General features: G+C 36.2%; 5 protein-coding genes, 3 long non-coding RNA genes and 1 pseudogene across 8 annotated transcripts; 7 read left to right on the top strand and 2 right to left on the bottom strand.

Moving 5' to 3' along the window:
• The first annotated feature begins 8,301 nt into the window (after positions 1-8,301).
• On the top strand, positions 8,302-19,748 carry LOC140150074 (medium-chain acyl-CoA ligase ACSF2, mitochondrial-like). Its single transcript, XM_072172076.1, has 7 exons — positions 8,302-8,481; positions 10,122-10,250; positions 10,725-10,778; positions 11,135-11,247; positions 13,681-13,725; positions 14,074-14,191; positions 19,599-19,748. Exons 1-7 carry the CDS (start codon positions 8,302-8,304, stop codon positions 19,746-19,748), a joined length of 789 nt encoding a protein of 262 aa, XP_072028177.1.
• Positions 19,749-21,729: 1,981 nt separating this feature from the next.
• Positions 21,730-24,377, top strand: LOC140149749 (uncharacterized). The gene is made up of 3 exons (XR_011858722.1): positions 21,730-21,749; positions 23,667-23,815; positions 24,333-24,377. It is a non-coding gene; the product is annotated as an uncharacterized lncRNA (long non-coding RNA).
• Positions 24,378-41,980: 17,603 nt separating this feature from the next.
• On the top strand, positions 41,981-44,884 carry LOC140149748 (uncharacterized). The gene is made up of 4 exons (XR_011858721.1): positions 41,981-42,085; positions 42,556-42,609; positions 44,001-44,113; positions 44,837-44,884. It is a non-coding gene; the product is annotated as an uncharacterized lncRNA (long non-coding RNA).
• Positions 44,885-51,646: 6,762 nt separating this feature from the next.
• Positions 51,647-53,604, top strand: LOC140150072 (medium-chain acyl-CoA ligase ACSF2, mitochondrial-like). The gene is made up of 3 exons (XM_072172075.1): positions 51,647-51,715; positions 52,148-52,249; positions 53,452-53,604. The coding sequence occupies exons 1-3, from the start codon at positions 51,647-51,649 to the stop codon at positions 53,602-53,604; spliced, it is 324 nt and encodes a 107-aa protein (XP_072028176.1).
• A 10,702-nt stretch (positions 53,605-64,306) lies between these two features.
• On the bottom strand, positions 64,307-65,056 carry LOC140149747 (late histone H2B.2.1-like; annotated as a pseudogene).
• A 16,842-nt stretch (positions 65,057-81,898) lies between these two features.
• On the top strand, positions 81,899-95,474 carry LOC140149746 (uncharacterized). Its single transcript, XR_011858720.1, has 3 exons — positions 81,899-82,255; positions 94,083-94,269; positions 95,344-95,474. It is a non-coding gene; the product is annotated as an uncharacterized lncRNA (long non-coding RNA).
• A 9,662-nt stretch (positions 95,475-105,136) lies between these two features.
• Positions 105,137-119,003, top strand: LOC140150071 (medium-chain acyl-CoA ligase ACSF2, mitochondrial-like). Its single transcript, XM_072172074.1, has 13 exons — positions 105,137-105,229; positions 106,561-106,671; positions 107,618-107,763; positions 109,035-109,126; positions 109,763-109,833; positions 110,221-110,322; positions 112,685-112,833; positions 112,997-113,051; positions 115,084-115,170; positions 115,397-115,449; positions 115,799-115,856; positions 117,306-117,377; positions 118,103-119,003. Exons 1-13 carry the CDS (start codon positions 105,137-105,139, stop codon positions 118,151-118,153), a joined length of 1,140 nt encoding a protein of 379 aa, XP_072028175.1. The 3' UTR covers positions 118,154-119,003.
• A 918-nt stretch (positions 119,004-119,921) lies between these two features.
• Positions 119,922-120,697, bottom strand: LOC140149745 (late histone H2B.2.1-like). The gene has a single exon (XM_072171802.1). The coding sequence runs from the start codon at positions 120,508-120,510 to the stop codon at positions 120,145-120,147; it is 366 nt and encodes a 121-aa protein (XP_072027903.1). The 5' UTR covers positions 120,511-120,697; the 3' UTR covers positions 119,922-120,144.
• Positions 120,698-129,887: 9,190 nt separating this feature from the next.
• On the top strand, positions 129,888-143,784 carry LOC140150070 (medium-chain acyl-CoA ligase ACSF2, mitochondrial-like). Its single transcript, XM_072172073.1, has 6 exons — positions 129,888-130,244; positions 139,659-139,845; positions 141,230-141,358; positions 142,230-142,283; positions 142,675-142,787; positions 143,706-143,784. The coding sequence occupies exons 2-6, from the start codon at positions 139,666-139,668 to the stop codon at positions 143,782-143,784; spliced, it is 555 nt and encodes a 184-aa protein (XP_072028174.1). The 5' UTR covers positions 129,888-130,244; positions 139,659-139,665.
• Positions 143,785-144,179: the final 395 nt, after the last annotated feature.

Below are 144,179 nucleotides of genomic sequence, written 5' to 3'. Positions count from 1 at the left end.
TGTTTACAAAGTAAAGGCAAAATTGTGTTGAGAAAAGTGTTTAATTTCTAAACACTGTTTTTGCAGTGTATAATAATTATTATGACATTTATTTATCATTCCTTTCTTTTCCTTTTTCTTTATATCCTTATTCTCTAGACCTACACTTTATCACTCCCTCACTCTTCTTTCTTTCTCTCTTCCCTTCTTCCTCCCTTCTCTCTCCCCTCCTGTTTTACTTTTTGTCCACCTTCACTCTCCCTGTCATTCCCATCATTTTCCTTATCATTCTATTTATTTACTTCTCTTTATTGCTTTCTCTTCATTTCTTCCTCTTTCTCTCTTCCTCCAGGCTCCTCTCATTCCCCATATCCTCTCCTCCCGCCTTACATACATACATTATAAATATTTATATAGCGCTGCTACATTTAGAACGTAGCGCTCAAAACAAAAAACACAAAACAAAGCAAAAGAAGAACATGAAGAAAATAAATAAATGAGAACTGCCTATGAAGGCTACAAAATCTATGGAAACAAGTGTGACTTTAGAACCCTCTTGAAAATACCCACTGATTGTGATTCCCTGATACCAATTGGCAGTCTATTCCAGGTTCGAGGCGCAACATAGGAGAAGGATACCGCAATGGATACCGGGTCTTTGGGATCAAAGCAGGTGTACAACTGTACATCATCTGCATACAAGTGGTAGGATAAGTTGAAAGATTTGATGATACGACCAACTGGTAAAATATACAAAGAAAACCCTGAAGGTCCGATGATTGAACCTTGAGGCAGGCCAAATTCGAGCTCAACAGGGTCAGAAAAAGTACCATCAATGCAAACTCTGCTGGTTCTCTCAGACAGGTAGGATCTGAACCATTGCAAAGCTTTACCTTGTATTCCAATTTCACTCTGTAATCTGTTGATCAGCATGTTGTGATTTACAGTATCAAAAGCACTGCTCAAATCGAGGAGTACTAGAAAAACACCTTTGTAGTTGGAAATACACTTCATGATATCATTCTTAACACGCATTAATGCTGTTTCTGTGCTGTGTGCCTTTTTATAAGCAGATTGTAATTTTTCACCCAGGTTGTTTCTTTCCATATGATCATTCAAAGACTTAACAGCCTGTTTCTCAATAAGTTTTGATATGAATTGAATATTGGACACAGGTCTAAAATTGCTCAGGTCATTTGAGTTGAGAGATGGTTTTTTGATAATGGGTGTGACAATAGAATGCTTCAGGTTATCAGGAAAAACACCAGTATGAAGGGATTCATTGATGATACGTGTGATAATGGGAACAAAAACATGAATATTTTGTTTCAGAAACCATGTCGGCACAGGGTCGAGCAAGCAAGACTTTGTGGAAGCTTTGTTAAGGGCTTTAAGAACGTCCTCCTCGCCCAAAAGATCAAACTCACTGAATGAAACACAAACTGGTCTCTCAGGCAAAGGGTCATATCTGTCTAGATCAGGTTGGTCTTTACCAAGATCTTGATATATGGTAGTGACCTTGTTGTTGAAAAAGCTAGCAAAGTCATTAGCCAGTTCCTGTGCCGATTCATGGGCTGGGAGCACTTTGGTGTCTCTGTTTAGCAAACCATTCACCTTCTTAAATACAGTTTTGTTGTCCGCATTCTCAAGTTCATTCCTGTAGAAATTTTGTTTTGACATTTCAATCATTTCATTAGTAACAGTTCGCTGTGTTATATATTGCTGGCGATCCGATTCTAGTCTAGATTTCCGCCATTTCCTTTCCAGCTTACGACGGAAACGTCTAGACTGATGAATTTCTTCATTATACCAAGGATTTGATGGTCGAGAACGGATGGTATTCTTTACCGGCGCATGTTTGTCAAGCACCTGCCTAACAATGGTATCATAGCACATTGCCATATCGTTGACATTTTCATACTTTTTATCAAAAGATGCAAATTCAGTAGAAAGATCAGCCTGAAAGGCATCCTGATTCACTTGATTTAATCTACGAGAGGCAACCATGATCTTTTTTGGTTTAGGCTTATGCTGCTGTACACTGAATGAAATTACATTATGATCAGATAACCTTAAATCTACTGCACAATTCATAACCAGGTCTTCATCAAGCCGTGATATAACAAGATCAATTGTGTTCCCATTGATGTGCGTTGGCCCAACAACATGCTGATGAAAACCTGCGTTATCAATTGTGGTAAGAAAGTGTGATACATCGGACTTGAATGGTTCGTTCACATGTATATTAAAGTCACCTACTAATACTACCTTCCTCTCATCAAACCCCAAGACTTCTCACAGGGGAAGCTGCCCCCCCGTTGGGTGCGCAACTGTTTCTATGCCAATCTTCTTCCTAAAATAGAATTAGATGGAAATTTGTTAAACAAAAACATTTATAGACCTCTGCTTAAACATGTTGCATATGCGTTACCATTATACAGTACTTTATACGTCTAGTCCCCTTCTTTTGTTCCATTATCTATTGTATTTCTTTTGTTCAAAGTCTGGTCAACTGTCGATTATATCAAGTAATGTGGACAGGTCAAGATAATCTGGACAGGTCAAGATAATCTTCGCCAGGTCAATAAATTTTGAACAAGAGAAGTACATGTTCATATATAGAAACACTGGCCACATTATTTGATTTTTTGGACATTTCAACAAACTTAAAACGCATCCAAGTACATTATGAAGTGATCAAACTAGAGAGGGCTCTAATTTTGACTTTTACATATTTTACACGATCAGCAAACAGAGCCATGAGGTCTTACAAATTAAGTTCAACCAAGGATATTTTGCACCTAAAATGCAGTACATTACAGGCCACAAGACTAGATGTAGAAAAACTAGTAACTACAACAATCCGCGGCCTAACCCCAACCAAAATAGGTCGAGGAGGGTACCCAGGAATATGCGTTGATTTGGTTCAGGACATTTGTTGTATAAGTATATTAAAGATAAATATATATTCTATGGTGTTAAATGAGTTACCGTCATATCTAGGTAAAACACATCCACTTTGGGGTAATTTGACCTTTGAGCTATTTACATATTCATTATTAATATAACGAATATGTATAAAGAATTAATAAGGCTATCGAGTGAATTGAATAGATTGAAATCAATGCTGTATTGATTTGATTAAATCACTTGCAATTCTAAGACTCATAGACTCGAACGCAGGACACATGAGAAGAATATTACACTGTCTCGGTGTGTTTTTATTTTGGAAAAACCCTAAACTTACACAAGATAATCATATCAGCTTTTCCAGTTTGTCTTTTGGAAAATGAATAAACCATAACAACAAATTCGTTTATTTTGGCTCACCGTATATGTAAGATAAACGGTTCAAAACAGACCATTACCATATATATTCGGTGTCTTGTCGTTCGGGGTCTCGCCTTCCGAGCGACTAACATGCTCACCATACCTCAACAAGACACCGATTATCTATGGTAATGGTCTGTTTCTCACCCTTTATCTACTACATAGACACGTGAACCTGGCAGCCGTAATACATTCTGATGTGTAATCGATCAGCAAGAGTATTCAATTTATTTAAATAAAGCGCCTAAAGTCAGGTGGGTGAACTGTACATCGACGTCTAAAGTGTGCCTTTTGTGCGTTCGGCTACTCAATCACACCCGTGGGTTGTATGACAACAAAAGGTACCTTTCGCTCGTGTAAGCGCTCTCACGCGACTTTCGTTTGATCACTTTTTGACAGTAGCCTGCCTATTAAAGCGTAGAATATACCATAATCGATTTTGGATAAATAAAAACATGTTATTAATCATGATGAACGCATTTAGTTGAACTCGAAATTATACTGATATTTATTACATCAAAATACTAGTTATAAAATGGTTATGAAAAGTTTAAATAATTATATTAGTGACAGTAAAAGTAAAGTATACGTAGGCTTATATTATTGAATGCAACATCGACTGTATACTTTGCATTTTAAACGGGACTTTGATCGGGCAAAGTCCCTAACACACACACTGTCAATCATACTTGTTTATCAATCCAATTTAACCGCAAGCAAGTACAAGACGCGCTCATGCACCTACTGAGAGTTTAATATTCCCGCCAACACAAAGGACCGCATAGCTGTGTACCATGTAGTTATTAATGGTAATGGCAGGTGCCCGGAGGATTTAAACCATAACGAGATCTGGGCAACCAATCACAAGCCAGATCCATTTAAAGATGCATTACATCATGGCCAATTTCAGTAGGCCAGAAATCCGACAATCTCACCCATTGACAACCGTGTTGAGCATGTTAACCGCAATCTAAAGTAAGTAGTCCACTTGGGAAGCTAACAAACAGAGGGAGTACGGTGACTGAAAAGATCAGATGTGAAAATCTATCAATTATGCACTAAATTAATTAAATCGGAGTTTTAAGCTTAAATGCAATAATGCACAATGGGCAAGTGGACTACGGAGAAGTCTAATTGAAGCGTTAATACAGTACCGATTTAATGGCGGAACCCTTTTGTCCCAAACAAAAGGTAGCTTTCGATGAATAGCTTGTCGGAAAATCAAAGAAACAATGCGTTACGTAATCTATTGCTTTCCAACGTTAATAGCTCCATGAGCAGGACATTAAAAGAACATAAAAGGAACATTGACGAACATCAACGGATTTACTAAATCAAGTACCATCCGTTTCTTGTAGCTAGGACCGATTTGTAATGTAGACCTAATAATCATGTATAAATATTGTTTCTTTCTTTCTACCATGTCTATTAAAGATGCTACTCGGGATATTAATAACCTCGGTCGAGCTTTTTCTAAAGTTTAAAAAATATAACGGTTAGTTAATGAAAAAGAAGAAGTGAAAATTATCAACGCGACGAGGTTTATTTGCCCGAAATAGAGTTCTATTGAATCCGCTATTGTATTCCATTCATAAAAATTAATGCATTGCGGGAATCCCTGAAATACACATTTATTAATTGTCTTTACCGCCGGCATTTCGCAGTTATTAACATTCAAAATGATCCGATACTCTTACAATAGACTTATACGTGATTTTTATATAATATTAACAAATTGCAATTATAAGAACTACAAACTTTTAAATTGAAAATATATTTACCATCAAAAATATATCATACTTAATTGTATATAATCTATACCGAACCCAGAAGTGCCCAATTATTTTCTAAATTATTGTGATCGCGCCAAAATATGCCCTGCAAATATCTCATACACGATCTTATTGATTCATTTTGGGCTTATTACCAAAAGTCAGAAATCGTAAAAAATGGCAACATCAATCAACTAGAGCAAACTGTGTGTGAAGGGACTTATTACTGGTTTACAAATTATGCTCACTTGAGCTATGCTTAAAGGAAGTGTCCGGCAATCACATCATTATGTCTTATATGTTATAAAAATAATTATCAACCACGAATCACATGGTTTTATTTAAAACAAAGTCATATTACCATAGAAACGAATAAAAACAACATCTCTCAACACGCGATATTTAAAATTCCCGCGCCGAAATTGTCTAGAGCAACTAGTTTGCCCCATGGCTTCAAAAACCACTCACCGCGAAATATGGATATCCAACTAGTTTGCCCCGCAGGGCTACAAAGAACCACTAACGGCAAAATATAGATATCCAACTAGTTTGCCCCGCATGGCTACAAAGAACCACTAACCGCGCAATATGGATATCCAACTAAAAAAGAGCAGCAAGAATGCAAATGCATTAATCTTGTTAAAGATCATAAAGAGTTATAGAGTGTTATATATACTTAGCAAATCACTGTCTGTCAACCTGCTGCATATAGGCCCTACATCTGTACATAAGGCGCAGAATCCCACATGACGATGAAGAATTTAACAAAGTGAGTGTTTGCTTCTTTTTCTTAAATCAAAATATATTAAAACGTCTATACGGAAAAACTTCAATCACGTACGAACATTAATTTATTTACTCTACGAAATGAACACTGACAACTAAGAAAACCAACAGGTATAGATGACTTTGTATGGGTCTTTAGAAACTTTCATAAATGGGACCAAGTTTAAATAAAAATTCCCTTTAAAAGGGAAAGCCAGCTTCAATGCAGAAGAGGCCTTGTAATTAGTTTGGGTGGTGGCATTTTTAGGATAACTCTTTTTATGATCCATCATGTTTCATGACAGTCCACCAAACCATCAATGATGAGAACATGCACACAGAAACAGCAAACCAAACATTAACTCCTATAACTTCCTGTCAATTAATTACTCCAAATTGTTCTGTCTTTTTGTCTTTTCTGCCCTTTTTTAGGCTACCCTTAGCTCATTATTAATATAAAGAAATGCAGTTTTTAGTTAATTGGCTAAAACTGCCATCCTACTTGCCTTATACATGCACATTAATTTCATATTAATTCGCAATTTATACTTAATATAGCACATTATAAAATGTAAAGACTGATATTGTTCAATTATATTTTGGTAGATGTTATTGACCTGTTAGGGTCCTTTATTTATACAATCAACTGTTCAATCAGCTTTATCATGGGGTTAAAGGTACGTAGTGTGACCAGTGTTGCCAAATCTTGTTAGTGGCAAGACGCGGCGATTTGGCTCGCCAGATGGCCTTGAATGACTCTCAAGTAGCCCAACTTTTAATTAAAAAAAACACCCAATACCGGATATTTGGACCGTTGTGCCCGAAATTTGGCACGCAAGTAGCCAAATTGTGCGCAAAAGACGCGGCGTTGGCATCATGGACGTATCTGGACCATACCGTGTACATAATATGTGACCTATTCTCACAAACACACGAATATGCCAAAATGTGTAAAGCAAAATACGAATTGAAAATAACACTAAATTTGTATTGGTCGCAAAGATATGGCATATATTTATATTCCTGATTAATATTCATGACTATTGAACCAATATTCACAAATTCGGAATGAGGCAATGAATGACCGTTGATAGGTGCGTTAAATGAATTGATTTTTGTCAATGGTTTTTGCCAGTCTTCTTGAAAACAAGCTTTGGCGGTATGAAAATCTCCATTGCATCACTGATAATAGTACTGATGTTGCTGCAAGCTTCTTCTGGGTAATCAGATTGGAGTGCAAGAGACCAGTCTGCAGATGCAAGAAAACCTTTTAAGAGGTTGTGCAATCTGGGGTAGGCAAATTTAAAAATGACCTGCCAAAATCGGCTTGCTAAAAACCTTTGCCCCCCCCGGCTGGACAAAAATTGCTCGCCCCCCCTTTCAGCTTGTCAAAAATCATCGCCCCTTGTGTACATGCCAAAATCTTGGGAACCCAATTTGCAAACCTTCATTTAATGCCAACGTAACGAGCATACATACGCCTGCAGGAAACTTTGCCTATAAGAATGTTTTCTATTGTTTTCCGAAGCATTTCATTTAAAAGGAACCCCGTGTGCAAAAATTGTTTACCCCTTTTGACTAGCCAAATATCTTTTGCCCTCCCTTTCTGCCTACCAAAATTGCTTGCCCCCCCCCCCCATTTGCCCTCCCAATTTTTTTTTGCCTAGCCTAGATGGACAGATAATTATAACACAGACTTTAAATCTCAATAGGAGATCTGCCAACATGATCAGGGCTTTGTGGGAACGGGTCACGTTTATATGTCTTGATTTCATTACCATGAGTAGAACGTTAATTATTATACGAACAACGACCATCGTAGGTTACAAAAAGCTAACAGGTAGGTTTTGAATCCAAACTCGTTGTTTTTCTTGCAATTGAATGGATAAGACACAAAATATACAATAAACAAAACAAAAAGCACGTCGCTTCATTCAACGAATTTGGCAAAGTGCGCTTAAACATGTAAAAATGGTTGTACATCAGTTTCTATACGACTCCAAAAAGGTAAGATTGATTTTTCAATTGATATTGATACTGATATGAAATTTGGTCCAGTAGTTTGATTCAATTGCAAATTTCATGTTACTACAGCTGGATGACTGAGAACATTCATCAAATAATTGATGCTGATAGTTTGAGTATTAATTTTTGTTAATTGATTGTTTGATTGTTTAATTGTTTAATTGTTTAATTGTTTAATTGTTTAATTGTTTAATTGTTACCTTTATTTTAATTAAAATTAGTCGATTGATTGCTTGATTGGTCATTTGATCAATCATTCAACTTTCGGTGGCTCGATTGATTGATTGATTGATTTACTGATTGATGGATCGATCGATTGATTGGTAAATTGATTGATAGATCGATTTATCGAACGACTGTTTGATTGATTATTGGTTGGTTGATTAATCAGTTGATTGATTGATTTAATTATCTTATATCCAGAAGCAATATGACTCAAATTTCGCCTAAGCTAACGTCGAGTTACATCCATGTTCCTAATGAGCAGCCGTGTTTGGACAAAACCGCTGGCCAGTTATTTAATGAAAGAGCCAACAATAACCCAGATAAAGAGATGTATGTATTCTACGCTGATAAGGAAAGGAAAACATACAAGCAAATGCAAAACGAGGTCAGTAACCACGTATTTACAAACTAGTGTACAAAGTGTCACCAATTTAAGTTTAGCGCTCATTTTGGGAACATTTTGTCAATTTCTCAGGGGTACACCCCCAAACACCCCTGATTTGACACAAATTTTCAATATACTAAGGGGCCCATTCTCGTCAGGCACCCACCTGTGATGGGCGGCTATATTGAAAACTGTCATATATTTTCGGGGTTTTTTTGGGGGGGGGGATTCTTACAGTTTCATTTTTAACCTATTCAAAGCACCACATTAGTGAAAACCCCTTGTCAATATGACCTTTTGTTACAAAGTTACAACAATGTCAGGGCCGTCGCTAGAGGGGGGGGGGGGATATGGGGTGTGTGACACCCACCCAATACACAATTTTGTCGGCAAAATTTGACTGCTGTCGGCAAAACCATGTGACTGTCGGCAAATGTAGTCAAAGGTATGTCTGATTGTTGGCAAATTGTGAGAGCAATATAAAAGATTAATGTGTTACAAAATTGTGTTGTTGTAACGTAATAGACTTACTGTTAATGGTATAGTAGTTACTAGTTAAAAATTTAGTTGAAAAAATTTTGACTCCTACCCCCCCTCCCCCCTCCCGCCCTCCCCTCCCCCAACTTTTTAGATTTCTGAGCGCCGTCCTGGCTAAAAAAAATTTGGGTCAACAAAATGTGTTCCAACATTGATTGATGGGGAGAGGGGAAGGGTAAATCATTGTTGTAGATGTCATGCTTATTTCCAGGCAAAATATACGTCATTTCCATGATCATATGAAATTCTGCAAGGGATTTCGACAGAGTGTACCAAGCGTTCCAAGGAATTTTTTCGTAGATTGTAGAAACCCTCTGTAATAAGTAATAAGTGAGGTTAAGTATTTGTACTAAAAAGTGGTATTTTTTTATTCAAATTAAACATTTTGTCTTCATTTATGTGTCTTTTGTTTCCTGTAAAATTGCTCTCCTGAGAGGGCCTCAATAGGGTTTTTACAGTGTAGAAGCCCTCTGGCTTCGGGGGCTCCGCCCCTCGACACCGCCGGGGCTTCGCCACTGGACCCCACTAGGGGCCCTTAAGCGGGCCCCTGGACCCCCGGCCGTGAGGGGCGAGAGCTTCACTCGCTACGCTCGTTCCGCTTCGCAAGTTTCCTCCATTCTGGGAATTCCCTAATCACATGCCTGTTTTGGAACAATTTCACGATTTGTGACAATTATCGAAGTTGGATGGGGTCAAAAGTCAGTTTTTTAAACATTTCCCCGTGAGTTTGGAATTTCATGAAAGAAGAATGTTTGCAAAAAAGTCAATTTTGATTTTCCACCCCTGCACTCATTATTTGCCCCATATCTCAAAACTAGGAATGCCGAATTCCGACTCTGATTTTGCTTTGTCATATACATCAAACAGCCGTGCGTGAGTTTGGAATTTCATGAAAGAAGAATGTTTGCAAAAAAGTCAATTTTGATTTTCCACCCCTGCACTCATTATTTGCCCCATATCTCAAAACTAGGAATGCCGAATTCCGACTCTGATTTTGCTTGATCGCAACACATAATAAACGCACCTTAAAAACGGCGCAGTACTGCCTTTCCTCTATATCAGTATATGATGTCAAACAAATGATTTTATTTCATGACATGCAGAGCCACCAGTTTGCCCGAGGTTTGCTGAAGTTGGGTTTGAAGAAAGGAGATACGCTGGGAATTTGGGGAGGCAACCATTATGAGTGGCTACTGGCATATCTGGCATCATTTCAAATCGGTGTCATTACGGTAGGTAGAGAGTGGGAGTGGGGGGAGTTTGTGGAGGTGGTGAGTGTGTATCTCTGTGGGTGTGTGGCGGGTGTATGTAAAGTGGATGTGTGGGTGTGTACCCCGCATGCGGGGGTGCTTGAGAGTGGGTGGACCTGGGAGCGCATGTTCTTTTTTCTGGGGTGCAAGCTGTAAAGTTATTTTTTTATTACTTCAGTGGTCCGAGCTGTGCGCTAAGCGTAGACGAGCGTACACACAGAAACAATCACGCTGTATGGCTGATCGGCGCGGCGCGTAGTAGACGACCTTGTCACCTTTACGCGATCGGAATTCACCAGCGAGTACTCGGACCACGGAAGTAATAAAAAAATCACATTAGGTGTACGTGTGGTGAGTGCGTGGCGTGGGTATTTACATTTTATTCCTTTGATTGAAAACGTGAAATTTTAATCACGACTATTAATATTCCGTTTAAATATTTGTTTATTTTTATAGGTTCACATGAGGATGGACTTCCCGTTGAGCATTCAGGAAAACACAATAAAAGAGGTAATGCAGTCATTGTTATTGCATAATTGTCTTTTACCCTATCGTCATCATCATCATCATCATCATCATCATCATCATCATCATCATCATCATCATCATCATCATCATCATCATCATCATCATCATCATCATCATCATCATCACCACTACCACCACCACGACCACCACCACCACCACCACCAACAACAACAACATCAACAACAACAACAACAACAGCAGCAACAACAATAACAACAACACGTTGCTGATGTCAAAATTAATATTGTTGTCGTGTTTCGTGTTTTTCGTCGTCTTCGTTGTGGTCGCCATATAATCGTTTTCTGCATCGATCTAATCTTTATACATCAACATTTCAGCTCGGAATCAAAGTTATCGTACTGATGCGATCACCTGCTGATCTGTGTGACAAAGCCTGTCAAGTCATTCCGGAGTTAGCTGTAAATTCTGCTGAGAACCTGAATTGTCAAGGGTAGGATCCGTATAGTTTAGGATTCGTAGCCTTATTCGCCAGCGAAGTGTTACATAACTCCGTGGTAACTGGATCACGCACCTTTTGGAATTGGCAGTACATGCCATGTGTTGCGATCATTTCGATCGTGGTGCATAACTCAAAAGCGTGATCCAGTTGACATAGTGATAATCGGATTACAATTATAATTGAATTGGGGATTATACGCTGGCGAAATTACGTAATAATCGGATTAACTACCATAGCAATAGGTCAAAACAATTTTTGAATATACCGCGCTGCACTGATACTAGACTATGCCATAGTCGCTTTTTGATAAATAAAAGCATGTTAATCATGATGAAAGCATTTAGTTGAACTCGAAATTATACTGATATTTATTACATCAAAATACTAGTATAAAATTGTTATTAAAAAGTTTATAATTATATTAGTGACAATAAAAGTAAAGTGTACGTAGGCTTATATTATTGAATGCAACATAACATAATGTCATAATTGTATTGGCACTTCAATACTGAACAATTCTGAATCTGCCAGTTTATTAATCGCGAAATTCCAGGATAAAAAGCGACTATGGACTTTCAATTTTAAACGGGATTTTGAACGGGCAAAGTCCCTAACACTCACACTGTCAATCATACTTGTTTATCAATCAAATTTAACCGCAAGCAAATACAAGACGCGCTCATGCACTTACTGACGCGTTCATGCAATTACACAACACAAAGGCGATACTTGTGTACCATGTAGTTATTAATGGTAATGACAGGTACCCGGAGGATTTAAACCATAACGAGATCTGGGCGACCAATCACAAGCCAGATCCATTTAAAGATGCATTACATCATGGCCAATTTTAGTAGGCCAGATTTCCGACAATCTCATCCATAGAAGCTCATAGACAGCCGTGTTAAGCATGAAAACCGCAATCCAATGTCAGTAGTCCACTTGAGAAGCTAACAAACAGAGGGAGTAGGGTGACTGAAAAGATCACAATCTATCAATTGTGCACACATTAATTAAATCAGAGTTTTAAGCTTAAATACAATATCCAGAGTATGCACAATGGGCAAGTGGACTACGGGGTAGTCTACACTGATACCTTCTTGCGGTACCTCTGCATTGAATCATATCATACTGATCACTTGCACCTGTAAGATTAGTATCTTTGAAAAGACCAGTATTGTATTCAATCTATGATTGCAGTCTTTGCAGACATAAACAGGTGATTAGTTGAACCTGCTTGTAGTGCAGCGCGATATGTTCAAAATTGTTTTGACCTATTGCTATGGTTGTTAATTAATTACGTAACTTCGCCAGCGTATAAGAACTGCCAAAGAGGTACGAACTGGATGTCAACGACCGCACATACATATTCAGTAAATGTATAGACGAATCCAACGAGCCAAGTGATGGTCAGAATTCAGTCGGCCATTACTGGGTCCCGTCTGCACAAAACTGTTGTTGTTGTTGCCCAATTGGGTGGATTAAATCCGCTTAAAAATTGATGTTGAATTGTATTGTGTTGTAATCTGCCATCATTCTTTTGTCTACGTGTAGCACGGGTGATGGAATGCAGTTTAATATCCCCGCGAAGGCCACATCATTTCACATTTTAGGTGGAATAGACCTAAGAGTGGGGGACCCAGCTATGGCCATCATTGAGGGGTAGGAATGCGTGAAATTGGATTCGCCTATAGTGACCTCTCCCTCTCCCCCCCTCCGTAGTAAATTCCCGCAGGGGGTTCACCCTGGTTGAAGGTTATTCGCTGGTGCAGTGACGTAATAAATCGGATTAACTACCATAGCAATAGATGAATACAATTTTGACTATATCCCCCTGCACTGCAAGCAGGTTGCACTCATCATTTATGTATGTCTGCATTCATAGATTGAATACAATACCGACCGTTTCAAAGCAAAGATACTAATCTTATAGGTGCGAGTGATCAGCATGATATGGTTCAATGCATAGTACCGCGTGAACGTAGTAGTACAGGGCGATATAGTCAAATTTTTATTCGTCTAATGCTATGGTAGTTAATTCGATTATTACGTCACTTGTATAGCGTATAACATTCAACCAGGTAGAACCCCCTCCGCGAATTTACTACGGAGGGAGAAGGAGAGCTAGGTGTATGTGCGGTCGTTGACATCCAGTTCGTGCCTCTTTGGCAGTTTTTATAATCCCCAATTCAATTGATATCTGTTTAATTAGTACGGATCTAAAACGCTATGTAAATGCATTTATTTATTTATTTATTTATTTATTTATTTATTTATTTATTTATTTATTTATTTATTTATCTATTTATTGATTGATTGATTGATTGATTGATTGATTTATTGATTTATTGTATCTGCCGCACATCCTTAGTCTATCTATTTCTATTTGATTTTATTCTATTTCGTTTGTTATACTTGTTCCAGCACACCAAGTTTGAGATACGTCATAAATGCAGGAAAGAAATGCAGGTGAGAAGTGTCCTCTCGCGCCTAATAATAGTGTTTCAATAGATGGTACATGTCAGACAAAGTAGTGTGTACAATAAAGCCTCAAACGTTTTAAGTTTTAAAACTATTAATGCAACATAAGAATCAATAAAATAAAAATGAATTAAAATTTGTTGGTAATGTTTCGTTTTGCATAGTCGTGCAAAAAGTCGACCGATACATGTTGAAATCAACATATGTCAGAAAAAGCAGCGTGTACAATTAGCATATTGATACCTTACAACTATTAATGCAACGCAAGTGCGCTAGAATCAAAAGTTTAAAAATTTTTTTGGTAATGTTGGCATTTTTATTGTATTTTTCTTAAAGCGGTGCGTATTCCTTAGTAGAGTTTATGGAATTAGGGAAAGCAGTAGACGAGAGTGATTTCCTCAAAGCTTGCGAGTTGGTTGATTTTGACGATCCTTTGGCAGTATTTTTTACATCGGTAAGAAAATATTAAATAAATATTAATATTAACATTACTCTGAAAGTATAAACACTCAGAACGCCACTGTCCATCCTCTTTCGTTATGCATAATATAGTCGCGCAAAATCGATACATGTTAAAATCAGCACAATTCAGAAATACACCTTGTTGCTTTGAAATTAATTTTCTCGGGCAAGTAAGAACAATATTTTTTAATTTTTTTTTCAGTAATGTTGGATAAAAACCTAGTGCTTGGATATACATTTAAAAAAATCCTAGTGTTAAAATTACAGGCATGAAATTGTGTCTTTTAGTGTTAACTTCAACTCGCCCCTGAGCTTTTTTTGAATTAACATTTAAGCGTTTCAATCTAATATAGTTCGTTGAAGAAAAATTTTCCACTTCCATAAGGTACATCGTGTGGATCTATATATTGTAGTTTTGTCAGAATATCCGTTTTCATTTCACCTTTTGTCACCTACGACTGCCAAAATGTGCAACCCAGTACTTCATTTCTGATATAACCAGCAGAAATTGTCGTTATTTCTAATGTGGCTTGCAAAATAATCCATCCATGGGTACATTCGCGAGTTGATATTGACAAAATTGGTAGTAACAATTGACAAATGGTGCAATCAAAACCGAAATTCTGACAAAACTATGACATATGTGACCCGGCAGCACAAATGAGCCGTAAATTCCCTAAATTGTATTCTGAGTTACGGTGTAAAATATGTACGAAGGTCATATTCATCGGTAACTTAAGCTGGCCCGACATCCGTCTCATTTCGATAGTCAAAATCTAATCAATAATCCAATTGTTGAAGTGGATAATAAGCGTCTACCTTAGATGGCTATAGAACTTTTAATAGCTCTGGTCTTTGTTTGCTTATATTGCTAAATCCTGTTCAAGTGGTGAGTTACCAGGCATTGTATTTTGTACAGGTATGCATAACCAACAATTAACAATGAGAGAACTTTCTTAAACCTCGTTGACTTGGGGATGATTTGAAATGACCGCCAATTATGACTGTTTGATATTTATTGCCAACAATGTGGAAAAAGAGACACGTGTAAAAACGTAAAAAGCTATAATTTTGTTGAAGGAGCAAAGTTTAACAAACCATAACCCCGCTTCTGGATATCGTTTGAAGTCAAATGATATACCATTTTTAAGTTTATGATGTTTATTTTTAAACACGAAATAAAACAAAATTGACCGGGGAGGAATTTACGGCTCATTCGCCGTGGACGGTCACATATATCCTTATTATGAAAGTTGGGAAATATCTTTCATTAGCGAATTATGTTGCTTTAAAAACAAAAACGTTGACCCCAAAAAGCTCATGGGGCAAGTTGAAGCCTGTGAAAATTAAATTTCATACCTAAGTTTAACACCAGTAATGAAGGTGTAACTAGAACTGTTGCTAATTTCAGCACCGAATTTGATCGTTTCCAGTGCCTAATGAAGTGACTGAGTGGGGGTGTGTATGTAGGGTGGGGGTGTGTGTGTGTGGGGGGGGGGGTACCCCAAATCAGCACCCAATCTACTGTGTATTCCTCGTCTTAATATGCATTTGGATGGAATAGACCCGGGGGACTAGACATGAGAGTAATGCCGGCGGACCCTTTCTTAATGGTGCATCGATAGGATAACAGGGAAATGGTCTTTTGAACACTCGTCAAACCGAACACGGAAGGCACAGGTAATGAAGCCATGATGCAGTCATGTCTACAGTAGAATTCATCTCGACCTTTGCAGGACTTAAACCCCATTAAAAGCTATTAAACCAAGATAACACTCATTGAAGCAGCTCAACTGATTAAATCAGATCTTCTCTGGTTGTGCACAAGTGTCTGTTTTACATGTGCGACATCGCAATAAAGCTGGTATTATAGCTTCAGTTGGGTAACCGATTATAAAGGAAACGAAAGGAAACAATGGTATGTGTACCTTTGTTCACGAAATGAGACAATGACCTGCTTTTTGTTAACCAGCATTCTTCAAAATGAGCAACATAATGATTGTTGACTTAACACGGTTTGGAAATAATTTCTTCATATTTTTGGTGTTATCTGTCGTTTACATATCCTTCCTAAAACACAAAAATGCGACCCTCTCCAAACATCTAAATTAGCTAAAAATTTAGGACATCTTACAAAACTATATTTTCTAGAACCTATTTAGAATAGTTTAAATGTAGCTTGTACCGTTTTTTTGTGGCATCCTTCAGAGCGGAGCGGTCCGTTACCAATATAGCTCAATATTTTCGGTCAAATCTCCATTCAATTAACACGGGGAGTTGGCTAGCTATGAGCTAGCTATGCTTTGCCCTCACTCATATTTTACAAAAGTGCGACCATTTCTGAACATCTAACCTAGCTGTAATTTTAGGTCATGTTAGAGAAACATATTTGCTAGAAGTTTGGAGAATAAATTAAATATTGGCTGGTTATTTTTCACACAGTGATGTTAACGAGGCAAGTGTCCATTCTTCCAACATACATCATTTGTAGAGGTCACGCGTCAATGGTGAGAGCACTGTGTATTGTGTATAGGAAAACGGACAGTAACTGCAGTATGCTTCCTATGTATGGTACTGGCAGTCAGTTTTAACAAAATGAATAATATGATCTTTGCAGGGTTCGACCGGATTTCCCAAAGGAGTAACTCACGGACACCGATTACTCAATTTCTTTCCCGATTTGTACGATTTGTATTGTATAGATGCTGAAGAAAACAAAACTCCATGGGTACGTAAAAAGAATACATGTCTTGTTTACAAGATTTGTTTTTAGGTATGAATAAATAAATAAATAAATAAATAAATAAATAAATACACGACTAATGCGCCTTTGTTGGAGGATTCGAAGCGCAGAGTACACAAAACATACACACAAAATACAGTACAATACAAGCCAATTCGAATAAACAACAAAAGAAAATTAGGAAAGTAAGTGAGTCTTTTAAAAGTGACTTAAAACACTCGCCACTTGAAGCGCGCCGAATGTGTATTCCACAGCCCTGTCCCCAGAACATTTTTGTGTCTGTGGAATCAAGACATCCAGACTGTGACATGAACGGGTGGTAACGGAATCATCAGCAGGACACAGTGTCAACACCCTGTATTATAAATATTTTTTTATACAGCTCAATACTACGTTGAAATCAATATTCTATTATTAGGCATGTCCACTAAAAATTGAAGTACTTTTAAATTGATTCAGACCTAACTTATTGGCTGGGAATTGATGAAAGAAACATTTTGGCGTTTAAATAATCTTAATCGGACGTTTCATTCCAGAGATATGGCCTTTTGAGTGTTACGGTTTTATATAGGGCTGCTAGAACATGTTAAAAAGTTAAAGTCCAAAAAGGATTACTAACAGAAAGTGCAATTTTAAGGTACTTTTTCTTAATGTATTTATTAACTAGCGTTATCTGGAACATTATATTTGCTTATAACAACATGAAAATAAGATCATCCTGAAAATTTAATCGATTTTGTTGACATACAACAAAAAATATAAGACCTCAAAACCCATGGTTTGTTTGGTGAAACCGCAAGCATGATCATAGATGGCCGCCATGGAAAATATCTCCATAGAGGAGATGAACAATACGTGCATTATTTCAAATGAATGGCGGTAGTCTTAAACATTGTTCAATCTTTTACGGTCAGCACATTTTATCTTCAAAAATTATTATATTTCATCATGGCATAAGTTTGGTAATATTAATCACTACCAATTTTGAGAAATTTGCTCCAACTCAAAGGTTATCTTTAATACATTGAGCAATACACTGTGTGTGCATGGAAGCCATGATGGATAGCATATGAAATGGACATGGTAGTGAGAAGTGCATGATTTGAGATGGGCCGCGGTAGGCTTAAACATTCTTAAATTTCTTAACATCCTGTACATTTTGTCTTCTTTTCAAAAATAGTTACATTTTATGACTATGTAAGTTTGCTTGTCTGATTCACTCCAAATTCGGAAATAATTGCGTTTGAACACCTGATGCACGGAATGGTGTCACTTCAACCTGTTGTAGTTCTCATCTCATTAAATTTTTCATTAAAAAGTTGATCTCTGCATGGAGGAAGGTCCTCTCTATTTACTGACCAATCAGGAAAAAGTTTGGTTAATGTTTTCCGGTGGAATCAGGAATATCTTGAAACACCCTGATATAGGCCTACATTTGGATCAAAAACAAGTATGTACGCCATTTAACAGGCCTGGGATTTCTTGTATCGATCAGTTTCTCCATAGACAATACGTGTGTGAGTGCACGCACACAGTAAATGAAAAATCGTTCTAGTGGAAACTGTATGGACAGTGGGCATCCCTACTATTATTGACACAGATAAAGAAAGTTTTCATATGCATTGTGTTATAGGACGTGCACCTGGAACTTAACTGAATGGGCGAGACGCGCCCAGGGAGACGTTCCTTAAAGTATAATTGTCATTCTCAAAATTAAATATATCTCAATTTTTACTTTGGATTTCAAATTTGTTACGTTAAAAATGCAGTAAAAGATATCCACAGCAAGCTGCAAGGCCCCGCTAATTAGTGTACTGCTTTTCGAGTGAGTGTACTGGAAACAAAACCCTGGTTTTACCTGAATACAAATTTTTTTCTTGTAATAGAAACATTATACGGGGGTACTAGAGCATGCACAAATCGTAATAATGTGTAGAATATAGAAACGCTGTGGTATCTCATACGATAGTCATGGTATGCTTAGCCTGAGTCGCTCGGCCTATCTCGAAAAAAATCGCGATGCGTAGCTGTTAAAAAACGAGAGGATTCGCTGTACTATCACGGCAATTTTTAACACGAAGATATAGGGATGATGACGATGTGCAGGACCAGGTTTCTTCACCTCAAGACAATCAGAATCCATATAGCGACATGCAAGCGTGTTTAGAACTTGACACATTCAATGATTCCCAACCTATGGATATCATTGATAAGTGGAATGACATGAGTGGCTTTTGGGTTCAAGTAAACAAGACCAGCACACTATTTCGTTTATTTTTGGAGACGTGTCATTACAGTGGTCAATGATCGGCCTAGATTGGCACAAGTCGACCGTGGCGGATTCTGGTCAGGTTGCGGATGTGCCAGTTGACTGATTGGCACAGGTTGCTATGGTGTTGATACATAGGATCAAACACAATTCCCTGTCTAATCAAAGAGATCAAGAGAGTCGATTAATCTATTAATGAATTTGAAAAGGATCTTTTCAGATTTGGTCGATATTGGTCATTATTCCTTTTGTCAAATGCCAAAGAAGTGATCTGCCGAAAAAGACTACAAGTAGATGAATAAAAAACTAAATATGCACTGCGACTTAGGTGTTGCAAACGTGTAGCACCGAGGTACTTTTATTCATAACGTAATTTAATCATTTCAGATATCAAGATTTGCTTTGACAATGTCCTTTGGAGGCGTGACCGCGCAAGATGGAGTATTTATACCAATAATATACACAGCAACTACTATTATTCCAGGACCTACATTTGATGCCCAAATACTGGCAAGTGCTATTCAGGATGAAAAGTAATTTATACTTAAAAATATTAATTTATCAATAAATTTCAGAAGTCAAGATAAGCTTCGATTATGTCGTTTGGTGGCGGAGGTGCACAGACTGGAGTGATACTGCCAGTAATGTTTGCAGCGACTACAATCAGTCCGGGCAAATTTTCTGATTAGGAAATGGCCCAAATCTAGTAAAACATTACCTGATCGGGAAATGTCAATCCCACGTATTATGCATTGTGCATAAAGAAAATATCCAGGGATGTGAAACAATAATTTCGTAGTGAAGACTATGAATGATGACCTTTATTCCTTTATTAATTCCTTTGGACCATGAATCCTGTTTTGGATATTCATGTTATTTACATGTGAAATGAATATCCGAAACAAGATTCATGATTAAAGATAAAATCATAAATTAAAGAGATATAGACTACCCGCAAACAGCAAAAGTCCCCGTGCTTTGTATGCTGACGGTGTCCCATATTCATGAGGGCCGATCGTTCAATCTTGCGTGTCTAATAATGTGTGTCTTCGCATTTACGTGAAATACAGGATATGCGCGTAACAGTTTCGTCTGTCGCACTTCATGGAACCTTCGGTCTTCATTAATGGGTAATGCTGGGACTTAACCTGTTTGCGGATAGTCTGTATCACTTTAGTTTATGGATAAAATAAAGACACCTAAGGTTGCCGAATTCAACGGACATGGAAAAATACCCATTTCTCAACCCCAAAGTAAAACAAAGGGATGATATAACCATCTGTTCAATTGTTTCAGAGTTACCAGTACAGTCATGCTGATTCATCACCTGAATGATATCTTGAGCCTTCCCAACTTCGAGGAGTACGATTTTTCATCTCTTCAGTTATGTGAGTAGGGCCTATTAACACCTATATTAGTACCACACGTCGCCTATATTAGTACCCACACACACGTGTTTCCTTACTTACCCACCCACCCACCTACCTACCTACCTACCCACCTACCCACCTACCTACCTACCTACCTACCTACCTACCTACCTACCTACCTACCTATCTATCTACCTACCTACCTACCTACCTACCTGACAAACCCACCCACTAACTACATATACACCAAACAACAACCCCTACAACCATCCCACACAAATGCACACCCTCACCCGCATTTGATGACATAAGCATAATTTTTACATTTATGTAGATATGCCACGAGTTCTTTTGTGCGCATTTCCGTCACAATAGCATTCATGCGTACAACTGCAATGCAACAACAGATTGCAACAAACAAAACCGAACTTTTGCACATACATGCTATTTATCAGTACCTCCGACAAAGGGAGGGGCGTGTAAGGAAAGAAATGACACCTTAATTAATGGACTCTTAAAAGTCTGGGCAAAGAAAAGATACCATAGCGGCCGTAAAAACAATGAAACGTGCCAGGATATTTTTTTTCATTTGCTTTTTACGGGCAATTAATGTTATGTAAATGCATATGTTTCTGATGCCACATTTAAGATAGCCATTATAGCCAATGAAACAAAATGTAAATGTTATTAAAACGTTTTGACCATTAAAAACACGGTTTAGAACGTTTTAAAACATTTTTACGTATGTTTGCTGGGATGATACGCGCTACTGTCGCAAGTGAGACTTTATCTAAATCTTTAGCCAATCTCCTTTTAAACTAACGCAACTACCATCTCATCTACGTAACTGTTAACTATTTCAGGTTTTACTGGTGGAAGTATTATTCCCCGCTCATTACGTGATAGAGCGGCCAAGATCAGCAAGCACATACTGGTAAATAATATTAAAGCGTCATTAAACTGTTTTATAATACTTTTAAAATGTCATTATTGTTTCACTCAAGACGCGATATACTTTATTTCTATGTGATTAATTTTAGAAGGTTGTTACGTTTTTGCTTTTCAGTTAGCATATGGCGGAACCGAGGGTTTTATATTAAATCAAACTCCAAAAGACCCAATAGAACTTCTCAAAGGAGCAGCATATCCCGCCATGGCTGGACAAGAGGTATAGCATGTTAAAAATATCACCATGAGTAATATCGCCATACGTACATGGTTGCGGAAGACATTCATTCTTCGTTCAAAGATGATATCATATTGCACTGTTCTCAACATACTTTGCGAAATATAAATTAGGGGTTCATTCATAGGATTGAGGGCATGATCGCTGTTTATGCCCGAGGCGTGAGCCGAGGGCATAAACAGCGATCATGCCCGAAATCCTATGAATGAACCCCGTTCATACATACCCAACATTCTTAGCAATTCAATACAGATGAAAATAATAAGGGTTTACAAGTTTAAATAACATTTCCATACCGTTTTCCTTCATAAATTGAAAGAAAATGAGTAGGCCTACTTACAGGAAGCAGCTCGGCTCATGAGGTCAACGGCCGGGAGTCAACGCGTGATACGCGTCATCTTTTGCGCTCCGCGTGAGATGGGCGCGGTGACATGCGCGTGTACGCAACACTAGCAAATCGTGGATCGTGTTAATTGGGTTCCAACGCTGCGTGACGCAGCTTGTTTATGCCCTGCGTACTGGTCATAAACGGTATTTATGACCAGCAAAAAGGGCGCAAATCCAATCAGAAACGTCGTTATATCGTGAGTATGTATGAACACAAAATTAATGATGACAAAACACTTCAACAGAGTGGCATGAAGTTTGAAATCTATGATTTCATCCGCAAAATTAATAATAAATCTAACATGATAATGATGTCTTGATAAATTAGGCGAATTGGTAATGCTAAAAACTTTTACGGGAAAAGGTTTTTGAATAGGGTCGTCCACAACCCAATAAAACGTCGAGCTTTTTTTTACGTTAAGTGGGTTAAATTAAGTTAATTTGTTTCAAAATCACTGAAAGCACCATGCGGACTAATTCACCAGTTTTTACCTCCAATATTGTTGCCATAATTATTCACTCGCAGATCCTGTTTCGGTCTGATGTCCGGTCACTGAATCAACTATTCACCCACAGATTTATTGAGTTATTTACTGTGAAGTATTACAAGGGATGGGTGGTAAAAATAGTCCCAATCATGAAACCCAAACTCTATGCATTTACGAAACGCAAAAGACGGGTGATCTACTGGCTACATGACGTGTGTATTTTTACATAAAAAGATTACGCCAAGGTAACACGAGAGAGTAAAAAGACTGCATGTTCAAAATGAAACTAAACACTGAAATTCATTAACTAGTTGTTACTGTGTCTTTTGCAAAATATTTAGGCCCATGTTGAACGCAAGTGTCCTTATTTTGATTGTTCTGAGACTGCACTACAAATTACGCCACAATTTTCAAAATGGGGTCGAAAAGTGCACCAAAGGTAAAAAAATAACTCGAACACTGCAATTCCACATGACCTTCTCTATTGTAATTCTAAATGACAATATCCAACACCACTAATCACATTAAATAGAACATTTACATTATATAAAATATCAGTACTATACCGTTTAGCAACCGCGAAAGACTGTGACTGCGAAAGACGGGTGACCGCTACTAGTAATGATATATTTGTTTCCAATCCCAATATTCTCAAATGAATAAAAAAAAGCGGTATTCTCAAATGAAAAAAAGCGAGCCAGGGGACCCAGAGGACAAATTATGGTAAAATGTGACTATCAGTCATTATCAATATTTTATATCGTTTCAATTACTATTTAACGTGTTCATAATTATGTAAGTAACTCTCTTAATGCAATTTGTAATGTAAATGTTATCCAATTCAGCTGCTACGTGATTTGGAATAAATATACAATACAATACAATACAATACAATACAATACAATACAATACAATACAATACAATAATATCCTCTTAACACCAATGGTTAAAACACACACATTATTTTACCATTATTGAATCATTATTATATTACTATTATATCGTTATTTCATACTGAACCAGATGAAGATAATAGGACCGGATGAGCAAATTCTACCTATTAATACACCAGGAGAAATCTGCTTTAAAAGTCGGTCTTTATTTACGTGTTATTGGGGAGAAGACGAAAAAACAAAGGCAGCCAAGAGGTCGACTGGTTGGTATCACACAGGGTAAGGAATGCGGCAGTAAAATATAGGCCTGATTATCGTCATCAGAAGAACAAATGAGAAATTCTAGATTATGTAGCTAAACAGAAGTACTCATTCTGTCTTGCCACTGTAGCTTTTTGTTTTTGTTTATCGACAACGGACGCTACTCCTTATTGTGCCATTGTTGTTATTTCCAAAAAGGTGGCACCCTTTTGTTCAAAACGTAAGGTATCACTTTATGAATAGCTTGTCGGTAAATCGAGTCTGCACATGGTTGCGCCTTTTATGTACGTGAAATTACGCGTAGAGAACCTGCTTAGTGTTTGTTTCCGTCTTTCTTTCTTTAATTTTATTGTTGATATCAAAAAATTTAAAAGCTTACCGTTGAAGTTAAAGTAAGCCTTTTTGATTTAGACACCGTACTCGAAAGGCCGTGTAGGGGGAAACTTTTTGCAGAAATGTTTTGTAAAACCATGTCATATAAACCAAAAATATCCCAAATCCGTTGATGATGTTGCCAAAATGTTTTCCTCAACAGAGATCTCGGAATTCTGGACGAAAACGGATATACTCGAATTGTCGGAAGAAAAGCGGTAAAGTTTAGAATTATTGATTGTAAAAATGAGCTGAATGATTTGATCTTGGAAGCGGTCATTTTAATTATTTTCAAAGCTGAACTTTTAGAATAGCATTTTATACATTTTGGTGATGGTTCGTCTTAATTCGAATGTCATTTTCTGTGGTTTCCGTAACTTATTGCAGATGCACTTGTAATCAGATTACATGATAAGCTAATATATAAAAAGGTAAATTACTTTATAAACAAAAATATAATTTCGGACCCACAGGAGCGAATCATAAAGGAAGGGATCAACATAGCTCCCGGAGATTTGGAGAAAGTTTTAGATCAACATCCTGGAGTCAACAATGTTATGGTAATATGCTCTGTTTAAACAAATATCGTATGAATTGGTATTATCATATCTATTTTTTAATATTGAGGGTTTCGGCTTATGTTTCGGCGGTGACATCGTAGTTTGCACTTAGCAAGGCCCTTTACCCATATTTTCTCTCTCCACCCAATAATGTTTAAACGAATAAACCCTGGCGAAACTGTGACTGTTTTAATATTAAAAATATTTGATAAAATAGTCTCAGTTATTAGCCTGGCTTGTGCATCTTGTATTTATGATCGCAGTGTTTTTTCATAGATGAGATTGAAAGAAACAAAGAAACTAACACACAAACAGACAAACAAACAAACAAGAGGAGTTACTGGCCCAAACACCAAAACAAATGAAATGACCACTTCGGTATGAGCATAGCTGCGGGCTTCCGGCAGGACCTTTAGCCATTCATTTGTGTCTTGGCTGATTGCTTTGAAGGTGCTTCTTTTTACACAAAATTAATATAGCTTCAAATCTTTACCTAAATTTCTATCGTGCATATGATGTTCAATAGTAAGCCTCTTAGGGTCGGTTTCTCGAAGCATGGCTAGTGGTCAGGCTTCACTGATCACTAGGCTTCGAGAAATCGGACATTACGGATTACTTACAAAGACAATGCGCACAATACACCATTTAATTATAACTAAATAATTTGCGGATTGTTGATCCAGGTTGTTGGTGTTCCCGATGATCGCACATCTGAAGAGGTTTGCGCATGTATAAGGTAATTATCGAATAAATCATTTATTAGTTTTTGTTCATGACATAAATGTGGAAATAGTTGCATAAATAATATCTAGATCGAGAACCGTAATATTGAATATCCATTCAATTTGATTTTTTTTTGCTCCTGATACCTTAAAAGCCCCAAGTATTACCGGCCATGTTTTTTTGACGTCAAACCTAAATAACGTACATTACGTGAAACTTACATAATTGTGTGATTTTGCAAAGCTTGTCTTCAAAGGTCGCTATAATTTCAACTGGAATAAGAAAATAAGTAATTCCCGACCCACTGACCATATTTTTGTCATATAAGACCAACACCACCGTTCGAACTAACACAAAGATTGTAAACAAGATAATGAAACGATAATTAATGATCATGATTTTTTTCCATTCATGTCATGTCATCGTGGTGTCATTTTAGAAATATCATTGCAATTCTAACAGTTCTCTTAGATTCCCATTTCCTATTGTTTCTTCAGACTTCATCCTTCTGCCAAGGTCACTGTAGATGAATTGAAGGAGTTTTGCAGAGGAAAGGTTTGTTAAAGATTAAATGTTCCAGACATATATTTATTTTAGAAAATATTTAAGTATAACTTTCGAAGATAAATAATCAGAGAAATATTTGCGATACAATGTAACATGCTCATCTATTAGGACATAGTTCTTTGACCTCAATATTTTTTCACATTCAGCTATGTCCATTGGATGATATTTGACTGTTTTAGGTAAAGAATCTCATACACCACAGCTTGAGTTACATTTTGAAGTACGATTGTTAAATGGGGTTAATAAACAGTGCTACTGGAGACTTTGTTTGGCGCACAGTAGAAGTTAACATGGAATTTGATAATGTCTTGTGGTAACGCAGTTATTGATCTGGATTATTCTCAAAAACAATACTTTCAGGTATCTGATTTTCTTGTTCCAAAGTACATTCTCTTCATGGAAGCCGCATTTCCAACAACTGAGACGGGCAAAGTAAGTTGACCATTCAATCCTGGCCTATAGGCATAATGCCCGTATCATACGAGGGGCAGTCAGTATGTTTTAAGAGTTGACTCGTGACGTCATATGTGGATTGTTTTCATGGCATTTCTCAATGATTACATAAACACTGTACCTTTGTCTTTCAAACAACACATGTAAAAATTATATCACACACAAGATTACGTAACAGCATTAGCATAAAATCAATGGTCTAGAGTCACCTGATGAAATTGAGTCGTTTTTGTTAAGGGCAATAAGAGGCTGAAATGAGGTATTGTTGTATTTTTTATATTTTCTCGGGAATTAAAGAACGGAGAATGCTGCCTTTTGGAACAGTAATAGAACACAAACTACCAGTTCATTAAACCATGTTTGTTGGGCTGTAAAGGTTTTAGTTTATTTAAAATGCGTTGTCAAATATGTCTTATTTTTGACAAAAACAGGGCTTTTCTTTCTATAAAAATCTTGATATTGCCAAAAATAGCAAACGTGGAAATTTAAATTTTTTTGCCAGTTCTTTTGACTAATCTCCAAACAATAAAACGGGAGTCTCCCTAGAAAATATTTGAATCCGTGATTAAAATATAACTGTTATTCTACCATTATACAAAAAGTAGTGGTACAGAGAGAGAGAGGCCATCGTTTGAATGAGAAATTTATTTTGCAAACTTTTCTGTTCATTTCAGGTTGAGATCATCCATAAAAATTCATATGAATATTTAAATTAACATTTTCATAGCATTTTGTAATATTTTAGGCCCTATTTACATGAATTTGGCAATTTTCGTGCATGCGCAGATTGTTGTTTGATTTGCACCAGTTATCATCGCACTGAGTACCAGCTCTCACACGTGACCAGTCATTATATTTTAGTCTGTTTCATTTTGGAGATAATTAATGTCATTTGTAATAACTGCTTTTTCATTTTCGCCATTTTTGCAGAATAATTTTGCTTCCATTCAAGCCCTAAAGTTGTTGAAGTTTCCAGACGTCCCATTTCCACAAAAGTTTTATGGCAAGTCTCATATTTTACCAAATGCAAACTGAGGACCTAGTGTTTATTCCTGTGTTTATAGCCATATGCACCTTGTACTTTTGCTGTTCTCGGACATTTTAAACACGTGTCTTTGCTGTAATTTAAAAGGCCCACCTTTTTGCGTGATTTGGCAGTGTCCCTAGCCTAGCCTAGCCATTGATTTTTATACTAATGCTGTTACATAATCATGTGTATGATGTAATTTTTACATGTGTTGTTTGAAAGACAAAGGTACAGTGTTTATGTAATCATTGAGAAATGCCATGAAAACAATTCACATATGACGTCACGAGTCAACTCTTAAAACATACTGACTGACCCTCGTAGTAACTAGTAAGCAACCGCAAGGAGTATAGCGGGATATAATTTTATGACGTTACTTCCGTTATCGGAAAAGTGATTGTCGATATCTCAATCAGATTTCGCTAGCATTACTAAATCACAACCAGTTGACGTCATAACAACTTCGACGTTTCATCACAGCCACGACAGAACTCTAAAGGCGTTTAATCACTAGCGACTTTTTAATTGCACCGCATTTCGCAAACTCTCGCTACTTTAAAAAAATTCAGAATCTCTCTACGTTTCAATTGATTAATACCATAAAATGTAGAAGTAAGCATTGGCATATATAGAAAAGTGGAACCTCTCAACAACTTCGGAACGTCCATACTACACGTTCAGCAATCATCTCAACTTTAACGCTTCTACATGTATGCAAGAGCTTTAAACTATGAGCAATGGTAACAAGAATGTGCTGAGCAGTGCGTGCATGCAATATTTTGTTAGATGTAGCCCCGGGGGGGTTCTTCCTGGTTGAAGGTATACGGGGATGTGCCACCGTTTTGGGGTACCTTTTCAGGGATTTTGGTATATCGATGGGTGGGTTTTCAGTGGATACCAATGCAATGCGCCCAATGGGCGCATTTGGGCAAAAATGCCATTAAAGCGCCCAATTATGGCAAATTTGGGTGCTTTTTCTTGAAAATTGGTATACTGATGGGTAGCAAAAACAGCAAAAAGTAGGTATAGAGAAAGTCAGCATCCGAAAGTCTGCGTGGCACACCCCCGTACAAAATTTTTCGAAGAACCCCCCGGGGATGTAGCCATACCGATGATTACTTTCTGTCCTTTTTCTTTCAGTTTTCTAGAAACCAAATTGCTGCACAGGCGAAGTCACTACTCGGACTGTAGGAAAAAATGGCTGACGAAATATGAAATTGAGCGTTGCGGTATAAACTCCCGAAATCCTTTGCAAAAGAAACTCAAAGTACGTCATCATATCGTCAATGCGCTCTCTCAATCTGAGTCGCGCCTGCGAATTGTGATGTTTTCGTTGAAGATGACGTATATAGTTCCGGTTTCTCTGCAAATGATTTTGGTAATTACCAAAATGGTCAATATATACTATACATTATGCAGTTACGTCTACAGCAGAATTCACCACGACCTTTGGAGGACTTAAACCCCATTAAACCAAGATAAAACCCATTGAAAACAGCTCAACTATGTTACCTGTGCGATATTGCAATTGGTTGTGATTATAATTTCAGTTGGATGCACCATTACAAAGCAAACAGTGGATGGACGCACAGTAACAATACTGTATGAGGCCTTTGTTTCCCAAATGAGAACAATAGTCTGCATATTGTTACCCAGCATTGTTGTGGTGTGTTGATTGTACAACTCATTGTTGCTAATGTCAAACTTGTCAAAGTAATTGTGATTATATCACACAAGTAAATGAGAAACATATTCATTTTTTAACTCCATATCGGGCAGTCAGAGCTACATTTTTGGGAGGGCTCGACAACAAACTTCCCAGTATCGCATGTAAATCAAATAAAGATGACCATTTACAGCATGAAGTCAAGTTTATTGACAGCTTCTATGGCGGGAATTGACCAAGCCGATCCATCGGTGGTGTCCTTAAAAGTTGGAGGTATTGCGAGTCACCTGTTGAGCAAAATTGTCATTGAAATAACACGGGCGTCTTTCATGAAATTTAGGGAAACGTTGTTCGGAAAAATAGCTCGACAACAGCTTTCTCGTCACATTTTTTAAAATTTCAAGTAGGTTTTAGTATAGTAAAGATGAATAATACAATTCACATGCAAGCCTCTGTGGCTAATATTGGGTGAAGGGTTTTCTCACTAGCTCACTAACTAGCCCATCGCCTATACCTACAGTACAGTGCGTGAGAGTGAGGTCAATCGTGAATTAGAGCACTGTGTGTGTGTTATAGGGAAAACGGACAACGAGTGCATAATGAATACGTGAAACAGATTCGTCGAAATCTTCATGCACAAGTTATAAGCACCTGTTGCCGTTTTAATAATTGATATAAATGATGGTAATATTTATTATCAGCCACATATGTGACCTGCTCCCACAAAATAAGCGTAAAGTTGGAAGTTGGAAGTTGTGAGACGTTGTAACTGTTGAGTTGATGTTCTTTGCTTTAAGACACCTGCATTGGCAGTGGTATGTCCTTTGTGAATGAGGACAGAATTGAATGGAGTGTACAGCATATTATGTCCTCATTTACAAAGGACATACCACTGACCATGCTGACTTTACAAGTTAATTTGGGAATGACTTTTTGCAATAGTAATGTCGAAATTAGGACTTGCTGTCAATAATACGAAGGAAATGCATGACAGGTGTAAGGTATGAAATACAAGTAGTATTTGAAGTATAGAAAATATTTGACACCACATCTGACCTTATTTGTCTGTGTGTTTTTATATTCGTTTCTTCGCGTTATAATAATTATCAATCTGCAATTATAAGACATATTGGTACTTGGCTACAGGGGTAAATTAGTGTTTTTAAAAGTATGTAAAGAATTTCACATCATAGTGCCATTATGCATACACAACACCAAAATGAACCAACTACCTGATTGGTCACAGTCTGCGTGTTCCGGAATTCACGTAAACCAATGTCCTTGAACATTTTAAGATTATTGTTGCTTTGACATAACTGGATGACACTGTGCATACTCAATTATAATATCTTTGTGAATTAACATGTCTTTTAGATGCAGACGAACCGTGTTTGCTTCTAATGTATTTGATAAAATTCAATATTAATGGAATAAGAATATGATTCTATGATGCAACCGGATGCGGCCACCGTTGTATCACCAACTAGCTTCAGCTTTAGCTTGATACATTTAATATTTGGCCTTTTTTTTTATATAACGAAACGTATACGAAATATACCAGCTTATAATACAAAAAGGTGATTATACGACGTATTCACTGATCAATTTGGCATGGATGCAGGCCCCGTCTGCATAACATGACTACCGCCACAAAAATAAGTCATGGCGCAAATTTAAATAACAATACGCTATTTACATAACAATGGTTCACATGCTAATAGCTGTTGCCGAATCCAGGAAATTGATCTATGGCAATATCTGGTTTCTGCTGTTCTGTTTGTGCTTCAAATATACTTATGTACGTACACCTTATTTTGTATTTGGTGGTTCAACATTCTCAGCAAAGGATGCTACAGTCCCACATGTGTGTATTCTTGGACCGTTACTATTCTTTATGTTCATAAACAATTTGGTTGCACACGTAGAAAACGATTTTCATCTATTCGCTGATGATCTCACATAACACGGTGTCTGACATCCAGCGCTGACATCTATCAATATTTAATCATTTATCATAAAATGTGTATTATATCGCGAATTTCAAAACAATCAAAATTATTTGATATCATCAGGAGCTCTAAAGTTTTTGTTAGATTATTATATAGATTTCCAAATAGTCGTTATAGTCGTCGAAGTTGCCACTATTTATACTCAGCAAAGTCAGCAAACTTTCCTGTGATAACCTGTGTTAAAAAAAATTCTGTTCACAGTCACATCCACAGATCGATCGTATCCCAGCAAACATAAAATGTTCTGTTCTTAAAACGTTTATTCAAAGCGTTTTAATAACATTTAAAAGTAGGGCTATTTAAATATCATGAATACCTGTTTGAAACGTTAATGTAATATATTTTGGGCAAACATGTTTGCAAAATGTTTTGTCAATAGTTGAATAACATTCTGTTTGTGTGTATGAGATACCTTGCGCCAATTGTGCCACTGCTTATGTGGGTGAGACAGGTCGTCGTTTTGAAACTAGATTGGGTGAACATAAGAAGGAATCGGACAAAGTAGCAAAAAGTAAAGGTATCTTTACTAGACAAACCAGGAAACAATCTCAAAGCGAACAATCCAAATCGGCAATCGCGAGACCACGCAGTTCGGCATAATTATGTATTCAATTGGGACGGCGCTAAAATCCTCGACAAAGAATATGATTCGAGGGCACGCCGCATCGAAGAATCCACGTGGATAAGAAAGAGAGCTCCTAACACCATGAACAGAGATGGGGGGGACATTTTCTCAGTCACGTATACGATCCACTTCTGGGCGCTAGTGCGGCCGCTGTTGGTGACCAATCAACCAGAAGGAGGATCAAGTACCATCACTCCGATAATGGCCTTCGACCAAGATGACCGAACCTGTCAGGTCAGTAAAATTTGAATTGGTTTTGGCAAGAAGAACATTATGTTAATTCTGTTAGAATGTTTTGCATCACGTTTTCAAAAATGTTTTATTAATGTTATTAAAACGTTTTTATACCATTTTATATAACTCAAAATTTAAACCTTTTCTGTAAAACGTTGTGTGTTTGCTAGGATAATATATTACAAAGTCACAGTTACCCACACAATTTGACATAATACGGGCCAAGACAACATCATGAACATGAAGAAGAACATTGACCTCTCAGGTCCTATTGGTGGAATCAATTAGGTCCTATTGGTACAAGCATTTAGGTCAACCAAAATACGTTGGTCTCATGTCCACGAGCTTGGAAGATCTATAATTACATTAGTGTGTGAGCCAGATCAGTTGGGAGGTACCACGGGAGTTGACAAAGCTGCAAGATGCAGTGATACCAGCAGAGGTTAAATGACATCATTAGGAACATGGGAAATGCATGATAACAATTGAAGTTCAGAAACTAAGTGAAATCGGTTTTGCCCCATGATGTCAACTATCTCTAAAGAAGTGTAGATTGGCACCACCTCTAAGTTATACCAACCCTCCATTTGAGGGGGTTTAGCTCACCCACTGCACACACAGAAAAAGTAAAATTTTACACATCCACTTTGTACGTATAGAACCGCAAAATAATTGTGTATAATTTTACCCATATTTTGTAAAAAGCACCGTCCTCAGGAGCAAGGTATGCGATGGTTTGCGGTATATTGTAAGTAGTCGCCCAACTGTAGACCTATCTCGCATCAAAGCTGTTAAATTTGTCAGGATGTTACCCCCCCTGAAAAAGTCTTGGCTACGCTACTGCTTCATTGCTCCATAGAACCGCAAAATAATTGTGTATAATTTTACCCATATTTTGTAAAAAGCACCGTCCTCAGGAGCAAGGTATGCGATGGTTTGCGGTATATTGTAAGTAGTCGCCCAACTTAAATAAACTAGAAACACCGAAGTGTAAAGACGTACTTTTGTTTTCCTCTCGATTTCGCTAACAAAGTTACAAGGATTTTACCATAATCTACGCTGAAATTGTTGTTTTGAACTCATGAACATAGTCATTTAAGGTTCCGGTTCTCATGTATGGGTTTTTAAATTGGATTTGAACTCAATGTCTGGTTAAATCCGGTAAGAACATTTTTCATCATCTAGCATACTTGTATATAAAGTACGCCGAATTCAGCGCCTTCATCATCACCTAATTTCCATCAGTTGCCTTATTGATTTTTCGTCCAGTCGCTGGTCTCCGCTCCGGTAATCACCAATTCGTGAGGTGTGATAAACAATCTCATTAACCACCATCTCAAGAACCCTTAGCGACGGTGATCATCATGCCAGCTTGTGAAGATTGTAAAGCCACTGGTTCGAAAGTCAAATTGTGCCAGGGTGATTTATCACTGTGCCCTAAATGTAATGAAAAACGCTTCCCCTCTGTAAAACCAAAGACAAAGAGCCAATCAAAGATTTCATCAATATTATCAACACCAAACATGTTAGTAAATGGTGCTGCAAGCTCTTTACTAATGGCTGACATTCCTGATTCCAGTACAACATTGAAACCTGAAGTTAATAGTAGTAGGCCTACTTTGCTTACAAATATATACTATTCTCGCTCCAGTTGACTACTAAGTGGATATGTGTTGTCTGCAAAGACTTTCACTCTCTCATGAAAACACTAAAACAATCTGTTTGTGGTCTTCAACATCAAGTAAAAACCATGCATTCTGAACAACAATAATCTATGCTAAAGAAGCAAGAATCACTTTGCAAAGAAAATGAAAACTTGAAAAGCGAACTTGAGAATCTGAAACATGAGCTATCTGAGATCAAAAATGTCCAGGTTGAACCTGAAAGTGTCCATCAAGATGACACACCTGAAGCTGAACCCTCAGGCACGTTGATCATTGGTGACTCTATGCTAAGAGATTTTGATAATGAAACATTTGAAAATGCAGAAATCAAATCTATCAGTGGCGCTAAAATACTTGATGTTTCTCAAGCATTAAATCGTCGCACTGATCTGAGCAATTTCAAAGATGTTGTCATCCATTGTGGCACCAATGATATATCAAGCAAAATTCCCACAAAAGACATTGTATCATCTATGGAAGCAGCAATCACCTACATCCAGATTGAAGCTCCAGCAACTAGAGTTCATATATCAGCTGTGTGTCCACGTGACGATACAAAGCTCAACATAAGCATCCAAATCCACATCGATTAGTGATCACTATTTAATCTATGCCATAAGAAAATCCAAGCCAAGTAAGGGTCAACATAAAACCATTGATTATCGTTGTTTTAAAAATTTTGATGATCAAAGTTTCATTAATGATCTCTCCGAACTGACAATGTTGATGATGCTGTAAATATGTGGAATTCGATGTTATTTGATGTTGTAAACTGTCATTTACCTAAAAAGACCAAGCGTGTTAAATCAACTCCATCGCCTTGGTTAGGTAGAGAAATAAAGCAGTGTATGCATCATAGGGATAGCCTCCATCGTATTGCAACTCGTTCTAATAGTGTAAATGATTGGAAAGCCTATAAACTTGTTCGTAATCAAGTTACCCCGGGCAAGTTACTAGTATGATAAGATCAGCTAAATGTAATTATTATAAGGGTCTAATAGATGAGAGTTGTAATGATTCTGGTAAGCTCTGGCAAACACTTAAAAAAGTTATTCCATCCAAAGTTTCCCCAACTCCATCAGCTGTTGGGTTTGGAGATAATGTAGTTACATCTGACATTGATATATCAAATGTGTTCAACAGCCATTTTGCAAGTTTTGCAACAAATCTACTTAATGAAATTGATGAAAGAAATGTAAACAATGTTAATAATATTAATGATGTTAATGTGTTACATACATGTGAAGATCTTAATGACAAACCTGTTCTTAATATACCATGTATTCCATATGATTTTGTTGACAAAGAAATTCGCTCCATGAGCATTAAAAAGGCGGTAGGTCTGGATGATGTCAGTTGCAAGATCCTGAAACTGGCTCGTCCTGTCATTGTTAAAAGTTTAACTTATATAATGAATCTTTCTTTGTCAAAGGGGATATTTCCTACTTTGTGGAAAGAAGCCAAAGTGATCCCTTTGCATAAAGGAGGTGACCTTAATAACACCAATAATTACAGGCCAATTTCCATCCTACCTGTAATAAGTAAGATCATTGAAAGGGATATGCATAATCATGTTTACTCTTTTTAAATCGAAATGGTATCTTAAATGTTCATCAATCAGGTTTTCGTCCTGGTCATTCTACCGAGACTGCTCTTGTTGACATGGTTGACGATTGGCTGACGAGCATCAACAGCGGTGAATTGAATGGTGTTGCCTTTATCGACCTTAGAAAAGCGTTCGACACCGTAAATCATGATATTTTGCTTAGAAAGCTCCATTATATTGGAGCATCTGAAGATACAGTTAAATGGTTTGCATCGTATTTATCTTGTAGAAAGCAAAGAGTTACTTTTAAGGGTATTGTCTCTGATTCTCTTGAAATAAAAGTTGGTGTTCCGCAGGGCAGTATATTGGGCCCATTATTATTTTTGATTTTTATCACTGATATGCCAAATGTAATATCACATGGGAAAATATCTATGTACGCAGACGATACCACTCTGTCTGTCAGTGGTACTGATACTGATATTATTTCTAAAAAGCTCACTGACGATCTTTCTGCAATTAAGGCATGGTTAAATGTAAACAAATTGTTTCTTAATACTGATAAGACAAATGTTATGCTCATTGGTAGTGAGCCTAAGTTACGTAATGATAAATGCTCTGCTTTTTCAGTTTCCATTGATGATTGTCAACTTGTAAGAGTTCATAGTGCCAAATGTCTTGGTGTAAAGATAGATTCTAAATTACTTTGGCACGATCATGTTAATTCAGTCATACAGAAATTGTTTCGTAAAATAGGACTCTTGAGACGTCTAAAAACATTTCTTGACGTTCGCACTCTTAATGTTTTATATAAGGCTCTTATCCATTCGCAGTTCGACTATTGCAGTGTAGTTTGGTTTGGTCGCTTCAATGAAGATGTACGTAAATTATGTGTTTTACAAAAGCGATGTGCTAGAATAATATTGCGTGCCAACTACCTTACGTCTTCTGATATAATGTTTCCTATTTTAGGTTGGGAATCACTTCCAAATCGTGCAATGTATTTCAAATCACTGTTAATGTTTAAATGTCTTAACGATATTTCACCACAGTACCTTATCAACAGGTTTTCTTATGTACATGAAAAACATAATGTGAACACTAGACAAGCTGCGTCCAATTTATTGGCTCTACCGCCTTGCACAAATGGTTATGACACTGGGTACTTTAAATCATCTTGTTCATACAGTGGGGTTGAGGTTTGGAATAAACTGAGTAATGATGTAAGAAGTTCTATAAATGTGCAGATTTTCAAGCAAAGATTCAAGTCTTAAAAAAATTGAGCATGTACTTGTTAATGATGTATTTCTATTCTACTTTGAAAATTGTATATATTTCTGTATTTTAATTTTGTAACTAATAGTTGTATATTTTATATAAATTGCATGTTGAAAATTGTTGCCTTTTAATGTCATGTAAATGTATTGCAGGGCCCCATGTAAGACCAGCTATCGGCTGAATTGGGCTACCCTGGATAAATATGAATAAAATAAATAAATAAATAACTGTAGACCTATCTCGCATCAAAGCTGTTAAATTTGTCAGGATGTTACCCCCCCCCCTGAAAAAGTCTTGGCTACGCTACTGCTTCATTGCTCCATACAGAGAACAGTAATTTTAATTTGAGTAGAAGTAAACAAAAATGAATTTGACATCCTACAACTATAACAATATGAAATTGCTCAGCAAAAAGTTGTGGAAATTCGGGATCATAAAGGACTTTTGGGGAATTCCCTGTTTACATTTCAGCCTGTTTTAGCTGGTCTACAGACTACATTTTTGGAAAGTGTGCAGCTAAATATTATTTGTTATGTCCCACAGTACATTTTTGGCCCAAATTGTCAAGTTTTCATACAAAAAAAGAGCAAATCTTCGCATGAAGATGAAGCAAATGCATGCGGGAGACAAACTTTGTTTTGGCCCGATTCAATCAATTTTATCTTGGGATTAAAGGTAGTTTGCCGATAACCATGCGCGACAGTGAAGGGTTTGTTTTATACGTTAATCTGTGTTTTCTAAAGATAATAATACGTTTGTTTTCATTTCATTCACTTCGGGTAGAACGCAAATCATTTGAGTTAATACTGATATAGAACAACAACCTAAAGTACCGAGAAGACTACAGGTAAGTTTTGCATTCACACACAAGTATTTGCCTTGGAAGGACAATATTTTCGATAATCATGGCGACACAAATGTACACCAGAAACCAATAATTCTTAAAATTTAAACATGTGTACGTTTTATAGCGTAACACTCAGGGCGAAGTGCACAATACGGGCGTAAATGGAGTTAAGAGAGAGTTTGCGATTTCAAAACCCCGTGATCGTATGCCCGTGGATCTATTAAAAATCCCTTTCCTGTATCGAAGCGAGGTCGCGTATTAAGCCAGTTTTTAAGATTTTGCACGTTAATTAACTTGTAGACTGGGTTGAAAATGCACAAATTGTGCCCATTTAAAAATATATTAATGAGAGTCAATGATAATGAACATACGAAGGAAAGTATAACTGTTTATATGATCCTACTGGTTGGTAAGAAATCATTAAAATGAAGCAACATTGAGAAAATTTGACTTCATTCATAAGCGCATATTTCATACGTACAGATTTTCCACTGAAATGCGTGTGAGATAGGCCGCATAAAAATTAGATTGCGATTTGCCCTTTTGATAGAAACCCACGGTATTACGCATGGTTCATGAAATTTTCACCATGACAAAAAATCTCAGTTTGAAAGTAAAGTCATGATATTTGGATACAGTGGTCCTTAATCTACCAATATATATATATTTTTTGCAACCATAATATCGGGAAGCACTGAAATACAATACAAATATTCTAAGCAGCATTGGTTTTAGTCAAAATCAAAAGCATGCTGTATTGAAGTAGACTTAAGATCCGGTGATGTGCGGCATGCGTTATTTCTTTCTGCAACCATAATGGGCCGCAATGCGATAACACATAGTACATACATGTAATTAATAGGCCTATGAGGCTAGATATAACACGAGTTTATTACCATTATTATTTCCTCTTACTTAATAAAATAAAAAGAAATCGATAGAATTAAAATTCTATAACGGTTTACCTGGGGTTCGAACCCACAACCTTTGTATCCATAGTCTAATACCTACACGACTGTGCTATGATTCGTTGTGCCAGAAAGGTGTTTGTTTATGATACTTATTGATTACGGAATAAACTGCATACACACAATATACTATTACTAGTATAATAAATACGAATATAATCCTAACCCTAACCCTAATCCCTAACCCTAACCCTAACCCTTACCCTAACCCTAACCCTAACCCTAACCCTAAACCCTAAACCCTAACCCTAACCCTAACCCCTAACCCTAACCATAAGACCCTAACCCTAAGACCCTAACCCTGACAATAATGAACCTTGCCTCGGACTATGCGGTTAGTGATATATTGCGGCCCATTATGGTTGCAGAAAGAAATTACGCGTGCGGCATGATTTGCAGGAATAACTCGGATGGCACGTTATTTTGTCCAATAAAAGAGAAGAATATATTCTTGATCCAAAAAGCTGCTATGTCGATCAAGGAACCAAGATTTCCATCGACAAACATGGTTTCTTGTTTAAGAAACCAGGGATGGTCTCATATGAACATCGCTATCTCTCTAATAGTATCTAAGACTACTACAATTCTTAAGCAAATATGTGATGCGATCAAGCAAAATCAGTCGGAACTCGGAAATATTAAATTTTCAGTTTCTTATAGGATAGAAAGAGACATTAACAAAGCTGCAATTTGCAGAAAACCCTATTGAAATTGAACAACCATTTCCAAAGATATGAGCAATTAGAGAGTTTCCAAAACAACAGGAAACAAAAAGAAATATATCCGTTGTTTGGCTATATCTCAAAATCAATATTTCCGAGTTCCGACTGATTTTGCTTGATCGCTTCACATATAATAATCTTGGTAATCTAATTGGCTTATCTCAAGTTATCAGTAAAAGCAAAGTTATCACCATGAGTTATCAGCATTGGTATGTGCGAAGGTCAAATTCTAGAAATAGATACTTTGCCCTATGCAAAAGAAACGATTCCAACAGTGGCAAAAAATTTTTCAAAAAATGCCACGCAAAAAAACAAAACCTCCTCTCCCCGGCCAAACTTTCCCCACTATCACTAACAAAATCCCCACAAAAACGAAAAACATTCTTTCCCACCTAACTGTGTATACAATAATGCATGAAATTAATAATTATAATAACACTTGGGGAATACCTAGTGCAAATAAAAAAAAGAAAAGGAATAAAATGCCCCGACCTCAACTACCAGCCCCTCTGGAACTCAAGTGGTGCGTCCATTATCTTCTTTTACTGACCTTTTTAGGATGTCCTGATTGTCCCATGGGCTCTCGAAAAGATTGAGATCTCGACTCCTTGAAAGCCGATTTAGACTCTCTATGCCCGCTCGACCCAGGTAGTTGTTGGTGATTTGGTTGCTGTTTGTGGTACGGCGTTGTAGCAGCAGTAAACAATGGTAGCTACACAAATTAGGTTAATAAACAAACAAAAAATAAAACTGATATTGAGAAAAATAAATGAAGATTGAAATGATAACGCACTGCTTCAATTAATGTTGCTGTAATATTTTTGTTATGTTTTTATTTCGCTTGTTGGAATCTGGTCTCTTTTTTTCTGTTTATTGACCAGTTTATCATTTTTAAAATTCGACCTTCGCCCATTCTAATTCTTTGCTTGTAGGTCACAGTGAAACCAAAGAGGTGTCAAACTGTACAGAATAATTAATTGCATTACATATACCAATTTACCAAATCATTGTTTAGTGTCTCTTAAAATGATATAAGCTCTTTTTCAAGTGTATGCTGATATCTTACACCACATTTGGGTACATCGTACCATAAATCGAACTGAAAATGTGTAACCCGAACGAATGATCAATTTAATGACTAATTGATCGATCGATTGATTGATTGATTGATTGTTGATTGTTGATTGATTATTGATTGATTGAATGAATTACTTTTTATCCAGAAGCAACATGGCTCAAACTTCGCAGAAGCTAACATCGAGTTATCTCCATGTTCCGCATAAGCGCCCCTGTTCGGGCAAAACCACTGGCCAGTTATTTAATGAAAGAGCCAACAATAACCCAGACAAAGAGATGTATGTATTCTACGCTGACAAGGAAAGGAAAACCTACAAGCAAATGCAAGATGAGGTAAATATAACCCCAGTCTTGTAGTTATAAGCTGAGATTTGACACTGTAACTCGCGCACCGTAACCAAAATTACCCCGTTATATTCCAAATGAACTCCGAAAAAGATCCTTTAAAGAGCATTGAATCTCTACCATAGTCTGACATGCGCAGTAGCGTCGAGAATACGCACTGGCGTTGATGCAGTAGTTTCAAACTTCATTGGCAAAGGATTTCCGGATATACCGAAATGGCCAATTCTCCATTTCGATGGCTTAGAGCCAGAACCACATATGTCCATCTGTTTTCTCAATTACATGTTACTCATTTCGGCAACAAATGGGCGGTGAATTATGCCCTCCATAATAAATGCAAGTGACTTTGGGGTATATGCATGGTCACTTGAACAGTTAGTTAGATGCAAATGACCATGCATATACCCCCAAAGTCACTTACATTTTCTTATGGTGGGCAGAATTAACTGTCCATTACATTTGTTACCGAAATGAGTAACATGTAATTGAGAAATCAAATGGACATAGGAGGTTCTGACTCTAAGCCCTCGGTTTGTCCATTGCTCATATTTAGTGCATTTTGATTTTGACCTCTAAATACGTCACACATATATACAAATAGCGAACGAGAAATGTGTACCCATACGAGAATAGAGAATGTTTAGCCAATGTGAACGGAATCTGAAAATCTGAATCTGAATCTGAGAACTAACGTCTGAACTATATGGTACTTCACAATAGGCTTATACAGGGTGCCCCTGAAAGAACTGTATCGCTGGAAACTGAATTTTGCCAATTGACAGCTCCGTTTTTTAAATAAAAGAATTTTACGAAACTACCTCCCCGTTCCGCGGAGTCAAATATCTATCAATGATAATAGACGCCTCATGTGCTATATGATGCACAGTGATTAGCGCTCCGAATACAGATATTTGAATCCGTGGAAAGGTTTGAAAATGAGGGAGTTTCGTAAAATTCTTTTATTTCACGAACGGTGTGGTCAATTGTCAAAATTCAAAAAGTATATGATAGCTAATTTATTCCTCAACCACACCAATTATTTAGTCATGTGTAGTTGTGGCGTTTGAATACCAAAACGATTAAGTTTCCGACCCTGTATGACAGTTATGGAAAGAAACGCACGCTATTTTTTGTGGGACCTGAGAGCACATCGGACACACCAAATGGCTTTATGGATACGAGGAATGTCTTTCTGATAATAAATAATTTTGAATTTTTGAAATTTGCAATATAATACATGTACAAGATTTATGGCAAAATATAAAAACTTGATATTTTTGACATTTAACAGTCCTGTCTTTTTGTATTTTGTATTATATCGCAAATTAGAAGAAAAAAAAAATCAAAATTATTTGATATCAGAAAGACATTCCTCGTATTCAGAATGCAATTTGGTGTGTTTGATGTGCTCTCAGATCCAAAAAAAAATATTGTGCGTTTCTTTCCAAAATACAAAATGTATTTCATTACATGCAGAGCCAGCAGTTTGCCCGAGGTTTGCTGAAGTTGGGTTTGAAGAAGGGCGACACTCTAGGAATATGGGGTGGCAACCATTATGAGTGGCTATTGGCATACCTGGCCTCATTTCAAATCGGTGTCATCACGGTAGGCGTATTTAATCCGTTATTGGTTATCTGGTTGTGTGTTTGGTGTGGATGTATGGGGGTGGGGTGGGGTAGTGTGAGGGCACTTTATGGTGTGAGGGTGTACGCATATTAATCTGTGTGGGATCAGAGAGGTGAGGGTGTGGCGGTGGTTGTGCTTATTTTTGCTAAACCTAAAACGACTTTATGCATGGAAAAAAGCAACAGCTTAATTTATATTATCAGGCTTATATGGTGTGTAAATGCCTTTTATCCAACTAAAAAGTCCAAAGTGGACTTCCCTTTAAACTTGCAGACCAACTAAACCTGTCAACTAAAACTCCAAAGATGCTCATATTTTTCCCTGCCCGTTTTTGCTAATTTCAAGGTGTTTTGCAGTGACATGGCCAGGATTTTTAGGGGGGCCAAGATGTCTTTCAAGCGGGGTAAAATTTGACGAAAGTTGGCATCTTTTTTTATATATCATTATAGGTTCACATGAGGATGGACTTCCCGTTGAGCGTTCAGCCAAAAATAATACAAAAGGTTTGTATTACATACTGCAGGTACTGCCCGTTTTCCTATACACAATACACAGTGCTCTCACCATTGACGCGCAACCTCTACAAATAGTGTATGTTAGAAGTATAGGCAATTGCCTAGTTAACGTCGCTGTGTGAAAAATAACCGGCCAATATTTAAAGTACTCTTCTGAATTACTAGAAAATATAGTTTTGTAACATGTCCTAAATTTTTAGCTAATTTAGGTGTTTGGAAATATTCGCACTTTGGTGTTTTAGGAAGGATATGTAAACGACAGATAACACCAAAACAATATGAAGAAATTATTTCCAAACCGTGTTACGGTCCACACCCATTATGTTTCTCATTTTCAAGAATTCTGGTTAACAATATGCACACTATTGTATCATTTCGTGAACAAAGGCGCACACAGTATTGTTACCTTGCGTTCGCTTTATAATCGTTCACCCAACTGAAACTAAAATACCAGCTCATTGCTCATTGTACAGGTAAAACAGAAACATGTGTAGTGTGGATTTAACCAGAGAAGATCTGATGTAACATAGTTGAGCTGTTTTCAATGAGTGTTATCTTGGTTTAATATCTTTTTATGGGGTTTAAGTCCTGCAAAGGTCGTGGTGAATTCTACATTAGACATGACTGCATCATGATTATCTTTATCCGTGTAAAATATAATTATATCCCTAAATTACTAAGAAAATTACCCTTTTGCACTAACAAAAAATACGTATAAACCTGGACAGCCCTCGTAAAGTACATATGAAGCCACATACAGATGCACGCATTACGAGCATTAACAATTTATTATCGTCATCGTCATTATCCGTTAATATGATCCTCTTTGTTGGTAAGAAATCATTAAAATAAAACAACATTGAGGTGTGAAAATTTGACTTCATTCATATAAGCGCATAATTCATACGTACAGATTGTCCACTGAAATGCATCATCGTCATTATCTTCAGTCTTATTGTATCATCATCATTGACATCATCATCGACTTGGTGTCGTCGTTCTTGTCATCGTTATACTAATCGTCATCATTGTCGTTGTCTTTGTCGTCGCTACCTCGCAGTATATAGACCACTTGACATGTGACGTCTTTTCCCGGCAGTATGCTCATGAATTATGGCACTTTCCATTGTTCTTTGCCCTGCAGTGTGCGTACGCATCGTAGTTTGCTCAGGGCACACGTGCATTTTAAATCTCCCACCACATTTTAAATAGTAGAAGAAAGCCATTGAACAGTGAAGTGGTTCGTTCGAGCATATCGATAGACCAATCCCACGTCTTTGTTGATAAACAATGATGTCAAGTGGTCTATATACTGCGCGGTATGCATCACAGACAATTACTAGAGTCTAGCTACCCCAATCTTTTCATCGACACTGCAGCTCGGAATCAAAGTAATCGTATTGATGCGATCACCTTCTGACCTGTGTGACAAAGCCTGTCAAGTTATTCCGGAGTTAGCTGTAAATCCTGCTGAAAACCTGAATTGTCAAGGGTAGGATCCGTTATATTGTATCACCATTTTAGTATGCTTTAAATACTTGCCTTTTCTCACAATTTATTATAATGAATAGCTATTTGATAGCAAATTACATTTTTGGGAGCGATTGCCGAATAGGGTGCAACTCTACTAGTCTTATTACAAGTCTGCCCTACCCCAACCCTAAACCCTAACCCTAAACTCCGTAAACGAGGACTGGGCTCAAATCTAGCAAGTTGCACCCTATTCGGTAATTTTGCTTTCATTTTGGCTGATTATCTGGTTATAAAATGTACACGCGTTCTAATTTGCATGTCTAATGAATTTAAGATGTCTGCACACAGACCAAACAAAAGAGTATAAAAATAAATAAATTGACACCAATCAGCCAAAATGATCGAATGAATAATAAAACAGCATAATTATCTGTCTTTTTCATACACGAATGGTTATTCATTCATGTTGCAAAGATGATGGTATTAGCCTTTTCGAAGTATGGCGTACAATAGGAGGGCAGTATTCAATCTGGGTAAAACCCGGCAAATTCAAATGCCTTTACCCACTTCGTGCAGCGCCATCCTTTTGTATCCACCTAATCTCGAAAAGGCTAATTGGGCAAGGAATGTGTTATCATGGTTATGTTGAAGACAAAATTATTCAGCCAAACCTCGTACAATTTGCCTAATGACGGTAAGTGACAATAAATTGTCTTTGTTATTTTGTCTTATAACTTTCAAGGACCCCAACTTTGAGATATGTCATCAATGCAGGAACCACGAAATGCAGGTGTGAAGTAATCTCTTTTTCTCTTTATCCATTAATGAAACTTGCTACGGTGTAAGATTTGGGTATTTTCATATTTAGTATTTCACCCGACTGATAATAGATTTGAAATCATCGTAGCGGTTTGGTAATTCGGTTTATTATATTCTTATTATTTATCTTTAACTGCGCAATTCGCTGTCGAAGTGACGTATTAATCGGATTAACTACCATAGCATAGATGAATACAATATTTGACTATATCGCCATGCACTACAATGTTCACGCGGTATATAGTATTATAGGCCTACAAGTATGATTTGCTTTGCTTTATTGATTGATTCAGAAATATTATGGCTATATGCTTCTCGAGTTATTAGCAAATATGTCACATTTGAGGTCCTATTTACGCGGTACCTATGTAAATTATTATATGGTAGGCTAATGTCCTTAAAAATACTACAGTAGGAGCCAAATGAACAAAATATACATGCGTTAATATGGAGTATATCATAATTACTTCAAATCCTTATATGTAGGCCTATTGGCAAACAATATAGACAACTTACTTGTGTAGATTATTGTACCCGCCACACACAGCGCACAATTTGCCCATGCTGCTGATCTGTCCGTAGCGAAATGGTAGAGCAAAGCGTGTTCACTGAGTATAATCAAATGATCGCCCAAACCAATTTGGGCGCTCCAATAGGTTTGTATTGTAGGTGAACCTCTGTTTTGTGTGCATGCGACAACTCACGCACACCCTCGGGATGGACTAGTACAAAAGGTACCTCTCGTTCGTATAGGCGCTTTCACGTGACTTTCGTTTCATCACTTATTGACAGTAGCCTGCCTATTACGCTGTCAGGTCAGTTACCGATTTAATGGCGGAAGCCCTTTGTCTCGAACAAAAGGTACCTCTCGATGAATAGCGTGTCGGGAACTCCAATTGGCACAAAGGAACAATAGGCGTTACGTAATCTATTTCCTCTCCTTTCTATATAAGCTCCTTGCATTGAACCATATCATTCTGGTCACTCGCACCTGTAAGATTAGTATCTTTGAAAAGAACGGTATTGTATTCAATATATGATTGCAGACTTACGCAGGTGATGAGTGCAACCTGCTTGTAGTGCAGGGCGATATAATCCAAATTGTATTCATCTATTGTTATGGTAGTTAATCCGACCTATTACATCACTTCGACAGCGAATAGAACTGCTGCATAGAGCGGAGTCATGTAATGTATGTAATATACCAAAGGATGCTTGTTTATTTCTGATGGAGCATCAAAGCATTTAGACAACATAGTACATTATTTAGTACAGAAAAATCACTGATTATCACTTAAATAGCATATAATATTCCCTTCTTTCCGCTAGCGGGGCGTATTCCTTGACCGATTTTATGGAAATAGGAAACGCAGTAGAGAAGAGTGACTTCCTCAAAGCTTGCGAATTGGTGGATTTTGATGATCCTTTGGGAGTATTTTTCACATCGGTAAGAGATTACTGAATAGACTAATCAAGAATTCTACAGGAAGCTAGACATAATTATGGTCATAGACCACGTACACAGTCGTGTCATTTGTGTGATCTTTGGCCTTTGACGCCAATTCAGTGAGCATAATAGAGTATATACATAAGTGGCGTCACTCTGCTATGTTATTTATGGCAGGAGAAGAATTTTAAAGGTATGTCGTTTCTAACCTGAAATGACCCCTAAATGAACTTTGACCCTAAATCCGTGAACACCCCAATACACTAATGTAAATGCATGTGCGTACAAATTACGTTTGAACAATATAATGATCACTTTTGCAGGGGTCAACCGGCTTCCCTAAAGGAGTAACCCATGCACAGCAGTTATCCGATATGTTTTCCACTTTCCTCGATTCACTTTCTACAGATGCTGAAGGAAACGAAATTCCATGGGTAGGTGAAATGAATTTGCTTAAAACTAGAAGACAAGTCAGTCAATAAAAGTGGACTGACTGGAAAGATCAATCAGTTGGTGGACTTTAGAGATGGTTGAACCCGGGACCTCCGGTTTTAGTTGGAAATGTTTGCATTGACCCTTTCGTATAAAAGGTATTATAAAGGGTAGTACTTCATGAAATGACATGATATCTGTATTTTAATTAGCATTGGGTTAGATCTTATACTTCCCTTACTGTTTTTGACAATAAATATTATATTGTACCGGTATATCAGTTTGGACAACACAGCAACAACATACAACAGCAACAAAAGTACTTCTTCTTATTGTATCAATTTTCAAGGAGAGAGCTAGATGTTTACATGTTGGCTTGAAAAAAGTGTCATCCTGTACTGTTGTTTACAAAATATTTAGAAATAACAACTTTTTCTTACAAATAACGCGAAGACAAAACAATATCTGTAACTTTGACAATAGCCTGATTTCAAACTGGTTTTCGCTGGTTGAGCACTTAACTTGCCAAAACTTCTATAGCGCTTGAGACAGGAGGTCTTGTAGCTTTGAACAAACCAAGATACACGCAAATGTACGGTTAGTTGCCAGTTTATATCAAATCAAACCGGCATCAAATAAACAATGCGTTACGTAAGCTATTATTCTCCATGTTCATTACAACCTCCATGGTCACACACACCTCTAAATATAGATCTAAAACTAAAAAATATAAAGCACGCTGGGGTGTGCTTGTAACTTGATATGATTAAAGTTACCAACATGTGTGTGTGTGTGTGGGGGGGGGGGGCATTTGAACATACTGTCCCTCTCCTACCCACTGGGATTGACGCCCATGGATTTGCGTAGGAAAGGTTAAAATACTATGCTATTCTATCGATACATTTCAGATGTCAAGATACGCTCTGATAATGTCGTTTGGAGGCATAGGTGCACAAACTGGGGCGATGTTGCCAATATTCACAAAAGCGACCACAATAATTGTAGGACCCGTCTATGACGCCAAAATATTAGCTCGTGTCATGCACGATGAAAAGTAAGTGCATGTGATATATTTTATGGTTGTGCTTTTTTTCATCCACAAACATATACTTCTTTTCTTTTTATGCCAATACATATCAAGTCATTGATATGTTTTTATCATTACGATAAAGCTGATGGGTTCGCGCCTAGATAGTTGTTAACCTCCTTTTTATTCCTGGATTGTGAGGCGGGAGTGCGTTCCATGTGCGGGCAAGGATTGTTCTTGACGAGCAAGGTTAGATCTTTGTATTTGAGCGACAAGGTCGTGAGATCTAAGGAGCGGCGAAGACGAGAGTCAGTCTGGAGTTGGTCAGGAAGTAGTTGGCATAATGGCTCCGGAGCATGCATTATCAAAGAACATACAATGGAACATAATAGTGGCATCAACTGCTCTACGGAAGTTGGAGGGAAGAAGGTTCTTCCCCAGGGAGATCTATGATGCGAATGGCACGGATCTGGCTTTGACAGTGATGTAGCAATTGCTCTATGCCATGCCGTGCTAGCATACTCCATCTTTGATCTAACTATGCTCTTATAAATTATGGCCCTCTGAGCAGGCAACTGGTAGGGTGCAGCTCGGCGGAGAAGATCAATATGCTGTCTTTACCATCTTATAGTGATAACAGGATTCTAAGATAAGTCTCTGCTGAGGGTGAGACCAAGAAGTTCCACACTATCTGCATCTGAGAGCTTTGTACCAAAGAATTGGAGGCTAGAGTGACTGCCTACATAATCTATGTTTTTCCGTGTAATAATCTATGCGGTTGGAAACTGTGATGGATTGGCATTTAGTTGCTCCGAAAAGTACATTCCATGTAGAGGCCCATGATTCAATCTCCAATAGGTCTTGGTTGAGATAATCAGCAGCAGCAGCTTGTCTGTCCTCTACTCGTAAAGGTCATCAGGATAACATCGTCGGCATACAAGATGGAAGTATTTGTCAGCCTCAGAGAAATGTCATCATTGAATATTATAAACAAGGGGGGACCAAGGATGGATCCTTGTGGGACACCAGTATTAATCTACTTCAGACTGGATCACTTGCCATTTAGTATAACCTTCACACAGCGGTTTGAGAGGTAGTTAGCTAACCATACTAACAACTTTCCAGAGAAGCCAAGAGCGGAGAGTTTCTCCAGGAAGCCAGAGTGCATGCCAGCTAGACTCGGTCGAATGCTTTGCAAATGTCCAGGCAGACAACACGAGCTTCTTCTCTGTTGTTGATGATGTTGATGAGACGCTGGGATACATAAGTGAGGGCATCATGTGTTGAGTGGCCAGCTATTAAACCAAACTGCTGAGATCAGCTTTTGATTATTGAGATATCTACACATAACCTTGATTTTGGAGAGTACAGGGAGGAGAGATGTGGGTCGGTAGTTTCCCGGAGAGTGTCTGTCCCCGTTCCTGAAACATGGGATCACATAAGCAACTTTCCATTGTGCAGGCATGTGACCACTGTTGAAACATAGCTGGAAGAGCGTGCTAGAGGAGTGGCCAGTTCAGCAGCTGCAGTTTTCAGAACAAGAGCGAGAATCCCATCAGACCCAGACACTTTATTAATAATATCTAGTTTGGTTAGCTGTTTTCTTACTTTCTTAGGCCAGAAAACCACACGGAAGCATTTGGTGGTCGTCCTCAAAGGCAGCCCAGGTGAAGGAATTGCTTGCCATTTTCAGTTTCAGGAATGGTGGAAAATAAAAGATCGCATAGGGCATATAGCTATTTTTTCCTCAAATAAAAAGCATCGCACATAGCTTTTTTTGCAAAATGTTTGAGAGACAAACCTCATTTTGTTTGGCCTTACTTGCCACCGCCACCTGTACTAGGGAATCATGGCCACGACCGGCGTTGCTGTCGACGTAACATACATGTACTTCCTATAATGGTGCCATCGTCATCGTGTTTTAAGTACCATTCACAAATTACAACTCATCAGAATGCACTTTTAAACCAACAGATATAGGTCTCCTTTGTATATATTACCCTTTTCTGTGATTAAATCAAATCAGAGTTACCGGTACATTCATGCTGATTCATCATCTGAATGACATCTTGAACCTTCCAGACATCAACGACCACGATTTATCATCTCTGGAGTTATGTAAGTGTAATTCTCTCATTATGTAAGTTCTGAAGGTAAGGTGAGTTACAGTAGTCGTCGTTGTCCAATTAATAAAAAATTAAAAAATTGTTTAGATTTGGGGATTAATGAAAAGTTACACCTTGCAGATTTGAATGGGTACGGAATAAAAAACATGCACTTTCAAAAATTTCCTATGTATTGTGGTTCTTCAGATACTTGTCGTTTTATGAAGATGTTTCGTTTCGAAACTCTTTACATCATATCTTAAGAACCACAAAACCTACATAAGTCTAACTGTGATATTTTAATTCTTCGTCAAGTCCGCTTCAAAATAATCATAACACTATTAGCAAGAAGTCATTACTATTCAGGGTACTGCGATTCGACCAATTCACAAGAGTAACTGTAACTCGCCTTAAAACCTGATTGACAGCCTCATTCCCCCACCTTACCCCACCAAAATGCAGATTTTGGTATCAGGTAAAAGCATATTTAAATTAGGCGTTCCAAATCAGTATATTTCCGAAGAAATCATCAAAAACTGTTGAAGTTTTAACTGTGGTATACCACGTTTGAGACTAATTCAACAGTTTTTTGATGATATCTTCGGAAATACGCCGATTTGGAACTCCTAATTTCAATATGTTAGTGAGAAAAATAGGATATCTTATTTGATATTAATTTATTACACGAATATCATTAAGGGCTGGGGTATGAACGTTTGGACAGTATTTATTTTGGGACATTAGAGCACATCAGACATATCGAATTGCATTCTGAATACGAAGAATGTCATTCTGATATCAAATAATTTTGGTTTTTGAAATTCGCAATTTAATACACATTTTATGGCAAATCATTAAAAATTGATATTTAACAGTACTCGAAGTAAACTTGATAAATCTGATGATTTATACTTAAAGTGTATGTAGGTGGGATGAAATGCCGACGATCAATTGAAAATTTTGACCTTTCGTATTGAAGATATGGATTTTTTTTTCCAAAACACCAAAAAAAAATTAGATCTTTTTGGGAAAACAATCTATATCTTCAATATGAAAGGTCAAAATTTTCAATTGACCGTCGGCTTTTCCTCCCTGCTACATACACTTTAAGAATACATCATTAGATTTATATAATTTACTTCGAGGACTGTTATATATCAAAATTTGAAAAATATCAAATTTTTATAATTTGTCATAAAATTTGTATTATATTGTGATTTTCAAAAAATGAAAATTATTTGATATCAGAAAGACATGCTTCGTATTCAGAATGCAATTCGATAGATCTGAGGTGCTCTCATGTCCCACAAAAAATACTGTCGAAACGCAATAAACGCTCATTTTAGATCCCTTAATATCATGAATATCACGCAGTATAAATGTCAGTAATTCCATAAGGATTTAGTCCCATTCACAAGAAACATTTACGTGTTCTTTTTGCATGAATGCTTGAAAAGTAGGCTACCCCCCCAAAAAAATAACCAGAACTTGTAGTAATATGTGCCATCCAGGGCATTTGTGGCTCCGTGCGTTAAAAATAAGAAAACGGTAAGATCAACTCTCAAAATCTGAATTGTCTATTTTTATATGCTATGGACCGTTTTCAGGTGACTGCAAGAGTAGATCTGTGATGGAAACAACAACAACAACAACAACAACAACAACAACAACAACAACAACAACAACAACAACAACAACAAAACCTCGCAAAACATTTCATTTATGGAGTTTATTACCTCCAAGAGAACACTTGTTAATTTTAGCTTTATGAAGAGGTTCAGAACAGTGTTGGTAAGACCTTTGACAACCAAATCAGCGAACAATATACGATCTGTTATCAAAAAGATGATCTCGATTTATTGATGCGACTAGCCACCGACTGCCATCATATAATATCACGCTAATATCCAGGGTATTAATTTTCTCGTCTGCTTCTTTCGTAACAATTTCAGGTTTCACAGGTGGAAGTATTATTCCCCGTTCATTACGTGATAGAGCGGCCAAGATCGCCAAACACATATTGGTAAGGGGTTTCAGAGCTTCATGTCTAAAGCTGAATTCATACTCGTTCGTTTTGGCAGAAAAGCTATTCTCACCGTCCGCACATGCACAGTGTTTACTTCCGTTTTCAGAGCGTCAAGCCGCTTTTGCGAGTTGAAGAAACTTACTTTACCCTTGTTTGCCGATTAATCTTGGTAATGTGTCATTTTTGTGAACTTTCAGCTAGGGTATGGTGGATCTGAGGGTTTTATGGCAAGTCAAACTCCAAGAGATTCGATTGAAGTTCTTGAAGAAGCCGCGTATTCTCTCACACCTGGACAAGAGGTATGATATGTCCACACCAGGTAAACTATCATTTTTCCGTTGATCAATTGGAGACATTGAAAGACATTGACGACATCAATTAATTTTTCGGCAGAATTTTTATTATTTATTCACAAAGTTATTGGTGTACATGTCTGTGATTTTAGCCCAAAGGTACGGAAGAAACTGTATCAGAAATTTGTAACGAAAACCCGATAAAATAATGATGGTAGATAAAGATAAATTCATTTTTGTTATTGGTAGTCTAAACATTCATAGCTTTCATCGATGACATGTCAAATTGACTCGAAGCCAAGAATCATGAACATATCCCTCAGGTATTGTTACGTTGAAATGCTTTAAGGGATAAAATCAAAATTGGACCGGCGATCGACCGCCGATTCCGGGCGGTTCGGTCCGTTTGGAGTCGGTTTCTATTGTTTTAAACAATGAAACGCGGTTCAACCGCCGGCGGTCGAGTTTTGATTTCATCCCTCAATCAAACTCAATAAACACAATCACGCATAGTCACGCTTTACCCATTTAGACGAAAAATATACATTAAACAACAAAGCTCCCGTGATATGCTTGAAACTGCTCACAACATGAATGGTAGCATCTAACATCTTCGCTTCGAGTTATATAATTATTGCAAACTGACAACTTCATATTCAATAACATTTATGAAATACTCAAATTGTGGTAAGTATGCCCAATTCTCGCGTTTCACAATACGATGCGCCTCCAGCGGTCGCTGGGTCGAGGCCAAAATACGCACTGCATCATGGGAAAATGTCGACATCCAATTAAAGCCGGCGTAAAACGAATACAATACACGAACATACATCATTGTGCGTCTGCAATTATGAAAATACCGAGGTGAAAAGGCTAAAAGATGACAACCCGCTTCTCTATCATATCTATATCCAGAGTTGTTTAAGCTATACTTTGATCAGCTCGTAATCGGCGGGAAAATAGACCCACATTAAGAGTGATATAGTTGACCTGTCTGTTCTATATTGTGTGTGTTAGATAAAGCAGGCAAAGTATAGGACTTTAATTTAATAATTCGTGATACTTCTGACGAGAATTATTAATATTAATCCTCTATGTTATAAGGCCCGCCGATTGTAAACGAGCTGATCAAACTGTAGCATACAACGATACTCTATTCTGATAATTAATCACAAATATTTAATATTGATTTAATATTTCAAATTCAGCTTAAGATAATAGGACCAGATGAGCAGATTCTACCTATCAATACACCAGGAGAAATCTGCTTTCGCGGACGGAATTTATTTATGTATTATTGGGGAGAAGATGAGAAAACAAAGGCATCCAAGAGACCAAATGGATGGTACCACACAGGGTAAGAAATCTGGGTGTACACTCTACATTCTAATGTCCCCATCCGATACGAAAAATATTAGAATGTTAAGGGCTGGGGTATGAACGTTTGGACAGTATTTATTTTGGGACATTAGAGCACATCAGACATATCGAATTGCATTCTGAATACGAAGAATGTCATTCTGATATCAAATAATTTTGAATTTTTGAAATTCGCAATTTAATACACATTTTATGGCAAATCATTAAAATTGATATTTTGATATTTAACAGTACTTGAAGTAAACTTTATAAATCTGATGATTTATACTTAAAGTGTATGTAGGTGGGTTGAAAAAGCCGACGATCAATTGAAAATTTTGACCTTTCGTATTGAAGATATGGATTTTTTTCCCAAAACACCAAAAAAATTAGGTCTTTTTGGGAAAAAATCCATATCTTCAATATGAAAGGTCAAAATTTTCAATTGACTGTCGGCTTTTCCTCCCTGCTACATACACTTTAAGTATATATCATTAGATTTATATAATTTACTTCGAGGACTGTTATATATCAAAAATTCGAAAAATATCAAATTTTTATAATTTGTCATAAAATTTGTATTATATTGTGATTTTCAAAAATGAAAATTATTTGATATCAGAAAGACATGCTTCGTATTCAGAATACAATTCGATAGGTCTGAGGTGCTCTCATGTGCCACAAAAAATACTATCGAAACGCAATAAACGCTCATTTTAGATCCCTTAAACAAATCAAGTAATTTAAGGAAGTTCCCACAATCTGAATGCGCATCTTCTAGAGAGAATTCTTGATGATGTTACCAAAATGCTTTCACACACAGGGATATCGGAACTCTGGATGAGAATGGCTATCTTAAAATTGTCGGAAGAAAAGCGGTAAAGTTTAGAATATTGATTATTTTACTCTATTACCTGATTAATTGTAGCATGGAGGTATATAAATAAATGGAGAATGATCGCCAGAATTCTAATCTCTTAAGTGGAGATTATCCTATTACCTCTATTCAATGAGTCACCAAACTTGAATGACTAGCCACTTCAGCCAAGCTATTGATCTCCACGATGGTTATGAGACTCTACCATGGTTCATTGATCGTCACTCCCAAAATTTCCTCATAGGAATTGACCCTACATTGACCCGTACCGGAAGGCTTGTAAAAGAGACTGTATAATGACGTCATCTAGTCAATTAGCTGTTCAAAGTCGCCAGTTTTGATAGCTTATAGTTTCAATGTATGATTGTGCGAAAACCCGATGAAATTTGGATGTTCTGTTCTCAAGTTATGAAACTGTTTTCTACACTAGTTGTGCCGTAACTTGACAAATATACTTAGTTTTCATGTTCATATATTAAGCTTTTAAGGGGTCTGAGGGAGTTCAAATATAGTGCAAATGAAAGCAAAACGTTTTTACCTTCCGATTGTGAAAAAATTATGTTGGGCCAATTTGGGCCAATTGAGTTAAGAGCGAGTAAGATTTACCGGAAGTACTTCGGAATTCAGCTAAAATCTTTTCATCATCATTAAACTTCTCATTTTATAATAAATAATTATCAGTATTTAGGCCTAAATGATTATTAATATTATTAGGGGCCATCATTTTCTTTGGAGGGGGGTTCCAAATAGGCCTATACGGGGGGGTCATAACTTTTGGAAAGAAAAATAGGGGTCATAGCCTAATTTAATTTGTCAAGAATCATGACCAAAATGTAGGGGGTCACAATATGACCACAGATATAGGCCTACAGATAGGGTGTTTATTTTATTCAAAAAGACTGATTTCAATGCAATTTTTTGTCGAAAATGACATTTTGATATCAAATTTTCTGAAACATGAGCACTTTCCAATAAACATTATAGGTAACTGCATTTAGCACCCCATTGAAATAAATGACCAGTGAAACAGACTTAACAATGTAATCAGCTTAGCATAATCAATATCCCCTGAAATTGCCTATTCAACAATAATTGGTCATAACCAACGTAGTACAAAAGATGCTTGGCTAGATCATTCTCCATTTATTTATATACCTCCATGATTGTAGTATGGATGTTATTGACTATTGTTTTGATTATTTACCATGTTTACCAAAAACACGTTTTTTAAAAGAATAACATTTTACCTGTTGGTAACATGTCAAAATAATTATCAAGCATGAATTAAAATTATTTAAAACAAACTCATATTGACCATAAAAACGAATAAAAACAGTTGCCTCTCAACACGCGATATTCAAAATTCCCGCGCCAAAATTGTGTAAGTGCAATGACGTAATGGTTCTTTGTGCTCAGTTGTTGTCAGCCTTCATTGTATTACTGGGACGTCATTATACTCGACAATTTCGGCGCCCGGGAATTTTGAATATCACGTGTTCAGAGACGGATGTTTTATTCGTTTTTATGGTCACTATGAGTTTGTGTTAACAGAGATAAAACAAATTGGGATATGGCAGCTCATTATAAAAGTAATAAAAGTATGGAAGCCGCCATTACCCTGCCATCGCGTAGGCCTGGAACACTACCGCGATTTCTACCGGCTATATCGCGTCCGTGCTCCGCGTTCAAGTCATGAAAATTGCCCGTAAAATCTCGGCTTGCTGCATCCACGGTTAGACTTTTTCAAGCCTGCTACAGTGCATTTTTTTAATACTTTTAATTATATTTTTTAGCGCATCCATGAACTTAATTTATCAAATGCATTAAATCAACCAACAATCCCGCTATCCGGGCCAAGATTTATACAAGAAAAATACTGTTTCAATCACCATAATTAATGAAATTTCGCGCATACACGTAAGACTTGGCGATAGTCTATTCAGATATCGTTTTCAAGCTCGAGGTGATTGACCCCCAATGATTGACAGTTGGGAACGCGTACTGTACGCGATGCCGAACGAAATTACAACGCATGGAGCAGTGCAATACACATAATCATGCATAACTCGCAAACGCAAAATCGGAATCAACTGAACATTTGGGAATAGGCTTTTTTCGTGGATATGTACAAAAAAATGTCATAAAAAGAGGATGCTAGGATCACGAAATCCTCCTTTAAAGGGATTTGCTAAACCAGTACATAATAAAATTCATCAAAATTCAGATTTTTACATGTTTTAGAACAAGCATATTGTCACCCTGCTACGATAGGTCCAGATTGCTATTGAAAACAAAGCACAAAATATCGTTCAAGCATGCATCAGTTACGTAATCAACCTAATTGTTTCTGATTATCCTCTTAATAATTTGTCTCATTATCATCTGTTCTTGTGCATAGATTGGTGTATGTTTAAGGGCTGGGGTATGAACGTTTGGACGGTATTTATTTTGGGACATTAGAGCACATCAGACATATCGAATTGCATTCTGAATACGAAGAATGTCATTCTGATATCAAATAATTTTGATTTTTTGAAATTCGCAATTTAATACAAATTTTATGGCAAATCATTAAAAATTGATATTTTTGATATTTAACAGTACTTGAAGTGAACTTTATAAATCTGATGATTTATACTTAAAGTGTATGTAGGTGGGATGAAAAGCCGCCGATCAATTGAAAATTTTGACCTTTCGTATTGAAGATATGGATTTTTTTCCCAAAACACCAAAAAAAATTAGGTCTTTTGGGGAAAAAATCCATATCTTCAACATGAAAGGTCAAAATTTTCAATTGACCGTCGGCTTTTCCTCCCTGCTACATACACTTTAAGAATATATCATTAGATTTATATAATTCACTTCGAGGACTGTTATATGTCAAAATTTGAAAAATGTCAAATTTTATAATTTGTCATAAAATTTGTATTATATTGTGATTTTCAAAAATGAAAATTATTTGATATCAGAAAGACATGCTTCGTATTCAGAATGCAATTCGATAGGTCTGAGGTGCTCTCATGTCGCACAAAAAATACTGTCGAAACGCAATAAACGCTCATTTTAGATCCCTTAAATGCATGCTTGATCCATATTTTGTACTTTGTTCTCAAAATTGCAAAAAAAATATAGTTTTAAATTATCATCGTAGCAGGCTGACGATATAAACTCCTTTTCAAGCATCTATATCGCTGATTATTTGCGACATGTTCATATCGCTATATATCAATAGATATATAGCTACTTTATACCCCTTTACAATGACACCACATTTGAAGCAATTACATTTTTTACGTCTGAGTACGCGTCTTGTAAATGTAGTGGGTCTCAAACAGAATGTGTCAAATTGACCATTATTCTGTGCAGCAAGCTGCAATCCCATATCTTCACAATCTGGGATCTAATGCAATCCTCCAAGATGACAAAGATCGCCCCACAGAGCCACAACAAGTCACTAACCTCAATAGCGGGCGGAAAAGCCATGCACAGCCACACAACAGCCAGCAGCCAGGCACCTTCTCATGCTGCTCACCTGCTCACCAGCCTGATCACACATTGCTGTGGGATGGCATTCTATTTTTCAATCAAGATTCATTCGCAGATTATTCAACGTGGTTGCATTGGCTACTCTGGCACGAACAGTACGACCAAGCTGGTCCCACAAGTGCATGTTCAATCGGGTTGAGATCTGAGTTGATGGCAGGCCATTTCATTCTCTCTACTCACAATATTTAGTCGTTGACTACCCTGTTTGAGCACAGAATAATGGTCAATCTGGCACATTCTGTTTGAGACCCCACTACATTCACAAGACGTGTACGCAGCCGTGAAAAGGTGATTGTTTCAAATGTGGTGTCATTGTAAAGGGGAATAAAGTAGCTATCCGTTGATATGCAGTACGATATGAATATGTCGCAAATAATATGAACTATAGATGCTTGAAAAAACTTTCCAAACTTTTGTTGAGGAATTTAGTATAGCTGTGCTAATCAAACGGACACATAATGGGATATTCCATTTAAAACCCACACTACCCCTGTGGAAGATTTTGGAAATATCTGCTACAGACATGAGGGAGTATGAATTTCAAATGAAATGAACACATCAGATTTGAAATTCACCCTCTCTCTGTGGAAGATTCAGGTTGAATCTTTCTCATAAAGGTGTATGGAATTCTAATGGAGCTACCTAATGTGTTAATTCCATTTAAAATTCACTCCCCCTGTGGAATATATTTCCAAAATCTTCCACATATTGTGTATTATTGCAGCTGCATTAATTATGTGAAATAATGATCTAGAGAAAATTAATTGTGAAATATAAATTTGGGCACACAGGAACGAATCATCAAAGAAGGCATCAACATAGCTCCCGGAGATTTGGAAAAAGTTTTAGATCAACATCCAGCAGTCAACAATGTTATGGTAATATACCTTGATTATTATACTCGTGATAACAATTGCAAAATATTGGTGATTAACTACCTTTGTATTTAATTAAAATCTCATTTAAAACAATATTTATCATTCCCAGTTATCTTCTAGATATCTTGGCGTTGTTATGTTTTTCTTTATTATTATATGGGTACCCAAGTTTGCACGAAAATAAAATCTTGAGTTAACAAACTAATTTGATTGCGTCATGTTGATCCAGGTTATCGGTGTCCCTGATGAGCGAACGTCAGAAGAGGTTTGCGCATGTGTGAGGTAATTATCATAATTTATTTATTGATTCCATTATTTTGGTAAATGACACAAATTAGTGCAAAATGTTACATAAACGGTATTCATAACGAGAACCTTAATATAATAACCAATTAATTTCGAATTGTTCCTGATCCTTAATAGCCACAAATTTTACTGTCCATTCAAAGGAAGGTTTTATTTCAAACTCTAATGGTGACCCGCAGGTCAAATTGCTAGAATTGTACATTAAACACAACTAAACAAACACAATGCAATTTGCAGGCAGCAGCTAAATCAGCGCCAATATTGCTACATTGAAACAAACAACTATACAAACATCCAATCTAACCCAACCCCATCCCCCATTCTTTTCCTCTTTGCTAAAATTGTACAATCATGGGTGGCTTTTCAACTGACCGCTCGACCACATGTTTGGCATAGAAAACAACGCAGTTTGGGCCAACACATATAATAATAAAATCGTATTAAAGGGCATTTCGTGATCCACAGCCTCATCCCCCACTTTTCTCAAAAAAAGTTGAGATTTTTATATCACTGGAAACCTCTGGCTACATAATGTTTATGTACAAAATATTTCTTGCAGATTAATTCGTTTTGCAAAGATATCGTAAAATTTGAATTTCGTTCTGGTGCACCAGAACGAAATTACAACACATTGTCTATGGAGCAGTGTAATACACATAATCATGCATAACTCGCAAACGCATAATCGGAATCAACTGAAATTTTGGGAATAGGCTTTTTTCGTGGATATGTACTGAAAAATGTCATAAAAAGAGGATGCTAGGATCACGAAATACTCCTTTAATGAACATGATAATTATTAAGATAATTATCATCATTATTGCACCCTAATTTTAGAAATATCATTTTCCTGGCAACTTTTCCCATTTCCTGTTTTTTCTTCAGACTTCATCCTTCTGCCAAGGTCACTGCCGACGAATTGAGGGAGTTTTGTAGAGGAAAGGTTTGTGAAAGATTATTCTATATAAATTATTTTTCCAGAAAATATTTAAGAATAACTTTTCAAATGATTGAGTATAGAATGATGTAGGAAAGTTGTGATAAGATCGGATGGTCGACCTTTCATGTAATTATTTCGTGTAAGCTAATCCTAACCCTATAATTGAAGACCGAATTAAAAAGACTAGTTTGCGTCTGGTTGTCAGGACGTCATACGCAAACTAGTCTTTTTAATTCGGTCTTCAATTATACCCCCAACAATAACCCTAACTCTAACCCTAGCCCTAACCATAATTCTAACCCTAATCCTAGCCCTTGTAATAACAACCCTAATATCGCGTATAATTACTGATTACATTGAGGAACAACCGATCTTAAACATGTCACGACACAGTTCTTTATCCCCATGTTTCTTTATTCGTCTGACTTTGGACCGTTCAAAGGAAATCTCATACTCCACAGTTGAGGTCAAACCTTGAGATAATTGTTACAGGAGGTTAATGAACTGTGCCATTGGCAATGAGACCATTTTGGGTCAGAGTAGATGATGATGATGAATTATGATGACGATAACAATGATTTTGACGATGATGATGATTACGTCGACGACGATGATGATGTTGATAATGACGATGATGATAATGATGATGATGATGATGATGAAGATGATGTTGATGTCGACGACGACGACGATGATGATAATGATGATGATGATGACGATGAGGATGATGATGATGATGATGATGATGATGATAACGATGACGATGATAATGATGATAATGATGATGATGATAACGACGATGATGATGACGATGATGATGATGATAATGACAATGATAAAGACGATGATGATGATAATGATGATGATGATGATGATGACGATGACAATGATGACAATGACAAAGCTGATGATGACGAAGATGATAATGACGACAACGATGATGATGATGATGATGATGATGATGACGATGACAATGATGACAATGACAATGCTGATGATGACGAAGATGATGATGACGACAACGACGACGACGACGATGACATTTTTAAGGCAGAAAATTCTGATGACGATGACAATGATGACAATGACAATGCTGATGATGACGAAGATGATGATGACGACAACGATGATGATGATGATGATGATAATGATGATGATGGCGACGCTAATAAGAGCGTAAGCCTAGTCTAACAAAGCGGAGTGGATAGATGCTAGATTGTTTTCCTATTTGCTGAAAGCGCTCAAACAAACAATACTGTCCGTCCATCCTTTGCGCTCATGAGAGTGTAGGAGGTTGAGATCGAAGTACCTTTTCTCGTCCGTTTTTGTAAAATATTTTAACATTGTTGGCATTAATCATGCAAAAAGTAGAAATTCAACAAAAATTGAGGGCGTCGCTGTGAAGCAAATCACACATTATGACTTTAAACTCCGTATAATGTTATGATTGTGGTTTCCTATCTAATCACTGAAAACAAACACCCAGGGGGATGTTGCAATAACCCCTCCCCATCCCAACCTCGTTAGACAAAAACCTTAAATGAGGATTAACACTGATTAAGTTGCTATCATTTTTTCTACAAACTTGCAGGTATCTGATTTTCTTGTTCCTAAGTACCTTCTCTTTATGGAAGCCGCATTTCCAACAACAGAAACGGGCAAAGTAAGTACCCACATTCCAATTGTTCAACTGTCGGCTGTCGGGGGGGTGGGGGCACAAGCCATTTTCGGCAATCCCCGTGCCCATATGACGCTATATAACCAATGCTTGTTGGTCCTTCTTGTCCCATTTTCTGGGCTTACCAAAAATTGCAAATAAAATAATACCTTACTCTGGAAGTGACAAAAAGGTTTGCTCTCCTCATGGTATGCTTCCCAAATAATTTAAAAAAAATCAGATTACTTATTATATTACATTATTAGTTCTGGTTTCGAACAATTAGTATATTCAGCACATGAAGTATAAACAAATACAAAACAACCATTTGAAGTGTTTTCGTCTCAGGTTTCAACGTTTGCTGTGACTGAAAAGACAACAACAAAAAAACAACAACACCCAACTGAATACGAAATGCTTTTGGACAAATACAAGCATAATAATGATAATAACAATACTTTATTTATATAGCACAATACATGAAGCGATCACAAAGCGCTTGACTACAATAAAACAGATATAAATGAACAAGATATTTACAATTAGATGAATTAAAACAATATTTAGAGGATGGCAGATATATAAAATTGCAGGGTATGTCAAACATGTTTTGAAGAAGATAATTGAAGTTTGCATGATCCTTTCTGTCTCTTTTTTTCCAGTTTAACAGAAACCAAATCGCTGCACAGGCAAAGTCGGAACTCGGACTATAGAAAAGAGTGGACATAAACTGCCAAAATGTAAATTTTTGGAGAAAATCCCCCAAAACGGTGTTTTTTTATATTGGTTTTCAATGTATTTTTTTTATCTTGACTAATGACTAACTTCACCAACAATATTTAAAACTTGGGCTAAAATCAGGCTTTTTATGATTTTTTTGAAAATTGAGCATTTTAAATTAAAAAAAACAAAAACAAAAAATAAAAAACGGTTCCTAAATATTTTATCTAGTTTTTAAAAATTAATAATAAAAAAAAAATGGCCCAAGAATTTTTTTGTTACTTTGACAGAAAAAAATTGGGCCACAAAACCATTTTTGGGGATTTTCTCCAAAAATGAGCATTTTGACCTAAATTTGACCTCACAGAAAAATGTATACTTTTATATTCTTTAGACCAACAACTTAGCAGTTATGAGACCCAAAAGTTTCCATAATTCCAGGGTCAAGACCACCCTTCGTTATGATTTGTTGGGTGTAAAGCACTATAGCGCGAAACCTATGTCAAAGAATGAAATTAGTGAAAACTCCATATTCACTCTTTTTAGAGTTACTATCGCTCTTTTCCTACCCAATTTCCAATCATTTATTTCCCTCCATTTGAGTAATTACTGTAGTCACTGTTAATTTTTTTTCACTCTTTTACATTTAGCATGTTTAGAGAGTAAGAAGTGAAGGAGTTTTTGTAATTACTCGTAACCATAAGGTATATAGCTGATCAGCAAATCGGTTCGCGCATTGCATGCTGGGAACTAAAAGGGAGAAAAACTGCCAACAAATTCGTGTGGCACGCCATAACTGTGGTGCATTTTTTTACATTTAACCTATACTACCTCTTTTTGCGACACATTTGTTTTTCCCGTCACGATTACTCTCTAAATTCCAAAGAGTGAAAAAGTCAATCCTCCTCGGAGAGACTCTTCAGGTCAATCAAAAAGATTGACATTTCAATCTATATATCAAGAGTGAAAATCACATATTTTCCTCCATACGAGTAAAATTTTCACTCTGCAAAGAGTGAAATTTTGATCTTTTGTGAAATTTTTCAATCTTTTCACAGAGTGTCCCCTCAGCACAATCTCTCTCGATTGACTTGTGTTTAAATTTAATAAACATAAATAAACTTCAATCGAGAGAGATTGTGCTGAGGGAAAACTCAGTGAAAAGATTGAAAATTTCACTCTAAAAAGATCGAAATTTCACTCTTTGCAGAATGAAAATTTTCTTCGTATGGAGAAAAATATGTGATTTTCACTCTTGGTAGATTGAAATGTCAATCTTGACCCGAAGAGTTACTCCGAGGAGGATTGACTTTTTCACTCTTTAGAATTTAGGGAGTCCACCTGGAGAAATAAAACAAAACAAACAAATACCCCCCCAAAAAAAATACCACCAAAATATACCGAATTATTTCGCTTCAAAATCACGGTAAATTTGCCAAATTCTTGATATTTTTGTAGTTAGTGTCTCTGCCGCACATCCCCGTACCCACCTTTCCAAGTACCCCCATCCCTATTTACCATGATAGCGGTGTATTATAAGATTAAAGCTTATCAAATGAACATTCAGAAATCCTGCAACATCGACAGAAATAAGGACCAATAGTAGGCAACACGTAAAAAATGATGTAAGTACATAATGGTCAACATGGTCAAAGGAAATTTAAATAAAAAACAGTAAAGTAAGCGGTATATTTAGTTGTTGTCAATCTACGAGAAACAAAGACTTTTTATTCTGTTCTAATTTTGACACATACTGTCATATACGACCAATTTTGTACAAAATGCGCATGGAATGTTCGTGAATGTGGTGTGTTGATGATATTGCTGATGTAAACCAATTTTGTGTCATGTTTGTGTCGATTTCGCAAATATTTGAGACAAGTCACATTCTCTTTTTAGAAGATGGGGTGGCTCTAAAAAGAGCCGTTGGGTTTGATAGCATACATTTACTTGGAGGTAGTGTACTTGGTGACAGCCTTGGTGCCTTCACTCACGGCGTGCTTGGCCAGCTCACCAGGCAGAATAAGACGGACAGCAGTCTGGACCTCGCGGCTGCTGATGGTTGACTTCTTGTTGTAGTTAGCCAAACGGGACGACTCGCCAGCGATGCGCTCGAAGATATCATTGACAAAGCTAGCTGTTCATGATGCTCATGGCCTTGCTGGAGATACCAGTGTCTGGGTGCACCTGCTTGAGCACCGTGTAGATGTAAATGCCGTAGCTTTCCTTTCGGCGTCTACGCCTCTTGCCAGCTACTGAACTACCCTTGGCCTTACCGGCCTTCTTTGCTCCCTTTCCGCTAGTCTTGGCAGGCATGTTGACGATAGGTTTCTTCAACAGAAAATGTCTAGTCTTCCTGAAGCAGGCTATATTTATATGATTTGATATGCAAATGAAGGATCCTGCATTTTTCGGTGAGAATTCATGTTCAATAACCGATCGTTTGTCTTGCTTTGTAGACTGCAATTGATCAGAACACCAACATTGATTTATAGTTGGTTTAGGGATCCTTGTGCGTGCATAAATTTTAGCAAACATTGATTCAAATGTACAACTATTGATCCCCAAATATTGAATTTTTTAATGCGCCGAAGGTACCCCTATTAATTTTGATAGAGATATTTATTGTAGTTGATTAACTTTGTTTTAAAATTACCATCAATGGCAATTGCGTTGGTCCAAACTGTGGTGTTGGTCTTACATGACAAAAATGTGGTCGGTGGGTCGAGAAATACTTATTTTCTTATTTCCAGTTGAATTGATGGCGACTTTTCAAGAAAAGCTTTGCAAAAGCACACAGACTTTGCGACATATTTGTCCGTGTGTTTTTATTCGTTTCCTCGCGTAATAATAATTATCAATCTGCAATTATAAGACATACTGGTACTTGGCTACCGGGGTGAATTAGTGTTTTTATCATAGTGCCATTACAGTTATGCATACACAATACCAAAATTGGTCACAGTCTGCGTGTTCCGAAATTCACGTAAACGAATGTCCTTGAACATTTTAAGATCATTGTTACTTTGACATAACTGGATGACACTGTGCATACTCAATTATAAATTATATCTTTGTGAATTAAGGGAGGTGTAAAGAGCGATTCCAGAGGGAGGGTGTATGTAAGAGGCACAGCCATCAGAAAATGAATAACTGAGATCGCGCGCCAAATAAACTTACTGCATAAATTCCCAAAGTCTTAAAAAAATAGGCATAGGTGGGAATCGAACCTGGCACCTTTCGGTTCTGAATCAACGGATAGTACCACTAAGCCAACTTCCTATCTGCACGAAAATCTGTGATATTAATTCTTGATAATGCTTAATGGAAAAAATCAATACTAATGTACGATGTCATTCAAAATCAAATAGAAGTCCCACAACTAAAGTAGCAATCGATAAATCTGCTCACTCAATCATCAAATAATCAATCGAAAAATAAATAAATAAATAAATAAATAAATAAATAAATAAATAAATAAATAAATAAATAAATAAATAATACAAAAAAATAAATTAGTTTTTCTAGGCCCTACGCTGGAAAAATAAAGCAGCATAACAAAAGTGATAGACGCACGGTTTCGAACAAGCGACGCTCAGAAAAGCAACTAAGAAATCACAACGCCTTAGACCGCTCGGCCACAGAATCACACAGTCTATTCAATGTCATAACAATATATTAACCTTTAACGTTACGTTTAACGTTAATATTAACCTTTAACGTTATTGGCACATGGCACGGGCACATGTCTGCGGCTAAAGATTCTGCATAATAGAAAGGCGCACAAAAGGTCTACCTCTGACATGTAACCAATTCTTTGTATACCAGCTACAGTCAACATAATACAAAGAAGTATATTATAAGGCGTAGACGCAATCATCAATGCGGGAAGTATAAAACCGAAAACAGCCTTGAACCCTGAATTCAGAGGTAGATTTTGGGTTGTTACATGCAAATACAAACTAATTATATGATGAAAACCCACCGAGAGGACTACGATACTTATTCAGAGCCAATCTACATTCTGTTATTCACAAAAGCCGACGATCAAAGTAAAATTATAAAAGGAGCAAGACCAGATATCAACGTTAAATCACGGTAAGCCTAAAATTGCATCGAAAACGCCAATGCAGTCACAAAATTTATAATATTACTAAATCACCAAAACGAATTGTAACGTAGTATGCAGAAAAGAGTTGTATTAGCAATAACAAAGTATGTGCAAAAAGATTTGTCTTTGGGATGTCGCTTTTTTGAAATATCACCAAAAATATCAAATTTTGGAAAAACGCCCCAAAATTCAAAACAAACATGAACCTTCCAAAATAAATATATATTAGCACTCGGCGGCCCAGTCACTACCTGTCGCTGTGATTTGGGGTAACTCGTTGCTTCCCTTCTCCAGATACCTGTACTTCAAGTCCGCCCATACCCCACGCCTTAACATGTTTTTTAAATGCAGACGAACCGTGTTTGCTTCTAATGTATCATAACATTCAATATTAATGGAATAGGATTAGGGCCACCGTTGTATCACAAACTAGCTTCAGCTGTAGCTTCAGTCGCTGGAGATCCGCACCTCAGACGATAAAAGGCATATAAATCTCAAAATTCATACACTTGACACATTTAATAATTGGCCTTTTTTTATAACGAAACGTTCGAAATATACCAGCTTATAATACAATAAAAGGGCGAGCAAATGAGGAAGTGTCAATATAAAGGTGTATAGTTATTTTATTGTTTGAACTGTTTCTATAATTCGCATCGATCATAATGAGTATGTTTTTACGTACCTCAAATGACAAGGACTACGGTTTTAGCCCATGATCTTGCAATGAGACTGCACAGTGTATGGACAGTGTAGCCTATTTGTCTAATCATTTTGACTATTTAATTCTGACCATTGTGATTAAAACAGGCTTTCAGATTGGTGAGCTATTGTGTACCAAGTGATAAGGCCGGGCACGTATAATAAAAATACACTGGATAATCCCCGGGGATAATTCATGACAGCCTATTTACTGGCAAAAGGTGGGGCCAAATAAATCTTAGTTGATTCTTGAACACAATTTAAGCAGGAACCTTTAGGCAGAATTTGAATACATATTATCCTGTAACGTTTACTTAGCCTAACAGTCAATGAACGTTCATTGTTAGCATAATAAGTAGCTTTGGGTATCCTATGTTTAATGAAAAAAGTGTTTACAAACGAATAACATCTGTTATACATATATACATCTACTTGCTAATACACTGAAAGTCTAATAGAAATGAAGGATAATGAACAATTACAAAACATGTATTGTTGATTAAAGTAGCTATGGGTAAACAATGTTTACAAAATAAGAGCGTTAATGTTTTGTACATGAAGTTAAAACGTCTTTGCTACATAGCTAGTTGTTAATACATCGAAAATGTGACTAGAGATTTACAATTTGATGACATTCAAAATAATTTAGTATTGAAGAATTTCAACAAATTACAGAACTTTCATTTGTTGACATACTAGCAATATTGTTAACAATGTTGAAAATCATGTTCATAAGCGTAACATCCTCTATACATCTATTTATTAATGTTCATAAACGTATAACAATTTGATACATCTATGTCTTAATGCTCATAAACGTAACATCCTCGATACATCTATTTATTAATGTTCATAAACGTCCTTGATACATCTATTTCTATTTCAATGCTATTTTTTCTCCGTGTTCTGACAATAAATTTGATCCGAATAACATTTGTTAAGAGGTAGAAACCTATCAGGCGGCGAGTGGCATGATAGAGCCGGCAACTTGTGACACCGCCCGGCCGTATGGCATTTTCCAATATACTCGGTTAGTTTTGTGGGGTTCATTATCGAACCCCAACTGTTTTAACTTGTATTTATATTATTTATTAACATAGGCCTATTTGTTTGTGATATTTCAAGCGTTTTAAAATTTCAAAATAATCCCATTCAATTACACGGTTGACGATGGAAATTTACTGAATTTAGAGAATGCACTGCGACCACCACCTGAAACCTATCAAATTAGTATTATTAGCTAATCCCATAACGAGTTACTGTTCAAATATTTATAATATGTTAACATGTTTTAATGTCAACAACACCCCTCACTTAACAGACATTAATTCTCAATCGGCAGGATCCATAAGTGCTAAATTGAATATATTTTCTCTTATCGCCTGCCGAAGTTTCCCCATTTAATGGGGTGGGATATGAACGTTTGAACAGTATTTATTGTGGGACATTAGAGCACATCAGACATGTTGAATGGCATTCTGAATACGAAGAATGTCCTTTTGATATAAAATAATTTTGATTTTATTGAAATTCGCAAATGATGATTTTTACTTAAAGTGTATGTAGGTGGGATGAAAAAGCCGACGATCAATTGAAAATTTTGACCTTTCGTATTGAAGATATGGATCTTTTTCACAAAACACAAAAAAATTAGGTCATTTTGGGAAAAAAATCCATATCTTCAATATGAAAGGTCAAAATTTTTCAATTGATCGGCTTTTCCTCCCAACTACATACACTTTAAGAATATGTCATTAGATTTATAAAATTTACTTCGAGGACTGTTATATATCAAAAATATGAACAATATCAAATTTTAATAATTTGTCATAAAATTTGTATTACATCGTGATTTTCAAAAAATGAAAATTATTTGATATCAGAAAGACATTCTTCGTATTAGGAATGCAATTCGATACGTCTGATGTGCTCTCATGTCCCACAAAAAATACTATCGAAACGCTCATTCCAGATCCCTTAAGTACTCTCTTTCATTTACTCAAGGTTGTGTTTGTATAAATGAATTCAGTTATATAAACACAGCCTCGTGAAAAGGACATGTTGACATAAATTAATTGACTGTGTGGTTATAGTATCATTAACAGATTCTATACGCTATAGCAGAACAACAAGCACACGCAGGCAAGTATTTTGCCAGTATCAATAAAACTATAATGAGGCTATTAATGTAGCCCAACTGTACGTACAATCTGGCAATACCGCTAAATCTTAAAGAAATGAAAAATATCTGTTGCAATTTTCGGATTTGCATAAAAGTAATTCTAGTTCATCCAAGTTATAAAACAATTATTTCTTTTAATACAAACACATTCCTTGGTAAGACAACTTTATAGCACTGTTTGAATATCAACATGAAGTAGTAATGACAAATTTAAATGTACACTATCGCCTCTGTAGTTTCCTGATTACATAGACAGCACGATTATTTTATTTTTATTCTGCAACGCTGTGAGGAAATAAGTTGGCCAAAACCCATCGCAGTAAGGTCGAGAAACGCTCAAAAAGGCGATTATACGACGTATTCACTGATCAATTTGTCATGGATGCAGGCCCCGTCTGCATAACATGACTACCGCCCGCAATAAGTCAGGGCGCAAATTTAACTGCCACTTAATGCGGTATGCGATGTTTTGGAGTATACTGTAACTAGTCGCCCAACTTAACTGTAGACCTATCTTGCATCAAAGCTGTTCAATTTGGTAGGCTGTTCCCACCTGAAAAAGTCCTGGCTACGCTACTGCTCCATTGCTCCACACAGAGCACAATACTTTTAATTTGAGTAGAAGTAAACAAATGTGTGGTCTACATCAGTAAATTGTTTGACATCATAGAATTAGCTTTAATAATATAAAATTGCTTTATAACAAACAGTTGTGGTTCAGTCCGAACCTTGCGCACTTGCTTGCGATCATAATCGGGAATTCGGGATCATAATGGACTTTTGGGGAATTCCTTGCTTACATTTCAGCCTGTTTTAGCAGGACTACAGACTACATTTTTGGAAACTGTACAGCTGAATATTTTTTGTTATGTCCCACAGCACATTTTCCGCCCAAATTGTCAAGATTTCATTAACAAAAAGAGAAAATCTCAGCATGAAGATGAAGCAAATGCGTGCGGCAGACAAACTTTGTTTTTGGCCCGATTCAATCAATTTTATCTTGGGATTAAAGGTAGTTTGCCGATAACCATGCGCGACAGTGAAGGGTTTGTTTTATACGTTAATCTGTGTTTTCTAAAGATAATATTATACGTTTGTTTTCATTCACTTCGGGTAGAAAGCAAATCATTCGAGTTAATAGTGATATAGAACAACAACCTAAAGTGCCGAGAAGACCACAGGTAAGTTTTGCATCCACACCTATTTTTGTAAATTGTGTCCATTTAAAATGTATTAATGAGAGTCAATGATAAGGAACATCAGAAGGAAAGTCTAACTGAAGACCTGAGCTGAGCGCAAGAAGACCGTAAGTCCACTTGGCCCATCAACATGTATACACTAAAGTTACGTATAGTTTTGTAGGGTTTTATAATGTTTGATACATGTTCCAGGGTGAAAACATCATGAAAGGTTGTGAAAGATTTGTTTTGGCCCCTGAACATGTATAAAACATTATCAAACTATACGAAACTATACGCAACTTAAGGGATCTAGAATGAGCGTTTATGGCATTTCGACAGTATTTTTTGTGGGACATGAGAGCACCTCAGACGTATCGAATTGCATTCTGAATACGAAGCATGTCTTTCTGATATCAAATAATTTTCATTTTTGAAATTTACGATTAAATACAAATTTTATGACAAATTAATAAAATTTGATATTTTTCACATTTTGAGATATAACAGTCCTCGAAGAAAATTTTATAAATTTAATGATATATTCTTAAAGTGTATGTAGCTGGGAGGAAAAGCCGACGATCAATTGAAAATTTTGACCTTTCATATTGAAGATATGGATTTTTTTCCCAAAAAGGCCTTTTTATTTTGTCGTTTTGGGAAAAAATCCATATCTTCAACACGAAAGGTCAAAATTTTCAATTGATCGTCGGCTTTTCATCCCACCTACATACACTTCAAATATAAATCATCAGATTTATAAAGTGTACTTCGAGTACTGTTAAATATCAAAAATATCAAATTTTAATGATTTGCCATAAAATGTGTATTACATTGCGAATTTCAAAAAATCCAAATTATTTGATATCAGAAGGACATTCTTCGTATTCAGAATACAATTCGATATGTCTGATGTGCTCTAATGTCCCACAATAAATACTGTCCAAAGGTTCATACCCCACCCCTTAAGTGTATACATAATTATTGAGGTGTGAAAATTTGACTTCATTCATAAGCGCATAATTCATACGTACAGATTTTCCACTGAAATGCGTGTGAGATAGGCCGCATGAAAATTAGATTGCGATTTGCCCTTTTGATAGAAACCCACGGTATATACGCATGGTTCATGAAATTTTCACCATGACAAAAAATCTCAGTTTGAAAGTAAAGTCATGGTATTTGGATGCAGTGGTCTTTAATCTACCAATATATATATGTTTTTTGGCAACCATAATATTGGGAAGCACTGAAATACAGTTAATTCTAGCAGCATTGATTTTTAGTCAAAATCAAAATTATGCTGTTTTGAAGTAGACATAAGATCCGGTGACCAATGTGGTGTGCGGCGTGATTTACAGGAATAACTCGTATGACACGTTATTTTGTCCAATAAAAGAGAAGACTAGTTCCTCGGGGAAGAATCTAGAGTCTTTATTTAAAAAAACCCCAATTTCTTGATTCAAGGAACCAGGATTTCCATCGATACACATGGTTTATTGTTTAGAAAAATATCTAATCTAATACCGTAGTATCTGAGACTACTATAATTCTTAAACATATATATTAATCTTGGTAATCTGATTGGCTTATCTGAAGTTATCAGCAAAAGCAAAGTTATCAGCATTGGTATGGGCGAAGGTCCAATTTTAGAAATGGATACTTGGCCCTATACAAAAGAAACGATTCTAACAGCGGCAAAAAAAATTCCAAAAATTCCACGCTACATGAGCAAAAAAATAAAACCTCCCCTCCCGGCCAAACTATCCCCACTATCACTAAAAAAATCCCCACAAAAACGAAAAACATTCTTTCCCACCTAACTGTGTACCAATAATGCATGAAATTAATAATAATAATAATAATAACACTTGGGGAATACCTACCTAGTGCAAATAAAAAAACTACCAGCCCCTCTGGAACTCAAGTGGTGCCTCCCTTATCTTCTTTTACTGACCTTTTTCTGCCGAAAGCAGTATGTATTGGAATTGGAACCTGAAACACGACTATTGGGCGGAATAATAGCCGGATTGCCATGACAAATCATTCTGTCAAGTACTCTAATATTAATAGCGCTCAGGTTTGGGCTACGTTTTCCATGTTGACACGAAGTTCTTACGGTACAAAATGCTCAATGTGTCTACATGTCGGGCTAATGAATAATGCATTAGAAAAGAAAATGGCAGTGACGGTCATGAATTCTTTATACGTGGTTGTAGTAAAATGTTTGCTTTGAAGAGTGATTATAAAAATGTTTGACTTACTTGATTCTGGACTTTGAAAAGAATATAAAGCTTTGAATGTGTAAAGTTTTTATTGTTTTAAAGAAGTTAATCTGAAATAAGGTATCTGTGAAGGATTTTAGGGATATTTAGAGGGCCTGCACCCCCGTCTTACCAAAATGTCGAATTTTTTGGTGAACGGCACCTAAATAGTTCAGCCTGAGACGAATATTTAGGGTAGACCGGGGCAAAGTGGAACACGGGGCAAAGCGGAATACCCCCATTAACTTTTGTATATGCGGCCCTCAATCGCCAAGCTCATGTAATAAGACCATCACACTCATTAGCAAAGTTATGGACAAATATATTTTTTCAATGACCACCATTGACGGTACCTTACAATGAATTACTGTACAAAAAAGCAAGTATTCATTATATGCAACATTTTTCAGCACAGCAATCAATTTTACAGAAAAGAGATTGTATCTTACTATCACTGTATGATAACTTCTGTATCAAGGTGTACCAATTGACACTTTTTGACTTTCAACCTGAAGTTTCTGGTGTCCATATTTTTTTGTATTTCCTACGCAGTTATTAAGCTATTTCTGTGGTCACAAGTTGGGAGTTGAAGGAGGCCCTCTATTATCTATACGCATCCGGGGCACATGATACGTGATTATAACCTAGTTTCCTTGTGTGTAGCCTTCGTCACTATGATACAGCATAAGTGTATTGAAAAATGCAGGGTCCATCGATCATGTCAGTAAATGAATATTTTGTTTTGGGACTGATTATTCGGATTACCACCCGGCATGCAAGCATTCCTGCATTAAATACATCAGAATTATTACCATTGCAAGATGGCTTAAAGCTAGTTCACCACGTAAACTTGTGTGGCTCAAAATTCGCGGACCGCTCGCCATTAAGTTTACTGTCATTGCGTATTTTGAAATTGTTGACGTTTTAATGATTTCCGGTCGATTATTTTAGCTGTGTCACGTCACGTGCATGACGCTGGCGGTAACCAGCCTAGCCTAACTTCAGTAAACAAATACGATCGCCGATATCGATGTGATGTGGGACTTGCATAGGATTACACAGAGATATTTCTTGCCAAAATTTGACCATTTGTAGGCAAGTTGGCCCTACTTTGTCTGCGTTATGTGAAAAAGGACAGCCGTAAGTAAGTATACGTGCAACGCTTTTGATGTATCGGGAGACTGTGAGGGATCCGAAACAGCGAGTGACGGAGCTTATTCTTGGTTGTGTAATATTCCTTCAATACGCTGCCGTACGGTAATAGTCTTATACGATGGACAGATAGTATCAGTTTGTGAATGAGGACATCGTATAAGTTCCTTATACTTAAAGCTAGCATTTCAAGTATCTCTAATAACAAATGGTGCCCGCTGGAATCTCTTGAGGCATTGTCTTTTTTTAAAGACATTTCTTGTTTAGGATGTCCTGATTGTCACATGAGCTCTCGAAAAGATTGAGATCTCGACTCCTTGAAAGCCAATTTAGACTCTCTATGCCCGCTCAATCCAGGTAGTTGTTGGTGATGGTTGCTGTTTGTGGTGTGGTTTCTAGCACAAAATAGTGTAGTAAACAAAACAAAAAAATAAAACTGATATTGATAAAAATAAATGAAGATTGAAACGATAACATACTGCTTCAATTTATGTTGCTGTAATATTTTTGTTATGTTTTTATTTCGCTTGTTGGAATCTGCTCTCTTTTTTCCTGTTTATTGGCTAGTTTATCATTTTTCAAATTCGACCTTCGCCCATTCTAATTCTTTGCTTGTAGAGGTCACAGTGAAACCAAAGAGGTGTCAAACTGTACAGAATAATCATTATTGCATTAATACATAATTATATCAATTTACCAAATTATTGTTTAGTGTCTTAATGATATAAGCTCTTTTTCAAGTGTTTGCTGATATCTTACACCACATTGGGTACATCGTACATTGAACCATCGAACTGAAAACATGTAACTCGAACGAATGGTCAATTTAATGACAAATTGATTGATTGATTGATTTTTTGATTGACTGCTTGATTGATTGATTGAATGATTTATTTATTTATTAATTAATTCGTCGGTCGCAACACATAGTGGCGTACGTGAAGGACAAAATACGTCTCCGAGCCAAACGTTTTTGAAGGATATGCTACTAGTAACTGAGTTGATACTCGTCCACTGTTATCTCTCAGTGGCGCGATTCCATTTAAAATTGAAGTTTAAGGTTCAAACTATTACACTGTATCTTTAATAGTTAACAAGGAATAACTATTATAGGATAATAGCTAGGTCTAAAATTATACGCCACTATGTGAAACGGAAAGTTTGAAAAATCACTCTACGCCACTATGTGTTGCGACCGACGAATTGTTGATTGATTATTGATTGATTGAATGAATTACTTTTTATCCAGAGGCAACATGGCTCAAACTTCGCAGAAGCTAACATCGAGTTATCTCCATGTTCCGCATAAGCGCCCCTGTTCGGGCAAAACCACTGGCCAGTTATTTAATGAAAGAGCCAACAATAACCCAGATAAAGAGATGTATGTATTCTACGCTGACAAGGAAAGGAAAACATATGTGACCGTACAGCACGAATGAGCCGTAAATGTCCTCAATTGTATTCTGAGTTACAGTGTAAAATGGGCATGAAGGTCGTATTCATAGGTACCTCAATTTTGTGCTACGTGTACCTCATTTAATGAGATACACGTAGCACCAAATTGAAATACCTATGAATATGACCTTCATGCCCATTTTACACTGTAACTCAGAATACAATTGAGGACATTTACGGCTCATTCGTGCTGTACGGTCACATATAAGCAAATGCAAGATGAGGTAAATATAACCCCAGTCCTGTAGTTATAAGCTGAGATTTGACACTGTAACTCGCGTACCGTATCCAAACATTACCCCGTTATATTCCAAATGATCTCCGAGGTTTGGTAAAAGATTATTTGAAGAGCATTGGATCGCTACCATTGTCTGAAATAACTGGATCACACACCTTTTGACATTGGAACTACATGCCATAGACTTTGTGTTGCGATCATTTCGATCGTGGTGCAGAACTCAAAAGCGTGATCCAGTTAACATAGTGATAATCGGATTACACGTAACACTTCGCTGGTAGTAGTATAAGGGTCTGTGCTATATACTGTGTGGTGAAATGTTTATGTTATGTGTATCCATAGATTATAAGAGGCACACGCCTGTTCTCCCATTGGGAGTTTCATCAATTATAGGTCAGACCACAGTCTATGGTCAGACATGCTACAGATCCTTATACCTGTAGTTTAGTATATACATGGTAAACATAGTATGTGCCTGATATAGGGTCAGTCCATGTCGAAACAGATTGAGTGTACACCCACCCTCTTGGATTTTGCTCTCCTTTGGCTCAGGGGTACCTTTCATGGATCCCTAGGTGAGGTCACAAAGAAAAAATTCAAATTCCATTTCGTTTGCGAATGGCGGGCAATCAAAGTTTGGCGACCTCGACCAAAATTGTGAATTTAAGGGTCCAAATGACAAAGTGCTCTCTTTGAGGGGCACTTTCTTCTTAATTTAATCAGTTGTGATCCTCTTTTGAATGTGGTCACTCACTGGCTGTGTCTGAAATACCTAATGCCAAAAAGATAGATTTCGGAATTTCGTTGGGATTTCAGAGGGGTCAAAATCAGCACTTCGTACTGTTCAATCAAATTATCTTGATTTTGAAGGACCCATGATAATGTCACAGTGCACTTATAGGTCCTAATTATGTTCAGAATGGATTAACCATATGCCAATGTCTATGAGCAATTCAAAAAAAAGAGAAATTTCTAGACCCCTACAGAATTTTAGGCCAGCCCTAAAGTGGTTCAGCCACAAATGGCACTTAAAGTCGGCAAATTTTGACCCCTAATAACTTTAGGTGTACACCAGATATGAATTTCTAGTCTTTTGCATCTGAAAGAATGTAGTTTAATGTTACTAGGAACATAAGATTTGTTTTGTATTTTTTGTGTTTTAGTATTAAGTTGACGCTTTCAAAAATAGTCATTTTTGCCTAGCATACCATGCATACAGGATACGGTACAAAATGCCAATTTTAGTATGATATTTTTTTATATTTTTGATCACTTTATAGCCATTTGTATTATTTATCCTGATATTTCAAGTTGCTCTTGAGTCAAGTAATAAGAAAAACTACTTTCTAATCCTCTGTATGGATTTTTAAGGGGTCAAAAATGCACTTCCTGGCCACGATGCACATGCAAAGTACAGGTTATGGGGGTCAAATTTTCAGAATGCTCCCAATTATGTCAAGTAATATATCAAATTACTCGTATGGTCATGAGGATTCCAAGAATGTATAGTTTGTTATGTGTCAGACCTTTCAGGAGGGCGCTATGACGAAAAATGTTCATAGGTCAACGACCTTTTTGAAAGTATCAAAACACAAAAATACAAAACAAATCTTATGTTCCTAGTAACATAAGACTACATTCTTTCAGATGCAAAAGACTAGAAATTCATATCTGGTGTACACCTAAAGTTATTAGGTGTCAAAATTTGCTGATTTTAAGCGCCATTTGTGGCTGAACCACTTTAGGGGGCCTAAAATTCTGTAGGGGTCTAGAAATTTCTCTTTTTTGAATTGCTCATAGACATTGGCACATGGTTAATCCATTCTGAACATAATTAGGACCTATAAGTGCACTGTGGCATTATCATGGGTCCTTCAAAATCAAAGATAATTTGATTGAACAGTATGAAGTGCTGATTTTGACCCCCTCTGAAATCCCAACGAAATTCCGAAATCAATCTTTTTGGCATTAGGCATTTCAGACACAGCCAGTGAGTGACCACATTCAAAAGAGGGTCACAACTGATTTAATTAAGAAGAAAATGCCTCTCAAAGAGAGCGCTTTGTCATTTGGACACCTTAAATTCCCAATTTTGGTCAAGGTCGCCAAACTTTGATGGCCCGCCATTCGGAAACGAAATTGAATTTGAATTTTTTCTCAGACCTCACCTAGGGGTCCATGAAAGGTACCCCTGAGCCAAAGGAGAGCATAATCCAAGAGGGTGGGTGTACACTCAGTCTGTTTTGACATGGACTGAGCCTATAGCTTGATATGATGTCCCACAGATGTTGTGAGCTTATTTCAAATGTAAATAATTTGCAATATATAGACCTAATAGTTTTATATTTTATATATATTACTAAGTAGAACTCTATAGCATTCCCATGATGATCATCTAAATGTTGCTTGATGCTTGTTGTGTGTTGATTTTGGAAGTTGAAACAAATAACATAAAATAAGGAGAGCTATAAGGCCCCGGTATAAGGCTTATCTACTATACAAACGAGTCATGGCTATGGTTCGATCCTACATTTGTAGCCACTACATATTAAATAGCCCCTAGTTTGTTTGTTTGTAACCAGGTTGGTCTGTGAGGAACACATGCTGCCCCCCCCCCTTTCAAGCTCATACAAAAGATGCACAAGTTTAGATAGCCAGTGTAGGCTAATAAGATGCATGCGCAACCTTCTGGCCCAGATAGCTTTGATAAACAAAGCAAGAAATGGGAAAAAATAGCAAGGAAAAGGAGAAAGAGGAGAAGGCCACTACCAAACACAATTGTACAAAACAATAATGATGCGAGTTATTGAGTTGAGAATGTCCATGCATTGATGGGATAGAGAAAGACTACCTTCTAATTTTCATTGTTCTAAATCCAACAATCTGAATTTTGTTATGGCTAATTCTAACTACATATTGTTCTGGCTAATTTCTATAATTCAATCCAAATTGTTCCAAACTATTCCGATAACTCTATCTTGTCCCGACTAATTATGATAACTCCGGATTGTTCCAACTAATTCCTATAACTCCGCATTGTTCCGACTAATTCCATTAACTCTGGATTGTTCCGATAACTCCGGATTATTCCAACTAATTCCGGATTGATCCAACTAATTCCGATAACTCCGGATTGTTCCGACTAATTCTGATAACTCCGGATTGTTCCGACTGATTCCGTTAACTCCGGATTGTTCCGACTAATTCTGATAACTCCGGATTGTTCCGACTGATTCCGGTAACTCCGGATTGTTCCGACTAATTTCGATAACTCCGGATTGTTCCGACTGATTCCGGTAACTCCGGATTGTTCCGATCAATTTTGAGAACTCCGGATTGTTCCAAATAATTTTGATAACTCCAGTTTGTTACGACTAATTTAGATAACTACGGATTGTTCCCAATAATATTGATAACTCCAATATCGGACTCCGAAATCGGAATTAACACCCTGTCGTGGGGCCTAAAAATTATATTGCGATTTGCCTTTTTGATACAAACGCACGGTATATACGCATATGGTTCATGAAATTTTCATCATGAAAAAGTCTCAGTTTGAAAGTAAAGTCATGGTATTTGGATGCAGTGGTCCTTAATCTACCAATATATATATATATATTTTTTGGCAACCATAATATTGGGAAGCACTGAAATACAATTAATTCTAAGCAGCATTGGTTTTAGTCAAAATCAAAAGCATGCTGTATTGAAGTAGACATAAGATCCGGTGACCAATGTGGTGTGCGGCGTGATTTACAGGAATAACTCGCATGACACGTTATTTTGTCCAATAAAAGAGAAGACTAATTCTTCGGGGAAGAGTCTTTATTTAAAAAACAAACCAATTTCTTGATTCAAGGAACCAGGATTTCCATCGATACACATGGTTTATTGTTTAGAAAAATATCTAATCTAATACCGTAGTATCTGAGACTACTACAATTCTTAAACATATATATTAATCTTGGTAATCTGATTGGCTTATCTGAAGTTATCAGCAAAAGCAAAGTTATCAGCATTGGTATGGGCGAAGGTCCAATTTTAGAAATGGATACTTGGCCCTATACAAAAGAAACGATTCTAACAGCGGCAAAAAAAAATTCAAAAAATTCCACGCTACATGAGCAAAAAATAAAACCTCCCCTCCCGGCCAAACTATCCCCACTATCACTAATAAAACCCCCACAAAAACGAAAAACATTCTTTCCCACCTAACTGTGTACCAATAATGCATGAAATTAATAATAATAATAATAATAACACTTGGGGAATACCTACCTAGTGCAAATAAAAAACTACCAGCCCTCTGGAACTCAAGTGGTGCCTCCCTTATCTTCTTTTACTGACCTTTTTCTGCCGAAAGCAGTCTGTATTTGAATTGGAACCTGAAACACGACTATTGGGCGGAATAATAGCCGGATTGCCATGACAAATCATTCTGTCAAGTACTCTAATATTAATAGCGCTCAGGTTTGGGCTACGTTTTCCATGTTGCCACGAAGTTCTTACGGTACAAAATGCTCAATGTGTCTGCATGTCGGGCTAATGAATAATGCATTAGAAAAGAAAATGGCAGTGACGGTCATGAATTCTTTATACGTGGTTGTAGTAAAATGTTTGCTTTGAAGAGTGATTATAAAAAATGTTTGACTTACTTGATTCTGGACTTTGAAAAGAATATAAAGCTTTGAATGTGTAAAGTTTTTATTGTTTTAAAGAAGTTAATCTGAAATAAGGTATCTGTGAAGGATTTTAGGGATATTTAGAGGGCCTGCACCCCCGTCTTACCAAAATGTCGAATTTTTTGGTGAACGGCACCTAAATAGTTTAGCCTGAGACGAATATTTAGGGTAGACCGGGGCAAAGTGGAACACGGGGCAAAGCGGAATACCCCCCCATTAACTTTTGTATATGCGGCCCTCAATCGCCAAGCTCATGTAATAAGACCATCACACTCATTAGCAAAGTTATGGACAAATATATTTTTTCAATGACCAAGTAAAAGCAAGTATTCATTATATGCAACATTTTTCAGCACAGCAATCAATTTTACAGAAAAGAGATTGTATCTTACTATCACTGTATGATAACTTCTGTATCAAGGTGTACCAATTGACACTTTTTGACTTTCAACGTGAAGTTTCTGGTGTCCATATTTTTTTGTATTTCCTACACAGTTATTAAGCTATTTCTGTGGTCACAAGTTGGGAGTTGAAGGAGGCCCTCTATTATCTATACGCATCCGGGGCACATGATACGTGATTATAACCTAGTTTCCTTGTGTGTAGCCTTCGTCACTATGATACAGCATAAGTGTATTGAAAAATGCAGGGTCCATCGATCATGTCAGTAAATGAATATTTTGCTTTGGGACTGATTATTCGGATTACCACCCGGCATGCAAGCATTCCTGCATTACATACATCAGAATTATTACCATTGCAAGATGGCTTAAAGCTAGTTCACCACGTAAACTTGTATGGCTCAAAATTCGCGGACCGCTCGCCATTAAGTTTACTGTCATTGCGTATTTTGAAATTGTTGACGTTTTAATGATTTCCGGTCGATTATTTTTAGCTGTGTCACGTCACGTGCATGACGCTGGCGGTAACCAGCCTAGCCTAACTTCAGTAAACAAATACGATCGCCGATATCGATGTGATGTGGGACTTGCATAGGATTACACAGAGATATTTCTTGCCAAAATTTGACCATTTGTAGGCAAGTTGGCCCTACTTGGTCTGCGTTATGTGAAAAAGGACGGCCGTAAGTAAGTATACGTGCAACGCTTTTGATGTATCGGGAGACTGTGAGGGATCCGAAACAGCGAGTGACGGAGCTTATTCTTGGTTGTGTAATATTCCTTCAATACGCTGCCGTACGGTAATAGTCTTATACGATGGACAGATAGTATCAGTTTGTGAATGAGGACATCGTATAAGTTCCTTATACTTAAAGCTAGCATTTCAAGTATCTCTTATAAGCTAATAACAAATGGTGCCCGCTGGAATCTCTTGAGGCATTGTCTTTTTTAAAGACATTTCTTGTTTAGGATGTCCTGATTGTCACATGGGCTCTCGAAAACATGTGCTGCACGATATAGGGACAGGAAAATTTGCTCCGTTTACAAACAAAGCACTCAAACACAGCAAATGTCGCCCTCAACGGTTCGAGCGTCTGACGACCATCACTTCGAACCATTACATCCGCGTAACGTTGTTGATGTACGATGCCTGGACATGGACTCGACTGTGCCTCCACCATTCCAAATATTTTCACCTGCTACGATACGTTTCAGAACTTCATATTTTGGATTAGGCCTTCAATACGTTTCAGATTTACAAAATTTGGATAGTGCTCTACTTATTAGGCCTACATAGTACATTGTACTGATGTAGTACTACTGAACTAGAAGAAGCAGGCCTACATATTTACAAGTATAGCGAGGTATGTACATGTATCACCCTTGTATGTTTTATTATGAGTGTGTGTTTACGTGCCTCATTAAGTTAGTCCGGCTCATGCTCGTGGTCATAGAACTCCAAAACCTTTGTTTTTCATTTGACTTAAAGAATAGGGCACTTTATTTGTTACTGATTTAGAGGTAAGTAATAATGTTCTTAATTTTAGGTAATTTGTGAATAAAATAATAGTTCAAACCACTGAAAGTCGGGGAACATTTTCAGGTAGGCCTATGCAGAAATGAAACAGTTTGAACTTCACTTGAACCACATATATTGGAAACAGTTGCTACTCTGTGATATAAAGATGATAACTTTTAACTAGAAAGTGTTACCATGGTTACCAAGCATTGGTTGCCAACAATGTTTATAGGAGAAGGTTCAGAGATCACATCTTTTTCAACTACACCAAGTATACCAGTACTACCACTATCAGGACAATATATTATTTGTATTTTTGCTCATGTCATGTTCTCTGAAAAACATAAGGTGCGAAATAAATAAAAAGCAAGACCGTATCTTGTCAAGCATGATACGGGGAACATGAAAACAAATTTAAGGGAGCATGTCTCCCACTACAAAATTAATTAATTATTTAATAAAAATAAAAATAAAGAAAAACATAAGGGGCGAAATAAATAAAAGCTAGACCATATCTTGTCAAGCATGATACGAGGAATATGGAAAAAATATAAGGGAGCATACCCCCACTACAACATTAATTAATTATTGAACTAAAAATAAAATAAAGAAAAACATAAGAGGCCAAATAAATAAAAAGCAAGACCTCATCTTGTCAAGCATGACACGAGGAACATGAAAACAAATATAAGGGAGCATGTCCCCACTACAAAATTAATTATTTAATTGTTTAATTAAAAATAAAATAAAGAACAACATAAGGGCCGAAATAAATGAAAAGGCAAGACCTTATCTTGTCAAGCATGATACGAGGAACATGAAAAAAACACCATAATGGAGCATAACTCCACTACAAAATTAATCAATAAATCATTTAAAATTGATTAATTAATCATTTAATTAAAAAATGAAATAAAGAAAAACACAAGGGCCGAAATAGATAAAAAGCAAGACCTTATCTTGTCAAGCATGATACGAGGAACATGAACAAAAATATAACATGAGGGCCGAAATATTTTTTTAAAGCAAAACTTGATCTTGTCAAGCATGATACGATTACGAGGAACATGAAAACAAATATAAGGAAGCATATCCCCACCACAAAATCAATTAATAAGTTAATTAAAAAAATTAAAAAATAAGGGGCGCAATAAATAAAAAGCAAGACCTTATCTTGTCAAGCATGATATGAGGAACATAAAAAACAACAACAATGGAGCATACCCCCACTACAAAATTAATTAATTAATCATCATTTTAATAATTAAAAAATCAAATAAAGAAAAAACACAAAGGGCGAAATGAATAAAAAGCAAGATCTTATCTTGTCAAGCATGATACGAGGAACATGATAAAAATATAATGGAGCATACCCCACTACAAAATTAATTAATTAATTAATCATTTAATTAAAAAAATAAAGAAAGAAAAACACAAGGGGTGAAATAAATAAAAAGCAAGACCTTATCTTGTCAAGCATGATACGAGTAACATGAAAAAATATAATGGCGCATACCCCCACTACAAAATTAATTAATTAATCATTTAATTCACAATAAAATAAAGAAAAACACAATCGGCGAAATAAATGAAAAGCAAGACATTATCTTGTCAAGCATGATACGAGGAACATGAAAAAACAATATAAGGGAGCATCCCCAATAATTTTCTTCCCCAGTTTCCCCCTCCACACTTTTGATTAAAAAACCCCAAAATTACGGGGTTTTTTTGCGCAAAATTGGTCGATTTGCCCCCCCCCCCTTGAAATTCACTTTTCTCCCCAATGCCCACTCCGAAAAAAATTCCTGGCCACTGCATTAGTTACTAAATTACTAAGGCTAATACGCCGTTAAAACTATTGTTATTTTCTGGGCAACATTGTTGTCATGCATACACTGTGGTTGTCATATTTTGAGGAGTAAGTTGGCAAGTAAGCAAAGCGATTCAAAGATAGAGGAGAAAGTCGTTGATATTGCTGCGATTTTGGAAGTAAATAATAAGATATTTCGCTATATAGAGCGTATTCTAATGTGGAGCACCTCGCCGCAACCCTTTTACTCGTATGTAGACCGTTTATGTGGTTTTAACCCTGGAACTATAAAAATCTTTGATCATCCTGGTAAATAAATAGATAAATAAATAAATAAATAAATTAAATAATTAAGTCATTAAAGGAGTATTTCGTGATCCTAGCATGCTATTTTTATGACATTTTTCAGTAGATATCCACAAAAAAAGCTTTTTTCCCAAAATTGCAGTTGATTCCGATTTTGCGTTTGCGAGTTATGCACGATTATGTGTATTACACTGCCCCCCCCAGCAAACACAAAACGTTTTCGACATCATTCGCAAAAGGTTATAAAAGGTTGTCAGAAAATGTTTAAATGTCGAGTTGTATAAAGGGTACATTAATGGTATAAAACGTTTTCATAACATTAAAAAACATTTGTTGGTAATTTACTGCACAGCAAACACAAATATTTTACATAAAACATTTAAATGTCGGGTTATATAAAGGGTATAAATACGTTTTAATAACATTCCAAAAACATTTGTGAAAACTTGGTACAAATCATTCTAAACAGAATGTTATTTTGGGGTTGAAAAAATATTTTGCAAAAAATGTTTGCACAAAATATTTACAATAACGTTTTTAAAATGTTTTCACGACCTTTATATAACCCGACATTTAAATGTTATTAAAACGTTTTGTAAAAAACATTTTAAGAACATTTCTTTGTTTCCTGGGTGCAAATATTTTAACATAATGTTATTGAAGTGTTGACAAAATATTTGATCAAAAATGTTTGCAAAAATAGTTTACAATGACATTTCGAAAACATTTAAAAAATATTCTTGTAATGTGTTTTCATACAAAACGTTATAAAAAGATTTCATGACCTTTATATAACCCGACATTTTAATGTTATTATAACGTTTTTACCTATACCAAAACCCAAAATATAACTTATTTAAAACGTTTTAAAAACGTTTTTGTGTTTGCTGGGCCATAGACAAATGTGTTGTAATTTCTTTCTGGTACACCAGAACGAAATTCAAATTTCACGATATCTTTGCTAAACGAATTAATCTGCAAGAATTTTTTGGTACATAAACATTATTCAGTCAGAGGTTTCCAGTGATATAAAAATCTCAACTTTTTTTGAGAAAAGTGGGGGGATGATGCTGTGGATCACGAAATGTCCCTTTAAATACATTAATTAATTAATTAATTAATTAAATAATTAATATTTATCAATCAATTTTCATTCACTCTGACGTGTCACATAATGATTACTGAATGTACTATTTTGGATACCATCAGGATAGCAGAAGTATAGCAGACCTACCATAATTAGATTTCACAATAGAATCAAAGTTATTTAATTTCTTTTATTAGTGGTGGGTTAAAGAATGATGATGCTTCAAATTTCTTAGGAAACAGCTTAGTTGATGCAGTATGATCTCCTGAGCATTTTGACATCTTTTCATCCAAATCGGCCAAAAAGAGAAGGTGCCGGCCAAAACAAGTATTTGGACAGGGGGGTTTGAAAATCAATATTTTCATCAACAATCATTATTATATGCCTGATTCTGTTAAAGTTGGTATTAATTTGTATGTAATTGATGTTTAGAATTCCATTTTTGAAAGTTGCATAAAAATTGGAGTTGTCGTTTTCTTAAAATGGCCATTTTACGTCCAAATAAAGATATGAGGGCGCTTCGCATTTAACTTGCAAACGATCTTTAAAACCAAAATTTGAATGGCGTATGTATGAAGATAATAGAGACCTTGCGAAATGAAGTTACTTTAACTTTAACTTTAACGTCTAGAGGATTATAGAGGATTATGTATTCAAAACCACCTTCTCTAATCATAGGTAGTACCTGCTCAAGAAATTTGTGCGATATACATTGTACATGTACCGTTTGATTTTGGCAGACATTTGAATATTTCATAGAACGCTGCTATTCAACTGTGCAGGGGTCAATGCACTTTAAACTGTGTACGTTTCAATGGAAGGCTGCCTGAGAATACAAAAAATGGGGCCACGGTCAAACGAAAAGATATATAATGCCCAAATTTCTTGAGGATGTACCACATGTGATTATCTTCATACTGACATCAATAAAATTTCATGTGAAAAGAACGTGCGCATGTTTTATGCAAAGCGCCCTCACATCCTTATTTGGACGTAAAACGGCCATTTTAAGAAAAACGACAATTCCAATTTTTATGCAACTTTCAAAAATGGAATTCTAGACATCAATTACCTGCAAAACAACACCAAATTTAACAGAATTAGGCATAAAATAATGATTATTGATGAAAATATTGATTTTCAGACCCCTAACAGACCCCTCTGTCCAAATACTTGTTTTGGCCGGCACCTTCTCATTTTTTGGCCGATTCGGATGAAAAAGGTGTCAAATTGCTCAGGAGATCATGCCGCATCAAATAAGCTGGTTCCCTAAGAAATTTGAAATATCACCCTTTTTAAACTTAAGGCTGTTTAACCTACTCCTATTTTTATGCCTTATACTTGTGACAATTGCATTCTAGTACACTAAGTAATAATTTGAATCTACAAAGAATTTCATGTATGGGGACACATGTTTTAAAACTCAATATCTTATATCTCTAAACACACACACTTTTTTATTTAAATTATCGTATTCAGGATCTTCCTACGATTCAAGAATTAACAATATGGAAGTTGTGTGCCAAATACATATTCCCTGTACATAATTGGATACCAGCACATAAATACGTTATTCTTACCCGATAACGGCAGATCTATGCTGTCCGGGATGGGGATTTTATTTTTTAAGTATATTTCCCGAATCCTGGGAAATTATATGCTTAACATACATGTACATGCTGTTATTGCATTGCCAACTCACTTGGTTTATGTAAGTTCAGGAAATTGAATACATGAATCCAAAACCCACCCAAGTCCATGGGAAGTGATTTTGAGAAAAAAACTGTATCATTTTAATGCCTTCAGTTAGATTTACCTGGTCAATATGGTAAGTTGTACGTGCAAATGGGTGAGTTAGACTGTATTAGGTATGACGATTAGCATTTCAGGGACTTCGTGGGGTTCATTTTAAATTCTGGACTTCTGGGTGGTTTTTTTGAATCATATACAAAGACAATAATGTTGGAATGAGATTACCACTAGTAAGATAATACAAAATAAAGCACACAGTTATGTATAATGTTCATAAGCATTCTGCCATGTAATATAAACCACACACTTTCCTTGATTAACCCCATTTTTTTTCAAAAGTCACTCTCCAGCAGTGAATGTGTTTCAAGTGGACTTTTATACATACTGGATTTCAATCAGTGTGTTACAAGACTCAAATGATGGACTTGGGCTGATCCTTTCATACATGCTATTTTTCACATGCTCAATAGACACAGAGGATGAATTTGAGTTGTTCTTTCATACATACAGGCCTATGTATAGCAACACTTTCCCATGCTCAACTCAATTTGGCCAAAGTATGGACTTGGATGGCTTTTGTATTCATATATTCAATTACATAATGTCACAAAATGCTGCACACACCAATCGTACCCCTTTTGCACAGCAAACGGTTAATGCATCACAGAGGGCTGGACAGAAAAGTAATTGCACATGGTATTATGCCCGCAAAACTATAATATTTTTGCCAAACATAAATCAATTTTGGGACATTGTCACAAAATATCATTTCAAAAATAACTGCTCTCCGTTTAGGTGAAATTTGTAGAAATTTGTAACATTTTCTAAAAATACACATATGTATTTAAAAAGGGGGCATAGTTGCCATTAATATACAAGTGGCCGCAAAAGAGACTTATGAGAAATGGTCATTTCGGAATTAGTAGGCCTATATGTGGTCTTTGCAGGGGGTTGCGTGGTTGATCCTCTTTAAATGAGTTGGGTTAACTCACCCCCCAAGAAAATTTAACCCCGTAAAATAACCTCCAAAAATGTAAACCACTGCACCACCGCAGAGTATAAAGTTAACAATTGGCCCGGTAAACACATAATGTTACCTTTATTTTCCGCGCAATTATCAGAGAAACACATGACCAAAATAATGATCACGGATTTTGTCTGCGCCCCCTCATACAAATGACCCTGATACACGACTGAACATGTAAAATACTTGTACCGCATAAAGGATTTTTATCAGGGGCGTAGCAAGAGCTTCGGGGGGCCAATGGACAAGGAGCAGTTCGGGGTCCTTTTAACATATCTTCTATCAGCCCTAAGTCCTATCGATGGCCCATCTTAATAGCCCAAGTCCAGCTCAAAGAATAAGGGCTGTATCACTATACAGATATTTTTCAAAATAAATAATACCATCACACAAGAGTCAAGACTTATTCTTCTAACATGTCTAACACAATTATAAAACAAGATTTTCATGTTTGTATTGTTATTATTTCCGTTTTGGTGCTTTGTTTGGAAATACAGCATGAAATGTCAAATTCTTATGTTTCCTATTATAGTGCTCCATTTCGGTGCTTTGTTTGCAAATACGACATGGAATTTTGAATTCTTATGTTATCTATTATAGTGCTCCGTTTTGGTGCTTTGTTTGGAAATACAGGATGAAATTTCTAATTCTTATGTTTCCTATTATAGTGCTCCGTTCTGGTGCTTTGGTTGCAAATACGGCACGGGATTTTTTAATTTTATGTTATCTATTATATTGCTCCGTTTTGGTGCTTTGTTTGGAAATACAGCATGAAATTTCTAATTTTTATGTTTCCTATTATAGTGCTCCGTTTTGGTGCTTTGTTTGCCAATACGGCACGGGATTTTTTTAAAACAAGATTTTCATGTTTGTATTGTTATTATTTCCGTTTTGGTGCTTTGTTTGGAAATACAGCATGAAATGTCAAATTCTTATGTTTCCTATTATAGTGCTCCATTTCGGTGCTTTGTTTGCAAATACGACATGGAATTTTGAATTCTTATGTTATCTATTATAGTGCTCCGTTTTGGTGCTTTGTTTGGAAATACAGGATGAAATTTCTAATTCTTATGTTTCCTATTATAGTGCTCCGTTCTGGTGCTTTGGTTGCAAATACGGCACGGGATTTTTTTAATTCTTATGTTATCTATTATATTGCTCCGTTTTGGTGCTTTGTTTGGAAATACAGCATGAAATTTCTAATTTTATGTTTCCTATTATAGTGCTCCGTTTTGGTGCTTTGTTTGCCAATACGGCACGGGATTTTTTAAATTATTATGTTATCTATTATATTGCTCCGTTTTGGTGCTTTGTTTGGAAATACAGCATGAAATTTCTAATTCTTATGTTTCCTATTATAGTGCTCCGTTTTGGTGCTTTGTTTGCAAATACGGCATGGAATTTTTAATTCTTATGTTATCTATTATAGTGCTCCGTTTTGGTGCTTTGTTTGAAAATACAGCATGAAGTTTCTAATTCTTATGTTTCCTATTATAGTGCTCCGTTTTGGTGCTTTGTTTACAAATACGGCATGGGATTTTTTAAATTCTTGTGTTATCTATTATATTGCTCCGTTTTGGTGCTTTGTTTGGAAATACAGCATGAAATTTCTAATTCTTATGTTTCCTATTATAGTGCTCCGTTTTGGTGCTTTGTTTGCAAATACGGCATGGGATTTTTTAAATTCTTATGTTATCTATTATATTGCTCCGTTTTGGTGCTTTGTTTGGAAATACAGCATGAAATTTCTAATTCTTATGTTTCCTATTATAGTGCTCCGTTTTGGTGCTTTGTTTGCAAATACGGCATGGAATTTTTAATTCTTATGTTATCTATTATAGTGCTCCGTTTTGGTGCTTTGTTTGGAAATACAGCATGAAATTTCTAATTCGTATGTTTCCTATTATAGTGCTCCGTTTTGGTGCTTTGTTTGCAAATACGGCATGGAATTTTTAATTCTTATGTTATCTATTATAGTGCTCCGTTTTGGTGCTTTGTTTGGAAATACAGCATGAAATTTTTAATTCTTATGTTTCCTATTATAGTGCTCCGTTTTGGTGCTTTGTTTGCCAATACGGCACGGGATTTTTTTAATTCTTATGTTATCTATTATATTGCTCCGTTTTGGTGCTTTGTTTGGAAATACAGCATGAAATTTCTAATTTTATGTTTCCTATTATAGTGCTCCGTTTTGGTGCTTTGTTTGCAAATACGGCATGGAATTTTTAATTCTTATGTTATCTATTATAGTGCTCCGTTTTGGTGCTTTGTTTGAAAATACTGCATGACATTTCTAATTCTTGTGTTTCCTATTATAGTGCTCCGTTTTGGTGCTTTGTTTACAAATACGGCATGGGATTTTTTAAATTCTTGTGTTATCTATTATATTGCTCCGTTTTGGTGCTTTGTTTGGAAATACAGCATGAAATTTCTAATTCTTATGTTTCCTATTATAGTGCTCCGTTTTGGTGCTTTGTTTGCAAATACGGCATGGAATTTTTAATTTTATGTTATCTATTATAGTGCTCCGTTTTGGTGCTTTGTTTGGAAATACAGCATGAAATTTCTAATTCTTATGTTTCCTATTATAGTGGTCCGTTTTGGTGCTTTGTTTGCCAATACGGCACGGGATTTTTTAATTATTATGTTATCTATTATATTGCTCCGTTTTGGTGCTTTGTTTGGAAATACAGCATGAAATTTCTAATTCTTATGTTTCCTATTATAGTGCTCCGTTTTGGTGCTTTGTTTGCAAATACGGCATGGAATTTTTAATTCTTATGTTATCTATTATAGTGCTCCGTTTTGGTGCTTTGTTTGAAAATACAGCATGAAATTTCTAATTCTTATGTTTCCTATTATAGTGCTCCGTTTTGGTGCTTTGGTTGCAAATACGGCACGGGATTTTTTTAATTCTTATGTTATCTATTATATTGCTCCGTTTTGGTGCTTTGTTTGGAAATACAGCATGAAATTTCTAATTTTTATGTTTCCTATTATAGTGCTCCGTTTTGGTGCTTTGTTTGCCAATACGGCACGGGATTTTTTTAATTATTATGTTATCTATTATATTGCTCCGTTTTGGTGCTTTGTTTGGAAATACAGCATGAAATTTCTAATTCTTATGTTTCCTATTATAGTGCTCCGTTTTGGTGCTTTGTTTGCAAATACGGCATGGAATTTTTAATTTTATGTTATCTATTATAGTGCTCCGTTTTGGTGCTTTGTTTGAAAATACAGCATGAAATTTCTAATTCTTATGTTTCCTATTATAGTGCTCCGTTTTGGTGCTTTGTTTACAAATACGGCATGGGATTTTTTTAAATTCTTGTGTTATCTATTATATTGCTCCGTTTTGGTGCTTTGTTTGGAAATACAGCATGAAATTTCTAATTCTTATGTTTCCTATTATAGTGCTCCGTTTTGGTGCTTTGTTTGCAAATACGGCATGGGATTTTTTAAAATTCTTATGTTATCTATTATATTGCTCCGTTTTGGTGCTTTGTTTGGAAATACAGCATGAAATTTCTAATTCTTATGTTTCCTATTATAGTGCTCCGTTTTGGTGCTTTGTTTGCAAATACGGCATGGAATTTTTATTTTTTATGTTATCTATTATAGTGCTCCGTTTTGGTGCTTTGTTTGGAAATACAGCATGAAATTTCTAATTCGTATGTTTCCTATTATAGTGCTCCGTTTTGGTGCTTTGTTTGCAAATACGGCATGGAATTTTTAATTCTTATGTTATCTATTATAGTGCTCCGTTTTGGTGCTTTGTTTGGAAATACAGCATGAAATTTTTAATTCTTATGTTTCCTATTATATTGTTCCCTTTTGGTGTTTTGTTTGCCAATACGGCACGGGATTTTTTTAATTCTTATGTTATCTATTATATTGCTCCGTTTTGGTGCTTTGTTTGGAAATACAGCATGAAATTTCTAATTCTTATGTTTCCTATTATAGTGCTCCGTTTTGGTGCTTTGTTTGCAAATACGGCATGGAATTTTTAATTTTATGTTATCTATTATAGTGCTCCGTTTTGGTGCTTTGTTTGAAAATACAGCATGAAATTTCTAATTCTTATGTTTCCTATTATAGTGCTCCGTTTTGGTGCTTTGTTTACAAATACGGCATGGGATTTTTTTAAATTCTTGTGTTATCTATTATATTGCTCCGTTTTGGTGCTTTGTTTGGAAATACAGCATGAAATTTCTAATTCTTATGTTTCCTATTATAGTGCTCCGTTTTGGTGCTTTGTTTGCAAATACGGCATGGAATTTTTAATTCTTATGTTATCTATTATATTGCTCCGTTTTGGTGCTTTGTTTGGAAATACAGCATGAAATTTCTAATTCTTATGTTTCCTATTATAGTGCTCCGTTTTGGTGCTTTGTTTGCAAATACGGCATGGGATTTTTTAAATTCTTATGTTATCTATTATATTGCTCCGTTTTGGTGCTTTGTTTGGAAATACAGCATGAAATTTCTAATTCTTATGTTTCCTATTATAGTGCTCCGTTTTGGTGCTTTGTTTGCAAATACGGCATGGAATTTTTAATTCTTATGTTATCTATTATAGTGCTCCGTTTTGGTGCTTTGTTTGGAAATACAGCATGAAATTTCTAATTCGTATGTTTCCTATTATAGTGCTCCGTTTTGGTGCTTTGTTTGCAAATACGGCATGGAATTTTTAATTTTTATGTTTTCTATTATAGTGCTCCGTTTTGGTGCTTTGTTTGGAAATACAGCATGAAATTTCTAATTCTTATGTTTCCTATTATAGTGCTCCGTTTTGGTGCTTTGTTTGCAAATACGGCATGGAATTTTTAATTCTTATGTTATCTATTATAGTGCTCCGTTTTGGTGCTTTGTTTGAAAATACAGCATGAAATTTCTAATTCTTATGTTATCTGTTATAGTGCTCCGTTTTGGAACTTTGTTTGGCAATACAACATACATTTTTGATTCTTATGTTTAATATAATTGTTTCAAAACACAGCACTTTTTCCTCTCCCTAAATCGTGCGGTGTATCCTCGAAAAGATTGAGATCTCGACTCCTTGAAAGCCAATTTAGACTCTCTATGCCCGCTCAATCCAGGTAGTTGTTGGTGATGGTTGCTGTTTGTGGTGTGGTTTCTAGCACAAAAGTGTAGTAAACAAAACAAAAAAATAAAACTGATATTGATAAAAATAAATGAAGATTGAAACGATAACATACTGCTTCAATTTATGTTGCTGTAATATTTTTGTTATGTTTTTATTTCGCTTGTTGGAATCTGCTCTCTTTTTTCCTGTTTATTGGCTAGTTTATCATTTTTAAAATTCGACCTTCGCCCATTCTAATTCTTTGCTTGTAGAGGTCACAGTGAAACCAAAGAGGTGTCAAACTGTACATAATAATTAATTGCATTAATACATAATTATATCAATTTACCAAATTATTGTTTAGTGTCTTAACGATATAAGCTCTTTTTCAAGTGTTTGCTGATATCTTACACCACATTGGGTACATCGTACATTGAACCATTGAACTGAAAACGTGTAACTCGAACGAATGGTCAATTTAATGACAAATTGATTGATTGATTGATTTTTTGATTGACTGGTTGATTGATTGGTTGATTGATTGATTGATTTATTAATTAATTGTTGATTGATTATTGATTGATTGAATGAATTACTTTTTATCCAGAAGCAACATGGCTCAAACTTCGCAGAAGCTAACATCGAGTTATCTCCATGTTCCGCATAAGCGCCCCTGTTCGGGCAAAACCACTGGCCAGTTATTTAATGAAAGAGCCAACAATAACCCAGATAAAGAGATGTATGTATTCTACGCTGACAAGGAAAGGAAAACATATAAGCAAATGCAAGATGAGGTAAATATAACCCCAGTCATGTAGTTATAAGCTGAGATTTGACACTGTAACTCGCGTACCGTATCCAAAAATTACCCCGTTATATTCCAAATGATATCCGAGGTTTGGTAAAAAATTATTTGAAGAGCATTGGATCGCTACCATTGTCTGAAATAACTGGATCACACACCTTTTGACATTGGTACTACATGCCATAGACTTTGTGTTGTGATCATTTCGATCGTGGTGGAGAACTCAAAAGCGTGATCCAGTTGACATAGTGATAATCGGATTACACGTAACACTTCGCTGGCGAATAGGCATGACTATCAACATGCACAGTAGCGTCGAGAATGCGCACTGGCGTTGGTGCAGTAGTTTCAAACTTCATTGGCAAAGGATTTCGGGATATACCGAAATGATCAATTTTCCATTTATCCATTCCACATATTTAGCGCATCTTGATTTTGACCTCTAAACACGTAACACACATATACAAATCGCGAACAAGAAATGTGTACCCTTACTTGCCAGAATAGAGATTACTTTCACTAGGACCCACAACATGCTCATCTATCAGGGCACAGTTCTTTAACCCCAATACATTTACACATTTGTTAGCTGGACTTTGAAAATTTGGGTACAAAAACTCATACTCTGCAACAAGAGGTCAAATTTTGTACTATAATTGTTTTATTGCGGTTATTGAACTATGCCATTGGGATGAGACTATTGTGGTCCATAGTGTTTAGCCAATATTCTTAACATATTGAGCATGTAGAACTAATACCTGAACTATTTGGTACTTCACAATAGGCCTATTATGACAGTTATGATAATAAATAATTTGCAATATAATACATGTACAAGATTTATGGCAAATATAAAATCTTGATATTTTTGATATTTAACAGTCCTGTCTTTTTGTATTTTATATTATAAAAAAAATCTAAATTATTTGATATCAGAAAGGCATTCCTCGTATTCAGAATGCAATTTGGTGTGTCTGATGTGCTCTCAGGTCCCACAAAAATACTGTGCAAACGTGGGTGACTGATCCTGTAAAAAATACAAAATGTATTTCATTACATGCAGAGCCAGCAGTTTGCCCGAGGTTTGCTGAAGTTGGGTTTGAAGAAGGGCGACACTCTAGGAATCTGGGGTGGCAACCATTATGAGTGGCTATTGGCATACCTGGCCTCATTTCAAATCGGTGTCATCACGGTAGGCGTATTTAACATATTTAATCCGTTATTGGTTTTCTGGTTGTGTGTTTGGTGTGGATGTATGGGGTGGTGGTGGTGGTGGTGGTGGTGGGGGGGGTAATGTGAGGACATACGCATATTAATCTGTGTGGGATCAGAAAGGTGAGGGTGTGGCGGTGGTTGTGCTTATTTTGCTAAACCTAAAACGACTTTATGCATGGAAAAAGCAACAGCTTAAATTTATATTATCAGGCTTATATTGTGTGCAATTGCCTTTCATCCAACTCGCATGTGCCGCCCCTTTGTAAGAAATAAAAAGAAGACATTTTGCCAAAGTGGACTTCCCTTTAAAACTTGCAGACCAACTTAACATGTCTTACACCAAAGATGCTCATATTTTTCCCTGCCCATTTTTGCCAATTTTAAGGTGTTTGCTCTGACATGGCCAGGATTTTTTTAGGGGGGGGAGGGGGCAAGGCGTCTTTCAAGCGGGGTAAAATTTGACAAAAGTTGGCATCTGGTTTTTTTTCATCATTATAGGTTCACATGAGGATGGACTTTCCGTTGAGCGTTCAGCCAAAAATAATACAAAAGGTTTGTATTATTATCTTTATGCGTGTAAAAATATAATTGTATCCCTAAATTACTAAGAAAATGATCCTTTGCACTAACCATGCTAACAAAAAATAAGGAACCTGGCAACCCTCGTAAAGTACTAATGAAGCAACATACAGATACACGCATGACGAGCATTAACAATTTATTATCGTCATCGTCATTATCTTCAGTCTTATCGTATCATCATCATTCATCATCATCGACTTAGTGTCGTCGTTCTTGTCATCGTTATACTAATCGTCATCATTGTCGTTGTCGTTGCCGTTATCTTTGTCGTCGCTACCGCGCAGTATATATACTGCGTAGTATGAATCACAGACAATTACTAGAGTCTAGCTACTCCAATCTTTTCATCAACATTTCAGCTCGGAATCAAAGTAATCGTATTGATGCGATCACCTTCTGACCTGTGTGACAAAGCCTGTCAAGTTATTCCGGAGTTAGCTGTAAATTCTGCTGAAAACCTGAATTGTCAAGGGTAGGATCCGTTATATTGTATCACCATTTTAGTATTGTAGTATGCTTTAAATACTTGCCTTTTCTCACAATTTATTATAATAAATAGCTATTTGATGGCAATTAGCGATTGCCGAATAGGGTGCAACTGTACTAGTCTTATTACAAGACTGCCCTACCCCAACCCTAAATCCTAACCCTAAACTCCGTAAACGAGAACTGGACTGAAGTCTAGCAAGTTGCACCATATTCGGTAATTTTGCTGTCATTTTGGCTGATCGTTTTATACCCAACTGGTTATAAAATACACGCGTTCTAATTTGCATGTCTAATGATTTTGAGATGTCTGCACACAGACCAAACAAAAGAGTATAAAGATAAATAAATTGACACCAATCAGCCAAAATGATGTCAATAATAAAACAGCATAATTATCTGTCTTTTTCATACACGAAGGATTATTAATTCATGTTGCAAAGATGATGGTATTAGCCTTTTCGAAGTATGGCGCACAATGTAGCTAAGCTTTGACCTACTACACAAATACCAATTTTGGGCGCAAAATGCAAGTTTCAACCGTCATCCTGATGTGCTATTAGCTACAAACAAGTGCAAATTTGATGGGACACTTCACCAGTTCAATATGTTCAATGACCATCCCCGCTCCCATTATTCAATGTTGCATACTAGTTGCGAATGTACATTCAGCTTACACTCTCCCGTTCCCCACCCCCATTTTTCAATGTTGGAAGACTGTAATGTCTTCGATTTTTTGTTTCGTTTTTTTTTTAAAGTTATTAAGCATATATAAAGATTTAAAGATAAAGCTGTTGAAATTCAAAACGGAAACAAATTTCGTTCCTTCAGGTTGCAAGAGATACGATGTGAATAGAAATGGTCAAAGAGTGTGCTTTTCTAGCACTTTGGAAGCTATAATAATTGTTTTTTTTTATGTTGAGCATATCTAGACATTAACATCTGAAATCTAAGAGATAACGCTGATGAATGGAAATGCAATAAATAATGGGTGATAATATGATTCCGTTCTAGTGAGTTTTTTACTGGTATTAAAAAGGTAATAATATAGATTGTATTATATTGTTGGTACACTTTGATACGGGTACTTCAAATTCGCCCCCTCCCCCGGTCAATGTTGCCAGTTGTTAATTTGGTTATGCACCCCTAGAGACACTAAATAATGTTGGATCAAGTCATGTTGTCAACAGGTCCGTGAGACCCTTCAACATTGATTGGTGGGGACGGGGGAGGATTGGGCTATTAGGAAAAGGTATAGACTTGTCACCAAATGTTGGTGGAGCAAACATTTATAGCACATTTAGAAAATGCGGCGTTTGGTGTACAACAATGTCGGATGTCTCTAGGATCCAAGACCAAAAAACATTTACCAACATTGATTGGGGGAATGGGGGGGTATTTCAAATTATGTTTCCACTTTGAAGTGTGTTTTGCCTATCAATTTAGAAGGATTATTTTTAATTATGATAACACAGCACGTTTGATATTAAATGTTCAAAACAACATATTTGTTCATCGGAAATATATATTAAATTGTCGGCAATATAATAAAAATACGATATTCATTACCGAAATTTGTGCTAAATTAATCACTAATTTAGCCACTTGAACTAAATTACTACAGAGGCAGTGTTTATCTTCAGTAGATAGCAAACCATTTACCTGCACGTTCACTTGGGGCAAAGTGAGCCCATAGCATTATCATCATCATCATCATCATCATCATCATCATCATCATCATCATCGTACATATTATACGTAGGCCTGGGCCTACGTAAAATATGCACATTTCTTTCTTTCTTTCTTTCTTTCTTTTTCTTTCTTTCTTTCTTTCTTTCTTTCTTTTTCTTTCTTTCTTTCTTTCTTTCTTTCTTTCTTTCTTTCTTTCTTTCTTTCTTTCATTTATCTATTTATTTATTTACTTATTTATTCATTTATTAATAAATAATTTTCTTCATCAATCATGATATATTAATTCGAATGAGATGCGGGATCATTCGCAATGGTGTATTAACAATAAAACAGACCATGTTGAATTGAACATTATCATTAAAAAAAATCCGTATGCGAGTTAACGCATCATTAAAGAATTCCTTCACAGTCACTCAAGCAAGTCCTTCTTTGAGTCTCGTTCCAAAAGTAAGACTAATCATGAAATTTATATATATTGTATGGACTTTGTACTTCAGGATGTGACGGTAAACCACGATATACAAAACACAAATGAATGCATCCCAGCGGTAAACCCTTACTATAAAAGTTGATCATAGTCAATCACTTTTATTCTAAGATTAGGATGGCATATCGTGAATTTATACCTTTATGCTTTACAAATAGACAAAATATTTGCACAACAATATGGATTACCGATATGATCATTTCAGAAATCTCATTTTTTTAACGCAATATGGTCAATTTACACAACATGATAAATATGACACCTGTCAATGATCAAAACCAAAAGAAAATCAATAGCTCAATTGGTTAGAGCGCAGGTTACAATTGTTTTCTACGATTTGACGTTACGGGTTCGAGTCCCTGCACCTATTATTTTTAAACCTATTAGTTAATTGTTATAATTATTTCATGGCATTTTTTTCAAATAACATTGCAGACTAACTGTTGTCAAACTGTTTTTTAAACTAAAATACTAAATGTCACTATTGTACAGTTTACTGTGTCTTCTTAGTATTTCAGGCGGATACCCCCATTTTGTACATCATACGTAGACGATTGTCCATTGGTGCTATGTTTTTGTCAATCGTTGCACTCGGAATTTCGTACAGAGTTTGCATAACTCGTTCCTGAAAATGTTAAAAACTTTCCTTTTCTATACGCTTGGCTATAGCATCCTTACCTCATTTTTGTTCGCCAGATGAAAAATGTTTTTGATCGGATTTATATCCGGGCTTCGAGCAGGGATACTTACACTAGAGGAAGTTCTGAACGAGAAAACGGACATTTTGTTGAGAAACGGGCAAAATGGAAAGAATTTAAATTTAAAACCAGTGAAAATAGGTAATCCCAAGTGAGCTCAAAACAAACATCATTATTTTCTCATCCAAAAAAATGAGAAAATTTAAGTTCTTTCCATTTTGGCCGTTTCTCACCAAAATGTCCGTTTTCTCATCCAAAACTTCTTCTAGTGATTACCAGCGTACTCAACTTCTAAAGCAGGATAATCTATGTACTGGTAGCTATGCACTTTTTTATGTCTTATGATTTACGAGGTCAAAGGTGTCACATTTGTCCTCTTTAGGGGTAGGGCCAAAATGTCTGGAAGCGCCCAATTTGTGAGGGAATGGATTGTGTACACGTGCACGATTGATTGTGCGGACAATTCTCTTGTAGTTCCAACAAAATGTCTTGCGAAAAATATTTATATTAATGTAACTCTGTGCCAGTATAAGCTATAAAGTTGCCCTTTCAATTCTTAAACGTATACCTAAAATATCAAGAAAATATCAATGAAGCAACATAAATAAAAGATGAAAAGAAGACTAAAAATGTTCAGTATACAAGTGTTTACCAATATACCGTAAAACCTCGTCTACAAGCATATAGAGTGATTCTGATGAAAGCTAAATCAACCCCGGTGCCATTATGGAGTTTGAGCAAATAAATGACAGATCCAAGCAAGTTCAATTCCATTTTTATGCGGATGATGTTCAGTTGTTCGGCGTCTTTGATCCTGCTATACCTGGTGATGCGGCTTGTGCCCTCTTTAAACTCATTAATTGCATCAATGAGTTGAGGTGTGGCTTCAGAGTAACAAGCTCAAGCTCAATATGGCAAAAACGGAATATTTCATTGCCGCCTCTGCTACTCATTATGAATTGGTGAAGTTTTACACTCTTCACCTCGATGAGCATGTTATCAAACCCTCCGCCTCAATAAAAAATCTTGGCGTTGTATTTGATGGTGACTTGAAGATGTCCGACCATGTCACTCAGCTTTGTAGGTCCCTTAATTGGCAACTACGGAATCTTGGCAGGATAAGACGTTTCATTGACTTCAACACGTGTAATAACATTGTGCGTGCCCTTATATTGTCTAGGATAGATTACTGTTCCTCCCTCCTTAATGGCATCCCTCAGAAAAACATTCAACGTCTGCAGGGTATCCAGAACAAATCTGCCCGCCTCATCTTCCAGAAGCCCAGATTCACTTCCACATCCCCATTACTTGCCCAGCTTCACTGGCTTCCTGTGGCTGAACGAATTAAATTTCGTACGCTTGTCCACACTTACAAATGTGTCAATCTGGATTCTCCTGATTACCTCTCTTCATTGCTCCATATCCGCCAGTCCTCATACTATCTCCGATCGGCTGGTAACTCGCTTGTCATCCCCAGAACCTTCAAACTGGCTGGGGATACTGCCTTTTCTGTGGCTGGCCCCAGTCTTTGGAATAAGCTGCCAATAGTCATCAGAATGGCCCATAGCACTGGGACTTTTAAAAGTCTCCTTAAAACTTATCTCTTCCCCCAAATATGATGTTTCCCTTCCTTCTGTCTTCTTCTCGCGCCTCGCATCCCTTGGAAATTTGTGCGCGTTATAAGTTCAGTATTTATTATTATTATTATTATATACGAACAAGTATTATTGTAAGACCACTATTTTGTATTGACATATTTACGCTAGTTTCGTATGAACTTAGCTTTCATCAAAAACACTATATAATTATGCTTGTAGACGAGGTTTTACGGTATTCCATTTACTTGTATTATGCCTATTGCAAATAATATTAGGATAGTTTTAAAATTATCATAACAGCATGATGATGATTGTGTAAATACAATTTAAAAATGTTGAAAACAACATTTAAAATATCTTTCTTTCTTTCTTTCTTTCTTTCTTTCTGTCTTTTTTCATTCTTTCTTTACAGATACAAAATGAAACAACCTTTACATTTGGGCCATGTATTGAACATAGCATGAATGATTAATCCCTATTGTTCTTTGATTTCCTTAGTCAGACACGGAGTTGTGATGGATAGTTGTAATGTTCTATAAAATGCAAAACATGTGTGACCAATTATGTTCAAGTGGTCCGTTGGTTACTCATTGAAGTTATCTTCAGTAGATAGCATTATTGATGAAATTGAAGTCATGCATAATAAGGCCCCATGTCACTTCGGAAAAAACGGGAAATCGCCATAAACTTTGTGTTTTTTGTAAATATTTTAATGTATTTAAAAAAAAATTTAATATATTTATATTTCACTATTGTGATTTGTCATATTCTTTGGTGAAATTTGACAAATTTTTGATAATTTTACAAACATTTTAGCGATTTTACAAAAGTTTCTGATAATTTGCGAACGTTTTTGCGATTTTGTAAAAATTTTGGCGATTTTATAAAAATTTTGGCGATTTTATAAAAATTTTGGCGATTTTATAAAAATTTTGGCGATAAAAATTTTGGCGATTTTATAAAATTTTTGTTGATTTTAGAAATATTTAAAGGAATTTACAGAAATTTAGGCATTTTTATGCGAGTTTGCGATTTTAGGCGACTTCCCGCGTTTTCCGTAGTGACATGGGGCCTTTTGGAGAAAATCATTTTTTCAAATTAATGCAGATATCCCGTTTTGTCGGTTGCGTAGGCCTATACATTTTCAAACATTGAATATGGATAAACTAATGACTGATTATCGACAATCGATAATTGATTATCGATAATTGATAATCAATTATCGATTATCAAACTGATATTGAACTGGGGAAGTGTCCCATCAAATTTGCACTTGTTTGTAGCTAATAGCACATCAGGATGACGGTTGAAACTTGTATTTTGCGCCCAAAATTGGTATTTGTGCAGTAGGTCAGAGCTTCGCTACCACTAGTGGAAAATTCAAAATGAGAATTCTTTCAAAACGATGAGAATTGGACAAAAGTATGAGAATTTAAAATTTTCTCATTCTTGTAAAAATGTCTCATTCAAATGAATGAGAAATACCAATTAACGTGTCAACCACCTGTTACATTGTTTTAAATGTGAAAATTAACCACTTGTGACAGGTTGTTGACACGGTAATTAATATTTCTCATTCATTTTGATGAGAAAATTTTATATGAATGAGAAAATTTCAAATTCTCATACTTTTGTCCAATTCTCATCGTTTTGAAAGAATTCTCATTTTGAATTTTCCACTAGTGATAGGAGGGCAGTATTCAATCTGGGTAAAACCCGGCAAATTTAAAAGTCTTTACCCACTTCGTGCAGCGCCATCCTATAGATGAGTGGACTTATGACGTCAATGCCTGGCAGTATGCGCGCGCATCATATTTTGATCATGACTCGTGTTTTTAAAAACCCCGCCACATCACAAAAAGGCTATTGAGCAGTGTAGTGGTTGCATGCGGTTCACTAAAGCATATCGATATACCATACCCTTGTCTTTGTTGATAAACATTGAGGTCAACTCATCTATTGTGTCCACCTAATCTCGAAAAGGCAAATTGGGCAAGGAATGTGTTATTATGGTTATGATGAAGTCAAAATTATTCAGCCAAACCTCGTACAATTTGCCTAATGACGATAAGGGATAATACATTGTCTTTGTTATTTTGTCTTATAACCTTCAAGGACCCCAACTTTGAGATATGTCATCAATGCAGGAACCACGAAATGCAGGTGTGAATCTCTTTTTCTCTTTCTCCATTAATGAAACTTGCTACGGTTTAAGATTTGGGTATTTTCATATTTAGTATTTCACCCGACTGATAATAGATTCGAAATCATCGTAGCGGTTTGGTAATTCGGTTTATTATATTATTATGTAATTTTTCAATAGACAAAGGGATGCTTGTTTATTTCTGATGGAGCATCAAAGCATTCATCAGTGTACTTCGATTATATTTATAAATGTGCTTCTATAAATACGCGCGTAACTTATGGGCACGACATATCAAGACCAGCAAGCGTGATCAAATCCTCATGCATTGACCACTATACAAAAAAGCATAGGAACTCTGTAGATAAATATCATTAAATCTAAGAATTAATTGAATAGCAATTATTATTACACTTGGGGATTCCGAATTTGTAATATGTTATCAAAAATAACATTTTGAAAGTATTTGACGACGGAAAAAATATTCAACGACGGAAACGTTTACAATATAATCACAAAGTTGAACAAAATATATAATTTTGCTGCACAGTAGTCTCCTGTTGTTCCGCCTTTGGATTCAAATGTATAGAAAGACCACCCGCTATGTAGAAGGTCACTTCGAGACTTACTATTTACAAGCTGTTATGGCAGCGCGGAGGTGGTCACGTGCGTATTTATAAAAGCGCATTTATAAATATAACCGCAGTACACTGTTCAGACAAATTATAATTTAATACAGAAAAATCACTGATTATCACTTTAATAACATATCTACAGCCTGTCTGTCTCAAAAAATTGTGCAAGTGAAAAGCGCCCTATTTGGCAATTAGAAAATACCGTAGTGACAAGATGCGTACATCAACGTCAAGGGCACAGTCGTAGCTCTCAAATGCCGTTTATTCTATTCAATTTGCTTGTTTCAATCTTGAGATATGTTAAGTTAACAACGAAATGGTAAAGACACAATTGTGCCACTTTTACTAGGGAAGAGGGCTGTACATGTAAATCAATGATAGCTGATGTTGATGCGTCTAATACTCATCTTAGAGTCTCGTGCATTAGACGCATCAACATCGGCGCGCGTGCATTGTTTTGTCTAATTTCTCTCCCAACAAGTAATACGCGTTCATTAACCTATAAGTGTGCGATATTTTTTTGTCTTTTAACATGTCTTGAGTGACAAAGAGAACAGTATTATACCATTTTAAAATCATTGCCATTCACATGTATTAAATTTTACAGCAGAATGTGACATATTTATTTATCTTTTAATCTGTTTTAAATGGAAAAAAGATATTAATTATACCTGTATCATGATAAAACAGTAAAAACAATTTTGCATTGTTGTGTAATTGATGCAATCTTTTGATTTCACGAAAGAACTCTTGATAAACTTGATGCTATCATTGATTTACATGTACAGCCCTCTTCCCTAGTAAAAGTGGCACAATTGTGATTTTACCTTTTCCTTCTTAACTAAACATATCTTGAGATTAATGAACAGAACAAACGTCATCTGAGAGCTAAGACTACGCCCTTGACGTTGATGCAAGCATCATGACATAACGGTATTTTCTAATTGCCAAAGCGGGCGCTTTTCACTTGCACCATTTTTTTCAGGCGGCATAGGAAGCGCAACACGTGACGTACGAGGCTGGCGAAGATACAGGGCTGACAGTCCCATTCAAAATACACGGTTAGCAATTACAAATGGAAAATTAACATACTTGCAGTGTGGTACATTGTCGTACCCCAACGGTTTTAGAGTAAGATAATTTTGCTTTGACACCACATAACAAATTTAGAATTGTTTGTGAAGATTTGATGATTATGTGTTAATCCAATGGCGACCTCAAAATTGGCGATATCGCTTCCATCACCGCCTGATTTTTTTGAGACAGTCTTTATAATGTTCCCTTCTTTCCGCTAGCGGGGCGTATTCCTTGGCCGATTTTATGGAAGTAGGAAACGCAGTAGAGAAAAGTGACTTCCTCGAAGCTTGTGAATTGGTCGATTTGGATGATCCTCTGGGAGTATTTTTCACATCGGTAAGAGATGATTACTGAACACACACTTAAACCTGATAATAATACGCCGTAGAAGTGACGTCATAATCGGATTAACTACCATAGCAATGGATGAATACAATTTTTGAATGTACCGCGCTGCACTACAGGCAGGTTGCACTCATCACCTGTGTATGTCTGCAATCATAGATTGAATACAATGCCGCTCTTTTCAATGATACTAATCTCACAGGTGCGAGTGATTAGCATTTCTTTGACATCTGTGGTTCAATACATCGGTACCACGTGAACGTTGTAGTGCGGGGCGATATAGTCAGAATTGTATTCATCCATTGCTATGGTAGTTAATCCGATTACCTACGTCACTTCTACGGCATATAGCATTGTAATTGCAACTAGACAGGTCATAGACCACGTATTGACCATGTACACAGTCGTGTCATTTTTGTGATCTTTAAACCAAAACACCAAACACTGATGACATTTGACGCCAAGTCAGGGAGCATCAAAGACATACAGACTATTTTCAATGTATATGTATAATTGATGTCACTCTGATATGTTATTTGTGACAGGAGAGGAATTTTAAAGGTATCTCGTCTCAAACCGGAAATGACCACTTAATGAACTTTGACCCTAAATTCGTGAACACCCCAACGAGGTTATCCACTTTACTCATGCGTGACTTCTAACAAAAGGCACTGTATTCTTCATTCAAACCAATTCAATGCATGACCTCGGAGTTACCTACATGACTTTGGCGGGCTATTTTGAAACAGTTAAGGTTGTACATGCAGGTACTTCTTTTGAAAGTCCTAAACAAGGTATAGGAGTCGCTGATAGGATATGCAGCTTATAGAACACGGATAACCTCTATACACTAATTTCAATGCATGTGCGTAAGATAATATTGATCATTTTGTCAGCGATAAGGAAAGTACGCCTATAGACGAATCCAACGAGCCAAGTGATGGCAGCATTTAGTCGGCCATGACTGGGTCCCGGCGCACCAAACTGGTGTTGTGACTGGGTGAATTAACGCCGCTTAAAAATCGATGTTATGTTGTGTTGTAAACTTCCATCATTCTATTGTCTACGTGTAACACGGGTGATGAAATGCAGTTTAAAATCCCCGGCAAGGACGCATCATTTCATTTTAGGGGACCCAGCTATGGCTGCCATTGAGGTGTAGGAATGCGCGAAATTGGATTCGTCTATAGTCCTAATGCGCTATTATATTATAAACTTTTTGCACTATTATATTATAAACTTTATGAACTCCCAACAATATCTTCCCTGGCGTAATGGTGCTGGTACAAATTACGTTAGAACAATTATGATCACTTTTGCAGGGGTCAACCGGCTTCCCTAAAGGAGTAACCCACGCACACAGATTATGCGATATATTTTCCACTTTCCTTGATTCGCTTTCTACAGATGCTGAAGGAAACGAAATTCCATGGGTAGGTGAAATGAATTTGCTTTGTAAAAACAAGTCAGTCAATAAAAGTAGACTGATTTGTCTCTATGGGAAAGACGTGATGGAAGTATAAGCGTTTGAAAGAGCAATCAGTTGGTGGAATTAAGACCTCTGATTTCACTTGGAAATGTTTGCATTGACCCTCTAGTAGAAAGGGTATTATAAAGGGTAGTACTTCATGAAATTAGATATGATATCTGTATTTTAACTAGTATTGGGTTAGATTTTACACTTCCTTGCTGTTTTTAACAATAAATATTTTATTGTATACCAGTTTTGGACAAGAAAGTCTCACGGATCGTGCCCAAAATGTCTCGGATCGGCCTTTTTCGCATAGTGGCTAAACCAAACCAAACAGCTAAATACTATTGACATGTTTTGTATCAATTTTCACCGAGAGATCTAGATTTTTAACTGTGGTACATGAAAAAAGTGTTCATTTGTCACCCTGTTAGTTGTTTACAAATTATTTAGATATAACAACTTTTGTACTCACAAATAACGCGAAGACAAAACTTTCTCTATAACTTTGGCAATTGATTTCAAACTGGTTTTCAAAGGTTGAGCACTTGCGAAAACAGGAGCTCTGCACACAAACCAAGATACAAGTTTAGTTGCCAATTTAAATCAAATAAAATCGGCATCAAAGGAACAATGCGTTACACAATCTATTATCTTCATGTTTATTACAACCTCCATGGTCGCACACACCTCAAAATATAGGTCTAATACTAATACATTAAAAGCACGTTTGCTCTAAATCAAGCGGGAGTGCTTGTAACTTAATGATTACAGTTACCAACATGTGTGGGGGCATTTGAACATCGTGTCCCTTCATGGTAGGACATGTTAGTCCTCACCGGGATTGACGCCCATGGATTTGCGTAGGAAAAGTTAAAATACTATGCTATTCTATCGATTCATTTCAGATGTCAAGATACGCTTTGATAATGTCGTTTGGAGGCATAGGTGCACAAACTGGGGCGTTGTTGCCAGTATTCACAAAAGCGACCACAATCATTGTAGGACCCGTCTATGACGCCAAAATGTTAGCTCGTGTCATGCACGATGAAAAGTAAGTGCTGTGTATGTGATATATTTTTCTGATGATGCTTTTTTCATCCACAAACAGTGCTTCATTTCTTTTTTATACCAAGACATATCGAGTCATTGATATGTTATTATCATTACGATAAAGCAGACGGGTTCGCGCCTAGATAGTTTTCAACTTTTTTTGAAGCTGGCCCGTTTCACAATTGCTGGGATGTGAGGCGGAAGTGCGTATCATGTGCGGACAAGGACTGTTAATGACTAACAAGATTAGATCATGGAATTCGAACTGCAAGCTCGTGAGATCTGAAGGAGCGGCAAAGATGAGGGTCAGTCTGAAGGTTGTCAGGAAGTAGTTGCCATAATAGCTCCGAACCTTGCGATGGAGCATAATAGTGGCACCAACTGCTCAACGGTGGGCTGGCCTAAAGACTGAATTTGGAGGAAGGAGGGTCCTTCCCCAGGGGTCTATAATGCAAATGGCACACGCCTCTGGACTGCATCTAGCTTTGACAGTAATGTAGCAATTGCTCTACAGAGAGATGTCGTCAATGAATATTATAAACAAGATGGGATCAAGGATGGATCCTTGTGAGACACAAGTATTAATCTACTTCAGACTGCTGGAACACTTGCCATTTAGTATAATCTTCACACAGCAGTTTGAGAGGTAGTCAGCTAACCATCTAACATCTTTCCAGAGAAGTGCGGAGAGAGTTTCTCCAGGAATCCAGGGTGCCAGACTGACTCGGTCGAACGCTTTGCAAATGTTCAGGCAGACAACACGAGCTTCTTCTCTGTTGTTGATAACGTTGTTGAGACGCTGACATACATAAGTGAGGGCATCAGATGTTGAGTGACCAGTTCTGCTTAGAGATCAGCTTTTGATTATTGAGATATTTCCACATTAACCTTGGTTTTTGAGAGTAGAGAGATATGGGCCGGTAGTTTCTCGGAGAGTGTTTTCCCCCTTTCCTGAAACATGGGATCACATCAGAAACTTTCCATTGTGCTTGCATGTTGTGTTGGAATGTCCACTGTTGAAACAGAACTGGAAGAGCCGTGCTAGAGGAGTAGCCAGTTCAGCAGCTGCAGTTCTCAGAAAAAGAGCGGGAATCCATCAGGCTCAGACACTTTATTGATATCTAGTTTGATAAGCTGCTTTCATACTTTTTTTAGGCCAGAAAAACAATCTGAAGCATGGTCGTCCTCAAAGGCATCGTCATCAGAATGCATTAAACCAACAGAAATCTGCTTTGTATAATATTTTCCTTTTCTGTGATTAAATCAAAACAGAATTACCGGTACAACCATGCTGATTCATCACTTGAATGACATTTTGAACCTTTCAGACATCAAGGACCATGATTTATCATCTCTAGAGTTATGTAAGTGTAATTCTCTGATTATGTAAGTTCTGAAGGTAAAGGTGAGTCACAGTAGTCTTTAAAAAAAAATCAATTTTCATTGTCTAGATTTGGGGATTCATGAAAAGTTTAACCAGAACTTGTAGTTACATATGCCATCCAGCGCATTTGTGGCTCCGTGCGTTAAAATAAGAAAACTGTAAGATCAACTCTCAAAATCTGGATTGTTTATTTTTATATGGTATTTACCGTTTTCACTGCAAGAGTAAATCTGTGATGGAAACAACAACAACCACAAACAACAACAACAACCACAAACAACAACAACAACAACAACAACAACAACAACAAGAAAAAAATCCAAAACACTTCATTCATGGAGTAAATTACCTCCAAGAGAACGCTAATTTCCTCATCAAATATAAGGACCTAACTATTGATATTTACAATACGACTTACATATGCTTTATCAAGAGGTTCAGAACAGCATTGGTATTGCCCTTTGACAACTAAATCAGCGAATAATTTAATTATACGATCTGTTTATCAAAAACATGATTTCGATGTGCTGATGCGACTAGCCGCCGACTACCATCATAATATCGCGCTAATCCAGTGTATTAACTGTCTCGTTTGCTTCTTTCGTAACAATTTCAGGTTTCACTGGTGGAAGTATTATTCCCCGTTCATTACGTGATAGAGTGGCCAAGATCGCCAAGCATATATTGGTAAGGGGTTTCAGAGCTTCATGAAACAGTTAGCCTAAGCTGAATTTATACAAATCGCTGAGGCAAAAAGCGAGTTTAAGAAACTCCCGAGAGATGTCGCTTGACATGTGAATGCATGAACAATATTTCATATCAATATGTCTTTTGAATATTTTAGCTGTCGTCTGCAATCGCGATCGCCGTGATTAATATAAATATAAATGCGACGAGCGATGCATCGCAAAATTAGGCGATTTTCCATCGCTTTCCAACAGCGTTGCATCGCAATCGCTCAGCGATCAAGTATAAATGCAGCTTAACACTTCTTTTATTACATGTTTTGCTCCAGGTACTTTACGCTTATTTGCCGATTAATCTTGGTAATGTGTCATTTTTTTGAATTTTCAGCTAGGGTATGGCGGATCTGAGGGTTTTGCGGCAAGTCAAACTCCGAGAGATTCGATTGAAGTCCTTGAAGGAGCCGCATATTCTCTCACATCTGGACAAGAGGTATGATCAGGTCCCCCACTGTAAAAATCGGACCAGCCAAATTTGCACGCTACAAAGCCTAAAAATAAGATCCCGCGAATCACAAATTGACATACGTATGGGAGCTGCCACAGGGAGGTAACGGGTGCTAACGGCCACGCGGGCGGTCGCCGGGGTATTAACGAACGCGTCGCCAGCACAAGCGTCCTACGCGATCAATAACGCGTATAGGGCTCATTAAAGTTCATGGATACGCGATGACAGGGTCAATGGCCGCTTCCACGCAGTAACATATTTGCTGTCAGGGTCCTGGTATGATATGTCTCCTCACTTCACCTCACCAGGCTGTGTTCGACCATTGTTGGACGTAGCCCTCTTCATGATTCTTCACTGTTCTTTGTCTCTTGCACTTCTTGTCCATGTAGGACCCATGTAGGCAGTAATGTCATCACGTCACCTCCTCTTCTGTTTTCCTCTTGATCGTTTCCCTGTTCTTGGTTGCCATTCTGTAAGTCGTTTAGTCCATTTGTTATCTTCCCTTCGTATAAGGTGACCAGCCCATTTTCATTTCGCTTCTTTGAGTTTCACCATAATGTCTTTGACTTGAGTTTGACGTCTTATGTCAGTGTTCTCAATTTTATCCCTTAAGATAATGCGTAGCATCTTCCTTTCCATTGCTCTTTGGGCTGTTTGTAGTTTCTGTTCCAGGTACTTGGTTGTTTCATGTTTCAGCCCCATATGTCATTGTTGGCAATACACACTGGTTGAACATTCTACTTCTCAGATATATATCAGATATATGTCTACACCAGGTAAACTATTATTTTTCCGTTGACGTAAGACTGACCAATTGAAGACATTGAAAGACATTGACGACATCAATTAATTTTTCGGCAGAATTTTAATTATTTTTTCACAAAGTTGATGGTGTAAATGTCTGTGATTATGGCCCAAAGGCACGGAACAAATATATCAGAAATTTGTAACGAAAACCAGATAAAATAATGATGGCATGTAAAGATAAATTCATTATTTTTATTGGTAGGCTATTAAACATTTATAGCTTTCATCGATGATATGTCGGATTGACTCTAAGCCAAAAATCAGGAAAATATCCCTCAGTTATTGTTAAGTTGACTAACTTCAAAACTGGACCAGGCGATCGACCGCCGATTCCCGCCGGTTCCGTCCGTTTGGAGTCGGTTTCTATTGTTCACAATGAAACGCGGTTCAACCGCCGGTAACCGCGGTTCAACCGTTCGAGTTTTGATTTCATCCCTCAATCAAACACAATCACGCGTAGTTTGCTTTACCCATTTAGACGAAAATATACATAACATTAAACAACAAAGACCCCGTGATATAAACGGTAGCATCTAACATCTTCGCTTCGAGTTATATATTGCAAACTGACAACTTCATGTTCAATGACATTTAAGAAATACTAAAATTGTGGTATACTGGAAGACAGAGATAAAAAGACTAGTTTGTGTCTGACGTCATCTGTCAATCAAACTCGAGCACGGTTTGTTTGCAAATGTCGTGATGATATGAGTTGCTGAACTCGGCGGTAAAACCGGGCGCATTATTGTTAATTTTGCACCTTCAAACATACAAATAGTCTCAAAAGTTAGGCCTTTATAGTAGGAAACTTTCTTTTGCGAAGGCACCATATCAACAATGCCTAAAAAAGTTGCTTTTTGCCTTGTAAAAGTACGTAATTTTTCGCCATGTACTGCTATTCCTTTTCTCGACCTTCCTTTTACGCGCTATTTACTAATCAAGGATCGTAGGGAATTTGATTGACAGTGACGTCACACGCAAATTATAAGTATGCTCAATTCTCGCGTTTCACAATACGATGCGCCTCCAGCGGTTGCTGGGTCGAGGCCAAAATGCGCAGTGGATCATGGGAAAGTGTCGACATCCAAAGCCCGCGTAATACGAATACAACTAGGAACATACATCATTGTGGGTCTGCAATTATGAAAATACCGAGGTGAAAAGGCTAAACGACGACACCCGCTTCTCTATATCCAAAGTTGATTAAGCTATGCTTTGATCAGCTCGTAATCGGCGGGAAATATTAGGCTTTTACCACTACGCCGTAAAATAGACCCACATTAAGAGTGATATAGTTGACCTGTCTGGTCTATATTGTGTGTGTTAGATAAGTAGGCAAAGTATAGAACTTTAATTTAATAATTCGTGATACTTCTGACTAATTGTCATAAGACAATTCTCAATAGAATTATTAATATTATACCTCGATGTTATAAGGCCCGCCGATTGTAAACGAGCTGATCAAAGTGTAGCATACAACGATACTCTTACTGATAATTAATCACAAATATTTAATATTGATTTAATATTTCAAATTCAGCTTAAGATAATAGGACCAGATGAGCAGATTCTACCTATCAATACACCAGGAGAAATCTGCTTTCGCGGTCGGAATTTATTTATGTATTATTGGGGAGAAGATGAGAAAACAAAGGCATCCAAGAGACCAAATGGATGGTACCACACAGGGTAAGAAATCTTGGTGTACACTCTACATGATAATATCCCCATCAGATACAAAAAATATTGGAATGTTAAACAATGAAAGTATATTAAGGAAGTTCCCACAATCTGAATGCGCATCTTCTAGTGAGAATTCTTGATGATGTTACCAATATGCTTTCACACACAGGGATATCGGAACTCTGGATGAGAATGGCTACCTTAGAATTGTCGGAAGAAAAGCGGTAAAGTTTAGAATATTGATTATTTTACTCTATAACCTGATTCATAGTAGTATGGGCGTTAATTACTATTGTTTTGATTATTTACCATGTTTACCAAAAACATTTTTTTTAAAGAATAACATTTTACCTGTTTGTAACATGTCAAAATTTTACAGTAGATGATTTCTTAAAGGGGGTCTCCGGTAATCATAACGTTATGCCTTATATGTGGGAAAATAATTATCAAGCATGAATCACATGGTTTTATTTAAAACAAACTCATATTGACCATAAAAACGAATAAAAACAGTTGTCTCTCAACACGCGATATTCAAAATCCCCGCGCCAAAATTGTATAAGTGCAATGACGTAATGGTTATTTGTGCTCAATTGTCGTCAGCCTTCATTGTATTACTGGGACGTCATTGCACTCGACAATTTCGGCGCCCGGGAATTTTGAATATCACGTGTTGAGAGACGGATGTTTTTATTCGTTTTTATGGTCACTATGAGTTTGTGTTGAACAAAACTACGTAATTCATGCTTGATAATTATTTTTCTTACATATAAGGCATAATTACCGGAGACCTCATTTAAAGGGATAACTAATGATTTGCTAAACCAGAACATCATAAAATTCATCAAAATTCAGATTTTTGAATGTTTTAGATCAAGCATATTGTCACCCTGCTACGATAGGCCCTGATTGCCATTGAAAACAAAGCACAAAATATGGTTCAAGCATGCATCAGTTACGTAATCACCCTAATTGTGCAAAGATTGGTGTATGTTTAAATGCATGGTTGAACCAAATTTTATACTTTGTTCTCAAAATTACAAAAAAAAAAATTATCATCGTAGCAGGCTGACGATATAAACTCCTCAACAAAAGTTTGGAAACTTTTTTCAAGCATCTATATCCCAGATTATATCGTGTTGCATATCAATAGATATATAGCTAGTTTATTCCCCTTTACAATGACACCACGTTTGAAGCAATCACCTTTTTCACGTCTGAGTACACGTCTTGTGAATGTAGTGGGTCTCAAACAGAATGTGCCTAATTGACCATTATTCTGTGCAGCAATCCCATATCTTCACAATCTGGGACCTAATGCAATCCTCCAAGATGACAAAGATCGCCCCACAGAGCCAGAACTAGTCACTAACCTCAATAGCGGGCGGAAAAGCCATACACAGCCACACACCAGCCAGCAGCCAGGCACCTTCTCCTCATGCTGCTCACAAGCCTGATCACACATTGCTGTGGGATGGCATTCCATTTTTCAATCAGGATTCATTCGCAGGTTATTCAACGTGGTTGCATTGGCTCCTCTGGCACGCACAGAACGACCAAGCTGGTCCCAAAAGTGCATGTTCAATCGGGTTTAGATCTGGGTTGATGGCAGGCCATTCCATTCTCTCTACTCACATATTCTGTAAGTAGTCGTTGACTACCCTGTTTGCACAGAATAATGGTCAATCTGGCACATTCTGTTTGAGATCCCACTACATTCACAAGACGTGTACGCAGCCGTGAAAAGGTGATTGTTCCAAATGTGGTGTCATTGTAAAGGGGAATTAAGTAGCTATCCATTGATATGCAGCACGATATGAAAATGTCGCAAATAATATGAACTATAGATGCTTTAAAAAAAATTTCCAAACTTTTGTTGAGGAGTTTAGTATAGATGTGCTAATCAAACGGACACATAATGGGATATTCCATTTAAAACCCACACTACCCCTGTGGAAGATGTTGGAAATATCTGCTACAGACATGACAGAGGGAGTATGAATTTCAAATGAAATGAACACATCAGGCAGCTGCATTTGAAATTCACCCTCCCTCTGTGGAAGATTCAGGTTGAATCTTTCTCATGAAGTTGTATGAATGGAGCTACCTAATGTGTTCATTCCATTTAAAATTCACTTCCCCTGTGGAAGATATTTCCAAAATCTTCCTCAGATTGTGTATTATTGCAACTGCATTATTTATGTGAAATAATGATCTAGAGAGAATTAATTGTGAAATAAAAATTTGGGCACACAGGAACGAATCATCAAAGAAGGCATCAACATAGCTCCTGGAGATTTGGAAAAAGTTTTAGATCAACATCCAGCAGTCAACAATGTTATGGTAATATACCTTGATTATTATACTCGTGATAACAATTGCAAAATATTGGTGATTAACTACCTTTGTATTTAATTAAAATCTCATTTAAAACAATATTTATTATTCCCAGTTATCTTCTAGATATCTTGGCGTTGTTATGATTTTCTTTATTATTATTATATGGGTACCCAAATTTACACGAAAATTTGAGTTAACAAACTAATTTGATTGCGTCATGCTGTTCTAGGTTGTCGGTGTTCCTGATGAGCGAACGTCAGAAGAGGTTTGCGCATGTGTGAGGTAATTATATTAATTCATTTATTGGTTCCATTATTTTGGTAAATAACATAAATTAGTGCGAAATGTTTCATAATCATAACGAGAACCTTAATATAATATTTTACTGTCCATTTTGCTAAAAGTGTACAATCATGGGTGGCTTTTCAACTGGAAGTTAGAAAATAAAGCATTTATTGACCGCTCGATCACATGTTTGGCATAGAAAACAACGCAGTTTGGGCCAACACATATAATAATAAAAATCGTATTAATGAACATGATAATTATTAAGATAATTATCATTATTGCATCCTAATTTTAGAAATATCATTTTCCTGGCAACTTTTCCCATTTCCTGTTTTTTCTTCAGACTTCATCCTTCTACCAAGGTCACTGCAGACGAATTGAGGGAGTTTTGTAGAGGAAAGGTTGGGCAAAGATTATATATATTAATTATTATTTTTAAGAAAATATTTAAGAATAACTTTTGTAGGGTGATATAGTTAGTTTGGGTCAGAGTGGATGATTGTGATGATGAAGATGATGTAAACGATGACGACGACGATGATGATGATGAGGAAGATAATGACGATGACGATGATGATGATGACGATGATGATAATGTTGATGATGATGATGAAGATGATGATGATGACGACGACGACGATGATGATGATGATGATGATGATGATGACGACGACGACGACGACGACGATGATGATGATGACAATGGTGATGATGATGACGATGACGATGACAATGATGATGACGATGATGATAACGACGATGATGATGATGATGACGATGATGATAAAGATGATGATGATGATGTTGACGACGACGACGATGATGATGATGATAATGATGATGACGATGGCGATGACGATGATAATGATGACAATGAAAATGCTGATGATGACGACGATGATGATGACGACAACGATGATGATGATGGCGACGATAATACGAGCGTAAGCCTAGTCTAACAAAGTGGAGGGGATAGATGCTAGATTGTTTTCCTATCGCTGTAAAGCGCTCAAACAATACAAGTACCCCTTTTCGTCCTTTTTTGTAAGATATCTTAAAATTACTGGCATTCATCTTCATCAATCATCATCATCATCAGTCGGCTGCGGAGCAGGCGACTACAAGCTTTCTCCAACTGTTGCGATCTTGGGCAAGCGAAATAATTTTGTTTGGCTGCAGCATCCCTTCAGTATCTCCCAGGAGGTGCTGTACATACTGTAAGTACAGTGTCCGCGGCCGTCCCGGTTTCCTCTTCCCATGTGGTGGAATATAAAGGGCATATTCTTTCACAGGCTCGTCATCTTCAAGACGCAGTATATGGCCGAGAAATTTGAGTTGATGAATCTTGACTCTGGCAGCCAGTAGAGTGGTGTTGGTCAGATTGTAGATGGTTTCATTTGGGATCTGATCCACACGCTTGATGTTTAACATGACTCTGTAGCAAGATGTTGCAAAGGCATTGATCTTGTTTTCCATGTCCTTGGTGATTACCCATGACTCGCACCCGTGCAGAAGGATAGTGACACAAGTTGTCTCAAACAGCTTGATTTTTGTTCCGATTGGCAGGGGTGGGCTTCTCCAAAGGCGTTCCAGTTTCCAGAAAGCGGCCCAGGCTAGTGCTTTTCTTCTTGGCATTAATCATGCAGAAAGTAGTTTTTAACAAAAATTGAGGGCGTCGCTGTTGAGCAAATCACACATTATGACTTTATGTTATGATTGTGGTTTCCTTTCTAATCATTGATAGCAAACACACAGGGGGATGTTGCAATAACCCCTCCCCATCCCAACCTCGTTAGACAAAAACCTTAAATGAGGATTAAGTTGCTATCATTTTTTCTACAAACTTGCAGGTATCTGATTTTCTTGTTCCTAAGTACCTTCTCTTTATGGAAGCCGCATTTCCAACAACAGAAACGGGCAAAGTAAGTACCTACATGTGTGAATTATACTGGGGGGACCGACCAGGGGCACCGGGTCTGCAGTGGGGGGGGGGCAAGCCATTATATCCAATCCCCGTGCCCATATGACGCTACCCCACTGATTGCTTGTCCGTCTTTCCTGGCCCTTTGCCCCTTTTCTGGGCTTACTAAAAATCCAAAAATTATACCTTTCCCTGGAAGTGCTAAACAAGTTTGCTCTCCTCGTGGTATACTGCCCCAAAAACTAAAGATTAAATTTTCAAATTACTTATTACATTATTAGTTCTGGTTTCGAACAATTAGTCTTACATAGGCACATACTCCACCTCCATTCCGGGTTCTATCACGGAGTATAGAATAACCACTATAGCACATGAATTATAAAAAATATAAAACAACCATTTTAAGCGTTTCAACGTTTGCCGTGTTGAAAAAGGGGAAAAACGGAATACGTATAGTACATTTGGACAGATTCAATTATAATAATGATAATAATAATACTTTTTAAAATATATATCAGATATAGCGCAATACATCAAGCGATCACAAAGCGCTTTACTACAATAAAGCAGAGATATAAATGATATTTACAATTAGATATCATTAAAACAATAAGATGGCAAATATACAAAATTGCAATATATAAAAATACATGGTAGGCCTATATTAAAAATGTTTGAAGAAGGTAATTGAAGTTTGCATGATCCTTTCTGTCTCTTTTTTTTCAGTTTCACAGAAACCAAATCGCTGCACAGGCGAAGTCGGAACTGGGACTATAGAAAAGAGTGGAAGCAAACTAGGGACGCACCATTATGTGTTAAGATCTCTAAAGTGTCTAGCTTCTCATCACTAGTCATCCTGGAATTAAGTATATATCACTAGTCATCCTGGAATTAAGTATAATGAACTGTTGCCGTGTTTTCAACACGGCAAACATAGTTTCAGTGCAACGTCAGAATCTGATCTTTTTACACTCTTCAATTACATCACGACAATAATATTTAGGCTATTGAGACAAATAAATATCAAATGATTAAAAAGCTGTCCATTATATGAAAATGTTGACCTTTCGTATTGAAGATATAGATTTTTTCCGTATTCATCAAAAAAAAATGGAGGTCTTTTTTGGGGAAAAAATACATATCTTAAGTATGAAAAGTCAAAATTTGTATTTGGTAGTCGTTTTTTCATCCCAGCTACGTACACTTTAAGTATATATTAGATTTATAAAGTTTACTTCGAGGACGGTTAAATATTAAAAATATCAAATTTGAATAATATCCCATAAAGGTCCCACAATAATTAGTGAAAACGTCGCTATCCAAACCTATAATGCATGGAGTTATAGATATAAGAAATGGTGTAGTTACTATTTGTGATATGTTAATATCCCAGCAAACACAAAACGTTTTCGACATAATTCGCAAGGGGTTATAAAAGGCTGTCAGAAAACGTTTAAATGTCGGGTTATATAAAGGGTATATTAAGGGTATAAAACGTTTTCATAACATTAAAAAACATTTCTTGATAATCTACTGCCCAGCAAATAAAAATGTTTTACACAAAACGTTTAAATGTCGGGTTATATAAAGGGTATAAAAATGTTTTAATAACATTCAAAAAACATTTTTGAAAAATTAATACAAAACATTTTAAACAGAATGTTATTTTTAAGTTAAAAAAATATTTTGCAAAAATGTTTGCCCAAAATATTTGCAATAACGTTTTAAAAACGTTTTCATGACCTTTATATAACCCGACATTTAAATGTTATTAAAACGTTTTGAAAAAAACATTTAAAGAACATTTCTGTGTTTGCTTGGTGCAAATATTTTAACATAATGTTATTTAAGTGTTGAAAAAATATTTGGTAAAAAAATGTTTGCAAACATTGTTTACAATAATATTTTGAAAACATCTTAAAAATGTTTTTGCAGTGTGTTTTCATTCAAAACGTTTTGAAACGTTTTCATGACCTTTATATAACCCGACATTTTAATGTAATTAAAACGTTTTTACCTAAACCAAAAGCCAAAATATAACTTATTTAAAACGTTTTTAAAACGTTTTTGTGTTTGCTAGGATAGAATCTGTTATGCTTTGTTGGGTGTAAAGCACTATAGCCAAAAACCCTGTAATGCTGGATAATAATTATACTCTTGCAACGAAAAAGAATGAAATTAACTCAATTTCCATTAATTAATTTAACGCCATTAGAATAACTACTATAGGCACTGTTAAATATTTTGGCCCGGGCCCATCTGGCCCTATTGTAAATCCGGCCACGCCAAAACTGCGGTATGCGGCATTTTCTACATTTAACCTATACTACCTCTTTTTGGGACACATTTATGTTGAAATATTGTGAAAACAATAATTAGTTCTGAAGCCATAGGCGTATTTATAACAGCTGCGTTACTTTTTGTGCAGACTTTATATAATGTTCAACGATAAAAGTGAAAAACAAGTGTCAACATGGTCAAAGGAAATTTAAATATAATAAAGTAAGCGGTATATTTAGTTGTTGCCAATCTACGAAAAACAAAGACTTTTTATTCTGTTCTAATTTTGACACATACTGTCATATACGATCAATTTTGTACAGAATGCGCATGGAATGTTCGTGAATGCGGTGTGTTGATGATAATGCTGATGTAACCAATTTTGTGTCATGTTTGTGTCGATTTCGCAAATATTTGAGACAAGTCACATTCTCTTTTTAGAAGATGGGGTGGCTCTAAAAAGAGCCGTTGGGTTTGATAGCATACATTTACTTGGAGGTAGTGTACTTGGTGACAGCCTTGGTGCCTTCACTCACGGCGTGCTTGGCCAGCTCACCAGGCAGAATAAGACGGACAGCAGTCTGGACCTCGCGGCTGCTGATGGTTGACTTCTTGTTGTAGTTAGCCAAACGGGAAGCCTCACCAGCGATGCGCTCAAAGATATCGTTGACAAAGCTGTTCATGATGCTCATGGCCTTGCTGGAGATACCAGTATCTGGGTGCACCTGCTTGAGCACCTTGTAGATGTAGATGCCGTAGCTTTCCTTTCGGCGTCTACGCCTCTTGCCAGCTACTGAACTACCCTTGGCCTTACCGGCCTTCTTTGCTCCCTTTCCGCTAGTCTTGGCAGGCATGTTGACGATAGGTTTCTTCAACAGAAAATGTCTAGTCTTCCTGAAGCAGGCTATATTTATATGATTTGATATGCAAATGAAGGATCCTGCATTTTTCGGTGAGAAATCATGTTCAATAACCGATCGTTTGTCTTGCTTTGTGGACTGCAATTGATCAGAACACCAACATTGATTTATAGTTGGTTTAGGGATCTTTGTGCGTGCATAAATTTTAGCAAACATTGATTCAAATGTACAACTATTGATCCCCAAATATTGAATTTTTTTAATAATGCGCCGAAGGTACCCCTATTAATTTTGATAGAGATATTTATTGTAGTTGATTAACTTTGTTTTAAAATTTAAAAAAATGTATTACATCAATGGCAATTGCGTTGGTCCAAACTGTGGTGTTGGTCTTACATGACAAAAATGTGGTCGGTGGGTCGGGAAGTACTTATTTTCTTATTTACAGTTGAATTTATGGCGACTTTTCAAGAAAAGCTTTGCAAAAGCACACAGACTTTGCGACATATTTGTCCGTGTGTTTTTATTCGTTTCCTCGCGTAATAATAATTATCAATCTGCAATTATAAGACATACTGGTACTTGGCTACCGGGGTGAATTAGTGTTTTTAAAAGTATTTAAATAATTTCACATCATAGTGCCATTACAGTTATGCATACACAATACCAAAATTGGTCACAGTCTGCATGTTCCGAAATTCACGTAAACCAATGTCCTTGAACATTTTAAGATCATTGTTACTTTGACATAACTGGATGACACTGTGCATACTCAATTATAAATTATATCTTTGTGAATTAAGGGAGGTGTAAAGAGCGATTCCAGAGGGAGGGTGTATGTAAGAGGCACAGCCATCAGAAAATGAATAACTGAGATCGCGCGCCAAATAAACTTACTGCATAAATTCCCAAAGTCTTAAAAAAATAGGCATAGGTGGGAATCGAACCTGGCACCTTTCGGTTCTGAATCAACGGATAGTACCACTAAGCCAACTTCCTATCTGCACTAAAATCTGTGATATTAATTCTTGATAATGCTTAATGGAAAAAATCAATACTAATGTACGATGTCATTCAAAATCAAATAGAAGTCCCACAACTAAAGTAGCAATCGATAAATCTGCTCACTCAATCATCAAATAATCAATCGAAAAATAAATAAATAAATAAATAAATAAATAAATAAATAAATAAATAAATAAATAAATAAATAATACAAAAAAAATAAATTAGTTTTTCTAGGCCCTACGCTGGAAAAATAAAGCAGCATAACAAAAGTGATAGACGCACGGTTTCGAACAAGCGACGCTCAGAAAAGCAACTAAGAAATCACAACGCCTTAGACCGCTCGGCCACAGAATCACACAGTCTATTCAATGTCAAAACAATATATTAACCTTTAACGTTACGTTTAACGTTAATATTAACCTTTAACGTTATTGGCACATGGCACGGGCACATGTCTGCGGCTAAAGATTCTGCATAATAGAAAGGCGCACAAAAGGTCTACCTCTGACATGTAACCAATTCTTTGTATACCAGCTACAGTCAACATAATACAAAGAAGTATATTATAAGGCGTAGACGCAATCATCAATGCGGGAAGTATAAAACCGAAAACAGCCTTGAACCCTGAATTCAGAGGTAGATTTTGGGTTGTTACATGCAAATACAAACTAATTATATGATGAAAACCCACCGAGAGGACTACGATACTTATTCAGAGCCAATCTACATTCTGTTATTCACAAAAGCCGACGATCAAAGTAAAATTATAAAAGGAGCAAGACCAGATATCAACGTTAAATCACGGTAAGCCTAAAATTGCATCGAAAACGCCAAAATGCAGTCACAAAATTTATAATATTACTAAATCACCAAAACGAATTGTAACGTAGTATGCAGAAAAGAGTTGTATTAGCAATAACAAAGTATGTGCAAAAAGATTTGTCTTTGGGATGTCGCTTTTTTGAAATATCACCAAAAATATCAAATTTTGGAAAAACGCCCCAAAATTCAAAACAAACACGAACCTTCCAAAATAAATATATATTAGCACTCGGCGGCCCAGTTACTACCTGTCGCTGTGATTTGGGGTAACTCGTTGCTTCCCTTCTCCAGATACCTGTACTTCAAGTCCGCCCATACCCCACGCCTTAACATGTTTTTTAAATGCAGACGAACCGTGTTTGCTTCTAATGTATCATAAAATTCAATATTAATGGAATAGGATTAGGGCCACCGTTGTATCACAAACTAGCTTCAGCTGTAGCTTCAGTCGCTGGAGATCCGCACCTCAGACGATAAAAAGGCATATAAATCTCAAAATTCATACACTTGACACATTTAATAATTGGCCTTTTTTTTTTTTTATAACGAAACGTTCGAAATATACCAGCTTATAATACAATAAAAGGGCGAGCAAATGAGGAAGTGTCAATATAAAGGTGTATAGTTATTTTATTGTTTGAACTGTTTCTATAATTCGCATCGATCATAATGAGTATGTTTTTACGTACCTCAAATGACAAGGACTACGGTTTTAGCCCATGATCTTGCAATGAGACTGTACAGTGTATGGACAGTGTAGCCTATTTGTCTAATCATTTTGACTATTTAATTCTGACCATTGTGATTAAAACAGGCTTTCAGATTGGTGAGCTATTGTGTACCAAGTGATAAGGCCGGGCACGTATAATAAAAATACACTGGATAATTCCCGGGGATAATTCATGACAGCCTATTTACTGGCAAAAGGTGGGGCCAAATAAATCTTAGTTGATTCTTGAACACAATTTAAGCAGGAACCTTTAGGCAGAATTTGAATACATATTATCCTGTAACGTTTACTTAGCCTAACAGTCAATGAACGTTCATTGTTAGCATAATAAGTAGCTTTGGGTATCCTATGTTTATGAAAAAAAGTGTTTACAAACGAATAACATCTGTTATACATATATACATCTACTTGCTAATACACTGAAAGTCTAATAGAAATGAAGGATAATGAACAATTACAAAACATGTATTGTAGATTAAAGTAGCTATGGGTAAACAATGTTTACAAAATAAGAGCGTTAATGTTTTGTACATGAAGTTAAAACGTCTTTGCTACATAGCTAGTTGTTAATACATCGAAAATGTGACTAGAGATTTACAATTTGATGACATTCAAAATAATTTAGTATTGAAGAATTTCAACAAATTACAGAACTTTCATTTGTTGACATACTAGCAATATTGTTAACAATGTTGAAAATCATGTTCATAAGCGTAACATCCTCTATACATCTATTTATTAATGTTCATAAACGTATAACAATTTGATACATCTATGTCTTAATGCTCATAAACGTAACATCCTCGATACATCTATTTATTAATGTTCATAAACGTCCTTGATACATCTATTTCTATTTCAATGCTATTTTTTCTCCGTGTTCTGACAATAAATTTGATCCGAATAACATTTGTTAAGAGGTAGAAACCTATCAGGCGGCGAGTGGCATGATAGAGCCGGCAACTTGTGACACCGCCCGGCCGTATGGCATTTTCCAATATACTCAGTTAGTTTTGTGGGGTTCATTATCGAACCCCAACTGTTTTAGCTTGTATTTATATTATTTATTAACATAGGCCTATTTGTTTGTGATATTTCAAGCGTTTTAAAATTTCAAAATAATCCCATTCAATTACACGGTTGACGATGGAAATTTACTGAATTTAGAGAATGCACTGCGACCACCACCTGAAACCTATCAAATTAGTATTATTAGCTAATCCCATAACGAGTTACTGTTCAAATATTTATAATATGTTAACATGTTTTAATGTCAACAACACCCCTCACTTAACAGACATTAATTCTCAATCGGCAGGATCCATAAGTGCTAAATTAAATATATTTTCTCTTATCGCCTGCCGAAGTTTCCCCATTTAATGGGGTGGGATATGAACGTTTGAACAGTATTTATTGTGGGACATTAGAGCACATCAGACATGTTGAATGGCATTCTGAATACGAAGAATGTCCTTTTGATATAAAATAATTTTGATTTTATTGAAATTCGCAAATGATGATTTTTACTTAAAGTGTATGTAGGTGGGATGAAAAAAGCCGACGATCAATTGAAAATTTTGACCTTTCGTATTGAAGATATGGATCTTTTCACAAAACACAAAAAATTTGGTCATTTTGGGAAAAAAATCCATATCTTCAATATGAAAGGTCAAAATTTTTCAATTGATCGGCTTTTCCTCCCAACTACATACACTTTAAGAATATGTCATTAGATTTATAAAATTTACTTCGAGGACTGTTATATATTATCAAAAAAAAAAAAAATATCAAATTTTAATAATTTGTCATAAAATTTGTATTACATCGTAATTTTCAAAAAATGAAAATTATTTGATATCAGAAAGACATTCTTCGTATTAGGAATGCAATTCGATACGTCTGATGTGCTCTCATGTCCCCTAAAAAATACTGTCGAAACGCTCAAAACGCTCATTCCAGATCCCTTAAGTACTCTCTTTCATTTACTCAAGGTTGTGTTTGTATAAATGAATTCAGTTATATAAACACAGCCTCGTGAAAAGGACATGTTGACATAAATTAATTGACTGTGTGGTTATAGTATCATTAACAGATTCTATACGCTATAGCAGAACAACAAGCACACGCAGGCAAGTATTTTGCCAGTATCAATAAAACTATGAGGCTATTAATGTAGCCCAACTGTACGTACAATCTGGCAATACCGCTAAATCTTAAAGAAATGAAAAATATCTGTTGCAATTTTCGGATTTGCATAAAAGTAATTCTAGTTCATCCAAGTTATAAAACAATTATTTCTTTTAATACAAACACATTCCTTGGTAAGACAACTTTATAGCACTGTTTGAATATCAACATGAAGTAGTAATGACAAATCTAAATGTACACTATCGCCTCTGTAGTTTCCTGATTACATAGACAGCACGATTATTTTATTTTTATTCTGCAACGCTGTGAGGAAATAAGTTGGCCAAAACCCATCGCAATAAGGTCGAGAAACGCTCAAAAAGGCGATTATACGACGTATTCACTGATCAATTTGTCATGGATGCAGGCCCCGTCTGCATAACATGACTACCGCCCGCAATAAGTCAGGGCGCAAATTTAACTGCCACTTAATGCGGTATGCGATGTTTTGGAGTATACTGTAACTAGTCGCCCAACTTAACTGTAGACCTATCTTGCATCAAAGCTGTTCAATTTGGTAGGCTGTTCCCACCTGAAAAAGTCCTGGCTACGCTACTGCTCCATTGCTCCACACAGAGCACAATAATTTTAATTTGAGTAGAAGTAAACAAATGTGTGGTCTACATGTACATCAGTAAATTGTTTGACATCATATAATTAGCTTTAATAATATAAAATTGCTTTATAACAAAAAGTTGTGGTTCAGTCCGAACCTTGCGCACTTGCTTGCGATCATAATCGGGAATTCGGGATCATAATGGACTTTTGGGGAATTCCTTGCTTACATTTCAGCCTGTTTTAGCAGGACTACAGACTACATTTTTGGAAACTGTACAGCTGAATATTTTTTGTTATGTCCCACAGCACATTTTCCGCCCAAATTGTCAAGATTTCATTAACAAAAAGAGAAAATCTCAGCATGAAGATGAAGCCAATGCGTGCGGCAGACAAACTTTGTTTTTGGCCCGATTCAATCAATTTTATCTTGGGATTAAAGGTAGTTTGCCGATAACCATGCGCAACAGTGAAGGGTTTGTTTTATACGTTAATCTGTGTTTTCTAAAGATAATATTATACGTTTGTTTTCATTCACTTCGGGTAGAAAGCAAATCATTCGAGTTAATAGTGATATAGAACAACAACCTAAAGTGCCGAGAAGACCACAGGTAAGTTTTGCATCCACACCTATTTTTGTAAATTGTGTCCATTTAAAAATGTATTAAAGAGAGTCAATAATGAACATCAGAAGGAAAGTCTAACTGAAGACCTGAGCGCAAGAAGACCGTAAGTCCACTTGGCCCATCAACATGTATAGACTAAAGTTACGTATAGTTTCGTAGGGTTTTATAATGTTTAATACATGTTCCAGGGTGAAAACATCCTGAAAGGTTGTGAAAGATTTGTTTTGGCCCCTGAACATGTATAAAAACTATACTAAACTATACGCAACTTAAGTGTATACATATTGAGGTGTGAAAATTTGACTTCATTCATAAGCGCATAATTCATACGTACAGATTGTCCACTGAAATGCGTGTGAGATAGGCCGTATAAAAATTAGATTGCGATTTGCCTTTTTGATACAAACGCACGGTATATACGCATATGGTTCATGAAATTTTCATCATGAAAAAGTCTCAGTTTGAAAGTAAAGTCATGGTATTTGGATGCAGTGGTCCTTAATCTACCAATATATATATATATTTTTTGGCAACCATAATATTGGGAAGCACTGAAATACAGTTAATTCTAGCAGCATTGATTTTTAGTCAAAATCAAAATTATGCTGTTTTGAAGTAGACATAAGATCCGGTGACCAATGTGGTGTGCGGCGTGATTTACAGGAATAACTCGTATGACACGTTATTTTGTCCAATAAAAGAGAAGACTAGTTCCTCGGGGAAGAATCTAGAGTCTTTATTAAAAAAAACCCACCAATTTCTTGATTCAAGGAACCAGGGTTTATTGTTTAGAAAAATATCTAATCTAATACCGTAGTATCTGAGACTACTACAATTCTTAAACATATATATTAATCTTGGTAATCTGATTGGCTTATCTGAAGTTATCAGCAAAAGCAAAGTTATCAGCATTGGTATGGGCGAAGGTCCAATTTTAGAAATGGATACTTGGCCCTATACAAAAGAAACGATTCTAACAGCGGCAAAAAAAATTCAAACAATTCCACTCTACATGAGCAAAAAAATGAAAACCTCCCCTCCCGGCCAAACTATCCCCACTATCACTAAAAAATCTCCAAAAACGAAAAACATTCTTTCCCACCTAACTGTGTACCAATAATGCATGAAATTAATAATAATAATAATAATAACACTTGGGGAATACCTACCTAGTGCAAATAAAAAAACTACAAGCCCCTCTGGAACTCAAGTGGTGCCTCCTTATCTTCTTTTACTGACCTTTTTCTGCCGAAAGCAGTATGTATTGAATTGGAACCTGAAACACGACTATTGGGCGGAATAATAGCCGGATTGCCATGACAAATCATTCTGTCAAGTACTCTAATATTAATAGCGCTCAGGTTTGGGCTACGTTTTCCATGTTGCCACGAAGTTCTTACGGTACAAAATGCTCAATGTGTCTGCATGTCGGGCTAATGAATAATGCATTAGAAAAGAAAATGGCAGTGACGGTCATGAATTCTTTATACGTGGTTGTAGTAAAATGTTTGCTTTGAAGAGTGATTATAAAAAATGTTTGACTTACTTGATTCTGGACTTTGAAAAGAATATAAAGCTTTGAATGTGTAAAGTTTTTATTGTTTTAAAGAAGTTAATCTGAAATAAGGTATCTGTGATGGATTTTAGGGATATTTAGTGGGCCTGCACCCCCGTCTTACCAAAATGTCGAATTTTTTGGTGAACGGCACCTAAATAGTTCAGACTGAGACGAATATTTAGGGTAGACCGGGGCAAAGTAGAACACAGGGCAAAGCGGAATACCCCCATTAACTTTTGTATATGCGGCCCTCAATCGCCAAGACCATCACACTCATTAGCAAAGTTATGGACAAATATATTTTTACAAATTCTGTGACCACCATTGACGGTACCTTACAATGAATTACTGTACAAAAAAGCAAGTATTCATTATATGCAACATTTTTCAGCACAGCAATCAATTTTACAGAAAAGAGATTGTTACTATCACTGTATGATAACTTCTGTATCAAGGTGTACCAATTGACACTTTTTGACTTTCAACCTGAAGTTTCTGGTGTCCATATTTCAATTTTTTTTTGTATTTCCTACACAGTTATTAAGCTATTTCTGTGGTCACAAGTTGGGAGTTGAAGGAGGCCCTCTATTATCTATACGCATCCGGGGCACATGATACGTGATTATAACCTAGTTTCCTTGTGTGTAGCCTTCGTCACTATGATACAGCATAAGTGTATTGAAAAATGCAGGGTCCATCGATCATGTCAGTAAATGAATATTTTGCTTTGGGACTGATTATTCGGATTACCACCCGGCATGCAAGCATTCCTGCATTACATACATCATAATTATTACCATTGCAAGATGGCTTAAAGCTAGTTCACCACGTAAACTTGTATGGCTCAAAATTCGCGAACCGCTCGCCATTAAGTTTACTGTCATTGCGTATTTTGAAATTGTTGACGTTTTAATGATTTCCGGTCGATTATTTTAGCTGTGTCACGTCACGTGCATGACGCTGGCGGTAACCAGCCTAGCCTAACTTCAGTAAACAAATACGATCGCCGATATCGATGTGATGTGGGACTTGCATAGGATTACACAGAGATATTTCTTGCCAAAATTTGACCATTTGTAGGCAAGTTGGCCCTACTTTGTCTGCGTTATGTGAAAAAGGACAGCCGTAAGTAAGTATACGTGCAACGCTTTTGATGTATCGGGAGACTGTGAGGGATCCGAAACAGCGAGTGACGGAGCTTATTCTTGGTTGTGTAATATTCCTTCAATACGCTGCCGTACGGTAATAGTCTTATACGATGGACAGATGGTATCAGTTTGTGAATGAGGACATCGTATAAGTTCCTTATACTTAAAGCTAGCATTTCAAGTATCTCTTATAAGCTAATAACAAATGGTGCCCGCTGGAATCTCTTGAGGCATTGTCTTTTTTAAAGACATTTCTTGTTTAGGATGTCCTGATTGTCACATGGGCTCTCGAAAACATGTGCTGAGTTACACGTTTTCAGTTCGATGGTTCAATGTACGATGTACCCAATGTGGTGTAAGATATCAGCAAACACTTGAAAAAGAGCTTATATCATTAAGACACTAAACAATAATTTGGTAAATTGATATAATTATTGAAAATTTCATGCTGTATTTCCAAACAAAGCACCAAAACGGAGCAATATAATAGATAACATAAGAATTAAAAAAATCCCATGCCGTATTTGCAAACAAAGCACCAAAACGGAGCACTATAATAGGAAACATAAGAATTAGAAATTTCATGCTGTATTTCCAAACAAAGCACCAAAACGGAGCACTATAATAGATAACATAAGAATTAAAAATTCCATGCCGTATTTGCAAACAAAGCACCAAAACGGAGCACTATAATAGGAAACATAAGAATTAGAAATTTCATGCTGTATTTCCATGTGCTGCACGATATAGGGACAGGAAAATTTGCTCCGTTTACAAACAAAGCACTCAAACACAGCAAATGTCGCCCTCAACGGTTCGAGCGTCTGACGACCATCACTTCGAACCATTACATCCGCGTAACGTTGTTGATGTACGATGCCTGGACATGGACTCGACTGTGCCTCCACCATTCCAAATATTTTCACCTGCTACGATACGTTTCAGAACTTCATATTTTGGATTAGGCCTTCAATACGTTTCAGATTTACAAAATTTGGATAGTGCTCTACTTATTAGGCCTACATAGTACATTGTACTGATGTAGTACTACTGAACTAGAAGAAGCAGGCCTACATATTTACAAGTATAGCGAGGTATGTACATGTATCACCCTTGTATGTTTTATTATGAGTGTGTGTTTACGTGCCTCATTAAGTTAGTCCGGCTCATGCTCGTGGTCATAGAACTCCAAAACCTTTGTTTTTCATTTGACTTAAAGAATAGGGCACTTTATTTGTTACTGATTTAGAGGTAAGTAATAATGTTCTTAATTTTAGGTAATTTGTGAATAAAATAATAGTTCAAACCACTGAAAGTCGGGGAACATTTTCAGGTAGGCCTATGCAGAAATGAAACAGTTTGAACTTCACTTGAACCACATACAGTTGCTACTCTGTGATATAAAGATGATAACTTTTAACTAGAAAGTGTTACCATGGTTACCAAGCATTGGTTGCCAACAATGTTTATAGGAGAAGGTTAAGAGATCACATCTTGTTCAACTACACCAAGTATACCAGTACTACCACTATCAGGACAATATATTATTTGTATTTTTGCTCATGTCATGTTCTCTGAAAAACATAAGGTGCGAAATAAATAAAAAGCAAGACCGTATCTTGTCAAGCATGATACGGGGAACATGAAAACAAATATAAGGGAGCATGTCTCCCACTACAAAATTAATTAATTATTTAATAAAAATAAAAATAAAGAAAAACATAAGGGGCGAAATAAATAAAAGCTAGACCATATCTTGTCAAGCATGATACGAGGAATATGGAAAAAATATAAGGGAGCATATACCCCCACTACAACATTAATTAATTATTGAACTAAAAATAAAATAAAGAAAAACATAAGAGGCGAAATAAATAAAAGGCAAGACCTTATCTTGTCAAGCATGATACGAGGAACATGAAAAAAAACAACATAATGGAGCATAACTCCACTACAAAATTAATCAATAAATCATTTAAAATTGATTAATTAATCATTTAATTAAAAATGAAATAAAGAAAAACACAAGGGCCGAAATAAATAAAAGCAAGACCTTATCTTGTCAAGCATGATACGAGGAACATGAACAAAAATATAACATGAGGGCCGAAATATTTTTTAAAGCAAAACTTGATCTTGTCAAGCATGATACGATTACGAGGAACATGAAAACAAATATAAGGAAGCATATCCCCACCACAAAATCAATTAATAAGTTAATTAAAAAAATTAAAAAATAAGGGGCGCAATAAATAAAAAGCAAGACCTTATCTTGTCAAGCATGATATGAGGAACATAAAAAACAACAACAATGGAGCATACCCCCACTACAAAATTAATTAATTAATCATCATTTTAATAATTAAAAAATCAAATAAAGAAAAAACACAAAGGGCGAAATGAATAAAAAGCAAGATCTTATCTGGTCAAGCATGATACGAGGAACATGATAAAAATATAATGGAGCATACCCCACTACAAAATTAATTAATTAATTAATCATTTAATTAAAAAATAAATAAAGAAAAACACAAGGGGCGAATTAAATAAAAAGCAAGACCTTATCTTGTCAAGCATGATACGAGTAACATGAAAAAATATAATGGCGCATACCCCCACTACAAAATTAATTAATTAATCATTTAATTAACAATAAAATAAAGAAAAACACAATCGGCGAAATAAATGAAAAGCAAGACATTATATTGTCAAGGATGATACGAGGAACATGAAAAAAACAATATAAGGAGCATCCCCAATAATTTTCTTCCCCAGTTTCCCCCTCCACACTTTTGATTAAAAAAACCCCCAAAATTACGGGGGTTTTTTGCGCAAAATTTGTCGATTTTGCCCCCCCTTGAAATTCACTTTTCTCCCCAATGCCCACTCCGAAAAATAAAATTCCTGGCCACTGCATTAGTTACTAAATTACTAAGGCTAATACGCCGTTAAAACTATTGTTATTTTCTGGGCAACATTGTTGTCATGCATACACTGTGGTTGTCATATTTTGAGGAGTAAGTTGGAAAGTAAGCAAAGCGATTCAAAGATAGAGGAGAAAGTCGTTGATATTGCTGCGATTTTGGAAGTAAATAATAAGATATTTCGCTATAGAGCGTATTCTAATGTGGAGCACCTCGCCGCAACCCTTTTACTCGTATGTAGACCGTTTATGTGGTTTTAACCCTGGAACTATAAAAATCTTTGATCATCCTGGTAAATAAATAGATAAATAAATAAATAAATAAATAAAATAATTAAGTCATTAAAGGAGTATTTCGTGATCCTAGCATGCTATTTTTATGACATTTTTCAGTAGATATCCACAAAAAAAGCTTTTTTCCCAAAATTTCAGTTGATTCCGATTTTGCGTTTGCGAGTTATGCACGATTATGTGTATTACACTGCCCCCCCAGCAAACACAAAACGTTTTCGACATCATTCGCAAAAGGTTATAAAAGGTTGTCAGAAAATGTTTAAATGTCGAGTTGTATAAAGGGTACATTAATGGTATAAAACGTTTTCATAACATTAAAAAACATTTGTTGGTAATTTACTGCACAGCAAACACAAATATTTTACATAAAACATTTAAATGTCGGGTTATATAAAGGGTATAAATACGTTTTAATAACATTCCAAAAACATTTGTGAAAACTTGGTACAAATCATTCTAAACAGAATGTTATTTTGGGGTTGAAAAATATTATGCAAAAATGTTTGCACAAAATATTTACAATAACGTTTTTAAAATGTTTTCACGACCTTTATATAACCCGACATTTAAATGTTATTAAAACGTTTTGTAAAAAACATTTTAAGAACATTTCTTTGTTTCCTGGGTGCAAATATGTTAACATAATGTTATTTAAGTGTTGACAAAATATTTGATCAAAAATGTTTGCAAAAATAGTTTACAATGACATTTCGAAAACATTAAAAAATATTCTTGTAATGTGTTTTCATACAAAACGTTATAAAAAGATTTCATGACCTTTATATAACCCGACATTTTAATGTTATTATAACGTTTTTACCTATACCAAAACCCAAAATATAACTTATTTAAAACGTTTTAAAAACGTTTTTGTGTTTGCTGGGCCATAGACAAATGTGTTGTAATTTCTTTCTGGTACACCAGAACGAAATTCAAATTTCACGATATCTTTGCTAAACGAATTAATCTGCAAGAATTTTTTTGGTACATAAACATCATGTAGCCAGAGGTTTCCAGTGATATAAAAATCTCAACTTTTTAAAGAAAAGTGGGGGGATGATGCTGTGGATCACGAAATGCCCCTTTAAATACATTAATTAATTAATTAATTAATTAATTAATTAATTAAATAATTAATATTTATCAATCAATTTTCATTCACTCTGACGTGTCACATAATGATTACTGAATGTACTATTTTGGATACCATCAGGATAGCAGAAGTATAGCAGACCTACCATAATTAGATTTCACAATAGAATCAAAGTTATTTAATTTCTTTTATTAGTGGTGGGTTAAAGAATGATGATGCTTCAAATTTCTTAGGGAAACAGCTTAGTTGATGCAGTATGATCTCCTGAGCATTTTGACATCTTTTTCATCCAAATCGGCCAAAAAAAGAGAAGGTGCCGGCCAAAACAAGTATTTGGACAGGGGGGTTTGAAAATCAATATTTTCATCAACAATCATTATTATATGCCTGATTCTGTTAAAGTTGGTATTAATTTGTATGTAATTGATGTTTAGAATTCCATTTTTGAAAGTTGCATAAAAATTGGAGTTGTCGTTTTTCTTAAAATGGCCATTTACGTCCAAATAAGGATATGAGGGCGCTTCGCATTTAACTTGCAAACGATCTTTAAAACCAAAATTTGAATGGCGTATGTATGAAGATAATAGAGACCTTGCGAAATGAAGTTACTTTAACTTTAACTTTAACGTCTAGAGGATTATAGAGGATTATGTATTCAAAACCACCTTCTCTATAATCATAGGTAGTACCTGCTCAAGAAATTTGTGCGATATACATTGTACATGTACCGTTTGATTTTGGCAGACATTTGAATATTTCATAGAACGCTGCTATTCAACTGTGCAGGGGTCAATGCACTTTAAACTGTGTACGTTTCAATGGAAGGCTGCCTGAGAATACAAAAAATGGGGCCACGGTCAAACGAAAAGATATATAATGCCCAAATTTCTTGAGGATGTACCACATGTGATTATCTTCATACTGACATCAATAAAATTTCATGTGAAAAGAACGTGCGCATGTCTTATGCAAAGCGCCCTCACATCCTTATTTGGACGTAAAACGGCCATTTTAAGAAAACGACAATTCCAATTTTTATGCAACTTTCAAAAATGGAATTCTAGACATCAATTACCTGCAAAACAACACCAAATGTAACAGAATTAGGCATAAAATAATGATTATTGATGAAAATATTGATTTTCAGACCCCTAACAGACCCCTCTGTCCAAATACTTGTTTTGGCCGGCACCTTCTCATTTTTTTGGCCGATTCGGATGAAAAAGGTGTCAAATTGCTCAGGAGATCATGCCGCATCAAATAAGCTGGTTCCCTAAGAAATTTGAAATATCACCCTTTTTAAACTTAAGGCTGTTTAACCTACTCCTACTTTTATGCCTTATACTTGTGACAATTGCATTCTAGTACACTAAGTAATAATTTGAATCTACAAAGAATTTCATGTATGGGGACACATGTTTTTAAAACTCAATATCTTATATCTCTAAACACACACACTTTTTTATTTAAATTATCGTATTCAGGATCTTCCTACGATTCAAGAATTAACAATATGGAAGTTGTGTGCCAAATACATATTCCCTGTACATAACTGGATACCAGCACATAAATACGTTATTCTTACCCGATAACGGCAGATCTATGCTGTCCGGGATGGGGATTTTATTTTTTAAGTTTATTTCCCGAATCCTGGGAAATTATATGCTTAACATACATGTACATGCTGTTATTGCATTGCCAACTCACTTGGTTTATGCAAGTTCAGGAAATTGAATACATGAATCCAAAACCCACCCAAGTCCATGGGAAGTGATTTTGAGAAAAAAACTGTATCATTTTAATGCCTTCAGTTAGATTTACCTGGTCAATATGGTAAGTTGTACGTGCAAATGGGTGAGTTAGACTGTATTAGGTATGACGATTAGCATTTCAGGGACTTCGTGGGGTTCATTTTAAATTCTGGACTTCTGGGTGGTTTTTTTGAATCATATACAAAGACAATAATGTTGGAATGAGATTACCACTAGTAAGATAATACAAAATAAAGCACACAGTTATGTATAATGTTCATAAGCATTCTGCCATGTAATATAAACCACACACTTTCCTTGATTAACCCCATTTTTTTTTCAAAAGTCACTCTCCAGCAGTGAATGTGTTACAAGTGGACTTTTATACATACTGGATTTCAATCAGTGTGTTACAAGACTCAAATGATGGACTTGGGCTGATCCTTTCATACATGCTATTTTTCACATGCTCAATAGACACAGAGGATGAATTTGAGTTGTTCTTTCATACATACAGGCCTATGTATAGCAACACTTTCCCATGCTCAACTCAATTTGGCCAAAGTATGGACTTGGATGGCTTTTGTATTCATATATTCAATTACATAATGTCACACAATGCTACACACACCAATCGTACCCCTTTTGCACAGCAAACGGTTAATGCATCACAGAGGGCTGGACAGAAAAGTAATTGCACATGGTATTATGCCCGCAAAACTATCATATTTTTGCCAAACATAAATCAATTTTGGGACATTGTCACAAAATATCATTTCAAAAATAACTGCTCTCCGTTTAGGTGAAATTTGTAGAAATTTGTAACATTTTCTAAAAATACACATATGTATTTAAAAAGGGGGCATAGTTGCCATTAATATACAAGTGGCCGCGAAAGAGACTCATGAGAAATGGTCATTTGGAATTAGTAGGCCTATATGTGGTCTTTGCAGGGGGTTGCGTGGTTGATCCTCTTTAAATGAGTTGGGTTAACTCACCCCCAAGAAAATTTAACCCCGTAAAGTAACCTCCAAAAATGTAAACCACTGCACCACCGCAGAGTATAAAGTTAACAATTGGCCCGGTAAACACATAATGTTACCTTTATTTTCCGCGCAATTATCAGAGAAACACATGACCAAAATAATGATCACGGATTTTGTCTGCGCCCCCTCATACAAATGACCCTGATACACGACTGAACATGTAAAATACTTGTACCGCATAAAGGATTTTTATCAGGGGCGTAGCAAGAGCTTCGGGGGGCCAATGGACAAGGAGCAGTTCGGGGTCCTTTTAACATATCTTCTATCAGCCCTAAGTCCTATCGATGGCCCATCTTAATAGCCCAAGTCCAGCTCAAAGAATAAGGGCTGTATCACTATACAGATATTTTTCAAAATAAATAATACCATCACACAATAGTCAAGACTTATTCTTCTAACATGTCTAACACAATTATAAAACAAGATTTTCATGTTTGTATTGTTATTATTTCCGTTTTGGTGCTTTGTTTGGAAATACAGCATGAAATGTCAAATTCTTATGTTTCCTATTATAGTGCTCCATTTCGGTGCTTTGTTTGCAAATACGACATGGAATTTTGAATTCTTATGTTATCTATTATAGTGCTCCGTTTTGGTGCTTTGTTTGGAAATACAGGATGAAATGTCTAATTCTTATGTTTCCTATTATAGTGCTCCGTTCTGGTGCTTTGGTTGCAAATACGGCACGGGATTTTTTTAATTCTTATGTTATCTATTATATTGCTCCGTTTTGGTGCTTTGTTTGGAAATACAGCATGAAATTTCTAATTTTTATGTTTCCTATTATAGTGCTCCGTTTTGGTGCTTTGTTTGCCAATACGGCACGGGATTTTTTTAATTCTTATGTTATCTATTATATTGCTCGTTTTGGTGCTTTGTTTGGAAATACAGCATGAAATTTCTAATTCTTATGTTTCCTATTATAGTGCTCCGTTTTGGTGCTTTGTTTGCAAATACGGCATGGAATTTTTAATTTTATGTTATCTATTATAGTGCTCCGTTTTGGTGCTTTGTTTGAAAATACAGCATGAAATTTCTAATTCTTATGTTTCCTATTATAGTGCTCCGTTTTGGTGCTTTGTTTACAAATACGGCATGGGATTTTTTTAAATTCTTGTGTTATTTATTATATTGCTCCGTTTTGGTGCTTTGTTTGGAAATACAGCATGAATTTTCTAATTCTTATGTTTCCTATTATAGTGCTCCGTTTTGGTGCTTTGTTTGCAAATACGGCATGGAATTTTTAATTCTTATGTTATCTATTATAGTGCTCCGTTTTGGTGCTTTGTTTGGAAATACATCATGAAATTTCTAATTCTTATGTTTCCTATTATAGTGCTCCGTTTTGGTGCTTTGTTTGCAAATACGGCTTGGGATTTTTTTAATTCTTATGTTATCTATTATATTGCTCCGTTTTGGTGCTTTGTTTGGAAATACAGGATGAAATTTCTAATTCTTATGTTTCCTATTATAGTGCTCCGTTCTGGTGCTTTGGTTGCAAATACGGCACGGGATTTTTTTTATTCTTATGTTATCTATTATATTGCTCCGTTTTGGTGCTTTGTTTGGAAATACAGCATGAAATTTCTAATTTTTATGTTTCCTATTATAGTGCTCCGTTTTGGTGCTTTGTTTGCCAATACGGCACGGGATTTTTTTAATTCTTATGTTATCTATTATATTGCTCCGTTTTGGTGCTTTGTTTGGAAATACAGCATGAAATTTCTAATTCTTATGTTTCCTATTATAGTGCTCCGTTTTGGAGCTTTGTTTGCAAATACGGCATGGGATTTTTAAAATTCTTATGTTATCTATTATATTGCTCCGTTTTGGTGCTTTGTTTGGAAATACAGCATGAAATTTCTAATTCTTATGTTTCCTATTATAGTGCTCCGTTTTGGTGCTTTGTTTGCAAATACGGCATGGAATTTTTAATTCTTATGTTATCTATTATAGTGCTCCGTTTTGGTGCTTTGTTTGGAAATACAGCATGAAATTTCTAATTCGTATGTTTCCTATTATAGTGCTCCGTTTTGGTGCTTTGTTTGCAAATACGGCATGGAATTTTTAATTTTTATGTTTTCTATTATAGTGCTCCGTTTTGGTGCTTTGTTTGGAAATACAGCATGAAATTTCTAATTCTTATGTTTCCTATTATAGTGCTCCGTTTTGGTGCTTTGTTTGCAAATACGGCATGGAATTTTTAATTCTTATGTTATCTATTATAGTGCTCCGTTTTGGTGCTTTGTTTGCAAATACGGCATGGAATTTTTAATTCTTATGTTATCTATTATAGTGCTCCGTTTTGGTGCTTTGTTTGGAAATACAGCATGAAATTTCTAATTCGTATGTTTCCTATTATAGTGCTCCGTTTTGGTGCTTTGTTTGCAAATACGGCATGGAATTTTTAATTCTTATGTTATCTATTATAGTGCTCCGTTTTGGTGCTTTGTTTGGAAATACAGCATGAAATTTCTAATTCTTATGTTTCCTATTATAGTGCTCCGTTTTGGTGCTTTGTTTGCAAATACGGCATGGAATTTTTAATTTTATGTTATCTATTATAGTGCTCCGTTTTGGTGCTTTGTTTGAAAATACAGCATGAAATTTCTAATTCTTATGTTATCTGTTATAGTGCTCCGTTTTAGAACTTTGTTTGGCAATACAACATACATTTTTGATTCTTATGTTTAATATAACTGTTTCAAAACACAGCACTTTTTCCTCTCCCTAAATCGTGCGGTGTATCCTCGAAAAGATTGAGATCTCGACTCCTTGAAAGCCAATTTAGACTCTCTATGCCCGCTCAATCCAGGTAGTTGTTGGTGATGGTTGCTGTTTGTGGTGTGGTTTGTAGCACAAAATAGTGTAGTAAACAAAACAAAAAAATAAAACTGATATTGATAAAAATAAATGAAGATTGAAACGATAACATACTGCTTCAATTTATGTTGCTGTAATATTTTTGTTGTTTTTATTTCGCTTGTTGGAATCTGCTCTCTTTTTTCCTGTTTATTGGCTAGTTTATCATTTTTAAAATTCGACCTTCGCCCATTCTAATTCTTTGCTTGTAGAGGTCACAGTGAAACCAAAGAGGTGTCAAACTGTACATAATAATTAATTGCATTAATACATAATTATATCAATTTACCAAATTATTGTTTAGTGTCTTAATGATATACGCTCTTTTTCAAGTGTTTGCTGATATCTTACACCACATTGGGTACATCGTACATTGAACCATCGAACTGAAAACGTGTAACTCGAACGAATGGTCAATTTAATGACAAATTGATTGATTGATTGATTTTTTGATTGACTGGTTGATTGATTGATTGATTGATTTATTAATTAATTGTTGATTGATTATTGATTGATTGAATGAATTACTTTTTATCCAGAAGCAACATGGCTCAAACTTCGCAGAAGCTAACATCGAGTTATCTCCATGTTCCGCATAAGCGCCCCTGTTCGGGCAAAACCACTGGCCAGTTATTTAATGAAAGAGCCAACAATAACCCAGATAAAGAGATGTATGTATTCTACGCTGACAAGGAAAGGAAAACATATAAGCAAATGCAAGATGAGGTAAATATAACCCCAGTCATGTAGTTATAGAGGAATCCAAATTCACGCATTCCTACACCTGACTAGCAGCCTTTAGTTGGGTAGCCGTCGGCTACAATGCACTCAAAATGTGAAATGATTCAGCCTTGGCGGAAATTTTAAACTGCATTCCATCACCCGTTTTACACCTTCCGCGAAAACACAGGTAGACAAAAGAATAACACAATACAGTTCCCTTCGACAAAACACACAGCATGGTCTATTCGCTGTTGAAGTGACATAATAATCGGATTAACTACACGCGGTCTCTATGCATTGATGTACTTGTGAACAAAAGGACTATGTCTGAATAGATGCGACGGGATTACCTGCGGAATTATCTCCATTATATATATTATTAGCTATTATTCTATTAACCCTCCTCGTCCTTGCATCTTCTCTAGGTGTTAGGCGGCTTTTATTTGCACAATTGGACGCTCAAAACACCAGGTTGGTGCTAGCGGCTACCCAAAGATGTCCGACCAAATCCTGACCATGACTTGGCTCCTTGGATTCGTCTATAAGCTGAGATTTGACACTGTAACTCGCGTACCGTATCCAAAAATTACCCCGTTATATTCCAAATGATATCCGAGGTTTGGTAAAAAATTATTTGAAGAGCATTGGATCGCTACCATTGTCTGAAATAACTGGATCACACACCTTTTGACATTGGTACTACATGCCATAGACTTTGTGTTGTGATCATTTCGATCGTGGTGGAGAACTCAAAAGCGTGATCCAGTTGACATAGTGATAATCGGATTACACGTAACACTTCGCTGGCGAATAGGCATGACTATCAACATGCACAGTAGCGTCGAGAATGCGCACTGGCGTTGGTGCAGTAGTTTCAAACTTCATTGGCAAAGGATTTCGGGATATACCGAAATGATCAATTTTCCATTTATCCATTCCACATATTTAGCGCATCTTGATTTTGACCTCTAAACACGTAACACACATATACAAATAGCGAACAAGAAATGTGTACCCTTACTTGCCAGAATAGAGATTACTTTAGCCAATATTCTTAACATATTGAGCATGTAAAACTAACACCTGAACTATTTGGTACTTCACAATAGGCCTATTATGACAGTTATGATAATAAATAATTTGCAATATAATACATGTACAAGATTTATGGCAAATATAAAATCTTGATATTTTTGATATTTAACAGTCCTGTCTTTTTGTATTTTATATTATAAAAAAAATCTAAATTATTTGATATCAGAAAGACATTCCTCGTATTCAGAATGCAATTTGGTGTGTCTGATGTGCTCTCAGGTCCCACAAAAATACTGTGCAAACGTGGGTGACTGATCCTGTAAAAATACAAAATGTATTTCATTACATGCAGAGCCAGCAGTTTGCCCGAGGTTTGCTGAAGTTGGGTTTGAAGAAGGGCGACACTCTAGGAATCTGGGGTGGCAACCATTATGAGTGGCTATTGGCATACCTGGCCTCATTTCAAATCGGTGTCATCACGGTAGGCGTATTTAACATATTTAATCCGTTATTGGTTTTCTGGTTGTGTGTTTGGTGTGGATGTATGGGGTGGGGGTGGTGGTGGTGGGGGGTAGTGTGAGGACATACGCATATTAATCTGAGTGGGATCAGAGAGGTGAGGGTGTGACGGTGGTTGTGCTTATTTTGCTAAACCTAAAACGACTTTATGCATGGAAAAAGCAACAGCTTAAATTTATATTATCAGGCTTATATTGTGTGCAATTGCCTTTCATCCAACTCGCATGTACCGCCCCTTTGTAAGAAATAAAAAGGAGACATTTTGCCAAAGTGGACTTCCCTTTAAAACTTGCAGACCAACTTAAAGGTACTACACCCTTGGCCAATTTTGTGCCTATTTTTGCATTCTTCTCAAAAATTATAGCGCATTGGTGACAATTAAGATATGCATGTTGTAGGGGCAAGGACTACAAATATTGCTCTAAAAATTCAGCAACTCAAGGCAAGTAGTTATTGATTTATTGATCAAATACTGGTTTTCCCTCATTTTTGACTGCAACTCCACAACTGCTGTCTGTGCCGAAATAAAATATCCAGTGCAGTAGTTGTAGTCGTTGCCCCTATAATATACATGTCTTACTTGTCAGCAATGCGCTATAATTTTTGAGAAAAATGCAAAAATAGGCACAAAATTGGACAGGGGTGTAGTACCCCCTTAACATGTCTTACACCAAAGATGCTCATATTTTTCCCTGCCCATTTTGGCCAATTTTAAGGTGTTTGCAGTGACATGGCCAGGATTTTTAGGAGGGGGGGGGGAGGGGGCAAGGCGTCTTTCAAGCGGGGTAAAATTTGACGAAAGTTGGCATCTGTTTTTTTTTCCATCATTATAGGTTCACATGAGGATGGACTTTCCGTTGAGCGTTCAGCCAAAGATAATACAAAAGGTTTGTATTATTATCTTTATGCGTGTAAAATATAATTGTATCCCTAAATTACTAAGAAAATGATCCTTTGCACTAACCATGCTAACAAAAAATACGTAGGAACCTGGCAACCCTCGTAAAGTACTAATGAAGCAACATACATATACACGCATGACGAGCATTAACAATTTATTATCGTCATCGTCATTATCTTCAGTCTTATCGTATCATCATCATTCATCATCATCGACTTAGTGTCGTCGTTCTTGTCATCGTTATACTAATCGTCATCATTGTCGTTGTCGTTGCCGTTATCTTTGTCGTCGCTACCGCGCAGTATATATACTGCGTAGTATGAATCACAGTCAAATACTAGAGTCTAGCTACTCCAATCTTTTCATCAACATTTCAGCTCGGAATCAAAGTAATCGTATTGATGCGATCACCTTCTGACCTGTGTGACAAAGCCTGTCAAGTTATTCCGGAGTTAGCTGTAAATTCTGCTGAAAACCTGAATTGTCAAGGGTAGGATCCGTTATATTGTATCACTATTTTAGTATTGTAGTATGCTTTAAATATATGCCTTTTCTCACAATTTATTATAATAAATAGCTATTTGATGGCAATTAGCGATTGCCGAATAGGGTGCAACTCTACTAGTCTTATTACAAGACTGCCCTACCCCAACCCTAAATCCTAACCCTAAACTCCGTAAACGAGAACTGGACTGAAGTCTAGCAAGTTGCACCATATTCGGTAATTTTGCTGTCATTTTGGCTGATCGTTTTATACCCATCTGGTTATAAAATACACGCCTTCTAATTTGCATGTCTAATGATTTTGAGATGTCTGCACACAGACCAAACAAAAGAGTATAAAGATAAATAAATTGACACCAATCAGCCAAAATGATGTCAATAATAAAACAGCATAATTATCTGTCTTTTTCATACACGAAGGGTTATTAATTCATGTTGCAAAGATGATGGTATTAGCCTTTTCGAAGTAGCACAATAGGAGGGCATTTTTCAATCTGGGTAAAACCCGGCAAATTTAAAAGTCTTCACCCACTTCGTGCAGCGCCATCCTATAGATGAGTTGACTTATGACGTCAATGCCTGGCAGTATGCGCGCGCATCATATTTTGATCATGGCTCGTGTTTTTAAAAACCCCGCCACATCACAAAAAGGCTATTGAGCAGTGTAGTGGTTGCATGCGGTTCACTAAAGCATATCGATATACCATACCCTTGTCTTTTTTGATAAACATTGAGGTCAACTCATCTATTGTGTCCACCTAATCTCGAAAAGGCAAATTGGGCAAGGAATGTGTTATTATGGTTATGAAGAAGTCAAAATTATTCAGCCAAACCTCGTACAATTTGCCTAATGACGATAAGGGATAATACATTGTCTTTGTTATTTTGTCTTATAACCTTCAAGGACCCCAACTTTGAGATATGTCATCAATGCAGAAACCACGAAATGCAGGTGTGAATCTCTTTTTCTCTTTCTCCATTAATGAAACTTGCTACGGTTTAAGATTTGGGTATTTTCATATTTAGTATTTCACCCGACTGATAATAGATTCGAAATCATCGTAGCGGTTTGGTAATTCGGTTTAATATTCCTATTATTTATCGTTTGGAGCGAAGTCATGTAATTTTTACAATATACAAAGGGATGTTTGTTTATTTCTGATGGAGCATCAAAGCATTCATCAGTGTACTTCGGTTATATTTATAAATGTGCTTCTATAAATACGCGCGTAACTTGTGGACACGACATATCAAGACCAGCATGCGTGATCAAATCCTCATGCATTGACCACTATACAAAAAAGCATAGGAACTCTGTAGATAAATATCATTAAATCTAAGAATTAATTGAATAGCAAAATATTATTATTACACTTGG

Source organism: Amphiura filiformis, chromosome 4, assembly GCF_039555335.1.
Source record: "Amphiura filiformis chromosome 4, Afil_fr2py, whole genome shotgun sequence".
Taxonomy (NCBI): Eukaryota; Metazoa; Echinodermata; class Ophiuroidea; order Amphilepidida; family Amphiuridae; genus Amphiura; species Amphiura filiformis.
The sequence above is the reverse complement of the archived record's forward strand: the minus strand, read 5'-3'. Positions and strand labels throughout refer to the sequence as shown.

Coding starts and splice junctions, on each gene's coding strand:
- LOC140150074 (XM_072172076.1), top strand. CDS start 8,302: ATGACTCAAATTTCGCCTAAGCTAACGTCGAGTTACATCCATGTTCCT. Junction 10,251..10,724: donor TTCAAATCGGTGTCATTACG/GTAGGTAGAGAG, acceptor TTATTTTTATAG/GTTCACATGAGGATGGACTT. Junction 13,726..14,073: donor AATGCAGGAAAGAAATGCAG/GTGAGAAGTGTC, acceptor TTTTTCTTAAAG/CGGTGCGTATTCCTTAGTAG.
- LOC140150072 (XM_072172075.1), top strand. CDS start 51,647: ATGGAGTTTATTACCTCCAAGAGAACACTTGTTAATTTTAGCTTTATG. Junction 51,716..52,147: donor AGAGGTTCAGAACAGTGTTG/GTAAGACCTTTG, acceptor GTGAACTTTCAG/CTAGGGTATGGTGGATCTGA. Junction 52,250..53,451: donor CTCTCACACCTGGACAAGAG/GTATGATATGTC, acceptor TTTCAAATTCAG/CTTAAGATAATAGGACCAGA.
- LOC140150071 (XM_072172074.1), top strand. CDS start 105,137: ATGGAAGTAGGAAACGCAGTAGAGAAAAGTGACTTCCTCGAAGCTTGT. Junction 112,834..112,996: donor AATGGATGGTACCACACAGG/GTAAGAAATCTT, acceptor TTTCACACACAG/GGATATCGGAACTCTGGATG. Junction 115,857..117,305: donor GGGAGTTTTGTAGAGGAAAG/GTTGGGCAAAGA, acceptor ACAAACTTGCAG/GTATCTGATTTTCTTGTTCC.
- LOC140149745 (XM_072171802.1), bottom strand. CDS start 120,510: ATGCCTGCCAAGACTAGCGGAAAGGGAGCAAAGAAGGCCGGTAAGGCC.
- LOC140150070 (XM_072172073.1), top strand. CDS start 139,666: ATGGCTCAAACTTCGCAGAAGCTAACATCGAGTTATCTCCATGTTCCG. Junction 139,846..141,229: donor ATAAGCAAATGCAAGATGAG/GTAAATATAACC, acceptor CATTACATGCAG/AGCCAGCAGTTTGCCCGAGG. Junction 141,359..142,229: donor TTCAAATCGGTGTCATCACG/GTAGGCGTATTT, acceptor CCATCATTATAG/GTTCACATGAGGATGGACTT.